We start from the raw sequence: 121,709 nt of genomic DNA on the forward strand, positions 1-121,709 counted from the left end.
GATTGCTCTTTTTCTGTATATAGCCCTTGTCCCACACGCAAAGTGGATGATCACCTTAACAAACTATATTCACGCTTTAATGCTAGTCCTCGATATAGTCATCAGGATTCGCACCAATCACGTGATAAATCCAATTCTCGTTCAAGATCGCGATCTAATTCTAGATCCCGTAATAATCCTTCCTCATCCCGATCCAACAATAACAATAATAATATTAACACTCCCTGTCCCGATATTTTTAACCGTAATAATCAGACCAATAACAATAACACCAACTCCAGAGTCAATGTAAATTCTTCCGGTTCTACTCAATCTCCTCATATGCCACATCCTAATAGTTCTACATCTACTTCTCAGAGTAATAACCTTACTTATACGCTTCCTCAACACATCATTAATGATTTACGGGCGCAGATTAAAAAAATTGCTAACACCCTTAGAATTCTCAATAAAACTGTCTTCTAGATGCAGGATACTATTACGACACATGAGTATAGGCTAACAGAGCTTGAATCAATGATGAGCTATAATTACCCTAACAACGCTGATTTACATTCATCTCCTGTTAATACTGAACTTTATTCCCAAGATGTTGGATGGGATAATGAACCATCCTATAATACGAGTTCACGATCCGATCTTCCTCCCTATACTTCTTCTTCTCTTATGGACACATCTCCTGATGCTTCCTTTTCAGCTTTGGATCCTAACTTCGTCTTGTCCAATAGACATGTCCCCTTACCATCTTCTTGACCTAATACTAGTGTCCCTGATGTTACTGCCTTCTGCCTGCAATTGGAAATTTCTAATGTTACTAGCGTCCATAAAAATCTTTCTGTTCAACTTGGTTCGATTATGGAAAAATTGGACTCCTTCTCTCCTCCAAATCCTTCCCCTTCTAATGATTGAATACCAATTTACATCGGATGCATCACAGGGATTTCACCCCCTAATAGTGCGATACCTAATAATAGTGTTCCTAATAATCATTCTCTTTTTCCTTCCCCTCTTATTAATTTTGGACAAATCAATGTTAATGGTTTGTGTTCCCCTGTTCGTCAGTTGCATTTGTTAAATTATTTCCTTCATTCCTCTTTTGGCGTTTTATCTTTAAATGATACTCGTCTTACCCCTTCTAGTGCTAAATTTATTTATCATAATGAACACTCCCAATATAATTTTAAGTCCTATTGGGCTCCTTCCCCTTCTAATTCACGACCTCATGATGGTGTTGGTCTTTTACTTCGCCATCCTTTACATAAACATGTTCAGAAGATTGATCCTTGGAAAGGTCGTCTTTTAAAATTAGATTTTTTTTTTCACCAAACAAAAATTTCTATTATTTCTGTCTATATTCCTCCTTATCATTCTATTCATTATAAAGAACGCGATGCTATTTTTGCACAACTTAATTTATGGCTTGATAAAGCCCGTTCTAATAATTATCATGTAGTCATCCTTGGTGATTTTAATGCAGATGCAATTTCACATTCACATCTTCCTTAACATCATTTGAAAATTTTGCGTTCACTTTCTTCTCGATATTTTACGGATCATCAATCCCATATTTCTTCAATTTCAGGTCCTAGTTCTACCTTTTACCATCAAAATGGTTCTTCAAAACTTGATTATATTTGGTCATCCCCTGGATTTCCTGCTCCTGGTCTCTTCTCTCATGTTGAAACTTGTCCTAAGATGAATGATAATCAATTTACTGATCACCGTGTACTTATAACGGCATTTAACTTCAGCTCTTATTTCGCTACTCTAGCTAAAGCTAGATTAAAACAAAAAAGCGAACAGCGCACCATTTTTCTTTACAAAAATTTAAAGGATGATGTTTGGGATGCATTTTCTAATGAAGTGAATTCCCGTCTTGAGCTTTATTTGGCTACACACCATCCTTCCATATCTTCACTTTCTGCCTTTCCTTTGGACAAACTTTGGCACGCTCTTAAACGTTCTATTCTTGGTGGTGCCATCGATTCTTTACCATTTCAACATGTATCCAATACCCATCATCATAAATATTCTCCCAAGCTCACAATGCTTATTGCTATTAACAAATTCTTGGATAGATTATTGTTTAAATTGACTACGTCTCAGACTAGTCATCCTACTTAAATTTTACAAATGATTAATTCTCTACCTACACAATTGATTCTTTTGAAATCTCTTTTAACAGATTATACTATACCTATATATAATACAACACCTCGCCCTGCTTTTGTCAAATTTTTGCCTTCACAAAAAGCTTTGGTCTCTCCTTATCTCTCCACGCAATTTTATCAACATCGTGTGGATTCTATTGAATATTATACTGCTCTTAGAGATGAGCATTTCTCTATGTCGCCGGGTTCTTTTATTTCCTCAGCTCTGTCAGTGGAACATCGCTCTATCGTTCTCGATAGAGTTTTAGTTGTAATTGACTCCAAACCCACATTACTTACTGATCCTTCAGAGATCAAACAAGCTGCTATCAAACATTTCCAATCGGTTGTTACTCCTCCTTTGTTCCAGCATTCTTCTATAGATTTATTTCCTTCGCGCTGGCAAAAAGCGTATACTCCTATTTCTAGCATTGACTCGTCTTTATATACCTCAGTCATGTCTCCTATTCTGGAAGAAGAATAGAAGAACACTATCCAGTCTATGCCTAATAACAAGGCCTCTGGTCCTTCTAAGATCTCTTATGAGATGCTCAAACATTTAACTGGAGAAGCTTTCAATTTGTCTCTTGTATTAGCTAATGCCTGCCTTATTCATAGAGATATTCCTGCTGATTGGCGTAAAGCGCTTGTTTATCCCATTCCCAAGCCTCATGAATTTGACGCCCAATTAAAGAATACGCGTCCTATTACTTTGTTAAAAACTGTACGAAAATGTGTGGTTAAAGTCGTTACGATTTAACTTTCAAAAATCCTTGCTGACTAAGGTTGCTTGCCGAAACCTAGGGGTTTAGGCAAGATGGCGTTTTGCCGAAAAGCGAAATTCTGCCGAAACTATATTAAAGTTATATTAAAAAACTGGCGAAACTTTGGAGAAAGGCGAAACTGCCGAAATTTATTATAAATGCCGAAACTGCCGAAACTCTGCCAAAACTATAATAAATCTATAGTAAAATTTTGACGAAACTAATTGTAGGATTTTGAAGAGGTTTAGACAAGCAACCTTATCGCTGACAACCAAGTACTTCAAGGTGGTAATTTTGCTGGATTACCAGGCGGTTCTACTGACATTTCTATTAAAATGCTTGATGCTATTATTCATCAACGCTGCTTTGACAAAACTGATGACCAAGAGTTATGGATTGTTTCTCAAGACATTTCTAAGGCTTTTGACTCGATTGATTTAAGCATGCTTAAATTGGCTTTAATCCGTTTGCATATCCCGCCTTTGTTGATCAAATTTATCATTAATCTTTTTACAAGACGCAATAATAAAATTATTACTCATTATGGTGATACTTCTGGATATAGAGTTAGAATAGGTATTGACCAGGGTGAAATTATTTCTCCGTTATTATGGGTAATTTATTTTGATCCTTTGCTTACAACACTTAATCGAAAAGCTTGTGATCCCTTTATTTTGAAATCCTCTGCATTATTGGATTACTCTCTGATTGAATATGAACAACATAATCTCCCTGTTTCACATATTACATTTATGGATGACTCTACTTTGATTGCTTTATTTAAACGAGGAATTAAAGATCGCCTTTTCATTACAGTGACACCTCTCTAAGTGCACCCTCCTTGAGACCATAGTAAAAAAATAGTAGAATGTGCACTTAGAGAGGGTGTGCATTTATAGAGAGTAAAATATTAAGAGCTCTTATAAGTTGGGACCAGGCCCACCGTGCACTTAAAGAGAATTTATATAGTACGTGCACTTATAGAGGGTGCACTTATAGAGGTGTCACTGTACTGCTGAATTCTATACTTTAAATAATACTCAAGCGAATTCTGCAAAATATATCCTTCTTTCTTTTGAACAATTTTCTCAAACCGTAGTGTTTGATCTTTTTTCTTCTCCTTTAATTTCAAGTTGTACCCTTACTTTAAAGGCTTTAGCTTTGTCTACCTCTTTCCGTTTTTTAGGTGTCTGGTTTTGTCTTTCGGCTTTTTCTCGCTTTGTGCATAATCAAGCTACTTCCATGGTCAAAGATATGGCTGCTTTACTTAGCCCTAAAAAGCTTTTGGCACAACATGTGGCTTATCTTTATAATGTTGTCCTACTTCCAAGGCTTGAATTTCGCTTACAAACCACATTGTTTGCTGAATCTACCATTAATTGTATAGTTTCTCCAATGCTTTCCCTTATTCGACAGAAGGCCGGTTTTGCTTCAGTTACTCTTCTTTCTGCGCTTTTCACATTGTTGCCATTCTCAATCCAACATGCTTTTAGCCGATTTTTATCATCTCATGTGGCTTCATGGCAAAGAATTTTTTCCCATCCTTTATATATACTCTTTGCCAATTATATGATTACTTATCTCCAAGGCTTCTTGGATTGTGATGTTTGTCCTTCTACTATTGACTTGGAACCATGGTCTCATACCTTTTCCCTTTGAACACATTCATTATTCAATTCTTTATTGTTCTCTTCTCGATTGAATATCACGTGGTTGTTATTGTTCTGACCTCTGAGAAAAGATTTACGTTTGGTGATCCCACTCCAGTCCATTTTACCCAAAGACTTATTTACTTCCATGAAAAATGTTTGGAAGAATTTCTGCACTCATTTCCTTGCCCAATTGGTTACTCCGTATGGCTCTCAACTTCTCTCATAAAAAGATTTACGTTTTCTTAAACGTGTTTTGAATAAAGGATCTGTGCCTGCTTGGTTCACTTTTTTATTTAATTTTGTTGTTATTTCTAATTCTTCTTTCTTTTTTGTTTTACCGCAATTTAGAATACCTAATTCCCATACTGTAGCTTCTATCTCCTTTATAGATATTAGTCAAAATTATTTGTTCAATCCTCAATGGGCTATTTCTTTTAATCGCAATACTAACTCTTTCCTTGTTAGCCGTGTGATCATTACCTATCCTGCTTCGTGAAATAAAGCTCTTATTTCACATTGGATTGCGTCATCTGTCGATGACTTATTGTTCGAATTCACTGCATGCCAAGGTTGTGCCTCTGCTATTCCGTGATCCTCTACCTCCAAGATATTGCTTAAACAATGTCCTTCTGAAAAATGTTTTTCTTATGTGCCTCTATCAAATCTTATTTGTTACCTACGAAGTCTCGTACTTATATACATGCGGACACTCGTTCGGTTTTACTTTCTGCCTCGTTAGGCTATGCCAAATCTTTGTTATTATTTCATCTTTTTGCTCCGGTTCGATTACTTCCTATGAACGATCAAATGTTTAGGATTTCCGATATCCAACTTCCTTCTTCGGTGTCTACACTTTATGTTGATGGCTCTTTCCTTCCTTTGTCTAGTCATTCGGCACCTTCGATAGCTTATGCATAGACTGCTATCGATTCTGATGGATTCATTTTAGAATCTCACTATAATACCATTCCTTTTTTTTTTCCTTCTGCCTTGCGTTCAGAAGTTTTTGCTTTATTACATGGACTGGACTCCCTCCCTCGGAATTCCAAAATTATAGTCGCCACTGATTGTGCGCAATTAATTTCTTTATGGTCTTCGTACATGGATGCTCCCTTTATTCCTAAATTGCTTAAAGAAGCCAACCACCTTTTGTGGTTGTCAATACGAGCTATTATTTTACATAAGAACCTGGAAGTTACTTTGATCAAGATTCCTGCTCACGCTGATGACTCTTTGAATAATCATGTAGATGATTTAGCAAAAGCTGCCCATATGGACTCGCACCTTCCTTTTCAATTGTCACCTGAACTTCTGGCTTCTTGTGTTTTACAATTTAATTCCTTCCCTGTGAATATGAATATCCAGAAATTTATTAGAGAAATCTTTGACGCTAAGAATCTCTTAACTCTTGTTACATTACCGAGATTCAATCTTAATTCCTCTATTTCTGATATTGATTGGGCTTGTACCAAATTTTGTTTTAATAATAAACAATTCAATTTTTCTCATCGGAATGGCCATTCTGAATTTTGTGCTTTCTGTATCAAAATTTTATTAGATATGCTTCTGACACTCTCAACTCTTCAGAAACGAAAACCTTATCTCTATGATCTGAGTTGGCTTTGTCCTCAGTGCAACTCCTCTCCTAAAGATGTTAGCCGTAATTGATTGGCCGATACTGTAATATTACAGCATACAGCATTACAGTTATGACACTTTTCGTAATACTGTAATTAGGCCGTAATGCTGTAATTGGGTCGTAATGCTGTAATTAGGTCGCAATGCTATAATTAGGCTGTAATGTCGTAATTTTAATGGCATAAAAATTTAAAATAAAAGTAATGAATTATAAAAGTAAATTACAATAGTTTATATGTTGTGTAATTTTAATTTTTAGGGGGTACATAAGACGCGTCGCATTTTTTTTTGTATTTTGTATACGCATTCGTATAAAGAAAAAAATTATATAATGAACTAAAATCCCTAGGATGGGTAGTCGGGGGAGGGGAGGGGAGGGGAGGGGAGGGGTGGGGTGGGGTGGGTAGTCAGGGGTGGAAGGTGGGAAATATTAAGTTTTTTTCAAAAAATTTATATTAAATTAGCATAATATCTTTAATAATTAGATGATTTTATGCATAATTTACATATAAACTTTTTTACAAAAAAAAAATTATTATTATTATTATTTTTGATATTATTTACCCCTTAAAATTGAAATTACACGGTCACATATTTCCTAAAATCCGAAATCCGAAATCCGAAATATAATTCCGGCCGAAATTAACGTAATTTCACTTAAACATGTAATTTCAGCCGAAAATCATAATTCAGCCAAAACGGGAATGTAGATCTTTCCTTTTTTGGCGATAGCCGTTCCACAAAAATTGATTTTAGCGGGAACGACACTGGAATTTTGTGTAACAACACTTTCCTTTTTAGGATATTTGTTAATTTCTGCTAAAATTAAGTGCATAATTCTGGCCGAAATTACATACGTAATTTCGGAATTACGGCATTATGGATTAGTTACGGCATTAAGACCTAATTACAGTATTACGACCTAATTATGGCATTACAACCTAATTACAGCATTACAACTTTTGCTTTTTAATGTAGATAGGTTGCAACCTATTACATACGACACTGTGTTTTAATATTACAGTTACGGCTAACATCTTTAGGAGTGACTATAGAGGGAGTTGACTGTATCTCTGAAATATTACACTAAATTACACCTAATAAATTTCCTGATGAATCTTATATTGTCAGGTGAAATTTTGGTTATGAGAGTACTTTTTACATTAAATGTATACTTGTTCTTGGAAAAAACTCCCTCCTTTCAGTCTACATCTATAAGAAAATTTCAACAAGACCTATTATAAAATAATAGAAAAAAAAAGGATTTTAATAAATAAAACAGGGTAAAAAAAGGGTTAATATTATATGTATAATATTAGCAAGCATACCACTGGTCAAAATTGATGCTATCGGGTACATATCGGGTACCTATATATCAGTGACTAATCAGATACATATCGGACATTTATTACATATCAGGTACCCGATATGTAACATATCAAATATGCCTAAAAATCAGATTCCCGATATCTAAACGATTAGTCACTGATATGTAACACTGAATCAATCTTATACATATCGGGTACCGATATGCAAAATATTTATTTATTGTATTTGTATTATATAATTCAAAGAAATATATTAAAATTATTACTAAAAAAAGTATTTTAATATTAAAGATAATCGTTTATTCATATAAAACCCCTTATTTTCAATTTTTTTTTATTTTTTCTGATATCACGAATAACTGACGAAAATATTAAAAATATACATATTTTATTTTAAAATTAATTGGATTGAATGTTCAAATTAATCTTACATACAACTTTATTTTAATCAATTCGTATAAATGCCAATTGATAAGAATAACCTAATAAAAGTATTTAATCATAATATTTAATTATTTTTATGTTTTTTTACCCCCTTTTTTTGCTTTTTTTGTTTTTTTTATTTTTTCTTTTTTTATTTTCATATTCATCGTTATGATATTCGTCACTTTCTTCATCTTGATCAGTATTATAATCATATGTTGGAATTTCATTTGTTGAACGATTAAATCTTTTAAGAGCCTCGTCGGTCAGACACCAATTTGGTGTATCCACTGGAGGCATACTTGTTGTTGTTTTACATCTTTGAACTCTTTTAATTTTTAGAATTTGAGGTTTTTTCCTCAGTTTTTCAACTGTCGGATCAATCCGATCATGTAATAAACGCTGAAGCTTTAATAAATAATTACTATTAATAAATAAAATAAAAAAAATAATCATAAATATATAGTACATACTGCAGAAGAACGCCACCATGTTTTATATATATGAATTGACATTGTCTTTTCTTTAACAGCAGATTCTTCACCAATTATATCATTTTCTTCATCAGAATCGGTTTCCTCCCACTCCTCTGAATGATAACCAGATTCCTTAAGAATTCGTACAAGCTCCTTCTCTGGGTATCTACAAATGTATTTATCATTATTTTCTATTAAATAGTTTGCCGCTTGAGCTCTTCTTTTTTTTTTCTATAATAATAAATAATTATAAAATTAAATAAAATTAACTAAATTCCCACTTCATATTAATAAAATGGTTACTAACGTCCATAGTTCTTGAATTCTTCTTTAATCTCCTCCTATCCATTTTCACTTTGTCGTCTCCTTGCTTCTTTATATTGCTTACACAATGGCGTGAACGCTCAACGTCCATGTAACATCTTTAAGATGTCACTATTCGAAACATTATACTTTTTGTTGACTAACTTATAAAGCGGTGGAAGTAATTTTGTAATTATATTTTCTTTTTGTTCAAGCCACGTACGATCACTATCGATCTCATATATATCCATAAATTCAGAATCTACCCAGATAAAGACTTCTTTCTATAAATAATAAATAAACGTAAATATTTGGGAAAATTCAATGACAGATAATAAAAAAATACTTACTTTAATTGTTCGATACATATTTTGATTCAAATGAATAGCATTGTCTGACAAGGACGAAGATGAATAGGTAGAAGATGATGAGGAAGATGAGGAGGTAGATTCTTGATCACTATCCATCATTGCCTACTTTGATTGCTTTGATTGAGAAGAGGAATTTGTGAAAAAAGATTTGTGAGCAAATTTATAGATTTCGAAGTTGTTGAGATTTGATTACGCGAATGAGTAATGCAAGATACGCGAATGAGTGACGCGAGATATGCGAATGAGTGACGCGAGATACGCGAACTTGATTTTGAAGAACTGCATGCGAATCTGATCTAAAAGAATAATTAAACGTTTATTTTATCTTACCAAAAACGCGAAACTGATTTTGAAATAGGAATTAAACGCGAAACTAATCTTAATCTTAAGGAAAAATTGAACGTGTATCTGATCCTAAAAGAAAGGTTGAACACGAAATTGAAGAATTGAACGCGAACTTGTTCCTGATCCTAAAAAAGTGATTAAAGAACCTGATTTTGGAAAAATTGAATTGATAATTTTTTTGAAAATTTTTTAATAAGCGTACTTCATTTAAGTAATTGTAACCTTAACTTTCTTAGCTATTTCATAAAATACAAAATGAATAATAAAAAAAGTAAAATTGAAACCTTTAACTCAGTGTCTGATTTAGTAAAACACAAAAAAAGTAAAATTGAAACCTCTACCTCTGTTTCTGATTTAGTAAAACCCAGGAAAAGTAAAATTGAAACTTCTGCCTCCATGTCTGATTTAATAAAATCCAAAAAAACTAAAATTGAAATCTCTACCTCTGTATCCGATTTAATAAAATCTAAAACGGCCAATTCAATAAAATTAAAAAAACCAAAAATGGCCGATTTAATAAAACCCAGAAAAAAGTATTTGTATCCATGCCATTGTATTCGTTGTGATGGCGCAGAGGTTGATTTTCGCACTCAAGAAAATCATACAAATGATGAAAGTTTGTGGAACTCAGAGGATACTAGGAAAAATCAGGAAGATACTATTACAGCGAGAAAACAAAAAAGATTAATCATTATTCAAGATGTAAACCTTACAAAAAAGCGAAAAAGGGCATCAAGTTCTAATCTCGATTCTTTCCAACATAATAGTGGCTTTAATCCTTTCAATGAAGATACTGATTCATTCCAACCAAATAATAATGAAAACATACATACATTATTTTCATCATCACCATTATTGCCAAATCCTTCTTATTTTCATGTTCCAGTACCTGATGAAAATAAGGATAACGATGAATATATATATTACAATGAAGAAGAAGAAAATGATGATAATGAGGATGACGGTGATGAGGATGACGGTGATGAGGATGATGGCGATGAGAATAATGGTGCTGAAAATAATGGTGGTGAAAATGAAGGCGATTATAATGAAGAAGAAGATGATGATGATGATGGAGATGATGAGGAGGAGGAGGAGGATATAGAAGAATTTTTTTCATCTCCTGAAATTGGTAATGATGAAGTATTTGTGATGGAAAGTTTAAATGATTCTATAGAAACCGAAATTATTCTATGGGTATTCAAATTTCAACAAAGATTTAGACTTCCAGATATAGCACTTGAAGTATTAATAAAATTCTTACATATTGTACTTACTCGTTTAGATAAATCACAATTTAAAAATTTTCCAGCATCCTTATATCTTGCAAAAAAAATGTTAAATATCTTTCAACCAAAAATGCAGTTAGCTGTATGCAACAATTGTCATAAATTGTATAATGTTAGAAATATTGTTGAATACAAAGAAGAAGGAAAAGCTGCTATTGCAAATTGCCTACATGAAGAATTCCAGATAATCCAGTACCTAGTCGTCGTAATAAATGCAACAATCCACTTTCTATTCTTAAAAAAAGAAAGGGTGAAATAATTGCTGTACCTCGTATGATTTACCCTAAACCAAGTATTCGTCAGCAATTAAGTATGTTATACCAACGACCTGGGTTTGAAGATATGCTGGAATTATCAGGAATTCAAAGAGGAGGGGTTAATACCTATTCAGATATTTATGATGGTAAGGTATGGAAAACTTTCCCATTTAATGGTGATACCTTCTTTACACAAGAAACTGCGACAACACACCTGGGCCTTCTCTTTAATCTTGATTGGTTTCAACCTTTCACCTATACTCAACACAGTGCTGGTGCTATTTACGCGTCTATCTGTAATCTTCCGAGAACAGAAAGGAATAAACCCGAAAATATTATTTACTTAGGTTTTTTGCCAGGACTGAAAGAAGTAGGGTTGGAACGTATTAACCATTATTTAGCCCCTATTGTGGATGAGCTTTTAGAACTCTGGAAGGGCTGGAGAGTTCCAAAGACCTACCAATATACTGAAGGTTTAGACATAAAAGTTGCATTAATTATTGGATCATCAGATACACCAGCAACACGAAAGTTATTTGGGCATGGCTCAGCAGTAATGAAATGTCATAGGTGTGAAAAGCATAGTACTTATAGTGAAGTTTATAAAAAAACTCATTATGGAGGAATGCAAGAATATGATAAATGGGTAACAAATCCAAATCCTTAATTCATGCGGCAATATGCTCGTGAATGGTTGCAATGCAATTCAAAGTCCTCCAGGGATACACATTTTAAAGAACATGGTGTAAGGTGGAGCGAGTTGCTTCGCTTACCATATATAGATCCCATAAGATTTGCCGTGGTGGATCCAATGCATTGTCTTTTTCTAGGTATAGCAAAATGGATAATCAAATCCATTTTCATTAATCAAAATAAGTTAAGCATGGAGCAACTTCGAATTGCACAAAAGAGAATGGATTATATTGAATTACCTTCTGATATCGGTAGAATCCCCCCAAAGATTGCAATTGGAAATGAAGGTTTTTCAAATTTAACTGCTGATCAATGGAAAACCTTTATTATGATTTATTCCACGCCTATACTATGGGACATGCTAGATAATAATGATAGAAAGATCTTAGGACATTTTGTTCGAGCATGTAATCTTTTAGTAGCAAGATTTATTACAGAAGATGATCTGAGAGAAGCGCAAGAGAGGTTGAAGGACATGGCTCACCTTATAGAAAGAACATATGGGCCGGAATTTATAACAAGCAACATACACCTTGCACTTCATATTCCCAACTGTTGCCGTGACTATGGTTCCATATATAGTTTTTGGCTTTTTCCATATAAGAGACTTAATGGATATATTGGTAAGATGTTTGTTGTTATGTTAATATTTTTTAAAAATAAAGAATACAAATAAATCTATTATTATTATCCAGGATCATACCCTAATAGTAATCGACAAATAGAGCCTGAACTTATGCGAATCGTTCTTAAGAATACTTTAATAGATTATCATTTATCTTATAAATGGTCATCTGGTCTTCTAAAAGAATCTCTTAGTCTTATTATGCCAAAACAAGCTGTGGGTAGTTTGGCATTTACGGCAGAAAAGGATGAGTTACAACACTTTTTGTCTATGAGACATAATACATCTACGTTTTCCAAAATATATGGTACTGAGAGATTACCGGGTCAAATGCTTAATCCTTCGTGTTTCAAAGTTATTATACCTTTAGAATTGCGTAGATTTCTATGTGAATGGTATTCTATATTATATGAAAAAGAACAAAATGAAATATTAGGATTTATGGACCTGGTAATTGATCAACACGCAAGATTACAAATTGGTGCTGAAATATTTGGATCTATGATTTCGGGTCATCAAGAAAAAAATGTAACTATTCTTGCAAAATGGAAAGCGTCTAATGATGATTCAGTTGATATATACCCAGGAGATGTTCAATATTATTTTGAACATACACTTAGATTACCTGAAGGACCAAGAAAACATCTTCTAGCATATGTTAAGTGATATAAAAGTGCACCTTCCTCTGATATCCGGTTTAAACATAGATTCATAGAACCAGAGATATCAAATACCAAACTATGGCAAGCTGAATACTTTCAGGAAGGTTGTGATTCAATAATAGCTGTTCATAGAATACTATGTAGAGCTACAAAATTCAAAAGTGTGTGCGTAGGAAAAAGGAAATATTTGTCAATAATACCATTAAATAGAAAATTTAATTTATAGATTTCTTTAAAAATTAACATTTCATTGTATTACATTCGATAATAAAGGTAATACGGTCATACAGAATACAATAATAAAATTTCCTTTTATAATAATTAAAATTGATCATCACACCAAAATCATAAATTGCTAAATTTGTTAAGTGACAATATTAAATTTTGCTCGTAGACAAAGTCAAAATTAACCTTATATAGAATAAAGATCTACCGATGATTAATTCGCGATTAATATTTAATTATGCAAACGCAAATTTTTACAATTACTTTACAATTAAAATTGATTGTATGCAAATCATGTACGAAATACATTAACATTATTAAATAACAATCATTGGTATCATACCGCACCAATAATCGGTCGGTGTCGGTCATAATTGTATTTGTAAAAAAATAAAATTTAAATAAAGACTGATTTAATAAATTTATAAATTTTTTTCTCGTGACGTTCACTCAACTTGCAAGGAGAATATTTAATTTATTTACGCTGGATATATTATAGTTCTTAAAATTGTTTTCTGTATAATGAATTTAATGATATAATACTTGTATCATTTAATTGTGTAATACCTGTATCAATCAAACATATCAATTTAATTGATTACTTTAAAACTGATTTTTTTAAGAGTATACAAAATTATTTCTCTGATTCGTAATACAGAAATAATAGAAATAATCACAATTAAGATCAAATTATATTATGATTATGCGCAGAAAAGTGGTATATTTTTTTACATAAATAAGGCAATTATCGAATTTTTTTTATTTATCTTTTTAACCCAATTTTTCATCATAATAAATCAATCTTTTTAACCCAATTTTTTATCACAATAAATCAATTTTTTATTTATAATAAATGGCCAACCTTAATATTTTAAACGTTAACATAAATAACGTACTTTCCAACTGGCCGTTCGATACCACCAGGGCATTAATTAGGTAAATTTGTATAACTGATAAATCTTACAATAAAAAAAAATGGAAAGTTAAAATGGTAACTTTATTTATACTAATTAGATACCGGCGCTTGTAACATAATGTTTTCGAGGATCGTTCGATCCGAGATCATTCAATAATATGGGCAAGAATAGCTAGGAGAATAAGCAACAATTATAACTTTATTGTCACCCAAAATCAATGCCGCAATAAATGGAGGGCATTGAAGAGTGGTGAATCTTTTACCATTTGTAATTAATTTGTGAATATTAGGGGATGGCCAGAAATGACATCATTTCCTAAGGGGGGGAGGGGGTTAAGACCATGATGATGTTACACACCTTCCATTTTTAGACACTTGTAATTAATATAATTCTAGCCAGAATTATGTTTTAATTTTACATTTCCTTAAAATAAATGATGACATAGGGAGGGGGGGGTCAAAAATCCTAAAATTTAAATTACGTCATTTCTGGCCATCCCCTTAGTAAATACTTTATTAATATATTTAATTAATAATAGGTTTCGAAAATTTGACTAGGATTAATAATAGTTTGTATATTTGAGGTTAACGTTAAATTTCTTAACCAATTCACATAAAACCAATTTTATTTATTTTAGGGAATCCTGATGGTCACCCGATCCACTCTCCCAACAATTACGATATTCGCTTTTTTAATGAATTAAGCGATGAATTCTGGCTGCAAACTAGTAATTGATTCGATCTTAATTATGATACTTTGTATATATTACTGATTCATTAAATTTATATTTACATTTTTTTCTTTTTATTTTAGACAGGTTACGCAGGGCGTACCTGCAGCAGAGAGTGGATCGACGGACCTATAGGTATAGGGAACGACGCCGGCGTCATTCCCAAAGCCGTAGCAGCAGCAGCAACAGCAGCAGCAGCAGCAGCGATCGGAGGAGGAGAAGAAGAAATAGAAGAAGAAGAAATAGAAGAAGAAGAAATAGGAATTAAGGTAAATACTAATTAATCATGAATTTATAATTAGATGGATATATATCACTAATGCGTAAAACTATAATCTTATTCCATGAATTTTGCGAAAAATAGACCCTCCCTTCCTTTCGTTTTCCCTTCCCTTCCTTTCCCCTTCCCCTTCTCCTTCACTTTCGTTTCCCCTTTACCTTTCGTTCTCCCCTTTCCCTTCCCCTTCCCCTTCCCCTTCCCCTTTCGTTTTCCCCTTTACCTTTCGTTCTCCCCCTTCCCTTTCCCCTTCCCTTCCCTTTCGTTTTCCCCTTCTCCTTCCCTTACCTTTTGTTTCCCCTTTCCCTTCCCCTTCTTCTTCCCTCCTGAAATCGTCATTTTTAATCTTTTATTTTAGTTTATTATTTTTATTATATTTTTTATTATAATAATAAACAATATTCTTATATCAAATTTTCTTATTTTTTAATATAATATTGTTAATTGGTTTTTGATTTTTGAACTTATAAAAAACAACTGATAAACATAAAAGCTATGCGGGTAAACAAAAATGATAATCCTTAATCTTCATTATTATGCCATCTAGAATCTATATAATTAAAACATTTAGTCTGTATAAATAAATTATAATTGCGACCATCGCCCGTGATCTATTATAAGCTTATTAATCAATTAATACCCGATGCAAAGCAGCGGCTAAATTTATTCATATTGGATATTGGATGTATATCACGTATGATTATTCAATCAGATTATTTTGAAATATAAATTTATCAACGTAATTTTATTTATGTCACGTCGATGTTGTTTAAGATAATAAAAAAATTAATTCTGTAATATTTAAAAATATTAAAAATGATATAAAATTATATACATAAATAAAAAAAATTCTCAATAATCTGGCATTAATAAGTTCGTCCAATAAATAATTACATCAATAATATTATAAATCAACTTAATTCTCCAATAACAGATAATCATCATTGTTATTATTATATTAACCAATTAGGATCATTATGATTACATGCATGTGATATCTAAAAATAGATAAAATCGTGTGATTGTTTTTTTGTTTATTTTCAATTCTTTTCTTATTAAAACTTACAAAAATGTACCATTCAAAAGAAAAGAATAAAAGAAAGGAAATAATATGCCCACCTACCCACATACAAAAAAGAGAAAAGCCGATTTAAAATAAATAGTGGAGCTGTTAAGCAAGGTATGAAAATAGGATATACACGTATTTTTCATATTTTTCTTTACAATATGTTGTGGTTTGAGTCTTTCTTTGTGGTATAAGTGTGAATATATTTTTCAACGGCCATGTATCTATTGCTTGTTAAATATATTTGCAATTTCTTAGTCTTTCTTTGTTAGACTGTGGTATTACAATATGAAGTGTGAATATATTTTTCAACGGCCATGTATCTATTGCTTGTTAAATATATTTGCAATTTCTTTTGTAATATTTGCTTTAGCCTGGAGGAAAATGTTATGAAATAGGGCTGGATATTTTATGACATTTTCTGCCTTCCAATTACTTTGTCGGGGTAGCCTGACAATTTGTCGTTGTCCGTCAGTTGTAGCAACCAGCATTTTTTTACAATATTATGATTTTAAGAAACAAAACTTTTTCAAAAATTTAATAAAGAAAGAACTAACTTAAAAATATTATTTTATTATTCTTTACAAAACGCTGGCGCTGGAGTTATTTTTTCTCTCACTTATCAAATCTCAACATGTCCAAAGACTAATCATGTAGTACGCTGTGGTCTGGAACACCCGAGGTTTTTGACTACCTAGGGATGAAGTTGTAGGGTACTCCTGCCCGATAGGCTAGGCACTATTTGATAAATGTACGATATCTATCCGATATTTTACTATAATATATCGAGTATCTGATAAATCTATGATATGTGACTGATATTTGACTACCCGATGTAAACGGTCGAATATCAAGCACGAAAAGATGATAAAATTCAACCACCAAATGTAATTATTAAATATTAAGAACGAACAAATTAATCGTGGATTGGCGTAGATGGATAAATAATTAGCCGAAAAGGATAAACATTTAGGAAGAGTAATGATCTACATGATGTAATATTTATTGAATGATTGACAAGGAACCAATAGGATAAATAGAGTCAATCAATTGCGGCTTAGCAATCTTTAACAATAAGAACGATAAGAAAGAATAATTATAAGCCACAAAAGATAGATTATAAGCAAAACACATAAAGCGAATTAAAAGAACATATAAAATAATGTCAGAAAGATTAAAGAACACAAAATAATGTAAAAGATAATATAAAAAGATAGTATAAAGATGGAACGTAAAAGATAATATATTAAAAAGAACATATATAAAAAGATAGCATATTAAAAGATAGCATATTAAAAGATAGCGTATTTAAAATATAGATAGTATATTAGAAAGATAGTTCAAAGATAATATGTAAAAAGAACATAAAAGATAGTATATAGATAGAATAGAAAGTAGCATAAAAATTGTATATATAGAGAGCGGAATTCAAGGTAATTCCTTAGTTCTCATCCACAGAACTCAATAAAAATATAAGTTTTATTTTTTAATTATTTGTTAGTAAAGTTTAATGTTAATTAAAGGTAATAGGTTCGCCCTAAACTTTAATTAATGTTTGCTTAATTAATTTTAATTGAATAAATGGAAATTTTAAGATGAATTAAATATACACTTTTGAAAAGTAATAATTCGTAGCGAGAGCTATCGAAGTTTGAAATTAAAGGTAAAAGTGGATATAATTTGGGGAAAATTTAGAGAAGTTAAATTTTATTTTATATCGTTCGACGTTTTATATTACTAACGCTATTTATGTTGTGAACCAAGAATGTTGTTGTATATTGTTCGTTAATTATATTGTTTGTTAATTATGTTGTTGATTAATCGCTTGTTCGTTTAATTGTTCGTTTGTTCGTTTGTTCGTTCGTTCGACCATGAGAATGCCCGTTCGATGTGGCAACTCTGTAAATTGATGACAGAGGGAATTGGGGATCTCACCGATATGTATAAGATATGTACATGATGTTTACAATATATGTCACCGATTTTCTACATTTCTACTACACTTATCGGGCACCCGATATATGTAGTATTGTTAAATATCATACACATATATCACATATATTGCACACATATCGGGTACCCGATATGTACCCGATAACCTTGATTTTGACCAGTGTACTGAATTCCCATTCTTCTTATTTGGCCCAGTCATTCCGTTAGTTGGCCAGTGATCTTAGTAATACCTAAATTTCAGCCAAAATAGGACCCCGCTTATTTATAATAAAGGTTACTGTAGAAAATTAGCCCTTTACTAATAGTTTTTACCTTATTTTTTTCTTAAATTCTATTGGTTAATTAGCTAAAAAGGAAAAAATCATAACAATGTAACATAAAATTTCCTTTTATAGTAGGATCTGCAAAGAATTTTATATATGATTTTTACCTTAGGTCTGAAGGTAACCTATTTTATAAGTAAGTGGGATTACCAAAATAGTAAGTTTATCATTACCATCGAAGCCTTTATTATTCAAAGTAGATTGCTTTTTTTTCCCAAAAGACTTCCTTTTCTTAAATTATTTATCATTATTAATCTTCTATATAATATTCAGAATTTTCTTTTGGTTCTACTTCTGAGTAGAATCTGTCTTCTTTAATAGTTTATTTTTAGGCTGATTTAAGGTGAGTGATAAATATCTAGTCCAAACACCTTTAAATTGAATTCTGTATTGAGTACTTTATCTAAGCTTACTTAGATATTAAAATATACAATCAACTTTTTACGTCCACAGTCTTGATGAATAATTTTAAAAGCTAAAGTACCATTTAATTGCAATAGCATGGATAGGGTAGGGTTCTTTGTATTGTAAACAACATTATTAGTAACAGATTTGAATACATTCATAACAATGGTCTGAAATCTTTTATGTTCTTTGCATTGCTTTAAATTCCAGAATGCAGAAAACTATTGTATAGGCATTCCTCCAAATGGAGCAGTCCAAATTCCATTATTTCAATTCAACAAAGTCCATTTGTTGAAGTTTATAGATACAGTCACTATCAAATACTTCTTTTGCATCTTAATTTTGAATGCAATTACCTAATCTATTTCTTTAGATTCGTAAGAATATCGAGTTATAGCATGATGAAGGGGATATCATAAATGATTACCTTGTGAATATTAGCTTTTTCTTATAGCATATATCCGGTCATAACAATCAAAATCATTTTTTCTGATGTAAGCTTAGATTTCTTAGTTTTCTACCGCTGCAATTTATTCAATATACCACTCTTTTGTGAAGTTTTTGAGTGTTCTATTTTTTCTTAGAGAATGATAACGTAAGTCAAGAATTGTCAGAATTAAAATTAGAAATGATCTTGACATATATTACACACTTCTTTCTTCTTGAAGTATAGTAGTATACGGCTGAGCTTGTATATTAAGTTTTATTTGTATTGTAAAGAGTATAACTGGTATTTAGTGTTTGGGCTCCTCAGTAATTTCCATTTCTATTAAATGATCATCTGGCTGAGTCAGATTCCTATTGAGTGAAGTTGTTATTGTTTGTTGCTCATGTGAATTTTTTTAATTTTTTTACAAAGCTTTTCGAAGTTTTATAGAAAAGCATAGCCTAAAGGTCTTTGAAGGTATAGAAAAGAAAAGGAAAGTTGTCGTAATCTTCAATATCTACTTTTTGGAGTTTATTTTTAAAAGTAATTTTAAGCTGTTTATTTAAATGCTTGTATATATCAGGTTCAATTTTTTTAAGGGTTTGATATATTCCAGTTGTGTTAGTAGAGTGAAAAATTTGCAGCGTTTTTCAAATAAGGTGTAGAACGTCTTATTATCGAAAAGGCTAAGAAGTATTTTCATATTCTCAAAAGTAATATTTGTTGCAGCGAAAGCTATTTTTAATATATTTTCTTCAAAATAATTTTGCTAAAATTTTGTAAAAAAAATGGTCTATGTGATCAGCAAATTAATTTTAATTTAATATATATTAAATTATATTATTTAATAATAATTAAACTTATACTAATTGGTGATTTATATTAGTACAACTAGTTATTACGTTGTATAAAAATACCTATTACGTAAGCCTGATAAAACAGTTATTTAGTATAACGTAACTTCATAACTGTGGTACTGTTATGCCTTACATATATTTGCAATAAAAATATGATCAGTGAAATTTATTAAGCTTTGCTCAGTAAATCAGGACCTCAGATATCTCTAAAATAGGTTATAAGTTACACTTTTAGTTCAACATAACTTGTGCTTGAATTTTATTAATTTTTGCTGTAAGTTACTTTAGAGAATACCAGGTATTCAAGAAAAAATCACAACAAAGTGCAAAACTAACTAATATAAGAACAAATAATTTTCTAAAAAATACATAGAAAGAAATGCTAAGATTATAAATTCAACTAAGGTTACTGGAGAAACTAGGGGGTTTTGGCAAGTTGGCGAAATGCCGAAATAGCGAAACTTTGCTGAAACTATATAAAAGTCTTATTAAAAAGTTAGCGAAACTCTGAAGAAAAGCGAAACCTGATGAAACTTATTATAAATGCTGAAACTGCTGAAACCTTGCTGAAACTATAATAAAACTATAGTAAAATCTTGGAGAAACTAATCATAGGATTTTAGAGAAGTTTAGGCAAGCAACTTTAAACCCAATATAGGACCTGCTTACTTATAAGATAGGTTATCCCAGGCCTAAGGTAAAAATCATATATAAAATTCTTTGCAGATTTTACTATAAAAGGAAATTTTATGTTACATTATTATGATTTTTTTCCTTTTTAGCTAATTAACCAATAGAATTTAAAGTAAAAACTATTAGTAAAGGGCTAATTTTTTATGGTAACCTTTATTATAAGTACGTGAAGTCCTCTCAACACTCTTTCTATATAAATAACAATAGCTATTCTCTCAAATTATATTTCAAACAAGATAAAGTTGATTATGCTATATGTAATCCATTCAGCACTTACCAACTTCTAAAATCAGTTTACACCTTCAAGCTACCATTAATACCATCAAAAATGCACAAAATTCAATTTCCTTATTTGACTACATACTATAGATAACAAACCTATTTCACTAAGGCCTCTGAAAACTTTTTAATGTCATGCATTCCAACCACTAGGAGAACTTTTTAGTGTTATGCAATCCCAACAGGAACACCTACCTCATTTTGAACAATCTTTAACAGAGGACATCCACTTTATTTTGAACAATTCATTGATCTAAGATCTACTTAGATAAGTCAATCTAATGATAGTCCAACACGTGACCACCATAGTCGGCATCATCATGATCAGTATATTACAAAAACTGCAGTATCTAACCTGTTATTTCCCTATTATTCAAGTGATCATCAATTTTTAAAATGTAACACCAAGCCACCATGACAATCAAATTTTCTAGTATTCCCCCATTTTCCAAAGAAAATAAGATTACACCAAAAAAGTGACCAAGAAAAACAAAAAGCAAAAAATAAAATTATAAATCTCAGAAAAACTCGCAGTGCAATGAGAAAAACTTGAATAAAAAATATCAAACATACACCTCAACTCTGTTTTCTTATTTTAGAAGACTAACTTCCCGTTAATAACATCAACTGGTAAGAAATACTGGTTGATAAGCTTCTTTCAAGAAATAATGGTTCAGTCTGTGAACCACTTGACCAGTTAGACTTTAAAGGTATAGAAATCAAGATACACTACTTTTCAACTTTTCAGAAAGTCCAGGAGAACGTTCACATGGAATTGCCATCTTACATTATTGTTAGTAACTCCAAGACTCATGATAACAGTCCTAACTCAATATAAGCTATAAGGAGTTCAAGCGAAACTAAAGACTTCAGTAATAACTTCATATAATGTCCAAAAATCTTTATACTATCACTCAAGGTAAAAAGTTCTTATACTTTTCATTCAAAACTTCTTGGGAAAAAATGGGCAGAGCTCAACAGAAGAGAAAGTACGATGATCATTAAGTCACACTTTTAGTTTAACACAGTTTACGTTTAAATTTTATTAATTTTTGCCGACAGTTACTTTAGAGAATACTGAGTATTCAAGAAAGAACCATAATATAGTGCAAAACTAACTAATACAAGAACAAATAAATCTTTCAAAAAATTACAAATATAGAAAAGCTAAGATTTAAAACTCACCACTCTCTATATAAATAACCACGGCTACTCTTCAAATTATATCTCAAATCTGGTAGAATCAACTATGCTATACGTACCCAGCGAAACACCCCACTACATTTAAAGATTGAGTCACCTCATAAACCAAGTATCATTAGTGCTATTAAAAAAGAATAAAATTCAATTTCTCCTATTTGACTACATACTATAGATAACAAATCTACTTCACTAGCTAAATCAGGGAACTTTTTAGTGTTGTGCAGTCCAGTCGCTAGGAAACTTTTAGTGTCATGCAATCTCCGAAGGAACACTTACTTTATTGCGAACGATCTGTCAGCCTAAGATCTACCTAGATAAGTCAATACAATGATAGCCCAACATGTGACCACCTTGATCAGCATACTACAAAAATTGTGGTATTCAACTTGACATCCCTTTTATCACCCAAGTGATTATCAATTTTGAAAATTAGTAACACCAAACTACCATGATGATCAAATTTTTCAGTATCTTCTACTCCCTAAAGAAAATAAAGTTATACTGAAAAAAGCGACCAAGAAAAATAAAAACCTCAGAAAATAAAACTCGAAGTGTAATAAGAAAAATCCGAGTAAAAAACACTAAACATACACCTCAACTTCGTCTCCTTATTTTAGAAGACTAACTCCTCCGTTAACAACATCAACTAGCAAGAAATACATTGATCAAGAGCTCCTTCTAAAAAATAACAGTTTGGTCTGCGAACTACTTGGCCAGTTAAACTTTAAAGGCGTAAGAACCAAGACGCACTACTTTTTAATCTTTCAGAAAGCCCAGGAGAACATTCGTATAGAACTGCCATCTTACATTATTGTTGGTAACTCTAAGACTCATAATAACGGTTCTAATTCAATATAAGTTATAAGGAGTTCAGGCGAAACCAAAGATCTCAGTAATAACTTCATATAATGTCAAAAAGTCCTTTTACTATCACTCAAGGCAAAAAATCCTCATATTTTTTATCCATGTCTTCTTGGGAAAAAATGGGCAGAGCCCAACGGGAGAGAAAGTATAATAATCCTAAATCACACTTTTAACAAATTGGCCCATTTTTTAAGAGTTTAAAAAATCATTTTTTGTAAATATTTTGGCATTCAGTGGTTCAATTTTGATGAACTTTTTTTAAATTGTAGAGCTAAATGAAGGCTATAAAATAAAAAAAGTTCATTAAAATTAAATCACTGGATGCTGAAATATTTACAAAAAATGATTTTTTGAGTTTCAGCAAAAAGGAGTGTTTTTGGCTAAAAGTCCATTATGACTTTTATACTAGATATCTAGTGTCCTAGTAAATCTCACTAATCATATTGCTTATTGCAAATACAACAGTTATTCGGCACTTTATACTGAATAATTATTAAGTATAATAACTGTTAAAACTATATTAAAATTATAGTAATAGATATGTTTAAAAAGTTGTTTTAATAAAAGTTTAGACTTTTAATAAATTCTAAAATAAATTTAGACCACAACTTTAATCCAGATGATGTTTATTAGTAATTTCCTTATAATATCTATATTTTATATAATTAAAATTAAAAATTATTACTATATAATTCAATTAATAATAAAACTAGTTGTGAAATTTTTGGCAAAAAAGAGGTTAAGTATTACTATTTATAATAAATTTAATAAATTTGAAGAAAACTATTGTGAGTCCTGTGAATGTCTTGTGAAGAAAGAGGGCATTTATGCTAAGAATGACCATTTCAAAACGAATCATACCCTCTGAGCAAAAATTTCACCCGACAGTGCACACGTGAGGTGCTTTCATGCATAACGAGTGGTTTGGTAGTTAATAATATTAGATAGTTTAGATTTAGTTTTTGTCATAATTGTATTCTTTGAATCTTGTTTTTGTTTAATAAACTATCAAATGCATTGTGAAAAAAAAAAAGAAGAAAACTACTATATTAAACACAGGTCGAAAAGTGAAAAATCAGGCATCAATCAGTTACCAATCAGTCACCAATCAGTCACCAATCAGTTACCTGATTGGTGACTGATTGGTGACTAATTGATGCCTGATTTTTCACTTTTCGACCTGTGAAAGCTAACTGTATTTGTTAAGAAAAATAAGTTGCATTAATATTAGTTTACATTAAAAAAAAAATAAATTATATATTATTTTAAAAGTAAAGAATTACTAAACTTAACCTGAAGAAATTTTTCTTTTCCTTTCCTTTATTTTAATTGTTAATTAATGTGTGACTTAAAAAAAAAAAAAAAAAAAAACTAAAACTAAAACAAAATAATAATAAAAAATAAAAAAATATAAAATATATAAAAAAAAAAAAAAGCCACAAAAGAATTTAAGAATTCATAAATTCTTTTAATAATTAATAATATGTCAAAAAAAAAAATAAAATAAAATAAAATATTGACTTGTATAGTAATCTAATAATAAGATTATATGTAAAATTATGAAAAAAAAAGGTTTTATTAAGTTAAAAAAGGTAGTTGTTCAGATAGTTTTTGAGAAAATTACATAATTTTGATTTTTATAGTTAAATTGTATTTTTTATGATGAAAATTTTTTTTAAAACCAAATTTTTATGCGATTAATATCCAATTATATTTATTTTATATATTTCATAAAAAAAGTTTATTTTTTTTAAATTCTTAAGGAGGGGAGGAATTATTAAGATTAGTAATACTCTTAAAAGTATATACATATTACCCTAATAGAAAATTACTAAATATCATCTAGGCGATCATCACTTTTACTAGCATTAGAGGATGGCCAGAAATGATGTGATTTAAATTTTAGGATTTTTGACCCCTCCCATCCTATGTCATCATTCATTTTAGGAAATGTAAGATTAAAACATAATTCTGGCTAGAATTATATTAACTACAAATGTCTAAAAATGGAAGATGTGTAACATCATTGTAGTTTTAACTCTCCCTCATTTACCATTCCCTTAGGAAGAATATAATTTAACTCCGCCCAAAATGCCATCCTAATGCTGGTAAAGGCGATGATTGCCCATCGCCTAGGCGATATTTAGCTTAATATTTAAATTACTTGATTTCAATACTGATTAAAATTATTTATGCCGGATCAATTAAAAAGCTTGTTTAATATAACAGTTTGATAAAGATTTCTGATTAGCTGAAATATGAATAACATAAATAATTATTGAATATTCGCATGATTTTTTACAATTTTATTCAAGAAGGGATAATATTTATTTTTAAAATATTTTTAGGTTTTTTTCATAATAATAAATTATTTGTTCTTTATTATAAATATAAAATTACATTATTATACTATCTATTTATCATTTTATCTATTCAAACTGCCTTAACAATAACATTTTTTTTTTAACATTACCTCACGGTAAGCAATAAGCAGTACTTTATTTTAACAATAACTTAACAATAACTTCTTATTATTAAAAAAATATACAATAGGTATTGAAATATAAGCGTGCTTTTTTTCTCTTGTGGATAAGATAACTTTATAATCATGTGTAACCGATTTTTGATTATCTATCGTGCCCATCTAATTTTTTTATTTCAGTTTTGATAGTATGACAAATTGGATTAATAATACTGAAATTACTTTTAGTTTTAAGATCAATTTGTACTCCGTGGTAGTAAACCAGTTATTTCACGGATCAGCCTTGATCTCATCACGGCGGAACCGTGATGATCAATGATATCTACGGCTTCCCGTGAAATATCTATATCTCTTTTAATAGATAGCGAGATCTGTTATATGTTATACTCTACATGATCTGTATTTACAGTCGTTTGATCAACAGACAGTTAATTAGTTAATTAGGATATCTGGATATAATGTCAGGACATGTACAAATTGATCTCGTTTATATAACTATTTAAAGCTTTGTCCGCAAGTAAACAATCATCGAAGCGAAGAATTTGCAATCAAGGTTTTATGAACATGCTTAAGTCTCGTCGGTTTTCATGAATAACCATATTATATCTTATTTTTATTTCTACAATGAAATCATTGTAGGAATCGTTTGTTAATCATCGAAAAATTTCATCGTAAAAATTCAATTAATTTGTTTGAGGTTAAAAAGACAAAATAAAATGAAACACTAGATCCTGTAACCTGCAGCCTAAAGGACTTGGAGGACAAAGAACTGCCCAAAAAGATTCCACCACTATAAATAACCACATTCGTTAATTATCCTTATTTCTTACATATTTTTCACAATTAAATTTGAATAGTTCATCGTCTCTATAATATATCATCACTTTCTCTCCTGATCATTTTAAAAAATCGGTATCTAACAATGTAGAAGATGTACAAGGTTATAATGAAGCAATTATTAGATGGCTAACTGGATGATCGTTCAGGTTGTGTACGAATTATTATTACCTTTCTCAATACTCGATATGATAATCACGTGACTTTCGTCGTCATGTAAAATTTACGCGAGAAAATAATCTAGAGGTAAGAGATGGCTACAATTATTCAGGATCTTCTTCATCTGAAGGTGGGAATGTATTGAACATGAGAAAATTATGTGACTTTCGAGTAAAAACTGATATATCCAAGGAGAAGCAAATTGGAAGTTTAATCAAGCAACTCGTAAATATAGATTAGCTTACATAAGTGATAATGATGCAATAAAAAAAATTGTAATTAGTACTTCATATACCGTTATTTTATAATTACAGCTAAGGTATTTTATTTTTAGGTTATCGATAGATAATCAACTATAGTTTTAGAAGATGGAAATGTAGAACAACTTTCTGCCGACCTAATCCTAATTCATTTTGGACAATTCGTGGACGTGGATTCAATTTTCGAGTCCCAACGACGTGTATGCTGGAATGAAAAGCGCAAGAAATGCTTGAAGTAATTTTTGCACGAATGTCTTCAGAACTTCAACCAAAGTAATGGTCTTGCTTTAGATCCTTCGTCCTCTGAAGAATTTCACTCTTGCTTCAATATATTGTATTCAATGATACTACAATGATACTACACGTGCAATATCATATCTTGAATCTAATCGTCGTTTTTACTTAGGAGATCGTAAATTCATTCTTGCTGCTTATTAAAAACAAAAATTTTGTTTCAAGTTCCTTACAATTTGATTTTCGTCCTAACGAAAGAATGAAAAGATTTGTTTCCAAATAGAGATCAAATGACTTATAAATATGACAAAAATGCTTTTAATGTCTAAACCAGACAAGAAATGAGTAATTGTATTATTTTGTTTCAATAAGCGGAAAGTCTAAATTGCTGATTTTGACGGACTGATTTTTTTGTTAATGGCTAAATAATTGATGTTTTTTTTATCGGTTAAATATGACTACAAATTAATCCTTTAATAAGTTTTACAGTTTAGTTATACTTTTTAACACTCTTACAATAATAATAGCATGATCTTTGCGTGACTGACGCAATAACTATTATGATAAAATTCTTTTATTCACAAGAAATGCAGTTTAACTTAAAATTGATTTTTTAAATTTATTTAAAAATTATTCTCTTTTCTTTATATTAAAATTCATTTTTCAAAATCATTATAGTAAATTTTCTAATCCCCATTTTCAATATTGTTTTGTCATTTTATATAATTATCATGCTATTTAATTAAAGACTATTAATAAATTAACAAGCTGATATTAATATACTTTTCTATACAATCAAGGATTTAGATTTTGAAAAAAAAAACTTTTTTAATATCCTAAAGTTTTAAAAATTTATTATATATGAAGAAAAAATTACCTCACCCATCCCATAAGAATAATTACAAAATTTTTGTTATATATTTTTGAGCTTAAAACTTTTGCAACAAATGAAATAAAATAAAAATTATCAAGGAAAATTTTCAAAAAATTCCTTACTTTTTTGTCTTCCTCATTATAACAATAGTAAAAAATAAAATAAAATAAAAGCAAATTAAAAAATTTGCACAGGTGGGAGGACGCGTTTTACATTTGATAAACGTCGTTTTTTCTTAGGCGGCCCATTTGATTCTTCCTCTGACTCTTCTTTATGATGATTAGAAGTTACATCTACATTAATGCTCTCTGTTGTTAAGTCACTTTTAACATCAGATTTACTTTCTTCCAAAACTTGATGATTTCCTTCACCATGTATAAATTCATCCGTCTCATCACCACTTGATGAATGATTATCTTCATATACCTCCATAGAAGGTGATAATGTATGTATAGAATGTCCATCTGCATAAATTGGTGTACTCTTATATCCAATATCGTCATCTGCTATCACTGTTATTGTATCAGGAGTAGATATGTTCTTTGATGAGTTAACGAGTCTTGTGTTAAATCTAGGTGGTGGTGTCGATGGGGTTGACATTCCATTAGTTTGTTTAATGTTAATATGTGTTTCAACAAGTGAAGTACTAGCTGCAGAGGTGGAAACATTTATTGGCGTTTCCATTGAAATTGTTGAACAGTCTGACGATGACGATACTTCTCTGCTAGAATTTTTTTTTGGAGTAGAATTAGAAATAATTTGCTGACCATCTTGCTTCGATATCGATGTGGATGAAGGAATAGCCGAAGATAATATCAATTCTGCGGCCAATGAAAGGTTATCTAAACCACTACGTTCCGATCTTTGAACTGGAACATACGTTGAAATCGATGTTTCTATAGTGGGAGTAGCAGGAACGTTTTGCTGAATATGAGTGTACGCAGGCACTACTCTTGGTTGGGTTGAAGCGGGGAGAGTATTCATCTGTATTGGGTAAGTAGCTGGTTGAGTTTGACGGATATCTTGCGGCGGCTGATGATGCTGTGGGAAAGAATACGGGGAAAATACCGGACGATTATTTTCAGAGTGAAGTTGATTTGAAGGATAGGTTGGATAACGCGATGAATTATTTTGAATTGTTTGTGTCATTTGATAAGGAGGGAAATTTCGACGATTTGGATCTTGTTGTGAGGTATATGCTGGCGGAATAACAGGTCGACCATTTGAATATTGCACCGAGGCCGATGATGAGCTAGGAAGGGTTGGCTAATGAGATTAAAAGATGTAAATAAAAGAAAAGTTTTTTTAATAAAATAATGATATTTAATATCTCACGTTTAATTGTTGAGGTGGCTGATTCTGCTGTGAATATGTAAAAGGTAAATTAGAAATCATAATAACTATTTTATGTCTGATCTTTATGATAAATATAATTACTTGTAGGTATTGTTGTGGATTCTGTTGCGGAGGCATCTTTTGTACATATGGAAAATTATAAGTTAAATATCCATTCGTCTGTTGCTGAGGAACATACTCAACAATTTTTCCAACCATATCTGTTGTTTTTGATTGTACCTGTATTACATTCCAGAAAAATATTTAATTTCATTCCTTGGAATATCACTCAAATACAATTATCATTGTTGTAGAATCCACTACATATAAAAAATTTTTAACTTTTCATGTTTCTTTTCTTTGTCTGTAAAATATTAACATTATCGATGCAAAGTGAAGCATATATATTGAACCAAATATTTCTTCTTTTTATAGTGTAAAAAAAATAAAGTTATGAATATTTTTTACTAACCTCTTTACTACGAATTACTTGTTCTTGTAAACTAGTATATTTTGCTTTAACATCAGCTAATTGTGCATTTGCTTCTTTATATTTTCGACTTAAAATTTTAACGTCTTCTTGTAATATCTTAAGTTCTACAGAATGCTTACTGGTCTTTTCTTTTTCCTGAAAAGAACAAAAACAACAATTAAAGGTTTGTAAAGATGTTTAAACAACCATTAAAATTGATGATTATTTGCTAACTCTTATCGAATGGAATTTCGCCATGCTTTCAATTTGTTCATTTGCTTTTTTTGCTCTCGCTTGTGCCTCCTTTACCTAAATAGATTATATTACTTGTTTATTCATGATTAAACGAATAACAATAATGCAAAATATCCGACAAACCTTTGTCTCTGATTCGCGAGACACGCGATTTAATGCTGATTCATAGGCACGAATGTGAAGTATTGCTTCTTTTAGCTTTAAAGAGATAAACCAGATCGCATTATGTAATTGTAATGTACGGAGCTCATCGCAATCATTCTTAAACACGAACTTACCATACGTTTTGCCGTCTCAATGTCCAATTTTTCTATAGTATCATCGTCTAATGTATAACGCATGGGATTTTCCACTCTTACATTTTCAGCCTTAAACCAAAAAATTGTATTCTTAAGTATCTTTTGAACATTAATAATTATAATTAAAAGAACATACCTGTGTATAAAATTGAACTTGTGGTGGCTGTGTCTGCGTTGATATTGTTGTTAATTGTAACTGACCATGAGCTGATACTGGTGTATCACCCGCATTATCGCTTGTAGGAGTGTGTAAACCAGACTGTTGTTGATTTGAGGATCCTTGAAACATTTAATCAAAAATATTAAAGGTAAATCGTAAAAATATTGATATAATTTGAGATTGTCGAGAAAGAAAGAAAGAAAGAATAGAAATTAAAAAACCTCCAACTTGATTTGAATTCTCTGTATCTTCTTCTTCTTCAGCAGGTAACAAAACTAAATCAATCTTCCACCTAGCACGTTCCCCCCATATTGAAACCTATAAAATTAATAAAAAAATTGGGAAGGTATTAAATATATTGTAGGCAATATGATTTATTGATTGGTTTTAATTTCCATAATCTCATATTTCACAGTATTTGTTATCATAAATTCTCTAATTTGATATAAATAATAAACGTTATCATAGTACAACCAACTAATGGGTTTGAAGAAAGTGAAAGTAACATATATATATTTATTTATTGGCTTTTTCAAAAGTTTCCAAAGAGTAAATAAAAATAAATAAAATCGTTTATCTACCCCAAATTCTAACATGTTGAACATAACAATGCTATTTCTTCTTTACTATAATCTTTGCATACCTGTTTCTTGACAGCCTCAAAAATATTTTCAAGGTGACTTAGAGTAGAGGCAGGGAGTTGCTGAATTGGTTTAGCCGCGGAATTTGGTGGTGTAGCCGACACCATAGTAACAGAAACAGAATCTGACCTTCGTGCCTGGAGTGAAGTCTTATTATCCTTTTCTTTTTCCAACGGAATTTGATAAGATTGAGACATTTTATTTTATGAAAATTTTGCTATAGATCTTCTTTTTTTTTTAATTAAGGTTAACTCAAAGGGAGCGAACAGTATAATGTTAAAAAAATGAGTTTTTTTTTGAAATATAAGAAATTAAAGGAAAGGCGTGTTGAAACAACAACTACAACCACTATTTATGGGTCACGGTCGCTACAACTGCTTTGGCTAATGTTCGTGTTTTAGTCACGTGTGTAAAGACCGTATTTATCGCGTTTGATGTACCAAATTTGGGTGTGATTTTTTTTTACAAAATTTTATCATATCATTTTTTGGTTACGCAGTAGTAATATAACGTACAACGTAATGTAACGTAATACCTATTGGTAATGGCATCCCTTGTAATGTGTGATAGGTTACGCCGAATATGTTGAATATGTTGCTACGTGGCGCGGTTAACTTAGTTGTCAAATTAACCTTGACTGTACTATAGAAAATAGTCAACAAATTGACAAAAAAATTTAGATATTTTTTCTCAGATGGTGGTCAAAATCATCCGGTCACTTTTCAAAGTGAAACAACTTTATATATAATATTGTAAAAATAGTTTATAAATATTTACATTATATCTTTATTTATTAATAAATTCTATTTCTATTTGTAGCAATAATTGCTTTAATTCTATGAAATATGCTATTAATAGTTTTATAATATCTTATCTGAAGGATAGCATTTTTAACAAGAAATATAGTAAAACACGTAGTGTAAAATTGGGTAATTTCATACATAATAATTTAGATTTGCATAATATTTAGTAAATTTTTGTATATTTAAAGTTTTAAAATCATATATCAAGGATAACTTGATATCCAGTGATTAAAATTTAATGAATTTATATCATTGGATTTATCTTATCAAATGGTAGTAGTTATATATTTTTAGGATTTAATGTACAATTACAAAATATTTAAAAAGGTATTTTCTGTATATCCAGTGATTAAAATTCGATGAATTTATATTATTGGATTTATCTTATTAAGAGGAATCAAATGGTAGTAGTTATATATTTTTAGGATTTAATGTACAATTACAAAATATTTAAAAAGGTATTTTCTGTATATCCAGTGATTAAAATTTAATTAATTTATATTATTGGATTTATCTTATTAAGAGGAATCAAATGGTAGTAGTTATATATTTTTAGGATTAATGTACAATTACAAAATATTTAAAGAGGTATTTTCTATCCCTTAAATGGTGATAAATTTGCCTGCAATTTTACTGAAAATTCAGTTCTCACCTAATTTTATGAAAAATGAAGTTATTTTAATAAAATTTTTTTTGCAAAAAGCTTAAATCATAATTTATGTGACAATAATTATTATTTATTAATTTCATATTATAAGATTGAAGATTAACTATTAGTCAAAAGTTGTATTTCTTAGATGACAAAAAATTTTGAAAAATTTTACATTCAACTTTGACGATTTTATTGGAATTTGATTATGGCTATATTAAAGTTTAATAGAATATATAGATTTTGCTATGGGGAACAACTTTTTTATTATTATGATTTTTAATGTTTAAAACTGGTAATTTGACTTTACATAGAACCCTAAAAAAAAATTATTTTATGAATGTAAAAAAAATGCATAAAATTAAATTTTATCATCTTTATTTTGTTTATTAAAGTTTGAAGTTTCATAATAAAAATAAATAAGTATATTAAAATGCTTTATAATAAAGCAGAATATTATGATAAAAAAAATTAATTTATTATATAAAATTTCTGATGTTATTTTTTTGAGGATAATTTGTGTCTAATTTTGGTGATTAATCACATATCGAACCATACAATTGATGCTAGTAATTGTCTGGAGTGTAGTGAAGGACTATATAATTTTACAAAGGTCAATAACAATTAGTGTTACGTGGTGATTTCTGGTTGTCCGCACATATCATTTTTGATTGGTCTGCACAGAATGTGTATTGAAATTTTGTGCTAGACAAAATAAACAAGTAAAAAGATTTATGATTACCTGATAATCTCTTTTTTTATTTTTTTTTTAGATTTCGGCTAGTAAGTATATTTTTCTTTTAATCAACTTCAAAGAAATGTTTTTCTTATTTTTTTTCTAAGATTTCTGGATTTCTTGTATATACTAGACTTTAAAGGTAAATTATAAGGGGTTTTTTTATTTGTTTGACTGAAACATTTCTAACGTTTCATTTATTATTATTTTTTCTAGAGATGCCAGGTTTTTTGTACATACCAGAATTTTAAAAGTAATTGGAAAAAGAGGTTTTTAATTTGTTTGACTTTAAAGAAACGTTTCAAACATTTCTAACGTTTCATTTGTTATTATTTTTCTAGAAATACTGTGATTTTTGTATATGTTAGATTTTAAAGGTGAATTGGCTTTTCTTATTTATCAGACTTTAAAGAAATGTTTCTAACGTTTCATTTATTATTATTTTTTCTAGAGACACTGGATTTTTGTACATGCCAGATTTTTAAAGGTAAATATATAATTAGCTTTTCTTATTTGTTCGACTTTAAGAAAATTTTCTAACATTTTATTTCTTGCTTTTTTCCTAGGGTTTCTGATTTCTTATACATACTGGGCTGGTGAATTGCTTTTTTTATTTGTTTTGCTTTAAAGAAACATTTCTAACATTTCATTTTTCATTTTTATTTTTAGGGATGCCAGATTTTTTGTACAAATTGGATTTTTAGAGATATTTGGATTTTTATACAAAATTTTTCACTCCAGACTTACAACGGTTTCCATTTTCTAGTAATAATTGTCCAGAGCGTAGCAAAGGACTATATAATTTTACGAAGGCTGATGACAATTAGTGTCACGTAGCGATTTCCAGTTGTTCGCACGCGTCATTTCTGATTGGTCCGCACAGGATGTGTATTGAAATTTCATGCTACATCAAAAATAAACAAGCTATGATTACCTTTTTTTTTAGATTTCAGTTAGTAAGCATATTTTTCTTTAAACGACTTTCTTATTTTTTTCCTAGGGTTTCTGGATTTCTTGTACATAACGGACTGGTGAGTTTTTTTTATTTGTTTTGCTTTAAAGAAACATTTTTAACGTTTTATTTTTATTTTCTTTTATCTAGAAACGCAGGTTTTTTGTATATGCCAGACTTTTAAAGGTAAATTGTGACTTGTGAGGGCTTTTCTTATTTGTTTAACTTTAAAGAAACGTTTCTAACGTTTCATTTTTCATTTTTATTTTTTTAGGGATACCAGATTTTTTGTACAAATTAAATTTTTAAAGATATTTGGATTTTTATATAAAATCTTTCGTTCTGGACTTACAACGGTTTCTGTTTCCTAGTAATAATTGTATAATATTAATAATAATAATATTTAATATAATAAATTCTATGTAAGTGTATAATAAGGCTGATAAAAAAATATGATTTATATACATATATATGATTTTTTTTCATTACATATGTACAATTTTTTTTCATTTTATAATTAGTAATATAACAAATATACTACATTCAAATAATAATTTTTTTTTATATAAATATATATAAATATATTATTACTTTTTTTTTTTAATAACTATAGTACATTTATAAATTTATTAGAATAATATTAGTAATATACCTAAGTAAAGAACTAAATAACTATACTAATATTATTAATTTGTAAACCATTCATCATTTCTCTATGAAATCCTGCATATGTACTATTAGGTGATCATGGTGACTACATATGAAACGTATTACCTTAGCGTGTATCTCTAATGTTTTTGTTTGATAAACCGCAAGACTTACAAATGTATTATTACATTAAAAATAATATTTATTTTTTTATATAAATATAGTTAGTTTATTAGTAAATTTAGTTTTAACAAATTTAACATGCCAAAACTATTTTAGTAATTTTATATAGTAGTTTTAGCAATTTTAATATGTTGAAACTATAGTCAATTTTTTATAATTGCATATCTTCAGAATTAAGTATAAGCGTGTAATTAAAATCCACTTACTTATAATAAAGATTATTATAGAAAATTAGCTTTTTACTAATAGTTTTTATTTTACTTTTTTCTTAAATTCTATTGGTTAATTAACTAAAAAGGAAAAAAAAACTATAATAATTATACATGTAAGCCGAAACCTCATGGTTTGACAAAGAGTTTCAGCCTTTCAGTAATTTAATTATAATAAATTATTAAAAACTATCCAGAAATCCATCCGAAACTTCAAAGACTTTATATTATAGTTTCGGCTGGATGTAGAGATTAATTTTTATCATTTTTTAACTTAATTTTGATTTAAAGATGTGGCCGAAAATCACGTGAAAAGGTTTCGGCTACAAGTATAATAACAATATAACATAAAATTTTCTTTTATGCAAAAAATTTTATATATGATTTTTACCATAAGTCTGGAAAATGACCTATCTTATAAGTAAGTAGGGTTTTGTGTAATTAGAGAGGGTATATAATGATAGAATTATATATCATATGATTATTATATAAAGTTGTAATATTACATTTATTTATTATAAATTATTACTAGAAATTATAAAATTAAAACTATTATCATAGAAAATTAAAACATTTATACAAATATAGTAGTTTGTTGCATTGAATTGAATTTCTTTTTATTAATAAATTTCTCAATTTTATCTGCTAATTTTATCTGTTTACTTGCATTTTCTTATTGAAGTAAAAACAAATTTTACTAGTTGAATGATAAGATATCAAATAATGATATATCAGTTAAATATGGCATGATAAGCAATATATAAATATTGGTAATTGATATGTTTAATAATACTTTATAATTATAAACTGATTTTTTAAAAGATATATTGTTAAAATATCAGAGAATTTTATTTTACTTATTATTAGTAGTCTGATAGGTTACTAATATTTGTAAAAATAATTTATAGTATATAAAAGGTTAAAAACTCTTTTCTAAAAAGTTATTCACATCAGATTTTGATAAACTTTATATAATCTTCTTTTGGATAAAATTGGTAAGTATATCCAACATCTAGAATATATAATTTGCAACATGCAGAATGAATTTAAAAAAACTTAGTTTTATTCAATAGTTTTCAGACTTCATATTCGCTGATTCACAGAATTTTCCAATCATCAGTTATGTGGCGCAGTACTGATTAAAATCGATCAAAACCCGTTCTTATGTAAGAAAAAATATCAAAAAATATATAAAAAAACTTTTAAGACTTCTCCCAAAATATTTAACTTTTTAATCCGAAACCAGTAGAAGGAGTTTCTAGAAAAAAAAGGAAAAAATATTATAAAGTTAGTTTATTAAAAAAATAAAAAGAAAAACTTAACAAAATTCAGAATATTTAATGATTTAATGAAAAAAAATTAACTGAAAAATAATTAATAATAAATATCAAATAGATTTTAATTAAACAACTAATCAATATGACAATATATATTCTAAATTCGTTAAAACATCGTTATTAATATTTAGAGTTATTTATTTATTGAAAGATTTTTTTTGAATAATTTTGCTTTCTAAATAAATTTTTTCTATAAACTATAAAAATAAAAAATAAAAAAACAGCTCTAAATTGTATCTAATATAAAATAATTACTAATATACTTGCAAAAATTCTCAACTTACTTGATGTAAAAACTGGTTGAAAAGTTGATGAGAGAGTTGATGGGAAGTTTAATAGGGAGTTTACAAAAGAAAAAAATTTTTTAACGCTACTTTTTGTTGAAGTAATTTCTTGATATCTGTCATATAATCATGTAGCACAAGTATGATCATTTTTGCGAAACTCAATTTACCTAATTTTTATTAAATTATTGTCAAATTTCTTAATTTAGACGAATTTTGTTAATTCTGCAGATTGGCGGATATGTCTTTCTATTAAAGCATTAAAGGTATAGGTTCTGAACTTTTTTTTTAAAATCTGGAGTTATTTTATTTTTTAAATTAATAAAACATTTATTAATTTTTTATTTTTTTTTCTTTTTAAATTCAGCAGCTTCTTTGAGTGGCTCTTTAAATGGACAAAATATTTTAGAAGTATATATACTTTAAAATGTTTTTTTTATTTTTTTTTAATAAAACATTTATTAATACTTCACTTTTTTGCTTTTTTAAGTTTAACTTTTTTGAGCAGCTTCTTAGATAAATAGAATTCAGCATTTTGAAGATATATTTAAAGTATATTTCAAAATATTTTTTTATTTTTTTCAATAAAACATTTATTAATATTTCATTTTTTTTTCATTTTTTTTTTTTAAATGATTTATATATGCTTTATTGATATTAAGTTTATATATCATACAAACAAATTATCATGGGTTATATCCATCCAGAAGGATGCAATTATCAAAAATTTCATTTCTTTTTCTTTTTAGATTTAGATGGCTTTTTAGATAGATGAAACTTGATATTTTAAATATACTTTAAATATATTTCAAAATATTTTTTTTTTATTTTTTAATGAAATGAATGATTGATTTCGCATAGTATTCTGCATAGATTGAATTAAATTGAATTTAGTTAAATTTGGATTTAATTCGATTTAAATCAAATTCAAATTAAATCGAATCTAAATTTGATTAAATCATTTAAATCTGATTTATAATTTGATTTGATTTGATTTGATTTGATTTGAATTTGATTTGAATTTGATTTGAATTTGATTTGAATAATTTAAATCTGATTTGATTCATTGATTTGATTCAAATTTGATTAGAATCTGATTTAAATAATTCAAATTAATTCAATTTGATTTAGTGATTTAACTCAAATTTGATTTAGATTTGATTTAAATTTGATTTAGATTCAAATAGTGCTTTATATGGGTTGGGTCAAACCTAGATGATCGATCTGACCCAAATTTTTAAATTGAGTTAGGATTAATTATTTTAATGACTTGTAACTCATATGACCTAACTTGTCAGGTTAGGGTCCTACTGTTACTTTGACTTAGATCAACCTGAGTGATCTAAATGATGCATTTTTTTTCTATCACTAAGCCATAGGATGAAGTTTTTTTTTCGCTATTGTATTTTACACTTGTAAAAAACTTTACTAATAAATAAAAGATAAATTTATTTAGCAAAATTTTGAATATTTTAATTCTATAAGTATTATTGCATTTATAGATTAATAGATTAAAATAAAATATGAAATTTATGGAATAACTTAAGATTCAGAAACAAAAAGTATATTATAGTTTTCAATAATAAATGTAAAGAGTATAATAATAGTATTTACATTTGTTGGTGCCAATTATTGATAATAGTATTGAATATTTAATTGGTTCCAAATTTTTCTAGTAAAGCTGACCTAGTGGCAATAAAAAGATGCAACCTTAAAACACATCTACTATTCGCACATGTATGTGTTTAAAATCTTGATGGGATGAATTTTATATTAATTAATTAAATAAATAATATTATTATATGTAAATATTAGTGGTATTTAAAAAAATAAATTATTAGTTTTGCTTATCATAAAAAATTTTAATATAAATTCGAGTTTGATCTAGGTTATTCAGGTTAAATTATAATCAGATTAAGTCAAGTTTAGGTTATACAATTGATTGACCTAAACATTTGAGTTGAATTACGTGAATATTTGAGTCAAATTCAAATATTTTTCAAACCTGACCTAACCTGACCCGTACAAAGCAGAGCACTAGATTTGAATTTGATTTAAATTCAAATTTAATTTGATTTGATTTGATTCAATTCAATTCGAATTTGATTTGATTTAATTTGAATTTAATTTGATCAAATCAAATCACGTTAAAATTCGATTTGGATTTAATTCGAATTTAAATTTAAGATTCAGATTTGATTTGTCAATCAAAAATTATTGAATTAAATCAAATCAAATTCAAATTAAATCCAAATTAATTTGATTTGACCAAATCTTTTGCAGAATATTAGTCTTGCAATGTGTTGTAAAACAAAATTTTTTTATTCTTTTTTTGTAAGAAATGTTATATTAATATTTTTTTCTTTTTTTTTGTAGATTCAAGTGTTTTGGCTTAGTATTTTAAAACAAAATGGTATGTTTCACAATAAAATGTGAAATAATATTTTTTTTATTATAAGAAATGTTATATTAATGTTTTTCTTTTTTTTATAAATACTCTCTAAATATTAAATTTCAGTTAAGTTTTAAAATTTTATTTATTTTAAACTTCAATTTTTTTTTATTTATTTTTGTAAACTTTTTTTAGCTTTTAATATTAGACTGAAATGCTAAAAGAAGGTAAGTTTCATAATGAATTTTTTGTTATAAACCTTTCAATATTTTTTATTTTTTAAAAAATGTTTTTAATATTTTTTTATTTTTTTTATGAGATTTATAGGTTCTGTTGCTTCAGTACTTCAAAGTCAAAATGGTAAATTTAGAATTCCAGACATCTTTTATATAGGTTATAACTGACTTTTTGCTAAAAAAGGCCCAATTTGCTTTTTTTTTTATTTTTAGTTTTTTGCAATTATCTCGGCATCCAGTGATCTGATTTATACAGATTTTTTTATTTTGTAGAGCTCGATGAGACCTACAAAACAAAAAAAAAGTTCACATAAATTGGACTACTGGATGCCAAGATAATCGCAAAAAACCTGATTTTTTTTAAAATAAAGGGTTAATTTGCGAAAAGTCAACTTCTGAGTTATATATGTGATGTCCAGGATCCTGTAAATTTAGTAACAATTTTTATTACTAAACTTATTTTTTTATTAATTAATATTTCTTTTTTTTGTAAGCTCAGTATTTAAATTTGGTAAGTTTTTTTGTGAACTTAATATTTTTTTTTAATAAATTATATTTAGATATATAAGGCTATTAAAGAAACATATTAATATTTTTTTTCAATTTTTTTTTAGATTATTAGACTTCTAGAAATTTGAAAGAATCCAGCATAGTATATGGGATTATATAATATTGAATTGTATTGAAGAAATATATTAACATTTTTTTTTTTGTTTTTTAAGTTATTAGATTTCTATAAATTTAAAAGAACCAGATTTAGGTATATGAAATGTATGGAGGTATTCAATTGTATTAAAAAAATATACTAATATTTTTTTTTTTGTTGTTTTTTTAAGTTATTGAACTCCTATAAATTTGAAAAAACCAAATTTATTTAAGTATGTAGAATATATGGCAATGTTTAATTATATTAAAAAAATGTATTAACTCATTTTTTTTTAAGTTATTAGACTTCCAGTAAGTTAAAAAAATATTTTTATTTAAATAGAAGGTATAAGTATATACTAATTTTCTTTTTTATTTATTTTTGTAGGTATTAGTTTCAATTTGTTAAGGGTTTTGGATAAGTAAGTTATGAAGTGAAACTTTCTTAAAAAATTAATTTTATTTAATATTTTTTTTCTTTTATTTTATAAATATTAGTTTTAGATTCTTAAACATTAAATAGGTAAGTTTTGAAGTTTATTTATAGATATTGGTTTATATTGAGGTAAGTTTTAATATTTTATTTTAAAGCTTGTAATTTTTTTTTCTTTTATTTTATAAATGTCAACTTTAGCTTTTACATGTTAAATAGGTGAATTTTAAAGTTTCATTACAAAACTTCTTTATTTTTTTTAAATTTATTAATTTTTTTCTTTTATTTTGTAGATATCAGTTTCAGTTCTTGAATATTAATGAATAAATTTTAAAGTTTTATTTTGAAACTTCATTTTTTTTTAAATAATTTATTTAATATTTTTTTTCTTTCACATTAGATCAATAAATTTTGAAGTTTTGTTTTGTTTCTTTATTTTTTTAAAAAATTAAGTTAACATTTTTTTCTTTTATTTGTAAATATAGACTTTGATTTTTAAATATTAGATATGTGAGTTTTGAAGTTTCACAAAATTTATTTATTTTTTTATTAAATATATTTTTTTTTTTGTAGATATTAACTCTAAGAATAATATTTGAAAGGATTTTAATATAATTTTAATAATTTTTGATGATATCCTATATAAGTTGACCTACTTTAACTTATTTTAATATCCATCTAAAATAAAATATGTATATTAAATTTGCAATATAATAAAATAATAAAAGATTTGAAAAAATTCAACTTACTAAATATGATAATGCTAATAATACTTTTTAAAAGATATAATTATTTCAGGATCTATTAGTTGAAGTTTTGAAGTCATATTAGATGGCAAAAAATAAACTTTAATATTTTTAAGAACTAAATTATTTATTTTATAGTTTGTATAATTATTAAGAAGCAGTAAAACATGTTGTTTATTACCAACTTGATAATCAAATTCCTAGAGTTACTCTTAAAAAATGATTGCTAATATCCAAGTTTTAGTATTATACTGGTAGAATATTGGCAAATTGCCAATATTAATATTTTTAAAGCATTGTAGATTTGCATATTTATCAATTATTAAAAAAGGCAGCTTATAAGATCTATTAGCATTTGTACATAAAGCAACTGATAGCTGTTTCTTACTTTTTTTATATTTAAAAAGCCACTTTGTAGCTAATATTCATCTAAAAGAATATGTATTAGTTATTAATAATGAGAATAGATTACAGGTATAATATATAAATATTAAATACCTATTGATAAAAAAGCCCTGTCTTATTCATATTGTACAATTAGAAGAATATTCTGCATATTTTACTTTATAATATATAAAGGTAAAGCTTCATTAATATTATTTTTATCAGCAGAATTTGCCTTTTCATGAAGCTTTACTTGATAAATACTATTATATTTCTTAAATTTTTAGAACTATTTATTGGAAAACTATAAATAAATAATAAAATAGTAATTGAATAAATATTATAATAAATTATTAAATATAAATTATTAAAAAAATATTTGATTATTCAAAAAAGTAATATAAAAAAAAATAAAGTATCTCTTATTTTAGATTAGAAACTAAATGGACTTTAAGATCATCTTTTAAAACTTGAAAATTTTACAAAATTTAAATTATTTTTACATCCAGTGATTATAAAAAAATGAAATATGGTTTGTTAGATTTGTCTTATTGAGACGCATCTAATGGTAATAAATTCATATTTCTAGTATTAACAAATAAAAAGTTATTGTTTTAGAACTTTTTTGGATAACAGGTTATCTATTAATTCTATAGAAATATATAAATATAGTACCATTTGTTGCATCTCATTAAGATAATTCTAATAAACTATATTTTATCCTTCTATAATCACTGAATAATGAATTAATACAAATCAACATTGTTGTAAAAATCATGAAAATTTTACTTTTTAAATTAAATAATTCTATAAATATGGACTTTTGGATTTTAAAAATAGTTTGCACCTCCCTAAAAAGACATATTCTAAACATATATAAAGCATTTTTTTTCAAATTTTAAGATTTTAATTTTTTCAATTTTTTTTGGTTTCATATTATTCTTGTTTTAAAAGTTTATTTTAAAATTTTAAGCTTTATAAAGATTATTTTAGAGATATGTGTAAAATAGAGCCAATCTAAAATTACCAGCCAAAACTCAATTAATAGGCTAATGTTTTAATGTCAAAATTAAAATATGTCAAAATACTGAAATGCTAAAATAGTTTCAATATATCAAAATTGTTAAAATGTTAAAACTACAATCAACTCTCTATAATTTACTCTCTATAATTGCATATCCTTCATAATTGCATTCTTTAGTTCAATTCCAACTTTGAGACATAATGCTAATTATATACTCTTCGTACTTTACACATGCAATAATTTTTTAGTACAATTATATTGCCTTATTTTCCATAAATGTACATATATGACTTTCTGAACCTTCCAAAATTTTTAAATATATAGAATAATGTTCAGTATACACAGTTTGATTAACATTTACATTCTCACTATACCTAAAAAAATATTTTCTTATCAGATATTCAAAAATAATATTATAAGCTTTGTTTTTATGCTCATGATAACAAGAAAACTTGAACTCAGTAGTTAGTATGTACATTGAATTAAACAAAAGTGGGAAGTCTGTTAATAAATCTACAATTACAAAAACCTTGCAAAGTAAAAAGAAATGACTTATCATAAAAGTCGCAAATTTAAAAGCAAAACATCATAAACCTATTATTATCCTAGAATTTAAACTTACTCTTAAAGAATTTGTTTTATATTATCAGCATAAAATAATTTTAAGTAATGTTATAAAGCTAAATTACTAATCAAAAAACTGGAAATTCTTCAAAAAACATTACAAATTAATTAATATATATTCAAAAGTATGTATTTATAATTTGGTAACTCATAGTTGTTGCTTACTAGACAGAAATTGTACATGTGTATGTGTTTTTACTAGAAATTTCACTAATTGGTAATCTTTAAAAATTAATTACAAAACCTTGAACTTTATAAAGATTATTTTAAATATATGCATAAGATAGAGCCAATCTTAAAGTTCTTTCAGTAAAAATTTCAAATAATTTGGTTGATTTACCTATGTAGGATATGCACATTTGAAAATTGCTTAATAGCTCACTCCTTCTTATCTGAATCACAAATTAAATTTGATAAAACTTAAATGCTAAAAAAGTAAAAAGTACATAAACTAAAACTGCTAAAATTATTAAATCTATTAATTTGTTTTTAGTATAATTAATACTAAACTTTAAAAATTTACTTTCAAAGGGAGTGGTGTGATTTATTAAAGAAATTATATTTACATAATACATAAATATTTCTAAATTATCCATCTTATCCTAATAGAGATAATTAATCTGTAGCGTAGCGAAGAATTATATAATTCTACGCAAAGTCATAGATTTAACTAAAATAAGAATCATGAAAGTTTGAAAACCCCGAACTGATCATTTCAGTTTAAATAAAATCTAGTTTGAAAAATAGTACTGATATGAACCAGTTTAAATTTGATTATCTAACTTAATTTTTGAACCTAATTTAAAATTAGTTCACCCTACTGTTTAACTTTCCATCCACTTATATGATCCCATGATCAAATATTGTTTTGGGAGCCGACCTGGTGATGGTGATAGTATTGTCATTTTCTGCTTGCTTATATCAACGTGAGATCTGTAAAATAAATATTAATTAATAATAATAATTTGATTAAAAAAACAAATCAATCATATTTACACATAAATGAATCCAATAACTGTTGATACAAGTAAAGACTGTTCATCTGAGTTATTGGCAGTACTAATTGCCAAAATGGAATGTAACAACGTATCATCCGGTTCAACTTTTACCAGTTGAGTTTCACTAACTTTTCTGTCAATTCCAATTGGAAGCGCAGAAGAAGGTGCCAATGAACCTGTTTATCAAGAGACAAAGTTTGAGAATTACAATATAAAAATGAAAGCTATAATATGTGCTAAAATTATTTAATCACCAACTCCAACACGATAAATGGAAATATCATTTAAGTTAATTAAAGTTGAACAGGGAGATAATTCAAATTTTGGCAATCCATAAAAATATTCCCGAATTTTGCGCATTTGTGCTTGTCTACGAAATGCATTATCTCTATTGACCACCTGCAAATTACGAAAAATCACCGTTAATATCGATCATATTTATTTAAAATTTAATTCTTTATTTACTTACTCCTCCTGACTTTGATAATTTCACTACATTGACATCATTACGCTCCTTATATAATCTTGCCATATCACTATACAATCGTTCGTGACCAAGTACAATTATGATATTTACTTAACAATTCAATAACGTTAGAAATAAAAATCACAACAATGAAATAATGCATATATATATATCAAAATCATGATTGCTAATATATATTACCATTAAATATATCTACACAATGTTGTATGATCTCATAGCCTGTGCTATCAACAAGCCCACCTGTATCAATCACGATTCCTGAAACTCTAGCTACAGGAAAAAAGACAAGGATTTAATTAAAAAAAAACATTATTTCGAAAGAAATTAAAATAATTTACCAACTTCATCCTCAACCAAACGTCTTGAAACATTATCGGCCAATTTTTTTGTCAGTACCTTGTATAGTTTTACATTCTCGCTAGGATCCGGATATCCGTAATAAAAAACCATTGGCATAAAAGAAGAACTAAATGATGGTGCAGTTGTTGCCGACGAACCAAAACCTTCTTCCACATCTATAATATGATTTATTGGCGTCGCAGTTAAGGTACCCGGCATTGTAATTGAACCCTAGGAAATTAATGATATATCAACAAAAAGCACTGGGTAATATGGAAAATTACGTACAATCGACTTGCCTCATTGCTATCCAGATTAATAAATAAAGGTTGTCTACCATGACGTATTGCATAGCTAAGCAATAATTTACTTAACGACGTTTTCCCTACGTCTTCAGGACCCACAATCATAACCTAAAGAATCATTATAATTAATAACAATATAAAAGCGAGATTATTATTATATTACTCAATGCTTACTTTTGGTCCCTGTTCATCTTTTGATTTGGCTGCTTCTCTACATTGTTCGAGTGCGATATGCATATTGAGGTAACTTGTCATAGGAGTTTCATTAGCAACATATTCAACACTACATGTTCCTTTAATGTGTTAAATATTCATGCTAAGGATGATACATCATATTTTCCATAAAACTAAATTAAATAATAGAGGATATCTCAATTGTGCAGCCATGCCAGGTAAAAAGTGCAATTTTGCGACCTGAAAATTCATATTCATGACCTATTCCAATTTCTGTACCAAATATTTCTGCCGTACCAGAGATCAACTAAGATGAAATTTTATAATTAATTTAATCGATTTGTTTATTATATTTTTTACTCATTGATACTTTTCATAATCAACTAAAGTGTGTAACATAAATTTCAAAAACTCAATATAAAAGCTTTCTAAAGCTGACGATAAATAACTAGCATAGAGTACAAGTTTCTTCTTTGTCTTACCTTCAAATTCACCGTAGTTCCAAAATCCACCTCAAATCGAAACTCATGTTCGGGTTCGAGTTTCCATTCTTTTGAAACAACTTCCTATATAGGTATCGGTTAGTAATAATAATTTTTTAGTTTAATAGATAACCGAGGAGCATAATACCTGTTGGCTGGTTTTCGTTTGTCCTTTAGCTGAAGAATGCATGTCAAAAACGCGCTTATTTTATTTATTCAATGGTTTACAAATATGTCTAACATGTGAAGCAGAATAGCAGATGTATCATTGTATCACAACCAGAGACCCGTAAAATCAACAATTTAAATATGTAAGTCTGGCTGGAATTAATGCCAAGCAATAAATAGAAAAATTCGAAATGTCAAAATTACGAAATTAATAAAAATTACATTAGATGAATTAAGTCATCATTTGCACGATAAAAATCTTTGAAAAGTAAATACAGGTACAGGATACGTTTGAATGTATCAAAATGATTGAAATAAGATTAAGATAAGCCAATATTAATATCTTTTACTAAGTAAAAAGTAAAAAAGATTATGTTTAACTTTTATACATTAGATAAGTTTCTAAATTTTTTACTTTTATTTTTATTTTTAATATAACGACAAGAACAGAGCAGTGTACAAAACAAAGTGCTAACCCTTTAGATAAGTTTCTAAATATTCTTTTGATTTTTTTGTTATAATAAATTATGAGATCACGTGGAGCGACAATTTTGCAGAAAATACGTTATACGGGGGTATATTGTTTGTAAGGTACAACACATTTTTGAGTTCTATCAAAAGATCCATATTTTGTAAGACATGTGACTTAACATTACTCACATACTCTACGTACTAATCAACAGTAATTTATTTTGACTTTTTTTTTTATTTTAACGAAAATGATTATTGACAAAAAAACTCAAAAATATGACCGTCAACTTCGGTAAGTATTTAATTCAGTAAGAAGGGGTAAATATCGAAGTTATTAGTGGTAAATAATCGTTATTCATAACAAATAGCTTGTGGCAGGCAAGTGGTCAGACAGCACTAGAGACTGCCAAAGTATGCCTCATTAATGGTACAGCAACAGGCTGCGAAATTCTAAAGGACTTGGTTTTGCCTGGTGAGTATCTAGACATTACTATTATCAAACATTATACGCTTTTAATTATCGGAACTGTCATTAGGTATAGGATCTTTCACTGTGGTAGACGGAAAAATTGTTGAAGGCTCTGACGTTGGGAACACATTTTTCTTGGTTTCTGACAGTATAGGCACGAATAGAGCTCAAGCGGTTACAGAGTTTTTGCAAGAGCTAAATGAAGACGCAAAAGGGTTTCATTTTTCTGAGGTATGATTTTAATTCCCTGATCAATCATTCTTTTAACACGTGACTGATATAATTTATTATCTATAGGATCCGGTTGCTCTAATTGAAAATCAACCAGAGTATTTCTTGCAATTTTCCATTGTGATCACTACGGATCTTCCCGAAAAACCTTTACTCAAGTTAGCAGATACTCTATGGAATGCAAAAATTCCTCTTGTTATTGTACGCACTATTGGTTTTATAGGATATTTTCGTATCGTTTTACCAGAACATACCGGTAAGATTGAATTTGCAAAAATTGTATAAATTTTTCCTTAAGTAAATTTATAAATATTCATATTTTTATTTTAGTTGTGGAGACGCACCCGGAAAACGTTATTGATCTACGATTAGATGTTCCTTTTCCAGCTCTTGAGCAGTATGTGAATACATTTAATTTTGAAACCTTAGATAGTATGGATCATGCGCATGTTCCCTATGTAGTAATACTTTTGAAATATCTGAAACAATGGAAACAAGACGTAAATACTTATAGAATTCGTTAAGTTGAAAGTTAATGATGTAATGATGTATAGCCTATTAATTTATTGTTATAAAAAAAAGCACGATGGCAAATTACCTAGTACTTCTGCAGAAAGGAACGAATTCAAACAGCTTGTTCAAAGTGGTAGACGCAATGTTGATGAGGAAAACTTTGATGAAGCATTGGCAAGTGTATGGAAAGCTTGTGCAGCTACTAAGGTGCCTCATCATGTCGAGGAAATCTTTAAGAATTCGTCATGTGATAGCATAACGATCGAGGTATGATATGAGCGTATGATACATAAATTTACTACTTTACATTAATCACTTATTTTTTGCTGTTTAGTCATCAAATTTCTGGATTATTGCTCGAGCTGTTCGTGATTTTGTATCAAATGAAGGTCTAGGTTTACTTCCGCTCGCTGGAAATGTACCAGATATGAAGGCTGACACTTCTAATTATGTTGCAATGCAAAACATGTATGAAAAATTTTGATCTTGTTGTATAGTCACTAATAAAAAATATGATAACTTAACTGCTTAATTACTTAATTTTTCTTTAGCTATCGTCAGAAAGCTAAAGAGGACATATCTGCTGTTCGTACGCGTGTTCATGATATCTTGAATTCTATTGGACGACCAGCTGAATTCATTTCCGACGACGAAATAGATAGTTTTTGCAAGCATGCATCCTTCATTCAAGTTATTCGATACAGATCACTACAGGAGGAATACATAACTGAACCGAAGAAACTCGATATCGGTAATTTAATATAAACTAATATCTTCTAGTTAATAATTATACGACATTCATATCTTTGAAATTAATAGGTCGATGGTTACAAGATCCTCAAGCAAATATTGTTCATTATGTTCTTATTCGAGCAATGGATCGATTTTATGAATCTCACAATCGTTATCCTGGTATTTACATTTGTATACTTATAATCTTCAATATATAATTATAATCCTTATCCTTATTATTTAATAATTTTATAGATGCCGCAACTTATTTCCTTGAAGATGATACCGAAGAAGTAAGCGAGGAAGCAAAAAACGAATTTAATACTTTAAAAACTTACGTTGATAATTTATTGAGAGAGTGGGAAATAACAAATTATCCAGAACATTTAGATAATCATATTCATGAAATGTAAGTATAAATGCTAATTATTTTTTATTGCTTCATTGATCTCCAAGACGTTAATCGACATATGCTTTATACTTTGTTAGTTGCCGAGCTGGAAGTTCAGAATTGGCAAATATTGCTTCTTTACTTGGGGGCATGGTATCACAAGAAGTCATCAAACTCGTCACTAAACAATATATTCCTATGAATAACACAGTAATTTTTGATGGTGTAAGGTCAACTTCTTCTTCATATATATTATAAAAATTTTGTAAGAACCTTAAGTGTGGGATACGTAAATTAATGATGGGTTAATAATAAATAACAAAACAAAATCATTAATGCACTTGATTTAAAATATTTCAACCAATTAAAATTAATTATATTATTTCATGATCTAATCCAATTTTTACTGTGGAACATTGATGTTACGATGTGGCACAATCGTACAAAAAATCACGAAATTTTCTAAATAATTGAGTTCAAAAAGAACTCCCTTTCCTTGCCTCAAACGATTTGCTATGGGGCAAAGTGATCTTGATAGGTCAGAATAGTTTGGTCCTAATGCTAGTTTGATTGTCGTTTTAAAGTAAATTCATTTTATTAGGCAAATCGAAAAGTTAAGAAATTGCGAACTCATTTCGGAACTTGAAGTCAGGGAACTTTGTCGAAAAGCTAAAGAAATTCTGATAGAAGAGAGTAATGTACAAAGAGTTGACGCGCCAGTAACAGTATGTTGAAGTCGTTTCTACTTAATGTTTGCATCTTACCCTGTTTCTTGTTTAACAGTTCTTAACTGTTCAGATATGTGGCGATATACATGGACAATTTTTTGATCTAAAGGAATTATTCAAAGTCGGGGGAGATTGTCCAGATACGAATTACCTATTTTTAGGTAATTAAATTATTTACTTTATTTGAATCCGAACTTTGAATTGTTAATATTGTTAATTCCACTTTTTGTGGTGTAGGTGATTTTGTAGATCGTGGTTTTTATAGTGTAGAAACATTCCTGCTGCTTCTTGCACTCAAGGTTTTTTTTTTTGAAATAATTTGATTTTTTAAAATTTAATGGTCTGTTATGCTAATACGTTTCTAAATAAATTAGGTAAGATACCCTGATAGAATTACTCTGATACGTGGTAATCATGAATCACGACAAATCACACAAGTATACGGATTTTACGATGAATGTCTTCGAAAATATGGTTCGATTAATGTATGGCGACATTGCTGTGAAATTTTTGACTACATGAGTTTATCCGCAATTATTGAAGATAAGATATTTTGTGTACATGGTGGATTGTCGCCATCCATCACTACATTGGATCAAGTATTTATATCTCTTTATAAAATTATTTATTTGAGAAAATTACATATTATGTAATATGTGTTAAAAATCTTTTTTTGTGGTTTAAATTATAGATTCGTATGATTGATAGGAAGCAGGAAGTTCCACATGATGGAGCTATGTGCGATCTTCTATGGTCTGATCCAGACGGTAATTGACTACAATTTTAAATAGCAATAATAAAGTTATAAATAATATACTAAATCTACCTATTGAATTCAGATATTGACAGTTGGGGTTTAAGTCCTCGAGGAGCGGGTTATTTGTTTGGAAGTGAAATTGTTAGTGGGGTAAGATCATCTTAATCTAGAATATCAAGTATTCATTTTTTTTTCTTAATCGATTCTTATTCCGTCTAGCATGCGGTAAAATCATTTTTTATAGTTTTTACATACCAATGATTTAGAGCTTATAGCGCGTGCCCACCAATTGGTAATGGAAGGTTACAAATTAATGTTCGATGACACAATAGTAACTGTATGGTCTGCACCAAATTATTGCTATAGGTAAGATTTAATTTTAGGTTACAAAACTATCTTTTTATTTGTAATAATATTCTTAATATTTTCTAGATGTGGAAATGTAGCAGCAATTCTTGAATTAGATGATAAATTAAATAAAAATTATAAAATTTTCGATGCAGCAGCACAAGTATGACCAATATATTTTTACAATTTTAATGTTTAAAAGTCTTGAACATATTTTTGATTTTTGTTTTCATACTTTAGGAAATTCGTGGTTTGCCAGCAAAAAAAACGGTGCCAGATTATTTCTTGTGATGATATTTCCATTCATTTATAGTTCATCATAATACAGTCGGACAATGGTTTGCTCTAAAATTTTGGCGCAAATATATTTAATATGGTTGACTTTATCTTATATAACAGCAGGTTCTTGACAACAGGACTGGTAGCTAGTTATTATTGAATCAAGTTAATTGTAAAGATCAGAAGATGATATTATTCACATACATTCTATTTAAATTAACAAATACATATTTATGTCAAATACTAATTATTATTAGAATATTACCCAATTAACTAATTTGGAAAAAAATGTGATTGTAGTCTTTAGAACTTGGAATATTATGATTCTGCTTTAACATGATTATTAGAAAAATGACAGAAGAATAAAGAAATAAATACTTTAGATATGAAAGATGAACAACAGGTAAGTAAATTAATATTTATAAAGAAAATTATATTAATAGTATTTTTGATTGATTAAATAAAGATTAATTTAATATTTTTTCAAAATTGTTTATTCTTATATTACTTTTTTCTTTTTGTACTTTACTACTTGCTATATGCAGGACCTTTTTTGCAAGTTTAAATTTACAAAATTCTATAATAAAAATGATATATGATTAATAGTTTTAAATTGTAACGATTATAGGTGCTGATTCGAACAGTGTTTATTGGCATTTAAAAATAAAATAAATAAAAAAAATAAAAAACAGGATAAAATTGACAATTTCTTTTTGAAAGTAGTACATTATAAAAATTGTAATTTCTTAAATTTCCGTTAAGTATTACAAAGTCACGAGCTCGCTCGCTTATCAATGCTGCGCCATTAACTACGGGTATGTCGTAACGCGATTTGATCTACTTTGTTATAAATAAAGTACTAATATTTTAGTCTCAGTCTATTCTGCATCCTTACAAGTCGCAAGATTTTTTAATATGGAAGCAAGAATCGTTGATTATATTGCTAGAAAGGAAATAAAAGAACTTGGTCTATTTCTTGATACCGTTGACTTACAAGAAGTACGCGTAATGTAGTAGTATAATAAAAAATCGCTGTTATCAAAATTTGCAACTTTTTATAATAAAAACGTGTATTTCAGATAAAAAAGTTAGTGATAAATATATTAAAAGATGATTCAAAGTTCTATAACGAAAATGTTACGGGATGTTTCGCAATAGTATGTGCACTTTTTAAAGGTAAGGCCAACGGAATGTTTTGATATTTTGAAAGTGTACGTTTTCTTGGCAAATTATTAAAAAAAAACCTATAGCTTTAGCAATAGATGATATAAAAAGTGAGAAAAATGCTCTTGAGGATAGGAACGGAAAACGTGGCACAATTATTCATGAAATTGTTAGATGGTACGCAAAGCAATTATTACAGAACTGACTATCGAAATAACGTTAACCATAATGCTTCTATTCAAAAGGTTAATTGAAAAAGGATGTGACACTTCGTCTTTTTTTGATAAAGTAATATCAGATTTAGTAGGAATATGTGTTAACGAGGTAAATCTTGAAAATGACGTTATTCTTTCGAATTCTAAATTTATTAAATAAAACAATATATTTGAAAATTAAAGATCGCTGTTGGTACCACTGATTCCCCCGTAATGATTGGAGTTTTTGTAGAGATCACTACATGTATTATACATGCTATCCAACGCGGGAATTCCTTGCATGGAAAGTTATTTTCATTCTTACCAGCATTATTATCCGCCTTTGATTCTTGTAATGAAGTAGTGACATTACCTTCCGGTCAAAATTCAACTGGTCATTCTATGTCCGGTCAAGATTATAAAAATTACGTGCTAAATAAATTATGCAATACTAAATGGCACGCAAATAATGTCCTAAGTTTGGCCGGAGAATTTCGTGATATTACAATGTCTAATGAGCAGGTATGGAAGTTTCTATTTGGGTTAATAATTTAAAATCTTATTTGTTAAAATATTTAAATTTTGCCGAATTAAGTTAAATTTTGCGGTAGAAAAAATTATGAGGTAATCTGTATCATTAATTTATTACTTTATCTACGTTTGAAATGCTTTTTTAACATCTTTATCTCAAATTAGTCATTTTGATGCGATGGACATCAATGGAGTTCCCCCTCTTATTTATCAGATGCTATTACTTTCTAGAAAGGTTGATTTTTTTTTGATCATTAGTGAACGAAAATGTTGCAATTGTTTTGACTTGCTTTGACAGAGAAAATTCTCTTTAGGGACAAAAACGTTTAATCTTGCAAGGAATTACAGAATTTTTTAACAGACTAGATGATGAAATAAATTGTAATCAAGATGACGATACAAAGTTAGTATAAGATAAATTGATGATGTTTTAATATATTTAAAAATTTTCAATATTTTGGAATTTTAGTGAATATAAAAATAACAATTCCGTCGATAAGTTATCATTTTCGCAATTGAGCCACATGGAAGGCACAGTAATTATCCATATTTGTTTCGCGATTACTCAGGATCAGGTTGATTTCAACTTTAAATCAATATTTTGTTGGTTTAATTTTTCATTTTTTGATAGTCTTAATTACATAATCTAACAGGAATTAGGGAATGAATTCATTAAATATATGAAATCGGGTAAAACTTCATCCTTGAAATCATTTAGCATCGCTTGTTTGTTGTCAATTGCGAGGATACATCGATTTGAAGACCAGGTATGGTATTCTTAATTGAAATTTTGATCAAACTTACAATCATTAATTCACATTTTATAAAGGCTCTTGATTTTCTCAAGACGTCAATATTAACGGTTTTTAAAGATATGGAAAAGTTGGAAAAGACAAAATGGATAACCAGTATGTGAAATATTCAATAACTTCATAAATGAAAGTTATATCTTGACTTTTATGTCCTTCCATCTTCTAGAAGTCGATATTTCAGAAATCATTTCTTCATTACCATTAATTGACCTTTTCCAAAATATAATACGAAAGACATCGTTTGGATGGGATCAGGTCACACAAAGTTTGGTACAATTAGGAATTATTTTGATGGATTTAGCAGTTCCTTCTGGTGAGAATACAGTGTACATGATGATTTTGTTATGACAATAGAATTTACTAATTAAGTGGTTTCAAGATACAACAAGGAGCAAAAAGGGAATGTCAACTACGACAAGTATGGTTAAAGATTTAGGAACAAAAATTTTACTAGAAATGTTCAAAGTAAGGTGACATGAATGAGTTAAGAATTTTTACAAAGAATCAATTTCTCAATCTAATAATTTATTTAGATTCATGATATGGTCCGTGCAGAAATATTAGACCAGATTCAGTCTCGAATTATTTCTAAATCATCAAGTGTTGAGTATTTTCTGGGTTTATTGGAATTGATTGTAAAAGAGACCCCCGAATTTATTTATAACTATATTGCCAGGGTTTGTATTAAAAATTATTTTCCGAAATTGCTCTAGCTTTACAAAAGAAAATTAATAGAAAATTTGTAGATCAAAGGGACACTCGAATATTTAACATTTTTATCCGTCACAACAGCTGATAATCTATTGAAAGCAATACAGCCACTACTTTATACAAACCAATCACTTCGTGATGGACTAATGGTTATTCTACGAAAAGGTTTATTTACGAAGTATGGGCTTATTAATAATTCAATTTCTTTTTTTAATGACTCTATAAATCACATAATTTCTGATTATAATTAAAGAGAATTGGAAGGGCGTCAAATTGCGTTGATCGGATATTTGAGACTGTTGAAAATGCAAGCGATACATAATCGCGAAATATGTCCAAGGTCTCAAATGTCGTCTGATGTAATACTCAGTGATAATCGGACCGCCCTTTCTTTTGAAATCATAGGTAATATTGTCTCGCTTTCTACTTGCTAAATGTAGTTAACATTATTATCGAATTATAGGTAATCTACGCAAGTGTTTTAGTCAACAACCACAACTTAGGCTTTCTTTATATGAAGGTTTGCTAGAATTGATGGATATTCATCAATGTGATAACCCAATATTCCCGATAATCTTTGACATTTTATACTCGCATGTATGGGAACTTGCTTTATTTTGAAATTTTTTTTCCAAATTGTTATCGTGGTTTTAAAATTTTCTTTTTTTTTTTAGTTCCAAAAATTTTTTGAATTGAGATCATCACTGTATGCGACATTTCACATCGAAAATTGTATAGAAACTTCAAATGGTGAACCACATATTCTTGAGCCTTTACCTTATTTATTGGCTTGTTTAAGCAAATCGATTGCCACTTTTAATAAAACCATCGAGGGCAATGAAGGTGAGACGCTTGAACTGTTTAAGATCAAGATGCGATCAATTGGTTACAATTTTAGGTCGCGTTTAATTTAGGAAATTCCAAGTTTAATGGGGCTCAACTTGAAGAAAGTAAAATGAAATTGAAAACATTGATCGAGCAATTAATACATTCAGACATGTCTGAATTCATGATTTATCCGAATGCTGATTTCAGGATGAGTTCCAAAGAGGGTAGTCGTAATAATATGTGTGCCTCTATTCTACTTGGAATGTATGAGGTAGTAATTTAGCTAAATACAAGTTGGTATATTTACTTTTATGGACTGATGCACATTGCTTTTAAAATAATAGGCGGCTATCGAGCATACCTTTTTGGCCTCTGAACACACTTCACAATCATCAGAGATTATTTTAAGGTTATTCAAAAGATATACGGCGTTATTTGAAGTTCTAAAAGAGAAATCAGCAAACGCTCGAGGTTATTTTACGATGTCCTTATGGTTAAATTGTGTGAACACTAAATTGCATCTAAGAATTATGTTTGTTTTGATATACAGGCCGTAAGACAGTAACTTCTATTACAGAGAACTCGATCTTAAGCTTCAAATGTATTACTGAACTTTGTAAATTCACTCTCCAAGATATTGATGATACGGAGATTGATGCTACAAATTCTGTATTGAGGGCCGATGCAGGATTTGTAAAATATATTACTGCGGTAGCTCATAACAAAATATCTCAGGTATGACTCAAATGAATTTACACAAAAGTACTAATTATTAATATAACTTCATTTCTCTTGTTAAGATAATGTCGAACTTTAATCCCGAAGATGAAAAAACATTTGGTTATTGTACGTCCTTAGCACAAGTGTTTATGAATGAATTTATTAAAAGCAACAAAGCAAGCGTTGCTACACGTCAAGATAATAATAGCAAGAAGGATAGGGTAACAAATATTTTAGTGCATTCTTTTAAACTTGAAATAGTAACATAATGTGTCTAATATATAAAATTATACCAGGGGAAATCCGTTTTTACAATTGCAATTGAGAGCTTAGCGTTATTAATCCAAGCAGTGTCGTTTTGTTGGCCAGACAAGTTAATTGACTTCTTAGCTCTATCTTATCCACCCGAGCTTGCAAATGAAGTAATTCCAAATGATTTAAATGGATGGCTAGATTTATATATTCGAGAATTTGAGGTAGACTTACTTGATATATATTTAATAGACTAAATATCATGATTTCTTATGCACTTATTATATACATTTTGTAGCAATTATTCATCATTTCACTTAGTGAAAGAATTCCTCATATAAAGGAAGCATTGGGATTATTTCAAACAATAACTTTATTATCATCTCATTTCACTGATTCGATTGATATTTCTGAATCGCATGGGCATTTGGAACAATTGGTTACTTGGCTTAGAGCATTATGTAAAGAACGTGTTATCGAAGACACTATTCTTGCCAAAAATATTATTAGTCTTTTAATAAAATTGGAGAAGGATATGCCGGACTTTGAGACTAGCGCAGAAATAGCTCATGATATGTTGTCTGTGTTAGGTGATATCAATGGCAATGCAGACGGAAATGAAGTGAATCCTAATTTCGTTATCGTCAATCCGAGAACTAGTGGTATAATATGCAACATCTTAATAGGGTCTATAGAAAATATGTATGAAGAAATAGAATGGTTCTTGACCCGAATGAAGTTGATATGCAGCGTAAAAGGTAGTTTAGACATTTATCATGGATTTATCATGGTTTAGATAATAATAACAATATTATTGATGAATTTGATTTCTCCATAACAGATAAAGATCTTAATCGTGAGAAAGTTAACATGACAGATGTTGAACAAATAATATGCTCAAGATTAACTACAATAATAAACACTATGATATATATGGAACAAACATCACTCCAAGACTCGTCTTCTGAACAATTAATTAAATGTCTACAGAAAACTTATAAAGTCATGATAGCATTAATTAAATATGTAAGTGTTTATAATACATTTAATTACATTTTCTTTTTAATTAATGGATGTTATTTTTTTTTTAATCTTAGAAAATTGCTGAGGGAGGCGAGATTCTCAAACATTTCATAGACCTGATAGAATTAACCGGGTTGAAATTGACAGAAAACTTATACAGTTTACTTTTAGCATTTGGTTCAAAACCAGAAATAAACCGGATACAATTAGGTAAAAAGCGTAAGCCTAAGACTAAACCAACAACGCAAAAGGTAAGCTGAAGTTATGACATTATTTAAATATATCGAATACTAATAATCAAAATGAACTGATAGGCACGAATCGCTAGGGAATCCAAGATAATACCCGATTTAATTTTCCTCTTAGAACAATATGAACGTTATTTAATTCAACTAACGAAGAAGTCTAAAGTAAGAAAGAAAAGTTTTAAACAAAATTGATATTTATAAAAGATACAAATACAAAATTAAATGCCATTAATTTACGAAATATAGGTTGATTTGACGCAGTATATTAAAAGAGCTACTAATCGAGATTTTAAAATAAAAACGGATTTGATGGATGAGAACGATAAAAATTCGAAGGTAGGTATCTTTGTACTTTGGAAAATTATACAAATTTTGATTAAAACTATTAAAATGATTTTATTTGGTACAGCCTACGAGTCAGGAAGAAGTTGAGGAAATTGAAGGCGAAGATGTAGGTATTTTAATTCTTCAAAAAAGTTTCATTAAATAAATAAATAAATAACTCTCTCACTAATTTAGAATAACGAAGAAGTTGTTTTAAGAAGCCGTCAAACTAAACGTCGTAGATCTTAAACTCCTGAGCATTAAAAAATTACTTGTTGTATACATATAATAGAATTACTTATATTGATACAAGATTAAAAAGTTAATATCTGTATGCCTAATACAATATATATTAGAGTTTCAGAATATAACAAAGGCAATAATTACTTTTATGTTAATACTAAAACAATTTCTTTTTGACTTACGATCAACCTTAATTTCTATTCTTTCAATAAATTAAGATGTAAGAGTAGCATTCTTATTTTAAGAGATTCCTGTTTCCCATACTCTATAATTAAGTGGAAGAATAAAAATTACAAATTTGTTACAAGATCACTCGAAAATCTTATACTACTAACATTTCATAGTAGTTATTTTAATTATAATGACCACCGTAGAACTAATAACAATCCTCGTATTAGCTCTCTTCGTAGTAAATCAATGTACTCGCTAGAAAAATAAAAGTATTTTGAGATATTTTGGCATCCAATAATCAAAATTGGATGATCGATCATGCTATTTTTACTTAAAAGATTTAAACATTTGATTCGTCTCATCAAAAAGATACTAACGATGTGTTTCATATCTAGGGCGCCCTTAACGTACAGTGAGGGTGTACGATGTTAACATACGAACTGGCCCGAGTTTAGAAGTTATGCTCTTGCACATGGTAACGTTAACTCTGGCCAGTTTGTACATTAATATCGTACACCACTGTACGTTAAGGAACTCCTCATATCCTATAGCCACGAAGTTATAAATTTTATATTTTTGATATGACGTAATTTCGACCATTTCGACTTTAATTTCTACTTTTAGACCTCCCAGACCTTTAGGTTTTAATTTATATATAATTGCACAAATATGTTGACATGAATTGGCTTTTCAGCTATATTATAAGTAAAATTAATAATTATATTATTCAAATAGATAATCTTATTAAGTATTGTTAAATTTAATTAGCATATAATTATTAATAATTATGCCTAATTTTTTAATATTAATAATTTATTAAATAAATTTTAATATAAAAAATATAAAATTTAAGTAGTTTATATAGTTAAAATTTTTTAGGCAAGATGAGCTTTACCAATAATTATAAAAATCAATAACTTTATTTCAGGAAATATTATAGGACTTTATTTACTGCGCCAAGCTGCTAATATTTTTATATATGCTTAGTCATTTGCTATTTATAATGATGATTGCAAATTAACCGAAAAATAATACTAATAACAAAAGAGTATCATCCCACATAAAATACTCCTCTCGTTTACTTTTGTTAACTTTTCATTTTATATACATTTTAATTTAAATAATGTCACAGAATGGGCTGTTTTTTTATTGGTTTATGTATGCAATATCCATTTCATTAAATCGTGGCGGAATGAGTCAAGAAAATTGATGACGATTTTCCGTGATACACGGAACCATTAAACAGTTAAACAGTTCTTCGACGGAAATCGGACTTCATTATATTAACAAATAAGTTAATCCATTTATAGGCATCTGACTGATCATTTACATCAAAAAACTTTGAGAACTACTTTTTAGGAATTATGTATAATTATTAATTACAATCGATTTAATAACAATTGATTTATTTATTTATTGCACGACCTTTTCATATAAAAAGTGGCGGACTCGGTTTTATTTTTTTGTTTTTTGTTCACATTTTTTTCTTTGTCATTTTTGTCATAAAAAAAATCCCAAAAATTTAATTTTATTTTTAAATTAAGTTCTTTTTAATTTAAAAATAAAATTAAATAGTTAATTTTTTATATATTCCTGTTATTTTATTTTTTGATATATATTGTATAATATTTTATATAGTGTAATAATTATAATAATATATGATATATAATTTATTTTATTTTTTTTATTGCTTTCCTTTTTTATTTTTAATTTTTATTTTTAATTTTATTATTATAATCACATTCATTCATAAAATCATTTATTTGTTTATTTTTTTGGATTTTCTTTTTATAATTCATAGTTTATTTATTTATTTTTTTTTCTTCCCCCTCAAAAAATACGTCATAAACCAAGCATTTTGGTAAATCATTGAAAATCTAGAAAGATGTTGTCCAAACCCAATAAAATTATGCATGATCGAATTTCATTCCACTTTCTATTTTCTAATAAACGTCGTCATGACGATGATCCAACAACGCCTCATTTTTCAACCACCACTAACAAGTTTCAAAACATGCGTAAATACTATAGAAATACTCCGAAGTACATAAAAAACCGAACAAGGTCAGCATTTAATTTAATTTTAGATATTTAAGGATTATATTGCTCGGCATACAAAAAAAAATTATATAAAGGATAACATTTTCCTTCTGACCAAAAAAAAAAACAAAATTAAAATTAAAAAAATATAATAATTAAAATTTGTTGGATTTAGATTATTTTTAGATTGTTAGAATATTATTAGACTATTAGAATACTTACACATTATCTACAACTTTATTCACTTTTTTTATTAGATTCGTAATGCATAAAATCAAAAACATTTTTCATAAAATCGAAGTAGAATCTAAAGCTCCAAAAGAACCACCATATCCATGGTCTTTGGAGAAACATTACAAAATCTCCAAAAAAATTCTTGGTACAGGATCATTTGGAGTAGTTAAAGAATGTACAGATAAACGTACTGGAATTAATTATGCTTTGAAAATCATTAACACAAGAGACATTAAAGGTAAATATCTAAAATTATATGTATGTTTAGATTCATTCATATTTTCATTCATATATTTATTTATTTATTTATTTATTTATTTATTTATAGGAAAAGAACAGATGTTAACCACGGAACTCGATGTTCTCAAAAAAGTTAATCATCCGCACATTGTTACACTTCACGATTTATTTGAAACAAATAAAGCTGTTTACATAATCACAGATTTGGCTAGTGGAGGAGAATTATTTTATCAACTTCTTCTGAAAGGATCATATACAGAAAAAGATGCCGCAAATTTAGTACAACAAATTCTTAAAGGTGTAGAATATCTTCATGATCATGAAATCGTCCATCGTGATTTAAAACCCGAAAATTTATTATTTAGTGATAAATCTGAAAATTCAAATTTGATGATCACAGATTTTGGATTATCAAAAATATTAAGAAATGATAATGATATATTAATGACAGCTTGTGGAACTCCTGGTTATGTAGCACCTGAAGTTTTAAGACAAACTGGTCATGGAAAACCTGTTGATATTTGGAGTGTCGGTGTTATAATGTATACTTTATTATGTGGATACACTCCATTCTGGGGTGAAGACCAGCAATCTTTATTTGATAGTATTTTAAAAGGTGTTTATCATTTTGAAGATGAATATTGGTCAAATATTAGTGATTATGCTCAAGATTTAATTGATAAAATGTTAGCTTATGATGCTGATAAAAGGATTACCGCTAAAGAAGCATTGAAACACCCTTGGTTTCATATGGCTCATACGGTTGATAATTTTGATTTATTAAATAACGTTAGAACAAATTTTCCAGCGAGATCAACTTTTAAAAAAGCAATTAATGTAGTTCAAGGTATAACTCGTTTAAGAATGAGCAATGTTAGATCTCATGATGATAGTAATTATTCTTTATCTTCAAATGTAAATTATGGTTTAACAGGATTATCAAAACATGATAACATTGATATTTCTGATATTTCAAATTTGGATTTACAGTTAACTTCTATGTCACGAAATGATACTTTTAGTAGTGATAAAATAATAGGAGTTTTAAGTCCAACCACTTCATCTTCATTACCTACTATTAATAGTGATGATTCTATCTTAATTGATAAAGATTGGTATTCGAAAAACAAAGTTATACCGGTTTAACTAAATGACATTTAATAACAGGAATATATATAATTTTTGGGATTTATAAAAATGACAATTTACATTCTTTTAATGAGTAATATAACAATTTGTATAATTGTATTATAATAATAAGATTATAAAATAAAATAATTATTATTTTAAAGTTGTATTTGAAGATCAGAATAATCTAACTCGTCAATTTCACCAGCTGAAGTTACAATATTTGTTGCTTTATCAGCTGCTGCTTCTTTTACTTTATCAATTTCATTAACCGGATTCTTTGGTACTCCCGTGATTAATGTAAAGTCAAGATTTTCAAGTATATCAGCTTCTATTTCATCTAAAAATATATATATATATATTAAAATATAGAAATGATAAATATATATTTTACCATTTTCATTATCTTCGTCATTTACTAATTTTAAAGAAATTCAAAACTTTTTCTTACCTTCGGTTGACGGAGTTTTAGTTGATGTATCAGCAACAAAAACACCATTACCTGTGGCCGCATTAATATCAACTAATTTTGATGCATCTCCAATTACCAATATCGCATTGACAGCTGGTGAAAGAGCATCCAACGTTTCCGTATCAAATTTATCTATGATCTGGAATGTATATATAGTATATATATGTGTGTTAAATATGTAAAAAAAATATTATTTTTTTTACATTTAGATTATTATTCACCTGATCTGCTCCGTGAGCCAATAATATTGCAGCTACATTCTCATATTTCGTATTTCCTTCCAACAGAAAGTCATTTTTCGTAGAATTAAATTCCTATTGATTATTAAAAATTATGAAGTTTTATTTTTTTTTTTATTTTCTTATATATAATAAATAATACCTTAAACTCGTATCTTCCTTTCATTTCTTCTAAAAGATTTTTTGCATGTCGAATCTCCCCAAATACTAACACTTCTTGCTTACTAACTGTCGTCATATTAAAATATTAAAATGTACTAACGAAACCCTTTAAAAAACGATTTGTCAGGCCTTTTATAGGAAAATGCAATAGGCATATGTTATGTAACGTTGATCAACTATTTATTATGAAATAATGAGATCATACGTGAATGATTTTATTTGATTAAAACTTATTTATTTTATTTATAAATAAAAAAATATATATATGTATCATATGTATATAAAAAAAAAGATGTATAATATATAAAATAATTTTTTTTTTTTGTATAGTATAATAATTTGTATAAAGCAATATAGACTAATATATAGCGTAATGATTTGAGTAATAATTTGTTAGTATATAATAATAATTATATAACAATTATTAATTAGGCATGATACCATGAATTTGAAGCCGATATAAACATGTAAACTTAGGATTTTCGTGGTTATTCAAAACTCTCATTAAAACAGAACTTACTCTCTTATTATTCTTCTTTGCAATCTCATCGGTTACATTAAACAATTGTGTAGGATGACCATATAAATCATATTGATATTTTCCTAAGGATATTTTGAAATCTTTTTTTTCATCTAAACCCCACAATTCAAATTCACGAGGTGCTGAAGAAATTGGATCAATCGATACTCCTTTTCCAATATGACTATAAGTAACATGCGTAACTATAATGTTCCTCGATAATTTTATCCCGATTTGTCCTTGTGTACCGTTAAAACACCAACAATCACCAACATTTATGTTTGGTGATATCACGATTTCAGGTTTTTTACTAGTAATAACATTTCGACGTGTTAATTTTCCCCAAAAACGTTGAATAACCTTACTTGGCCATATTTCATAAGTACGTGATGTTAATCTAGGTATGATTTTTGCTCCGCTTGCATACAATGCATAATCTGTACTTGTACCTTCCATCATTCTTTCTAATTGTTCTTGAAGAACTTCATTTAATTGTGTTCTAACATATCCAAGTAATCTACCATCATTATTATCTACTTCTTTTCCTATATATTCTTTTCTTCCAATTATAGTAGGTGATGTTGAAACACGTGACATTTCCTGTTCAATAAATTGTTGTACTTGTGCTCTAACAGTATCATTCAACCTTCCTCTTGTCACCTTCTTTTGTAGTTGCACTTGTGTAGATTTATTCAAGTCAAGTTCAAACAAATAGCCAAACATCAAAAATGAAATTAAAACAATGAATATAAAATAAAAACTTTCGCGTCTTAATAAATTAATTGGCAGCTGAATATTAGGTAATTGAAAATTAATTACGCTCAAGAAATTACTAATGAATTGTGTACGTCCGTGATGACGGTGAACTAAAGGTGATGATCTAGTATCATCAATTTCGGTATCAGTGTAATCTCCAAGAAGTGTTTGACTTGACTCAAATTTAAATGAGAAACTAAAATTACGCGATGATGGTGGTGATGATGATTGTTGATAAAAGGCAGTTGATGAAGATGCTCCTTCTTCTTCGTGAAAGAAACTATATTTTTCATAACCTTCTTTTGCGAATCCACAAATATCCATTACTGGAAGTGTATCACGAGAAAATAACTCTTGTACATTTTGTTGTGGTTCTTCGTATTTTGAAATATCAATTCCTTTATTCATAAACTGTTGTCTATATTTATTAACTAACCTAGTTCTCATTTTATAATAAACAACTTCTTCTAATGCTTCATTATTATTAACCAACCAATATTCTGGAGACGCGTTAGGACTATATAAGTGAACTCTAACTTCATGTTCGTCCAATACCATTTCCAACATTTCTTTGGCATCTTGTTGAATACGAGAAAGTGCTTTATTATAAGCTACTTCAAGGTTTAGGAAACTAGGAAAGTCAGGATAGAGATATCGAATTGGAATTGTCTTGCTACGTGTTATTGGAGACATTTTTTTTTAAGAGAAAAAAAAAAAAAAAAAATTTTTTTTACAATTGTTTCCTGTTGTCGGGGGATCAAAGGGGAATTTGAAAAAATTTTTGGGAATTCTAAAATAATTATTTATATATACGGAAAAATACAAATAGTAAATCAGCAAGTAAATTGATAATGGAATGAAATATGATTTGATGGATCGAACCACTGTGATGCTTATGAAGTTGACTGATTTTCATCATCATGAGGAAAAACCGGTTTTTTTTTCCATTATGCACCCCTGACTTGATATAACAAGTAGTTTTTATACTGTTCAAATAAATATATCAAACCGGTTCTTTATTGTTTTGAAAGTTGAACCTATTAAAAATCGTTTCCCACGAGATGATTATACATTTTTGGGTAGATATAACGCTCTATGAAGATAATTTCCGCAGCATCTTGTCATTGTTTTCTGAGTCATATACGATCAGAATAAGTAATATAAACTAAAATACAGTAGTAATATATATATAATACGTAATTATGAGTAGTATTAAATTAGTACATAACAATATTATTTTTTTACAGTATATATTAAATTAATTGGAATAAGAGTAAGAAATAATATTATAATTTAGTACATAAATTAATTTCCCTACTTTTTTTGATAATAATTATAAAATAAATATAGTAAAGTTTTTGTTATTAAATAAAATTTTTATTGGATATATATCACATAATAAGAATTATTATTTGTAAAAGAAAAATAAATAATGTAAATAACATCAATAAACAATCCAAATAATATAAAATTATATACTATTAATTATGAAATTTTACTAATTTGATTTTTTAACAAATATAAACTTACATTATTTGACTCATTTAATTTCCCGCCCCAAAAGGATACTGTAAATATGAATCAGAATTATTTACGTGTAATTAACGAGATGCGAGGTGAGGGAAGTTGGTCGGCGATCGGCCTGTGCAACGGTGGTAAAAGTGGTGTGATACTTTGCGGCGTGTGTGACCTATGATGTAAATTTGAATTCTGTATTAAAGTTCTTTTTTATTGCAACACAAGTGCGACGTACCAAACTTACCAAACGTTGCCTTTGATCAGTATTATTTTAGTCACTCCCATCTAACTTGATAGACAAAGGGTTCGCAATCTTTTTTTGCTAAACTCTTTATTTATTTATTTCAGCTTTAACTTTATCACTGTTGTCAATCATATCCAAGCAAATTTCATACGAAATTTTATTTAGTATTTATTCAAAATGGTCGAAGCTCAAACACGCGAAGATTACGTTTACCTTGCCAAGCTCGCTGAGCAGGCTGAACGTTATGAAGGTGAGAAACCAGTTAAACATCCGGTATCATCTCTGTTCACCTATTGAACGTGTATTTCTTTCGAAATTATTGAGCTTATAGTTATATGATGCTAGATTAAGTTATTCTAAACTCAGTAAGAAAGTATATTAGTTAGCTTACGGTCATCTGCTTGAGGAATTAATCTATGATGAATGGTTTCTTAAAAGGAGAAAATGAAAAATAATAATAATTTGTTCGATATAAAATTAAGCGTAATTTTTTTTATAATGTTCAGATTATTTATTAGATGGAGGAAATTTTTTTTTCATAATCAGATTTTACTTAAGAGATTCGATTTGATTTGAATTTTCAATAATGATCAACAAAAAATTGATTATAGTAAATTTTAGATATAGAAATTGACTAAAATATTTCATCAAATCACCAATATGTAATAGAAATGGTCGAAAACATGAAACAAGTCGCTTCTGCCGATCAAGAACTAACTGTTGAGGAACGTAATCTCTTGTCTGTTGCCTACAAAAACGTAATTGGAGCTCGAAGAGCTTCCTGGCGGATTGTCTCTTCAATTGAACAAAAAGAAGAGTCTAAAGGAAACGAGACTCAAGTTAGCTTCATCAAAGAATATCGTTCAAAGATCGAAGAAGAATTGACCAAAATATGTGATGATATTTTGGAAGTACTGGATAATCATTTAATTCCTTCAGCTGCTACCGGTGAATCTAAAGTATTTTACCATAAAATGTTTGTAATAATTTTCTTACTTTTTTTTATTATTTAGCATACGCTTCATAATTAAATCATTGTTTAATGATGACGTTATTTTCATTTAGGAAAGGGGATTACCACAGATATCTTGCGGAATTTGCTACTGGTGATAGACGAAGTCAATCTGCAGATAAATCCTTGGATGCGTATAAAGCTGCTAGTGAAGTTGCAGTTACTGAACTTGCTCCAACCCATCCAATTCGATTGGGATTAGCCTTGAATTTTTCAGTTTTTTATTATGAAATTTTGAATTCTCCTGATAAGGCTTGTCATTTGGCCAAGCAAGCATTCGATGATGCTATTGCTGAATTAGATACCCTTTCTGAAGAAAGTTACAAAGACTCGACATTAATTATGCAGTTATTGAGAGATAATTTGACACTTTGGACATCAGATATGCAGGAAGGGAGTACGTTTATAAACTTTTTTATTTACATATATCATTATTTGATAATAGTATGTCGTTAACAACTATGTTTGTTTATATTTTACTTAGCTGAAAAAGCCGAAGCTCCAAAAGAAGAAGAAACCACTGAACCAAAGGAAGAAGCAGAAGCTTAATTATCATTTAGCATTTCAACATATACAATTATGTAAACAGTTCATTCCTTTTAGCGATTTTTTTTTTTTCTCGTGTACCATAAAATTATAATTAAGTAATTTGGGTGCCAATATATAACATATATAATATGTTATATATGTAGGATGGCTGGTTTAAATAATTTAGTCATATTATTTTATTTTATTTACAATTTTTTATATTCATTTAGTTCACTCAGATACGGATAAATATAGAGCATTTGTAGAAATCTGGGTTTTGGCTTATATAAATTTTATTTTATTACTATGTTAGAGCAATATATACTTGATGATTTAGCAGTTCTTTATTTGTTTCTTGATTCGAACCTCAAATGATCTATTTTTATTATTAAATTAACAAATGTATTTAATAAAATGATTTGGGTTCGTTGTTAATATAAACAAATAATTAGAAATAGATATATAAAATTCAAAAGCATTTTTGAATTAGGAGATTTTCTATTTATTAATAATCTATTAATTGAATTAGTTGAATTCAGATATATAATGCATTATAATTACTTTAAATAAATATATATATATCACGTGATACAAATTAATTACGTAATCAAAAAAAAAATGTTTAATATTTCTTTGATATTTGAATTTGAAAAAAAAATAATCTAAAACAACTAACATGATAGCTATTATTACTTTGAAGAATAGTCTAGGCTAATAAAAGCAATCAAAAATTATATAAAACATTTATTACAGTATTAATTGGAATACTATTGGTTTAACAAACACTATTTGAAATAAAGCAATTTATTTTTGTTGAGATATATTTTTCTTTAGAAAAAAGCCGATTAACAGCTGATTACTGCTATACAATTGGTCTAAATTGTTATTATAATTTAGTTGTTAAATTGTTAGGCAGATGTATGAAAAATTGGGCATGATCAAAATAGTAATAAAGCTCGCATCGTAATAAAATTGTACATAAATTCAATCAAGACGTTATCTACACTACTTTGTTCATCACTTAAACAATAAAAAGATAATAGTTTGATTAACCTCAGTAAATTATGCAAAAGCATATAATAAAATAAAATAAGGAATACATCAAATTCAAATCATTAATTAACCATAAGATTAAATAGTTTTTTTTTGTCTTTTAACGACCGAATAAAGAACTCCATCCTTGTGGTACGGCCCATCCATGCTGATTAGCGACTCTTATATATGCGTCAATAGCTTCCTATAATTTTAAATAAATTAATATACGCGTTCAATAATAGTAAAAGATACTAAAACACATACACTAGGGCTATATTCACAATTCCAGTTACGATCAAGCCTTGCTGGTTTTGGATCTAGAGAACTTAATGCCATCTTAACCTAGAATATTTGTAATAAATTTAATCGATTAATTGCTAATTACATTTTATTTGTTATAACCGGCTAATTATCTACCTGTAGTAATACAGCCTCCATCGTGTAAACAGAAGACCATCCGCGTTCACGTTCATTTCCAAGCGTCAGAAGATCCATGCAAATAGATCCTCCAGCAGTTACCTATTTGATTCATTGAATTATGTACAACATAATATTTATATGCACAAGATATAAAATAAAAATAACTCACGTGTCCACCACCCCCGTCCATAAATCTTAAGAGTCTGGGGCGAATAACACGAACGTATCTAAAGCACGATGAAAAAACAGGTGATTGATATTATTGGTTTTAAGTCAATCATACGCATAAAAAGAAAAGAAGTTAAAACTTACGGTGGTACAAAAGGATAGTCAGGCGCAAATCTAACCTCCAGGTCAATGGAATTTACCCGGTTTCTTGCCATATCTTGAGCAAGTGGTAGATTAGAATCAAAATTATTAAGTTGAACCACCTATTTATAAATAATTAAGAATATTTAATATAAAGAATATTCCAATATTATATTATAAGGAATTACAAACCCATTGGTATACTGATTGTAATCTATTAGTATCGACAAAGAATCCCAAATCATTAGATGGATCCGACTGTCTGCTTATTATTGTTCTTAATTCTTTACAAATACGTTGTGTAGCTCCCTTGGAGGATTCAGCTATAAAAAAAAAATAATGTTCAATTTTTAATATAAAAGGTTTTAAATGAAATTTTGTTACATACCAGGAATAGGTAGTAATGTAAGATCTATGCCATCTGTTAACATTATTGTGAAAATATTAATTAGCAATAATAATTAATTAACGTAACTATCGATAATATTGTGCCTACCATCTTCGTCATCAATTTCCTCTTCATGATTTTTTTCAGTGTCTTTGAATTCAAATCCATCATCAAAGTTGTCATCGTATTCAAATTCTTCTTCTTCGTCATCTTCAATATCATTTCCATCTATATCCTCCTCAGCATCCTCGTCTTCATCCATAGTATCTTCATCAATAGTATCAAATATTGTTGATCCATTATTATTAAAGCTCGACGAGCTGGAGGATCCCTTGATTAAAATTTGTGAATCCGACGGGTCATAATGGAATTGACCAACTCCGATTGAGCTTTCGTCAGGTATATCGTTATTAATGATAGAGAAGTCCCTTATTGGAATTTGCAAAGGATGGTTATTAAGCCATACAGGATAGAAAGTATTATCCAAATTTATAAACCCTGAATTATCTCTAGGACGACGCAGGACGGATGTCAATGAATTCGTTAATGACGAAGTAAGTGTTGGCATATTAATATTTTGTATATAATTGTTATTATTATTGTAATTATTTGACCAATCCTCCTCCTCTTCGTTTGTTGGATCTAATGGATCCCTTAAACACTCAACAAAAAGATAACGTGTTGTAATCCATGCCTCATCCTTGACGACCAAGTGAGGGCTTGTGCTAATAAAAAAATTATTACGTTAATTAATATATCAAATATCCAATAATTTATAACAAAAATAAGATTGGACAGATGACAGCACAACTGACGGTAACGTAAGCTGAAATATGCTGAAATAAATAAATAAATAAGTAATAAATTAATTACCTGGTGAATTGTGTTGGTCTATTTACAATTTCGCTAAGAGCCATACACTTTTGCACAACCAACATTGAATTTTTCCAAACACCAGCATCATAACGATAATAAGCTCCAGCATACGATGATGATGTTTGAGCCTGAAGAGAATGATATACACCGTCTCCATAGGCGCGCCCATGTACAATCTTCTTCCAGTTTAAAGAAGTCCTAGAAATTAAAATTAATTAGAATGAATATAAGCAGTGACTAATACATCGTAGTAATCTCTTACCGAATAATTGAATGCCAGTTTTGTAGTGGTGAGCCGTGAAAAGCAAACAGTTCACCTAAAGCTAATCATATAAAATATGGTTATTATCATAATAAAGAACCCAGATGAACTTGTTAAGTATAATAAAAAATGTTTACTTTGACCCCTTCTTTCATTTTTCAATTTTTCTTTTTCTCTTTGAAAAGTTTCTTCTTTCTCAGGTGAACTCATAATCATAATGAATTGTTTCCAATTACCATAATTTGCACCGTTTTCACCAAATTGAACCTTTTCGTCCTCAGATTCCAGTAAACGCAAATGAGTTCTGTTAGAAGAAATTATCCATGACAAGAGAGGAAAGCATAATGGATCTAATTTGTCAAGTTCGGCTTTTAATATCTTTTTCTTTGCATATTGCACCATCGTGTTTACTGAAGGTAATTTATCGATGATAGTGTTTAGAAGTTGATAATTTGGAGTATCATTATCATTTAAAAAATTTCTTTCACTTCGTCGATAAACGCGAAATGGTAAATATACATGGCGATTGGGTACAACTGTAGTAGACACAGTAATTGGAAAATCGATGATCAAGGTGTTTGCTGAAACTTCTAGAACGCGCACAGACGTGGTATGACTGCATCTATTCACAGGAAAGGATACACCTGTTTCCGGATGAAATACTTCTAACATGTCATTGGCCAAAACTTGACCGTCAAAACCTTTCCATCCGTATACAGTATAACCTCTCTCGGTACGTGTCCCAACTGTGCCTATATCGTTGTCCCAATCAACAACTAATGAGTTTTGGATTTCATATTTCGTCGTGGTAGTAACTCCTATTGCTTTACTTGGGTGTGGGCTCAAGTTTTGTGCGCCAATCGCTACATAACATAGTGATATTAACAGATCAACGACTACAGGACTATTCACCAACACAGCTTCAAAGAGATTCCCTAATCCTACGAGTGCCTGATGTTGACATAAAGCCGAACCGCAAACAAAGGGTCTGATGGATGACACAGAAGATTCCATATGAGGGTAGTGACACGTAAGACAATATTGGGTTGAAAGTAATATCCTCCGACGTAAAAATCTTAAAACCAATAACAGAAAATTTCTATTCGTCCGGGCTGTTGACACTTCAATATCCTCGGATTCAAGGTAGCACAAGACTCCATGATGTACTTCATCTTTTATTAGACATTCATCAATTTGCCCATTATATATTGATTGTTCGGTATTGAGAAAATCCATTTCTAACTCTTTATTTCTTCTTAGGTCAGCATATTCTGCACCTGACCAACCTATCCCAAACCACATGCGATCACACAACATATCAAAGAATTTTTGTCGCAATAATTCGGTCAAGGTCCAGGAGAGCACAAAATGATCACTTTCCAATGTGTCATCTTTGTGATGTGATTGGCTTGGTATTCCTCTTGGTAATGATGATGTTAATACTGTAAATGTTATGGGAAACTGCTTTTTTAATGAATCTTTAATCACTTGATAGGTACCACCTTCTTTAATAAGATAGGCTTTGGTTTGAAGTGCATTTGCGATTACACCTTGTAAATCAATATAACTAGGTGAAAATTGCATAGTGCATACCAAATAACTGCGGAAATAATAATAAAATAACATTAAATTCAATAATTAGATGTTTAATAATAAGCGACAAAGCGTTTATTACCGATTAGGATCAAGGTTCCAAGCTTCGCAAGCCTCAAAACTAAGACCGAGCCGCGTCACCGGCATTGATACAACTACCTTAAACCCAATTTCGTCTGCACAAAGTAGTTCGGCATTATACCTACATACCAAAGAATAAAAACAATAAACTTTCTAATTAACAAAAGATAAGAGAAATATTGCCATTGAAAATATATATACCGAAAATGTTGCAATTCAGCTAAATCCCTATTAAGAAACTGAGCTGGAGTTTGAACAGCCGGTACAATAGGTTTGACCTGAACTTTTTCTTGGCTAGAAGTAGCGGAAGAAGATCCTCGACTAAATTTACTTAGTGCATTCATTGAAAGGTCCTTAGGAAGAGCGATTCGGAAATGGTCACATAGTTTCGGTATAATTGTAGCAACAATTTCGCTAACGGTTTTGTTTTCTATGTTTACGTTTGATAGGCATTTCGCGGCTATTATATATAAAATAATCGGTATAATTATTCATTTGGTCAAAACAAAAAAAAAATATATATAAAATATAATAAATGAAGAATCTATTTACCAATATTTGCTTCTTCTTCGCTTACAGCATCCACACAGACGAACGCGCTAAATTTGGTAGGATACGACTGTAATGACGAGTCTTAGAAAAAAAACCCGCATGGTTTAATCAATATGGCCACCGAATGCAAAATCGGAAACATAACCACAACTTAAATTTCAAGCAGATCCTGTGAGGACATAACAATCAAAATTTATTGGTGGATATTTGAAGTTTGGTCACCTTACCATTCACAAAAATCTGAACAGTAATTGATTTTCCAGCCCTATATGCGAACTTGAAGCTTAATTCTGGATCTTGAAAATCAAAACCTATAATAAAATAAATTATTAGCGTAAATTTGTAGTGACGCGAAGAATTCGGTGCGTGGCTAAGAGCAAATATTAATAGAATTGAATTAAAATAATTTATTCATTTACCTTGAACTAAGGAAGCACTTTTTGAGTTAAGGCCACGAAAATGTTCTTTAAGAATTTTGACGTCCTGAATGAAATCTTTGCGTCCCATTCTACGTAATTGTAAACATTCAAATTCCGAAAGAAACTATTACATAAACATAATAAAAATAAATTTACCTTGTGGCTCCGAAAGTTATCTAAATTAAGTTATGATTGATGGGCGTACTTAAATTGATTTAAAATACAAGTAAAAGAAAACCATTATTAGGAACAAGAATGAAAAAAAACTATCACCTTATAAAAATTACTCTCACCTTGATACCAAACGATACCAAACGACAAAATTCTCATATAATGTAAAAGCCTACACCAAAAAAAACCAAAACCGAAAAATTATGCAATATTTTTGTCGTGTCTTTCTAATATATGTTAAAAGGAATTTCCAAACTTTTGAACAATAACAGTTTGCTGTAGTAAACTCCGTGCATGAGTCAATTTTTGGGTTTTCATTAAACGCAGTTTTTGATTAATAGATGATGGTTGTACAAATCTTAAAAAAGAGGGCAACCTGCATTATCCCTAAAATTCACTAATATCACATGAGTGATTTAATAAATTTAATCAGTAATCACCGGGAAGACAGAATTGGACCAGAATATATCTTCGCATCGTGTCTAAAACTTTCACATTTTTTCTTGACCCCCCCAAAGAATGATGGCTTAATATTTGGTCGCTGGTATTTAGCTAATATACTAAGTATATTACAAACAAGTAACAAAACTCGCCACAATTCTGGTTTTTGAACAACTTGTCCAAGTATTATTATTTTCTACCTCCACATTTCATCTCGTGTTCTTTGTAAATTCTGGATTCACCTGCCTGCCAACAGTCTCTATTAATAATATTAATAATCAAACAACGCATTCACAAAAACGAAAAACATAACGCGTAAAATTGTACATGTGACCTATTTTTTAAGGGCTGTAGTTTGTTAATCAAAAAAAGCTACAATGATACAGTGATTTGTACGACCCCCTTTAATCAAAAAAAAAACGATTATATTGTTTAAAAAATTTTTTTTTGATAATAATCTAACCTAATATATGACAATAAATATATCTTTTATATTTTACATTTACTGCGCATCTCATGATTTAGTTCAGATAATTTGCTTCGTTAGATTCATTTTGATGCTGTCAATAAGTAGAAGAAATAAGATTATTACAACCATTACAATATAAAAACTCTTCAATATTTACTTCTTAACAAATTTCTAAACGACAAACCAATAAAATAATAATAATATAATAAACAGTATAACTTTGATAATCACGATCAACCTTTAGATCTCGATCACGTTATCGTGATGAAATTTTTGACCCTGATAATTTTTTCTGTTCCACTTTTTGGTATGTCCCGTTTCCCGCTCGACTTTTCATAAATCTTTCCATATATAGAAGTTAAGGACATTTGCGAATTAAATTCCGTAAACTCCGAAACGTGCTTATTGTGTCCAAATCGAGTATTTAAGTTATAAGTGGCTCGCTTTATGAATTCTTTTATCACATGCATATTCCTGTTGTGTAAATGATGTTTTCATGTGATATTAAATCTTCCACTGCGGATACTTTAAAAAAAAAAAGTTTCTGAAATTCCGTAAACTTTGATCATAAAATGGGAACGCCTGTAATTTCTCGCAAACCAGAATTCGTTCATAAACAATGCAGCCATTGTCGTGCTCAACTTGAATTTCAATCACCAAAGTCTATTACCCCTCCAATATCGGTTATATGTTATTCCTGTCAAAAGGTTTCTAAATTCGATTTAGATATAGATATAAATACGAATACAAATGGTAAAAACTCGAGTAATAATTCCACTAGTTCAAAAAAATCTTCAAGACGACAATTTGGAACAGGTGGGAACAATCAACTTTTATTAATTGTATATTTTTACATAAATTATATTACTATTTAATTAAATAAAATTTTTATTACTATATAGCGCAAGAACCCCTGGAAACCGAGCTTTATGATATACTTGGAGTTTCTCCAACGGCTTCAAGTAGTGAAATAAAAAAACAATATTATAAACTTGCACTCCAATTTCATCCGGATAAGAATAAATCGCCTGACGCCGAGCAACAAGTTATGCGAGGGTTTTTATGGATAGATGTATACATTTATTCACAAAATAACCTTTCCACATTTTTAACATTTTTTTTCTGTTAAATAGTTCAAAAAAATATCAGATGCTTATCAAATCCTATCAAACCCTGAATTAAGGCAAAAATATAATGAATTTGGTGGAGCCGAACCCGAAGGAGGCTTCGGTAAACATTAATATTGTTATTCATTTTTTTATAAAAAAAAATTAATTAATTATAATTGATAACTTTTTCTCATTTTATCTTATGGAAATAGTTAATCCCGAAGATTTCTTCAGGCAACAGTTTGGTGGTGATCGTTTTGTAGACATAATTGGTGAAATATCAATTGGACGAGATATGAAAGAGGTTCTTCAAAATGCAGCGGCAGAAGAGATGAATGGAGATCTTTCTGAAGAAGGAAAAATACGTAACAAGCCGAATAATGATGAAGAACGTGATGAAATTCGACGACAACGCGTGGATAAATTAGTCTCAAATTTAGTACAAAAACTTTCAGTTTATGTTGATTCAAACGACGAAAAGAGAGCCGAACAATTTAAAAATATGATCGAACTTGAAGCAGAAGATCTAAAAGCTGAGTCTTACGGTGTCGAATTATTGCATGCAATTGGATTTACCTATTCACTTAAAGCAAAACAGTATTTAGGCGGAGAGCAAATTTTTGGGTTACCTAGATTTGGGCATATATTAAGAGAGAAAGGTCATGTATTCTCAGAAACTATTTCAACATTGCGATCCGCTATCGATCTTCAGAATTCTTTTAAAGAATTGCAAAAGGCTGAACAAGAGGGATTGGAAGGCGACGAAAAGAGTAAATTGGAGGAAGCAACTGCAAGCAAAGTAATTTAAAATATTTTTTATTAATTTATAATCTAAATTAATTCATATTATCTTATTGATTTTTTCTTTTATAATTGAATAAATTTCAAGGGTTTAACTGCTTTATGGAAAGGTTCTAAACTCGAAGTTGAGGGAGTTTTGAGAGAAGTGTGTGATCGTGTATTATCAGATAATAAAGCGAATAAATTGGTTTTACGTAAACGAGCAGAAGCATTGAAGATAATTGGAACAGTTTATGAAAATGTTAAAAGCGATTCTACTGTTTATAATACAAATTAAAAATTTATTGAATAATTTTCTTTTATTTTTGACATTTTTATTTCCAGTATTATTTCATTTTTATTTTTATATATATTGTTATAGTATTTATTTACTCCAAAAATTTCCACAAATTTTTTACACCAACATTGCATTTAGTAATAAATGTTGAATTCATCATAAATTATTCATTTATGGCGAACGTAAAGAAATCATGTGACATGACACAATAATGAACAATCCTCATATCTTTACTATAATAATACTAATCAAATCGAATTCAAGTGTTCAACGTCACCAAATATAATATGAAACTTAAATCTTCGAGGAATTGTTACCACTTGTCGTCCTTACCAATAGTCCTTACCAATAGTCCTTTAAGTAACTTTTTATCAAGCTCTTTACGGTTTAATCTTATATTATAGAAAACATGGCAGCGGCAAGCCCCTCAGAATTTAGTAATCCTTTGAGAAAATTCAAATTGGTGTTTCTGGGCGAGCAGAGCGGTACGCTAAACAAGTATTATTAGTTATTTGCGAGTTATACTTTCTTTAAAACTACCTTTACCAACAGTTCATAGCCATTGCAATTTGCTTATTACTAACAATAAAAAAAAAAATCAACTAAAAAGATGACACCTAATTTGTTATATTTGAGATTTACATCTTTTTTTTTCATTTACTATGTAGTCGGAAAAACTTCTTTAATTACTCGGTTTATGTATGATACTTTCGATAACACGTACCAGGTATATGGTTCTTTTTTTTATTTAACTTTCGAGAATGAAATATTATTATAAATATTCTTTCATTATCATATTTGATTAAATATTATTGACGGGTTTAAGGGCTTTTACCGTGAATAGGCTACAATTGGAATAGATTTCCTATCTAAAACAATGTATTTGGAAGATAGAACTGTTAGATTGCAATTATGGGATACAGCTGGTCAGGTAATTCATGAATATATCATGAAGTAAAATTATTTTGTTTACGAAAGTTAATTCATAAAAAAAATTTATTTAGGAAAGGTTCCGTAGTTTAATTCCTAGTTATATCCGTGATTCTTCCGTAGCTGTTGTTGTGTATGATATTACAAGTACGTTATTCTAATTTCAATTAAAAGTAAATTTATTAATATTTTTTTACTTTGATCTTAACAAATATTTATTCTAAAGATCGGAATTCATTTATGAATACTGCTAAGTGGATTGACGACGTCCGTGCTGAACGAGGCAATGATGTAATTATTGTACTGGTCGGCAACAAAACGGACTTAAATGACAAAAGGTACAAAATCAATATCAATGTCTGATATATTTTCCCAATATTAAAATTTTATTTAAATTTTTAGACAAGTAACAACAGAGGAGGGAGAAAAGAAAGCTAAAGAATTTAACGTCATGTTTATCGAGACAAGTGCAAAAGCTGGTCATAATGTTAAAACACTTTTCCGTAAAATTGCTCAAGCTTTGCCTGGAATGGAAAATACAATGAATGAGCCTCAAAACCAACGTAAGATCTAATTAATTCCAAACATCTTTAAAATTTTTATTATAAAGCTGCTAATTTTTTTTATATCTTTTAAAACACTTTTAGTCATTGATGTCAATATCAATTCTGGCACTCAAAATAATAGCGAAGGGAATAGTTGTGCTTGTTGATTTCTTCTTGTGTTTAATATATAAAATAACTAATGAATGATAGACTAACTATTAGTATTATTATTATTATTTTATTGGATAGTTATCTTGGCTAATTCTATTTTTCAATATTATAAAAGTTGTACAATATATTTATAGAATACGTGGCTTTTAACTAGTGGTTGTGATTTTGTAATGCATCAAATTCAATCACAATCTATTAAATTAAAGCTGTGCCTCATCTAATTCGGATTATATCGTGTGAACGTGATAGTGAACTATTTAAAGAAATCGATCGTCTGATGACTTTGATCGATTGAATTCAGTCTTGAATCCATAATTTGGCGCAGCGATTAAATTCTGCGGCTTTGTGTAAATCTGGTCAATTCCGATTACATGAAATAAATATTACTAAATAAATGATTATAATAACATTTTAAAACTTGATTGCACATAAATTTAGTTAAACCCCCTTTTTTTAATAGACAATCAAAGAACATCGTTACTCCGTCACTGCATCACCATTTCATTTATAATTTTCTAAATTTGCAAATAAGATAAATATTATTTGCACTTCAAGTTACTCAGAAAATTCCAATGGCCAATTTAATAAAGAAAAAGAAAAAACCATACAGTGATGATATTCCACCTCCTCTTCCTCCCAAAGACAAGGAATTATTTAATTATTCAAGAGGAAATATTGAAGTACCACACAACATGCATAATAACGACCCTCAATCCATGTACCAAAAGCCTAGAGTCAAAATTCCCATAATACTTAGTTCACTACGTGGAAAGGCTAACAAAGCTATTAAAAATGATAATCGTCAAGAAGCTCTTAAATGTCTTAATGAACTAATTGTATCTTATCCGGATAATTACAAAGCGAGATGTGATAGAGCTGAAATTTATCAACATCTACGAAAATACGAGGAAGCCATAAAGGATTTAAATTTAGCTATAGATAAAAAACCAAATAAAGCCAGAGCTTATTATATAAGAGGATTGATCCATAATGAAACAAATCAATTAGGTTTAGCAAAAAATGATTTAAACACTGCGATAAAGAGAGATGCAAATGATTCTAGAGCATTGGAGTCATTAAAAATTTGTGCACAAATTGACATTAATGAGCAGAGTTTTGATCAAGCATTAATAAATTTAAGTAAATTATTGGAAATTGATGGGAAAAATATTTGGGCTTTACGTACCAGAGGTGAAATTTATTTTGATCAAGAAAAATTTTCTGAAGCTTTGAAAGATATGAATAATACCTTAAGCATTGAACCTAAAAACGTTGCTGCCATTGAATTGAGAGGAACTATACATAGGAAATTATCCAATTATGATGAAGCAATGAAAGATTTTAATAGGGCATTAAAGCTGATTCCGGGGGATCCAGGTTTTTTATTAAAAAGAGCGAAAATATATAGATTGCAATCTAAATATCAAGAAGGGTTGGATGATATTGAAAAATTACTTTTATCAAATGTTGAAGTGGATTTTCAAATTTTACGAACTCGTGGTAAAATTTATCGTGGTTTATGTAGATATAAGGAGGCATTAGCTGATTTTACTGCAGCTTCAAAGAAAAAACAAAAATCTTCAATTTATGCTAGAAGAGCGGAAATATACAAAATATTAAGACAATATGATAATGCTTTACATGATTTAGATACAGCATTAAAAATTAATCCTAAAGAGAAGGATGTATCTGGAATGCGTAGTCAGGTCTTGGCTCAATTGGCTAAATTTGATGAAGCATTAGAAGAATTAAACAGTACATTGAGTAATAAGCCAAAAGATACGACCGCACTTTCTGAAAGGGGAAAAATCTATCGTGCAATAAATCGTCATGACGAAGCATTAAATGATTTAAACACAGCTCTAAGTATTAATTCAAAATGTTTTCGTGCTCTCTTATATCGTTCTAAATTGTATCGTGATCAAAAACGATATGAAGAAGCATTGTCAGATCTTGATGCTGCTTTGGTAATTAATCCTAATAATCCTCAGATATTAAGAAATAGAGGGAAATTGTATACTTTAATGCAAATGTATGATAAAGCGCAAATAGATTTAGATAAGTCTTTGAAATTGGTAGATCACCCTTCAGCTTTGAGATATCGAGGTAAGACTTTATCAAAGATGAAGAAATATGATTTAGCCATTAAGGATTTCGATAGAGCATTAGAAATTAAACCTGTTAGTGGAAATATATTCCTAGATCGTGGTGAATGTTATTTCAATTCCAAAAAATACAAAGAAGCGTTAAAAGATTTGAATAAATCATTGGAATTTGATGAAAATCCTTATTCATTTGAATTACGATCTTCAGTTTATGAAGAACTTAAAAATTACAAAGATGCCTTAGCTGATATGAATAGAGTTATTCATATCAATCCAAATGACGTGAAGGTATTGAAAAGAAGAGCAAATTTATTTGAAAGATCTCAACAATTTCAAGAATCTCTTATTGATTGGTTACAAATTAAGAAATCTTTACCAAAAGATATCCAAGTATTAGAAAATTGTGGAAGATTGTTATTTGAATTATGCAGATATGATGAAGCATTAGAAGTATTTGATGATGCTATTAAATTGGAGCCTAATAATCTCTCATTTATTTGTTACCATGCCAAGATTCTTCAAGAACAAAAACGTTATGAAGAAGCAATAAATGAACTTAGTGTTGCCATGGAAAATCAAGGTGACAAATGTGAATTGTTTGTTACAAGGGGAGCTATTTATAAGTCTATGGGGAAATTTAAAGAAAGTTTACAGGATCTAAATAAAGCATTGAAATTTGAACTTCCATCTGGAAATAAATTATTGACCGAAGCTTATTGTTATAGAGGTAGTATTTATCGTTCTTTACATAAAAATGAAGATGCTTTGAAAGATTTAAATATTGCTTTAAAGAGAGATCCTGATAATATATTGGCTTTATGTGAAAGAAGTTCTATTAATCGTGATAATGCTAGATATGATGACGCTTGGAAAGATATTGAAAAAGTTTTATCCCCTACACTTATCACCAATGAAATTAGTGTTAGTTAATAAAAGTTTTTACTATAGTGAACTCTTTTAGTCATATAATTTGTATTTCTTGAATATTTATTTTTGACTTTAGATGGTTTGAATTAAATAAATAAAAAAGAATTAACCAAAAATCTGTCTAATCAAGGTGTTATTTATTTGGTTACGGTATTATACTTTATTTTTTTTTCCATTTCCGTACCTGTTTCTCTGGATGTATATATTACGGAATATCTAAGACTCTCTTAAGAAAAGGTAGACAAGGAAAATTTAATTTTAACAGAGATACATAGAACTCCTGAACAATCGAGATTCGAGACCACTTTTGTCAAATATTAATATAGATATTTAGTATCACAAATAAATCGTCCAATCTCCACAATTAAGCAGTGCACCAACAGTAGATGATCTTCAAATTCCAAGGAGATAGGATTCAGTGAGAACAACTCCAACCGGACATTACCTCCTAACGTGTAAAGTTCACAAAAGAAAATATTTGTTCCAACAGTACCAGTGCAAAGATATATATTCTTCATAATTCACTTTAATTTTATATATTTTGTATTTTATTACTATACTAACATACGACTATCTGTTATACTCACATTTTTGTTTATTTTATTATTTACTATAAATTTAATCGGTTATTTTTCCAAAATGTTCTATCCTTCTGATCAATCATTTTGTCCGTTTTCCTTGATAGCCTATAAATTTAAAAAAGTGATGGCAAATGACATTGTCATTTGATCAATTTCCAAATGATAACAATGATTCATTTTAAAATGACATAATGTCATTTTGTGATTTGTCATTTACTGAATCTGCCAAGGAAAGTAAAATTAACATTCCGCCAGTCCATATTTTTTGGGGACGAATCTATGCGAGATAAGCATTAAACGTAACTTGATAAATTAAATTATTCGATATATGCATAATAAAATAATTAACAGTTTATTTTTCAAAGTTGGTGTAATGGTTTGTTTATTCATGTTTAATCATGAAAACAGGTGAGGATTTGTATTAGAAATGTTTGTTTTAAGTAAATGTTTTTTTTTGGTGAATTCTTGTGTAAGGCGTGTGAATGTAACATATTATGGAATTTTAACTGGCACTGTATCAAAATTGTTTTTTCGTTAGAATATTCCTTTTTATACAATGCCAATATAATATTTCGAAAAAATTTGACCCATTCTCATGAAAAAATTCTCGCTTCAAAAATTTCACGAATTATCTTCACTTCGCCATAATTTATATTATAGTTACATTATATAATATATTTTACAGGTAAAAATTTCATATTAAATGTCATTTTGCGCTATAACTAAACTTACAGATCTTATAAACATTATGAAAAAAATTAGAATTAAATATGGAATGAAAAATACACATCTTTTATTATTTTTTTTTTTGCTATCTAGTCCACAAATTACTATCATTGGACGTGCTGCTTCAAATAGTGGCGGACATTAAAAATCTGTATGACGTCTATGAGATCGCACGCGATAAATTAAAATCAAAAGTTAAAGACAGGCTAGTTACTATACTTAAGCGATTATTGGTCAATAAAGTTTATTAAAATTATCGCGTAGATAGTATTAAGGAAAAATATTTTTATACAAAAATAATCTGTACAATAATTACAAATACTTGAAGCAATTTCGTCTATCCCTCATATGAAGAAAAGCTTTTATGATACAATTTTTTTGCTATTAAAAGAAAAATTCTAATATATTTTAAGTATTACTATTAACTTTGGACGATACAAATTATATTAATAGTTCTTAGTTTTTTCATGAACCAGACCTTAATAATAATTTGGAATATATACAATGGTTGTTGTATATTAAGTACTTGGAGTGTCTTGGACTAAATTTCTATTAGTACAAATTTTAATCAAACTTTACATAAAACACCTATAAAAAAACTCTTTGATATTGCTATTAAAAAGGAGTCTAACCTAAAGTCGGACTGTCGGAGTGTTATTAAGTAAGCCCTTTTCCCTTTTTTTCCTTTTTTTTAAAGTAACGCGTTACATATATTGATATATTTGCCGGTCACACTAAATTGAATCATACTTATGATAGCATCCCTAATCATATGACAATATAAAGTTAGCCAATAAATCAAAAAATCAATTGGATTATTCGATAGCTAGTTTTTTTTTTATTTTTCTTCTTTTATTTTTTTATACAAAGGGTGAACTCCTCATTCGTTTACTTACTTTAGCTAGTTTTTACTATGTATTTATACTCCTAGTTAGCATTCTACACAAAGTTAGCACGGAATACGTATATCATCCATTTAATCTTCGTTACACAACTCATTTTGAAATTAGGGAGACTAACGGAAGAGGTAGGCACGAACTAAAATTGGTTAAGGACATCTTAAAGATTGTTGTTATAGACGAAATAACCTGCAACTTTAATAATTCTACTGTTTATGTGTTTAGTCTGGTATTTCGACTTATTGTCTTTGGAAGTTTAGTAATTTTTACAAAACTTTGCCTATTTTACCCTTCAAAATGCTAACTTCCAATATTGACTCTTCTCGCGTCCATTTTTTCTATACTTTATTTAGAGAGTCATTCATCCTAAAAAGAATAAATGTTTTGATGACCCAAGTCACGGGAGCTTATATATAAGAATTGTAAAGCAACAAAACACCAATCAGAAATTATGGTTAGAATCCTAGTTCTAAAAAAATATGTCATAATGAGTGAAGAATCTGATAAAGAATCTGATAACGCCTGATAGCTGATACCATACCATGTTTATACTTTAGTAAATATAAATAGTGAAGATCAAAATCTGATAATTTTGATTTACACGTATATTAAATTATCCTTTTTTTAAAAAAAAAAATTTTTTTTTTTTATATATTTTTATATGAAAATATATAGTCAAAATGACTTCCACCGAACCGCTTCTTTCTCTTTCTCAAAGGAGACCTAGTCTCTATAGTTCGTCAAATGGTTCTGCTTATGAAGCTATCCCCACACGTTCTTCATTGTCAAGTGAATTACCAGAGGAAAGACGACTTAGTTTTGATTCCGATTACGAAGATAATGAATCTCATAAAGCTTCATTAGAAGAAGTGACTTATGAGGAAGAAAGGCCTTGGAAATATAAATTAATTGCTTTATTATGCGTTTTGTCTTTATCCGGTGGGTATTTAAAGTTGGAAAATAGATATGCTAATTAGTAATGTAATTTTTATTTCCATGTTCTTTAGTGGGAAGTCATTATGCTGCTCATACTCTTGGCGCTCTAAAGTCAATCGTCAAGAAAGTATGTATATATTCTATATTGGTTGTTTCACAATCACATGATGTTAAATTATTCTCTTTAATTATAAGGAATTAGGCATTTCAAATTCGCAATATGGAGTTCTTCAATCATCAGTATCATTGGTTAATACAATTCTGCCCATTCTTGGTGGAGTATTTATCGACATATTTGGCACCTCGATTGGTTCCATATTGGCTACTTCTCTTATTGCTATAGGAAGTGTATTTGTAGCATTATCAACTAATTTAAGATCGTTTGTTGTGATGGTAATTGGTAGATTCTTATATGGAATTGGTAGTGGGACTATTGTTACAGTTCAAATGGCCATTTTAAGTCATTGGTTTAAAGGAAAAGGACTGGCCATTGTTGTAGGAATTCAGGTTGCTGCGTCAAGAATGGTATGAGATATTAAAAATGCAAAAGAGTTGTATATATGCATCGATAATATAATTAACTTTTTTTTTTTATAAAGTCATCATTTTTGGGCAATCTGACGGTGGTCCCAATCTGGGAAAGAACAGGATTTTATGGATGGGCATTTTGGGTATGATAAATTATGATTATTCATCTTAAGTCTTGTGACTTTTAAAACTTATCCTTATTTTATGGTATAGTTTTCTGCGTTTCTTTGCATCGTTTCATTAATAATCAACATCACATACATTCTTTTAATGAGAATACTCCATGACAAATTATCACAACAAGAAATGATGAAGATAAAACAAAAAAAACATTTTAGCCCTAAAAAAGTATTAGTATTTCCTACTATTTATTGGATCTTTGTTTTACTCGAAATCTTATTGGGTAGTGCATGGACTTCATTTTTACATATTCACACGTAAATAAGATTATTTATCTCATTCACTTTTATACATTAATTTATACTAGTGATTTGACTTGCATTTTAATTATAGGGAATTGATAAAAACTAGATGGAATAGCACGGATGAATATGCTGCTTATACTTCTAGTATTGCTCAGTTCTTACCAATATTCATTTCGCCTTTCCTTGGATACTTCTTAGATCGTTTCGGAAATCGTTCTTTAACAAGTAAGAATTATCTTATTTCTCTAACAGAACTACTTTAAAAATGATCCTATTTAAGTTAATTAATATATTAATTTTTTTTTTGAATTAGTAATCGCGTCTTCAGTTTTTCTTACTATATCAATGTATCTCATTGGATTCGTAGAATTATCACCTATCATAATAGTTACAGGAATGATTTGTTTTTCAATTTCACTTTCATTAGGACCAGTAGGATTGCTGTCATCAATACCGATACTATTGCCATTAGATTATGTTGGTACAGCATTAGGTATAGTTAAATCGAGTTTGAATATTGGATCAACAATTTATGATATACTTGTTGGATTATTACAAGACTTGGAAGGAGGCAAATATGGAATGGTAATGAGCTTTTATTTAGGCAGTAGTATATGTGCTATATTAGTATCTATATTGTTGTATAGTGTAGCAAAAAATTGGCGTGATGGTATTTTGGATATGAAAGATGATGAAAGAAAAAGAAAACATGATACTGTGAAAGTTGAAGAATTTAATCAACCTACAAGAAAGAATTATTTTTATATCATTACTTTTATTGTTTTATTAATTGTAAGTTGGATTTTATTCTTTTTTAAATTTTTTATTGATTAGATATATATTTAAAAGTACATCAAAAGTAGCCTATGATATGCTTTGTGATTTTAAATTTTCCCTTTAATATTTACAATTATTTATATATGATATGTCAAATTCAATTTCTTTTTTTTTTTCATATTTAATTGAAGTGGTTAATATAACATCAATAAGTTTTTAGGCAGCGTCTAGTGTTAATTAACACTAGTGTTGTTTTGAAGTTCCAAAGTGTAAAAAAACTAATCCTATATTAACGCGTATTATGTGACAGTTGATTTGAATTGTAAAAATCATTATGATCAATGTGAAAAATAATGACTATTTCTTTTCACTATTCTTTTCATCCTTCCTCTACCACTAATTATCCTCCTTACGAAGAACTCTACTCAACACACATGCACGCTTTCCCTGAAAAGCAATCCCACACTCAACCAATTTTGTAGTTCTTATGCCAGCGCAGTATTTTTTTTCTCCGTTATCTGTGGTAATGCCTCTTTAGATTTCTTCCAAAGCATTTTATATTCATCTTTATCTCCATTTTCGTCAGAGACTGCTCAAAGAGCACACATTATTGACTTAAATAACCCATTTTACATTATACTTTATCGGGTAACATTTTATTTATAGTTATTACTGTTTGATTATTATGCACACATAGTTTACTTTCATGACGATCAATATGAGATGTTACGTGAAATGTAGTGGCGAAGTGAACCAATTAGTCGTGACTTATGGATCAAACTGGATAAAACTTGAGGTAGTCAAATTTTTGTAGAAGGAAGGGAAAGCTAAATCCTGTTAAAATTGAAGTAATAAATGTTACACTTTTGTCAAGACATAGTTTAATTGGTTTTTTGGAGTTTACGTTGCTGACGATTGTTTATTTTCATTTTTCTTTCCTGAATCATTTATTTTTTATTTGATTAGATAACTCAATAAAAAGTGTTTTATTATAAATAAAATTGGTAATTGAGTAATTATTAATTTTTTGTTAATATCTATTGTATTTGTAATATTAGTATTTGTATAATTGTATTTGTAGATGTAGAATTATAATTATCAATGTTTGTATTTGTATAATTAGAGCCGGATTCAATAAAAGTTTTTTTTTGTTAAAAATGAAAAGGATACAAAAGGAGTAAAAATACTAGTTAATGCTATTAAAATTTGTTCTTTGAATTACCAATTAATAAATTATCCAAATTTTAAGCCCTTTGCTAGTATCTTCTAAATGTAAAGGAGTTCCTTTCTTTCCCATTACTGGACGATGATAAACATGGCCCTCAAGTTTTTTATAACATAAACAACAAATAGATTTTGGCCTTTTAATATCATCAAATGCTCGAGTGCATAGAGGATAACTTACTTTTAATGCCTCATATGCATATTTTCCAATACATTGTACCCGAATATTTTGTTTATTTAGATGCCAAGAACGCTCAGTGCACCCTTCTTTCCATGAAAAAAAGTCACGTAATTATTACAAGAAATACATCTACGCCATTGAATTATTTCTGTTTCAAAGCTCTTTAATTTCTTATCTGATGACTTGTTGTTGAATTGGAAATGGAAATCGTAAATTCCTAATTTAGGTAAAATTCCATTTACTTCTTTGGTAGCACTTCGATCTACTTGCCACGTACCAAAAGGTTGCGTAATTGCCTCATTTTTCCCTCTTTTTGCACACATCGTTGAATTCGCCATTAATAAAATCAATAACTACATATGCTGACAATTCAGTTACTTTAATCTCTTATGACTTCATCCCTATCATCCTGTTCATTTTCACTTTCATTCTCACTTTTATCCTCGCTTTCATACTCATTTCATACTTACTATCATACTCACTATCATATTCAATATCATACTCACTTTCATATTCAAATTCTATTTCACTTTTGCAGCTATCTGAGTTAAACCCGCTAGTTTTATCTTTTTTACACGTATTTTATCAAAGGGTTTATAAATCTTTTGAAGCAAGTTACTGACAACTTATCTTATAGTTTCACAAATCTTAGTGTTACAAGTTATGGTGTAACATGTAACAAAATTTTTGTCATCAAAATTTTATTTTTCGTTATAAAAATCAAATTCTACTAATAAAAGTCTCGTGTAATTTTCCCGATTTTAATACTTGATAATATGGAAAATCATCCAACTTGTTTGTGCAACATAAAATTGAATGATCTTACCACACCACCTCGGAAAGGTGTGATGCTTAACCGTTACCGTTCACATGACTACCACGTTCGCGTTGTTTATATTTATCTCAGCGACTTTGAATTTTTTGTGGTCTGATCTCTATTTGTCACATGCATAATATGTTACCCGTGTTACCATAAATATAGCCTATTATTTCTGAACGTAACATTTTTTTTCTGAGCCAAACTACCTACATGTATAAAAGCACTATGTCTTATGGAATAATTTGCCAATTGTGGAAAGAATTGTGGTTTAGGTTATAAACCAATTTAAAAAAAATATAAAAAGTCTCTCCTTTATAGAAGAAAAATATTTAGACCAACCTCATATTCGAGTGAGAATTCATAAAAATAGTAAAAAACTGGTTCCAAAAAATTGGGTAAACCATCCCAAGTATTGCCCAGTCCTAAAAGACCTCTCTTTTTTCCCTTCTCTTTCAAGTCATGGAATGATTTTATCTATCGTTGTAGACCTTGTTTTCCTTTAATGGTGATAGAAACTGGCTATTGTGACAGAACTGAGGTCAGTTTCTTGAGATAATATAATTGTACAGCTGCGTATTAGATTTTTTTCCTTTTTCCTTCTTAGATTGAAAATAGCCACAAACTCATTCCAGTACATTTCGATGTCATCATCATAAACAGAATGATGATCTGTAGATGCGTAAGGGGAGGGCCCTAAATGACGTCATTTCATAAGGGGTAAAAGGGTTTAAACTTGCATATTTCCTAATTAAGCACGGCTGACGGCAGCATAAAGCAGTGGCTCAAAAATTTTGTACCAGATTCTCCCGATAGCACATAGCGGGAAAATATTTACCTACAGGCTACAGTGGCCCAGCACATAACAAGCTGTTGCCAGTAGGCTGGTAGGACCTGTCCTTCCCCAAGACACATGGCTTTCAGACAAGCACTCGCTACACCCACGAAGGACCTCCCGGCTCGACCACGGCTTAACGTTCGTGCCGGCCAGGGCGCCTACAGGTAAATATTTTACCGCACATGTCACATCTAAGAATCTGAAAATTTTTTTTGGAAATACATTAAGCCCGTTTTTACCGTGTCTCTAATTAAGTAATAATATAAATTTTCTGTGCTATATTAATTACTACGCCATTTGCAACAATGTCACAATAATGTTACAAGTTTCAACAATTAAGAAAGTTTCTCACACTACCTCCTTTTGCCACTTGCAACTTTTCACACCAAATTTTATTTCCTAAACATAAATATGTTTGTATTTTTTTTCATTACAGTCGTATTACTTAACAATAAAACAAACATATTTTCGCGAGCTAAAATATTTCAAGAATTATCTTATTTCAAATCCACAGAACTTATATGAACAGTATGTAAATGCTTTTGCATTCTCCGAAATGGTGAAAAGTCAGAATACAATATTAAATAAAAAAGAACTGCAGCAGCATGCACAAAATAGTTAGCGAGAAATAAAAACAAAAGATAAAAATATTATTCAAAACATTATTTCTGAATTATTAAAAACTCCTGTTCAGCCTTCTTTTTCCAATTTTTCTAATTTTTCTTCAAAAAGAACACCCACAACTGAACGTGAACCTTCTCCTAATATCATTCCTAAACCTTCTAATGATACTCAATTTCCACAAAACGTGATAGCACAAAAACATTCGTTTACTCTTTTACAAAATTCTAAGACTGAACTATATGAATACAATAAACTATTATATATGACAACTTCATCAGAATTTCGTACACAATTTACTTCAAAAATTAGAAAACTTGAGGAGATTATAATGTTTGAGGAAAATAAACTTAAAAAATTAAAAGGTAATGCAGCAACCCAGGTACGAGCTCAGAATAAAAAATGGCAAAAGTTGGAAAAGAAGAATATTGTAGAGATATATGATACACCAGGTCAACCATCATTTTTAATGAATGATCCTAGTCTTTTGGAAAAAATGCACAATTGCATTGAATTTGGAACTGCAGACCACAAACGATGAAAGAAGGTAATCAAAGTTCAGACGATCAAACATCTTCGTGAAAAGATGGAAGAGGACTACAGAATATTTATGGAAAAATCTACAATACAAAAATATTTGCAATCTCGTTATTCAGGAACAAAAGAGGTGCAACTGTATCATCATCCTGCACAAATACGGCTGGCAGCTGTTAGAAGAAATGAAATGAATGAACATATTGATGAACATTATTGTTTAGCATTGGTCAAAGGTGTAAAATCATTTGCTTCAGCATTTTCGCAAGATGTTGTTCTAATTTCACAGAATGACAAAGCCAAGGTAGAGAAGTTTTTTATGTTATTTTTGTTTTTTTTTAATAATTTTAGGTGATCATTAGGTTCCACTAGGGATCGCGATAGTTGGAAAAACATTTAAGACTTTACAGACAGCAAACGAACCTGTATCCGTTTCTGACTATGATTTTCCAAAGGGTGCTAAAGGACCCCGAACAATATATATATAGGTCAGATGAAAATTTCAAAATTTACTAAGATCAATAAGCAAATTATTTTCATTCTGCTAAGCAAACTCAAATTGTAATATTAAAATTTTTTGCACTACTAAGCAATTTATTTTATGACTTCGTAAAATTAAAAAAAATTTCTTGCTAATTTTAATTATTTATATTATTACTTTATTGACAAATTGACATTATTGTATCATATTAATAATGCTATTTTTAATAGTATCACGGTTAAAATAATTAAAAATACTACGTGCTACTCCTGTTAAAGTTAGTGAACTATCACCAATTATTACTCCATTTGAATTAATATGATATATAATATTTTGAGGACACTAATGAGTAAATAGTGTATAACCTTCCACAGTTTGACTTGCAAAAATATTGAGATGAATGGGCAAATATACTTGTAATGAAATATAAGACAAATCTTCAATTTGAGTTACTGCATTTTGGCTATAATAATGGTTACCATAACCTTCATAATACATTGCTATTATTTTAGCAATACAAATTTTTGTCCCATACAATGCAATTACATAGTCACTTTGTTGCAATGGAAAATCTTGAGTAATATTTGCTGATTCAACACATATAACTAAATTAAATAATAAATTATTAATATTAAAAATTATATAAATAAATTACATGATTAACATTATATTTACTTTTATTTGTAACTTTATCAGTTTGTCTTTGCCTTGATAATTCAAATTTATGTAAACTTGCAATATTAGCTGTTATTACCTTCCAATTTTCTTTCCATCGTTTTTCACGTTGTTTAATAAATCGTACTGTCAGATTATCATTATTTGTAAAATGTGAAATTATATGACTAACCCTATTTGAATTAATAGTATTTGTATTTTCATGACCAATCATATGTGCACGATTTTGTCTTTCAATTGGTCTTGAATTATATGCTTCGTAATTTAATCATAACCAAATAATTCAGCTCTCCTGTTGGAAAAATATATTTAATAGAAGAATCTTTCACGATTATGTTAATACTTAATAATATACTATTAAAAACTTTGATAATGTAGTAATATAATTAAAAAAAAAATTCATACCATGAGTAAATTGCTTATTATTAATTATTTTCATATTATCTAAAGATGAAATAACTTAGGTTTGCCGAATTTGATCATCAACATTTTTAATGTTCGATAAATCAAGAACATCATCAATTCTTTTGGTAGTATGCTTGGATGCTTGACTAATTGCATTAGAAATTTCTCTATCGATTTCAAAGAATTCATTTGAATCATTTTCCAGTTCCAAAGTTGGCTTAATTCCAGTTGATACTTTCAAATTTTAATTATCTATCATTACAAATGGCAGTAATAGTGAATGATTCATATTTGAAGTAGATTCCATATCAAGTGCTTTAGCAAGTTCAGATACCAATTTGTAAGAATATTTAACAGCTGAAGTAATATCCTTGTCTGATGGCCAAGCACATAATTCTGCTAACTTGCTTGGATTAATATTTCCGATATTGTAATCAAAATAATAACCTATTTGAAAGAAATATAAGAGAGGGAAGATTTATAATCGGTTAACTAATAGTAATTTTTACTTTCTTTCATTAAAACTAGTAAATAGATAATAATTAATATTACAATAATGCTTGCTTACCATCACGAACTGATTTTTCTTTTTCCAATGTAACATTTTTTATTCTTAATGCTTTGGTACATTGAGAAATTTTTGGAACTAATTGTAACAATTCTGAATAATTAAAATCAGAATTAATTTGACACGCCATGCCAAAAAAGTGTTCACAAGCCTCTGATCCATGCATCCATGGTAAAAATGGATAATTTGGGTAATATTCCTGATGTGCTTTTACCAACAAGACCATAGACTCCGCAAGAGAAACAAAAATTGCAAAACTTTGACCAGCTAAAAAGTTCTTGCTAACAGAAATAAAATTAGGATACTTTTCACTCATATTTGTTATATATTCTCTCCAAAATCATAAAAAGAAAAAGGATGTCATTGACATTTTAATTCTTTTTAATGGAGTTATTTCACAGTTTAAGTAGCTATTGATAAGTTCACCTAATTTTCAAATTATAATTTAATAATGAAAAAAAAGTACCATTAAATAATTATAACAAAATTATTTTTTATCTAACTCATTATGAAAAGATATACAAAAAGTCCTCGTATATCTTCTTCAGTATCGTGAGCTTCATGACAATTTTGTAAATTTCCTGAACAAAATACACAATACGCTGCACCATCGTCTTGACGGTCAAATTTTATTACATCATGACGATACATTACAGAATTAGAAAGATTTGACAATTTTAATAATTGTTCAAATCGTGTAGTTGAACTTCCAAGGGTAAGAAGATGAGCACCAGACATAATTGCATTACAGCCAGTTTTTTTGCGTGCTTAGGGTCTTATACGTGAATAACAGGTCCTACTTTTGGAAAAATTGGGCAGCTGAAATCAACTACAAGTTTATTATTTTTAAAAATTAACTGTTCGTTTATTGAATATGACTGAATTGCAACTTGAGCTTTAAATTCGACAATAGCATTATCTGATCCAATTGATAAAATCAAAAGGTTAAGTTGCAGCGCTATTTGAGTTAACAATTCTTGATGAAAGCTGGTTATCATCAACATATTATCAGTTCCGTTATTGGCAATTAATGCAATAACTACTGGAGGGAAATTCGGCAATAGTATCTAAATAAATTGAATAGTAAGTATTTGTCATTTGCGTTTATGTAATTGCTTAAATGAACAATAATTACCATTCAATTACCTGCAATATATAAGCACGCACATCTTTCGCAATTGCTTTTTTTATTTTAATATCATTAATAATTGGTTGAATATCCTCGTATGCATTAATTTTGGTTTGTTCAACTGATAGTGTTGATCTAACGATACAGCCTAAAACGGGATTATAACAAAGAGCAGGCTTCAACTTAGTGTTATCAGATATAGTAACAATAGGCCCCAATAATTTAATGTATCAATTAGCCTTTTAAATTTGGCAACGTTTTCAAATGAAAGGTTAGGATTTGTGAGTGTGTCTTTATTATTAGCCCGAAGTTTACTAATTTTATGAAAATTGTTAATTATTTTAGGGAAAAATATTAAAGATTAACTAATAAATAAGCAAGTAAAAAATACCGTATATTTTGAATTGTACGTCCTTCCAAATTTTGACGAAAAAGATTAAGAGCCCGAGTACTAAAACTTTCTAATATAATAAGAAAGTTTGTAAAATCTTCATTATATTGAATATTTTACTTGCCTTTATTATTATCTTTATGAACTGCAGCTTGAACTATTACTTCACAAAGTTCTGTAAATACAGATTTTTCTTTAAATGCACCCTTGTTTGCTTTATCTGCTAATGTAATCCATATATTTGTATCATAATTATCCTTGATAATAGACTAAATCTCACAAAGATCCTGATTTTGCAAATATTTTTTCAAAGAATTATTCTCGAAATAGAATTTTGGTGTAAATTTAAGATTTTTGAGTGCTGGTTTTGGTATAGTAAGGCAATGTGCTAAAATAGAATCGTATTTGAGTGTATAACATTCATGATAAATTGTTTTTTCAAAATCAGAATATCCTGTGCATTTCTTAGCACGTACAGTATTACTTATTAACAATATTTGAAAAGGATATTCATTAATTGATCGATTAAGATTACAAAAATATAAATAATAATACTTACAATCTTTATCAACACGCCATCAAGATTCTGTATAAATTTTCTGGTTTAATGCATGTTTCTGAGATAGTTTAAGTTTTTTTCTTGTAAATTTGTTAGGAAATTTTTCAGGATACATTTCTTTAGCAATTACTTCAACACGACGAGCTCTACCATAACATGCCGGTATCCTATCAACATATTTTGCAATTAAATCTGAACACAATCCTAAACATGGCTTTCTTTTTCTACCAGTTTTATTAGTAATTGCTAGGCTAATAATCTCTATATTAGCATTTCCTTCTCCATTAATTTCAACCTCATTTTCATCTACTGTAATAATATCATCATCATCCATTACATTTTCTACCTCACTTTCCCAATCATTCCAATCATCATCTGAATCTATATTATCATCATCTTCTTTATCAGCTTTTATAGAATTAAAAAAGCACAAAATACTTTTTTGTTCATTTCGTTTGCATCCCAGACCATTTGCATGACAATTAATATAGTCTTTGTCATATTTCCTATTAAGTTTTATTGCAACTCCACATATACAAATTACCTTTTTAGCATGTACAACCTTGGCAACAAATAGATGTTTTTGTAAACGTTATTTTGAGTATTTCCAACCACCCATAATATGCATAAAAAATGTGAATATGTAAAATAAAAATAATAAATATGCAAAGATGAAGATGTATATGTATAGATAACGATAAGATGTAAAGACAAAGAAGATATTATTATGCATCAAACATTTTTCTTTATTATTTAAAATATATAAAATATGATAATTGCCAAATTGGGTATTTGTTACGCAAACTCATAACTGAGTTTAGTTAAATTTATGGTTTGTTACGCATCTATAAATCTAACTAATTTAAAATTAGACTATTGGTTAAGCAAATGAAAATCTCATATGAGAATAATATTTCTTATACTGATTAAAATAGTCCAAATCGGCTAGAAATCGGATATCCGATTTTAGGCTGAATTTGGTGATAAAGATGGCTGATTCATTAATTTAGGTAAAGTTCTGATTGGCAGGCCGATCAACGCTGATCAGAATGTCTGAATTGTATCTGAATTGCTTAGTATTTTTAATCTGAATTGTTTAAAAAAATATATTCATAAATTTATCAAATTGCAGTGAATTTATTCTGAATTATAATAAATTTTGATAAATTGCGATAAATTTTAATATGAATTACAGTAAATTTTAATCTGAATTGCAGTAAATTTTATTCTGAATTGTGGTAAATTTTAATCTGAATTGCAGTAAATTTTCTATTCTGAATTGTGATAAATTTTACTCTGAATTGCGATAAATTTAATCTGAATTGCGGTAAATTTAATCTGAATTGCGATAAATTTTATTCTGAATTGTGGTAAATTTTATTCTAAATTGCGTCTGAATTGCAGTTAATTTTATTCTAAATTGCATCTGAATTGCAGTAAATTTTAGGTATTGCTAAATCTCACCGGTGGTGATTTTCACCGTTATTAATGTTGGCAGAAATTATGATTTAGCCAGAATTATAAAAAATTTTTTTGCAAATTTTTACCGAGAAAAAAAATTAAATGTAAGTAGTTTTTTTAAATATTGAACATGTTTTACTTAATAAAAAAACTTAATTTATTTGACCAAAGTAAGGAAATTACACTTTAAATTTAATAGACAGAAAAAAAAATTTGAAAGTTAATACTATTATGAGAAATGCAATTTTTTCCAAAAGTATTACATTTACACTCATGAAATTTGATACACAACTAGTTTTAATCTTGCTGAACAACGATTTCATTTGACCAAAATGGTGAAATTACACTCTGAAATTAACAAATAAAAAAGAAAAATTCGAAAGTTAGTATCATTATGAAAAATGCGATTTTCATCAGAAGTATTACACTTACATCCATGAAATTTTATATACAACTAGTTTCGACCTCGCTGAACAACTTTCAATTAATGAAGAAAGACGATTTCATTTGACTAAAGTGGTGAAATTACGCTCTGAAGTTCACAAATGGAAAAAAAAAATCTGAAAGTTAGTACCGTTATGAAAAACGTGATTTTCTCTACAAGTATTAAACTTACACTCATGAAAATTGATATACAACTAGTTTCAACCTCGCTGAACAACTTTCACTTAATAAAGAATGCTGATTTCATTTGACTAAAGTGTTGAAATTACGCTTTAAAGTTGGTAAACAGAAAAACAAATATTTAAATGTGTTTTTTTTTTCATAAATATTATATCTAACTTTATGAAATTGAAATATACTCCTATGGGTTTAATAGTGTAACAAAAGTAATATTTTTTGTATCAAAAACACGTAAAATATTAAAAGAAAAGCAAAGCAAGCAAAGCAAAAACAAATTTCATAAAGAAATTTACTACGTATCACCACTGGTGTTCACCACCGGTGTCACGCGTTTATTATTTATCTATTAAATTATAGCCCCTGGATGCGGCTTATTTGTTTATTAACAATTTAGTCTAGCCCCTGATTAGTATTTATTAAACGCGTTAGTATTTATTGAACGTGTCATCATTGTTACATCATATACAATAAAAAATTGCTGCGCGTCGCTTCGCTATAAATAATACTAGCTTCGTACATATTGTATCATCGCTGCGGCTTGTATTCTGTCATATACCCACGGCGCCTTTTCATTTTCTTTCTCTATCTCTGTCCGGTAGTTCTCTATTAAGTGACTGTTCTATTAGGTTGCAGTAAATATCATATAACCCATTGGTTAAAATACATTAATACACTCCCTTATATAATTCTCGTCAAAAAACAGTAATAGCTAGGGGATAGGTAAATATACGGGGGGGCCAACTCAAGGTTACACAGGCCATGGTCATAAGACCAGAACTGAAGTCTATAGTAATTTTATAAGTAACTATATTAAAATTCAAAAATACCCCATGTTTAAAGCGAGAAATGGGCCGATAATCAATATAATCTATGAAAAAAAAATTAGCCCCCGAAAATGACAAAATCCGAAACTACACAAATATATAATTTTTGTCAAGGTTTCGCTTCTATATATTTCAAAAAACTTGATCGGCTATTTTAAATACCTCAAAAATATATAAAAGTTTATTAAATACTTGAAAATAATGCACAACGAAAGAAGAAAATACTATTTTTAAATGTTTTAAGCAAAAAAAAAAATTATTTTTTTATTGAAATCTCAAAAAAAAAAGTTTGTAATTTCTAACTTCCTATTGTCATGTAATAAACCATATAAAAATACGAAAGAAATTAACCAGTAGTCCAATTTGGATGAAAAAACTTCGTCTATATAAAGCTAATATGAACAAACTTAACTTCTGAGATCGGCTACTTTCTTATGTGTGCGTGTCGAAAAAAATAAAAAAAAGCGAAATTTTAATATGAAATTTCGTTTGTGTAACCAATTTATGAAGGCTTCAGTTCAATCGGTAATTGATCAGCCTGTGTAACTTTGAGTTGACCCCCCGTATATTTACCTATCCCCTAGGTAATAGCCCTCTCTGTCCAACTCCCTTATAAAATTCTCGTCAAAAAATAGTAATAGCCCTCTCTGTCCATATTGTATTACTTCTACTTATGGATAATGAAATAGATGAAATAGCCTGGCCCGAAGAAATCAATAACACGTCGAAAAATCAATTATCTGGTTATAATGAAAGTGATACGGATGGTGAGATAGTTAATGTAAATGAAGTTGTATTAACGATCGGCGATTTATTCAATGATTGGGAATCAGTCCAAGTGATTATTAATTCGTATGCAAAGCAAAACGGGTTTGTAGTAGCTAAAAGTCGCAAGGATGTTGATCCTATTGATAAATCTATTATCCGACGCCGTGAATATATTTGCTGGAAATCTGGAACTCATCAATCAAAGAAAGTTGAAGATATTAGTTTACACCGGGAATGTTCATCGTACAAAACAAATTGTCTGTGGTAAGCTAGTTTTTATCTTGGAAAAAAATCAAATCTCATACGTCTTACCAAATTTGTACAGAAACATAACCATCAATGTGATCCAAAAACTATTGAATTAGCACCAAAAAATCTACGGCTTCCACAACTAATCATCGACAAAATCGAACACTACACCACAAATGGAAATCTAGGCGCTGAACAGCAGTATAAACTGCTTGTTCAAGAATTTCCCCAGTATAATATTGCAAAGAAGAACTTATATAATGCAATTCAAAAGTTCCGGGGGGTTAGGATTCACGATAAAACCGATGCTGCCACGATGCTTTTGTTTTTATTAAAGCAACGGGAAGATGATCCGGATTATGTTGTCATACCACGATTAGAAAGACCGGCCAATGAGCTGACTGGGCTATTTTGGATGACTAGCTATCAATGTAACGATCTATGGCCAAAATATCATGACGTTATTGTATATGATACAACCTCGAAAACAAATCGATATGAAATGGTGCTCAGTCTATTTGTTGCTGTAGACAATAATTATAAAACAAGAATTGTAGCACAAGCGTTGACTAAATATGAAAATCAGGCCGATTTTAATTGGATTCTCCAATGTACGTTGCAAGCATCCAACAACCTTTCACCTAGGGTTTTATTTACTGACAGTGACCTGGCCATAATAGCGGCTGTTCAGGTAGTTTATCCACAAACACGCCACTTATTATGTATTTACCATCTTTTTGAAAATGTAAAAAAGAAAGCCAAATCTAAGCTTCGAGGTGATATGGCGTTGAATTTTGTTGAAGATTTTTACACTATGAGGAATAGCTACAGTGAAGAACAATTCAATACGAAATATCAAGAAATGTTGGCCAAGTACGAGCCGTGTCGTCCATATCTTGAAAAACGAATTTATCCTAGTCGAGAATCTTGGGCTCAATATTTTATTTCAAAAATATTTACTGCGGGCATAGAAAGCACACAGCGTGTAGAATCGATAAATGGCGTTATAAAAAAACTTGTTGACCGAGGCACTTTGTTAAAAGAGCTAGTAATGGCCATTGAACGTGAATTAGACAAGGAATCTCATTATACCCGAATTAATGATTTTTATGGATCAAATCTGTCGGTTGGGTTTTCTTCAACTTATAACACCATTTTTAAAGAACTCGATTCTGTATTGCAAGCGAATTTATTACCTATTCTCTTGTCAATTCAAAGAGCTCAAATGAACCAATCATTGCTTTATCAAGTTAATTTAGTTTCAATTAATCAGATTGAAGATGAAGAAAGCAATGATAATAACGGTATATTAGGACATTCACATGATATACCTCAAATTCGTTTACGGGACCTCCTTAATGGTATATCCTACAATGATATTATCGAGATTTGGGAAGTATCGTATATTGCATCAAAAACTTCCAAATCACACTATGTTGTTATACTCAAAGACGTGACATTACTTTGCACCTGTATGTTTATTATTAATCAAGGAATGATATGCCGTCATCAATTCAGGGTGCTTATTCAGTCAGACAACGCGATATTTCATATTTCGCATATTCATACACGTTGGTTTAATTTGAGTTCAGATCTACCTACCAACTCAACAGGTTTTATTACGATTATAAATGGTGAAAAAAATCATACAACAATACCATTGAGTTATATGAATCAATTAAGAACAGATAATGTATACACTATGACGATCAGAGAAAAGGTTAATAAAAAAATTCAATATGGTGCCGCGATGTCTATAGCTAAAACGAGCATTCAAATTGCCGTTACAGAAGGTATTACAGCTGAATTAATAGGAATTTTAACGCAGTTTATCATGAAATATCGTAGAAGCACCAGTTTAAGCATTGAAAAGAGTACTATTTCTTTCTCAAATACCATAGATGCCATATATTGTATAGCATGGGTTTAAGCTTCGAAAATACTAAGAACTTTATTTTTTTTTCAGGTACCGAATCATTACAGGATTCGCAAGGACTTTCTATTCAAGATAATCCTCAACCTTTATCCGTTCTTCCTGATATATCAAATCCTGAGTATCACAAACCAAAAGGACGACCTCCAAAGCGGTATAAATCGACGGTAGAAAATAATTGTATTACATCAGGAAAACCTGACGATGTAACAGTACAGAAAACGTGTAGTTATTGCTCCGAAAAAGGTCATAATATTCGTGGATGTCCAAAATACAAAGCTAAATCATCCGCTAACAAAGAAAACGAATATTTAGTTTAGTTTTACATTGTTGGGTATGGTGGTTAATAATGTAATAGTTAAGTTGCACACTTGCACTCAAATAAACAAAGATTTAGCTTGTATCAATGTCTTTTATTAAATGTATTTCTTTTAAATTTATTACAAAGTTTTTACATATAGATTATAATAAAAATTTCATTTCTGCGCATTAAGAAATTGCGAAGTCACGTGATATATATGATCACGTGACGCCGGTGCTGACCACCAGTGGGGCCATCCTTAACCTGATCCACCGGTCCAGATGCTTATTCTGGACCAGTCAACTTTTGATTAGCTAATCACCCCTTTTATTACATAACTCCGGCATATCTCTTACTCTTCCTATCTTTCACTCTTTCTCTATTCTTTTTTGTGGTATGTTAGTACTTAGTATTTCATATTTCATTTCAGTTTGTATATTTTAATTTTAATTGTATTTATTGTAGTTTTATGATAATACTAAATGTTTTTTATTTTCTTTTTGAAGAGTTTTATGATATATTGATATTATTCTGGAAATCAAGTGTTTTTTTTTTAAGTTTTGGGTTAAGCAAAGTTGTTCAAAAAAGGTTGTAAATTACACATTTATAACAAAACTTTTAAAGCTAATATAATACTATTACTTTGTACTTTTGTTTTGATATTAACGTTAAAATAATTTTAATAATAAAATTACAGTAAAAAATAATGTAAAGACCTTTTTTATAAAGTTATATATGCAATTTTACTTATTTATTAATAAAGTTTAATAAAATGCATACTAAAATACAAATTTTAAATAACATATTACTTTAAAACGGTAGTATTAAATGCTTTAAAAAAAGGCATTTCGTAACTTTTTTTTTAAAAAAAATGCGAATTGTTTTTTTTTCCAAGACAAATGTTACACAAAACAATCTCATCCAATTAGATTTGCTGGTCCAGGATAAGCATCTGGACCGTGGCCCAGGATAAGGATGCTCCCACCAGTGGTGGTAAATAGCAAACTTCTTTAATAAATATATGTTATGTTGTGTAACATAAGTAATCACATGATCACATGACCGGTGAAAATCACCACCAGTGAAAATTTGACAATTCCTTTATATAAAATTGTGAAATGTAGTACAAAATTAACACTCACCGTTAGTGAAAATAAAATTATAAATTCAATATATAATATTTTAAAAAGTTATATAAATATGAAAAATAAGCAACTAAAAACTCTTAGTATTTTAAAATAATACCAAAAATATGCAATTTAATTATCTTACATAGTATAAAATTTTCTTAAAATTAAGCATTATAAAATTCTTACATCATAAAACTTTACTATGTTGGCTAAGCACCTTGGTACCTTACATATATAAGCATTTTCCGGGGTCCTCAAGATCCCGATCTAAGTCTCGAGCTTTTTGAGGATCGATATAAATAACCGGGAAGTCAAAGACTCGAAGCTTCGCTTCCTCTCCCATTCCAATTTTTTTATAATTACGAAAAAAAGCTGGCATCTATTAAGTCAGGTTCTATTCATTAGCTGAGGCACTTTTTTCCTTATGCTTTTGTCTCGCCTCTATCTCCTTCTGCAGGTTAATGGAGTATCTAACCTTAGCCGAATTGCAAGAGGATCATCTTCTGGCCTAGTGAGATCAATACAATAAATTCTTTTTTTCAAAGGTAGCTATTAATGACCATCAAAGCATTTTTTACATCATCAGTATATTGCTTAATAATCTTGGAAATATCTTGAGAAGAACCACTCACCTAGAGTAGGGTTGGGAAAAAAAAGATTCGTTCAGGAATTGTACAACCCTGACCTAGTGGTTGTACAATGATGTAATTAGCCAAAATCATATGACTCTAATCATTCTGATTTCTGAACTGATTTTTCTGATCGTGACGCGCGTTACTTATAAGTTGAAACAAGAAAGACCCTTCTAAAAGATGCAACAATTTTCTCTTGAGTGTCTTAACGCTGTGCAGTACCGAGGTAAGGCAAATTATGCTTTTGGCAGTGCCTTATGGCATGTTATTAACCTTGCTATTTAAGTGTAGCTTTTTGGGAGAATACAAAAAATCCTACGCTCCTAAAATTTTTGAACTTTCGGCTCTCCGCCGGCGATCTGGAAGATAAAAAAACGGAATATAATCGCTACAATAACGAGTTAAACACAATAAGCAAACACTATGCAGAAATGTCTGAAATGGGACAAGAGATAGCCAAATGGAAAGGTGCCTTTAAGGTAGATGTATTTTTTTTGGATCACTTTGTGGTTGAGTACATCGACTACCCTGCAACCCTTCGTGCTTGCAGCGGGAACGTCCATCGTGCCTGTTGATGAGTAATACTTAATGGCGACATAATACTTAATGGCGACAATCAGAGTGCATCGACTACCCTGTAACCCTTCGTGCTTGCAGTGGGAACGTCCATCGTGCCTGTCGGTGATTAACATTCAACGGACTACCTTGTGACCCTTCGTGCTCGCAATGGGAAAGGCTGTGGCTTGTCCGTGATTGACCTATGACTACCAATTTTTTATATGCGTGATAAGGCAGGCACTAATTCTTTTCTCTATTTTTAAAAAATAGAATGATAAAAGGACGAAGTCGGTAATCCAATTCTGGGAAGTTCAAGACGTAGCGAGAATGGCAGAAGAGAAATCGAGAGCTGAAGTTCGAATGTTGCAGGTATTCATTATCTCTACAATCTAACATGCTAGACTAAATAATTCACTCTTGACGTGATTTCCCGTACAAGGCGGCTCAGCACGTAACTATAGCCACAGTTACAACAGAACAAGTTCAACAATACGCTAGATCAACTACTACCAAGATCTCGGAGAAATTCCTTGATGAAAAAGAAAAATTACCCAATGATGGATCTGAGGATGATGGAGTCCATGTTGATAGTGGAGAATTCCCCAATTCTAGCCTATTAGGTAGAAATGATACGAAAGATGGTAATTTATTCAAACTCGTCTATGCATTACATATTTAACTTTTTCTCTGTGACTCGGAATAATAGCCTTAGAAACAATCATAGATGCTGAGAATCCGCTTTTTATATCTGGACACGATTCTAACGATGCAACCGTTAATCAGGACGAGGTATGATTTTTTTAGTTATCAAGTTCGGACTACGTGTGGTAGCCCTATTATTTACGTCAAACAGTTAAGTGATATTCAATTTTGAGATCAATTACTAATATCTCTCTCCTCTATAGCTAGTACCGTTAAAGAATACTCACAAGCGGTTATTTTCTGAGATTGGTGATGACTTGCCTTCATCCCATATAATGTCGGTAATGGAAAAATATCGTGCAAAATCAACAACGTCAAAATACGAGTAAGCTTTGTTTTTGATAATAGATCCACTACAGATTACGTTTATTGAATAGTTTTAAATCTTATTATTTTTGTGAAGTCTTGTGCACAGCTTTATTTTAGATCTCACTCCCTGTTCACGGATAGAAAAAGAGTTCGAACCCGAGTTTTGGGCGGAGCTTATAGCAGACCGACCACCTGCAGTTAATGCCACATATTACGAAGAAATTGGATCAATTTGTGATCATCTATTCGGGCCTCTTGGTGAGAAATTAAGGAGCAAGGTGACTAAGTAAAGTGCATTTGGAAAATTCGAGCAGTATTGACCACAAATATTGACACATTTATGTTTTTGATAGAAGCTTCACGAATCCCGTGATAAATGGGTAAAAATAAGGGATTTAAAAGCACCAGAATATAATGAAGGTTTTTCATACAATGAAGAAGACTGGAAGAAGATCCTGTATTGGGTTGAACGTGCTATTGGGACATTGTAAGTTCTTTTGCCAAGTCTAGCTTCCATTGAATGCATGATTTACCATCTTTTTTAGTCTAGATGCTTTTGAATCTGAATATAACCCAATTCAACAAAATGATTGTGGGGAAAGAGAGTGGTTTGGAGAATATGTCATTCCTATTTTTCAGGGTGCCCTAAAATTGGACAGTTTTTGTCGTGTCCCTTGGTAAGTTTCAATTTTTCTCATTACTCCCGTTCCCTAGACTCAAATATCTAACTTTTAGGGGAGAAATTACGGTAGTCGCCAGTTGCCGAAGACGAAATGAAAACAAAAGATATTAGAAGAATGTCTTGAACGGGGTCATCTAGCGGATCTATTATGCAAAATCGATCAACAAGAAGTGGTTTGTGGACTAGCATGTGGTGGCCCACATAAATATGACCTTACAAAGTGGGCGTCTGACGAATATCAGCTACCAAGAATGCTTAAGGATACATTGGATGATATATTAGAGAAATTTAGAGGTGCAAGTAGAGATTCATCAAATCTTTATACTATCGGAATTCAGGTGAGATAAGTCTTAAGTTCCTTTGTCAATATACAATTGGTCTTCATGGGGAATACTGAATTTTGTTTTGATTAGCTATACATGACAGAGATTCGAATATACATGATGGAAAAGCGTGATATATACCGACTTCATCTCCTGAAGTCGTTTAAACTTCCTCTATTATATTCATCTTATGACAAGCTACGTCTTGCACTTTCTTGGGCATGGAATATAAGAGTAAGCCTTATTTTTTGCATTGTTTTAACTCTCCTAGTGGATCACTGTCACTTACTAAGGGGCATTTTCGTCCAGGGACTTGTGAAAGAACTGTCACTAAAATTGGATGATAGCACGATTGTTTCCTCTAGAGGTCCACCAAACGAAATGAAAACCATAAAAACACCAGAGAAATCAAAAAAGAAAAAGTGACGCAAAAATTAATTAATTCATCCTGAATATTAAGATTGTTGTTAGTGTTTTATTGCTGTTTTATTTGTATTGTATTAGAATAATTAGAATAATAAAGAATACAGTTTTCGTGACGTGGGTCATGTGATATGAATCAGGTTGAAATTTTTGATATTTATATAAAAAAATAACAAATACTCGAATAACAAAATCGCAAAAGTATTTAAAGCTTTAAGTTTATTCAATGAGACCCAATTCTCGAAGATGTTCAGGAATAACTATATGTGGGTCTTCGTAATACCAAACATACCTCAAGGTAATCTGATTCTCTTCGCATAATTCTTTCTTGAGTTGATCCCGTACTTGCTGTTTGATAAAATTATTGGGATCGCCATTATGGAAGAATTTGATATATTTTTCGTGTTGTACGCCTTGTACTTTGATTGCAAAGCCATATTCTGGGTAATAAATATCAAGTTCTAATCCTGTGGAACATTCTGGTGTTTTGAGAAAATTAGGTTTGCGGATTAGTGAAGGAGGGCCAAGATATTTTGTTAAAATCTCATGACATAGCTTTTCTCTTTTATATTTCGGGCAGAATGGGCACCATGAGTTTAAATGTTTAACATTATCAAAAGTAGCAAACCATCTATGTTTTTTATCACACATCCATAATAAAGCTGAATGATTATTAATATAATATTCAGAAAGACAAGCTTCCTTTCTATTATAAGCCAATTGTTTGGCATCTTCAAGTGTACAAGGCCTATTAGCTGCGCAATATGGACACCAAGTCTTATTATTTTTCACATTGTTAAAAGATGCATTTCACTCATGCCCTTCAGAACAACGCCATGATAAAGGTGAAAGACTATTATCACATGTTTGGAAAGGCATTCTCCATTCTTACTAAAAGCAACTTGCTTAGCATCTTCAATTGTATGACTGGCCTTATTTGCACAATACGAACACCATGTCTTACCATTCTTGATATTGTTAAGAAATGTAGTCCATTCATGACCATTTGCGCATTGGAATGTTAGCATTAATATATTCAGTAGAAAGACAAAACCCACCACGTTTTCCAGCAATTGCACAAGCATCATTTATTGTCAACTTTCTCATTGCAAATAGGTGATTCTTCATCAAAAAAATCAAAACTTTAATTTCAGGAGTAATGAATCTTTATGATCCTTTTTTTCGCTTCTACCTCTTTTTGAAGGTCTAATGGAATATCAAATCTCAACCGAATTACCAGTGGATTATCATCTGATTTATCTAGATCAAAAACAATAAATTCACCTTTTCAAAGGTAACTATTAACAACCATAGAGGTAATTTTCACATCTTCAGTATATCGTCCAATGACCTTGGAAATATCTTGATGTGAACTACCACCATTAAAGACTACTAGATGTGAAATATTTTCACGGATAATTATTGGTGTATGATGGTAACGTTGTATTACATATATGCTTGAAATGTTTCTATGATGTCCATGTGTAAAAAATTGGCTAATTCGATTCTGTATATGATCTGGAGCGAGACATAGATCTTCAAAAATAATTGCTGTGCTTCTCTCAGGCGAAAATGATTTAATACTAGGAATTTTTTCTGGCAATATATAGCTAAATCGTATATTTTTATAGTAAGGCGCTTTTGGATCTTTTGAAATTATGCCATACATATATCTTACAAATGCCCACTTTAACTCATCAGGATGATAACTACAAACTATCAAATCATCACATGCAATAGGAGCCATACGAAGTGCCTCTCAGCCCTTTTTTACCTTTATATATGCATTCAGCTTTATTACTGAAAAAAAGATTTGCCAAGATATTAGTCTTACCTGATCCACTTTTCCCGATGACTAGCATTGAGAAAGGCTATGATGGACTTGTAAGATGTAATTAAGGTTGCTTGTCGAAACTAGAGGGTTTCGGCAAAATGGTGTACGTGAAACTGCCGAAACTAGTTTCGCAAAATTATCAAGAAATGCCGAAACTGCGAAACTTATCAAAATCACAAACCTGCCATAATTTGCCAAAACTATTTTAGCATTTCGGCAATACTTTCTATATGATTTAATTAGAGTTTCAGCATTTAAACAATTTATAAGAATAAAGACAATATAATTTTTTATATGTAAATATTTATTTTATAATATTTAATATTAAACTAATAAAATATACGATTAAAAATATTTAAAATTTAATATTTTTATCTTCTATGTGGGGACCTGCTTCTACCTCTTCTTCTATCTCTACTTCTATCCCGTCTTCTATCTCTACTTCTGTCTCGTCATCTATCTCTACTTTTATCTCTACTTCTTAATCGAGACCTAGATAGCAACCTCCTTCTTTCTCTTCGCAATTTATATTCATATTGATGTCGATCATGCACGGCATGCCGCCGTCGATACTCTCGTCTAAACAGATCTAAAATCCAATAAAAATATTAATGAATTGAATGAATTGCCTAAATAAAATTAATTTAAAATAATAATTAATAATAATTACCAGTTTGTAGCCAAAATTCATCGTTCATATCAGCGAAATACGCTCTATCGAAACTATTTGGGCTTACAATAGGAATATCATCATCATTATTATTTATTATCCTACTGAGGTTTTCATAACCTCGTTTGAGGGCATTCCATTTTGTAAAGCATTGCCTGGGTGTCGCTGCAAATCCAGTTGCAGCGAACACCCTATTTGCTATTATTGTCTATGCATTTACATGGTAACGGTTTGAAATTCTTTCGAATTGCTGATGTATATTTTTTCGCTCGGCGATTAATTGCCTAGCAGAGTTAATCGTCTATTGGAATACTGGTGGTGGCGGTGGAACAAAAAGTACTAATGCTGCCATTTTTTATTTTTATGATTTTTTCGTAACTTGAAAATTAAATACAATTTGAAAATTAAAATACAATTTGGTTTTGAATTGCGAAAAAAAAATCCTATATACTTCAAATTTCATAATATTTATACTAATTTTAAAATTCGTTATAATGTTTAAAACATGAACTGATGAACATAATAACATTCTACATAATTAAAGTATTTATAACAAAATAAACACAGTTTTGATTCTAATGTAATAAATTTAATTAACGCAGTTCTAAATTTTTTTTTGTAATGCAGTTCTTAAAATTTATTAATCTAATGTAATAAATTTAATTAACGAAGTCCTTAAAACTTATTGATTCTAATAAAATATGCTTATCCTTATTCCTTAATTAAATTGCACTATTTTTAAAATATAATATGCTTATCCTTATTTCTTAATTAAATTGCAATGTTTTAAAATATAATATAAAATTACAATTGCCTGCATAATTATATGTTAACTGGACTTTGATCGCGAATATTTTGCCGTGCATAATTACATAATTTATTTCCTAAATAGTATCATTATTTAAATCACATGATATTAGAATTAATTCTCATTGGATTAACTATTGTAATTATTTCTCATTATTATTATTCCTCATTATCATCATAATTATCGTCATTATTATCACCGTCATTCATACCTAATACATCATCTATATCATAATCATAGTCACCTTCCCCAGCTCTCTTGTTATTACCACTATCATCAACTTCATTATCTTCCGCATTATTTTCATCTGAATCATCTGATATATCTCTTAGAATATCGCCGATTTCACTAGTAATTGAATCATGCAATAAAGTAATAAATTGATCAATCCATAAACTTTTGATTACTACACGGCAATTGTCTTCGGGTATTGTTTCACCGCTTGTAGTTTATCTTTAAGTAGAAGCTTGCTTCTCATTATATTCCTCATCGTCATCTTCTGCAAAAGCTTCTGCAATACGTATATTGATATCATCATCACTAAGATGAGTATTCTTTTTTTGATCAATTCCATAAAATCCAAGTTCAGTTTTTGAATTGGATTTCCAATACAAAATTAATTTGCACATGGATTCTAGTTTATCCACATTAAGATTTAAGCGACGTTTATGAAATAGCCATCCTAAAGTCGAAAATCCACGTTCGCAAGTTGCTGAGTTAGGACATATTGCAAATAGATAACTTGCAATTCTTGGCAGGACATCTGGTTCTGGTTCGGTATTAATATATTTCTACCAATTCACGGGATTATCTTTAGCAAAACCGATATCTAGGTCAAATGGTTTTTGCTCATTAATATATTTCTGTATTTGATCACATAAAGTTTCAGCTTCGTAACGATCGAAACCTAAATTTTTTCCGATTGAAGCTGCATATTTAATAATTCTCATAAAGGCGCATTTTTTAAGTGGCGCATTTCTAAATCTGGGATCCATAAAAAACAAGTAATATACTTATCATTATCAAACTCATCAAATCTTTCATTTATTACTTTGATACAATGACTTCAGAATGCAGGATTTAATGATTTGGGTAACTTTTTTAATGTAGCTACAAGTCTTGCCAAGCTTAGGAAACAATCTGTAAGTGTAGCTCTTCTTGATTCTAATGAAAGTACCGCTTTTCTTAGAGGATCCAGAACAAATCCAAGAACTCGTAAATTTGAAAAAAAATTTCTTGATTGAATAATCGGTTTTATTTTGTCATTTGTTAGCACTTTATCGTGATCGCTGGCCATTTCTTCTAGTGCTGATTCCAAATTTATTACTGAATTTACGGATTCACTAGCAGTAGTCCAGCGTGTCTTGCAATATAATTTTAATCCTCCTCCACTAATTCCTTTTTCTTTAATTATTTGAGCAAGTTTTGCATTAGCCTGATGAGAACTTCTAAAAAAGGTTGTCAAAATATTAACACGTTTTAATAAATGTTCCCCAAACTTCTTCTTGACGATGTCGCATGCAATTAAATTGATAGAATGTGCAACACATCGCACATTCTCAATCATTGGATGATTCTCATGTATAATTTTTCGTGCATTACGAACATTGGCCGCATTATCGGAAACTACAGCACATATTCGATCTTCTCCAATATCTTCTATAACCTTTTCAATTACCATAACTAAATATTCTGCAGTGTGCGAATTTTTAGACAAATCAGAAAGTTGATAAAGATATTCTTTACGTGACAGAGTCATTACAATGAAGTTCCAAATTGAACGATGTGTACCAAACGTCCAACCATCAAAGGCTAAATTATAAATTAATATTATATAGTAAATAAGATTAAATAAAAAATCACGTATGATAGCTTATTTAATTTAACAAACTTAACGTTAAATTCGTTTCCTTTTCAAGCTCAGAATTAACTTTGAAGTTCATTTGAGCTAATTCACGTTCACACTAGTCGAAATAAGGCAAATCGGAAGTAAGGCAAATCGGCCAAATTTCGGCCAAATTTCGGATAAATTTCGGATATGATCGATAATCGGCTGACATTCGGCATAGCTGATTTGCGGTGCAAAATTCCGATTTCGGATATGATCGATAATCGGCTGCATATCAGATGACATTCGGCATAGCCGATTTGCGGTGCAAATTCCGATATTTGTTTCAAATTCCGATGTTTGCGCATTATAATATTTCGACATTCCGATAATTATATTATATGTAAATTTGACATTTAATAATTCCGATATTTGTATTGTATTGTTTTAACATTTAATAAATTTCGATATTTGTATTATTTGAAATTTGTATTATTTTGAAATTTAATAAATTTCGATATTTGTATTATTTGAAATTTGTATATTTTGAAATTTAATAAATTCTGATATTTGTATTATTTGAAATTTGTATTATTTTGAAATTTAATAAATTCCGATATTTGTATTATTTGAAATTATATGTCATTTCATCAAAATAAAGTTCGAAAAAGATACTAATTTCAGCGAATATGAAATTTTCTATTGACTGGATTTACCGCTAAATAGACGTTTGAACTTCTCCTGCCTGAAATTCGGTATTTCGTTGGTATAAATCGGCCAAGAATATGATGAACTGGAATAATACAGTCGCGGGATTCTGGGTAAAACTCGGTACCCCATAATTCAACATTGCATATTTCGTCATCTCTAACTCTGAAATGATACCGAATATTTGATGATTCTGCAGGTTTATACCAGCGAATAAATGCTAGATTATGTTCGGATAACCCATCCGGCAAATTAACGGCATGTGTAAAAAAGTATTGGACTTGTCCAGGATAGCAATCGATATCACCACTTTCTGTCATAAATTTTGCCAAGATAAATGAGCTTTTTACATGACGTGATGATATCGAAGAGCCGAATATTTCAGAACCAATTCGGCACCTTCCAAATTGATTCATTTTAACTTGAACTATTATCGAATCTTCTGCACCCTCTCCAAATGGTTTCCGAAATTCCATCATTTCGTAGCTCGCCATGTAGTATTCAACTATTAAGTCAAGCATATCACTTGACATTACAATATCGTTAAATACTGGTCTGAGCATTTCGCCCGGAAATGCTTCTTTTCCTGTGGTGGTCGATTCATGAATGTTTCTTGAAGTCAACCAAAATCGCCTCATTTCATCAGCAGAAAATTGGTCGGCTTCTGATAGAGAGCCAACAGATGGTCTATTACTAATCAAATCTAGGCCCTTTGATTCCACGCCGAAATTAATGATATTACTGATTTGATTATCAAACATCAGGCGGCGCATAATTTCCGGTTCAATTTTCCTTCTGCTATTCGGAAAAGAGCCTAAATTTATTTTAAACAAAAGTTGATAAAAATGCATTATTTTAGAAAGTAACAAGAATATTTAAAATATTATACCTAGCATGCCATTCATGCGCTCAAAGGAAAAACACCAGAATGTATATAAAGGTCCATAGTCGAGTGAGCATTCACATAAGTGAAGTGATAAATGTAAATTCGGTGTGATTTTATCACGACCGTAATTTTCTTCTATCAACTTCACTAGGTTAATTAGCCTCTGATGCGCCTCTCACGAAATCGACTTCTACAATTCGACTTACTGAAATTGAACAAATTCTCACAAAATTCACGAGAATCTTCCGGTCATTCTCAGAAAGATGTTCAGAGAGACCGTTGCATATATTGTAAAAAATATTTGCCATTGATCCGCAGTAAAATTTGAAAACCCATCTCCACAATTGACTTTTCCCGGGATTCGACCCAAGTCAGCTGGAACTTTAAATTCATCCATTTTTTTCTGAACTGTTTTCAAAATATGTGTTGTTAATACGCCATTTTCGATCCAAAGTCTTCTTACAATCCATTTTGCGATGCCCAGAAACAAGCAGTGTATCGGGTCGATTGTAATGAACCGAATTGGATCGAAATATGGTAGACGCAATAATTCGGACCATCTAACTCCAGTTTGCTTTACAAATCGCTTTCTTGCTGCGTCCGAATTACAGCGTCTCCATCCTATAGCATCTTGACGATGTTGAGCCGAATCGCGGCAAGTAAACCATTCGTCCATTTCATTTATCCCAGCGAAATTATGCTGCCGATTTTCATAATTCGCCTTCTTTTCGCATCTATGACACGACACCAAAGCGGAAATATGTCCGCAAATTTTTCTTGCAGCCGGTATGTCACATGAAACAAGAATCAGAGCTGCGCGAATTCTTTTCCCTTCTTGACATTCATACGTTTTATTTAATGTCACTCCTTCCCAAAGTGACTTCAACTCATCAATGATTGGCGCCAGATAGTGGTTAATCTTATGTAAACTTACTTCATCTGGGCCGGGTAATAAGCCAAGAATCAAGATATTATTGCGCTTGAATCTGACATCCCTCGGAAGGTTACCGATTGCAGCGTATATTACTCCGGTGCTGTGGATTGTGCCGTCGAAGGGTTGAAACCAATCCAAATTCAAAATCAATCCGAGGTGCGAATCAGCAACATCAGATCGGAAAAAATTATTCGAACTTTCATCTGTCGTTTCTTTAAAAGTTTTCCAAACTTCACCATCGTATATATCAGTTAGGATATTATCGAAAGTTGGACGATTTATCCAATGCCTTAGAGAATTTTCAAAGTTAGGTTGACGATACATTGCTTCCAATTGCTGCTTAATACTCACAAACGGAAATAATAATTCAGGTTTGATTGAAATTTGGTTATTTAACAATGTTGTTTTCTGTGCCAAAGGTGTTTGGCACAACCTTAATCTTCGAGTTGTCGAATTAGGAAATTCGACATGGCAACACTCCATGATGGCAGGTTGCTCATTTTGGAGAAAACTTTTTATTTCCTGTTTGTTGTATAATTTGTGGCATTTGGAACACGCCACAAAACTATGAAACCGGTCTTCAAGATTAAGGGGCTTTTCTTGCTAGATATAAAGTGTCAGGAAATGTGTCAAAATCAGGACTACCGATTTCTGTTAGAACAAGCTTCAAGAATTTTATCAATGATTCTGTAGCTGTTTCTGGTAAGTTAAACCTGGTTCGGAAGCTCATGATCCATAATAATATCCATAAGAACCGATTATTTATTGATTGTTCAGTATCAGAATCTTGAAATGGTTCGAAAGGTGGACATGAATAATCTTCAAAAATTTCGTGGTATTCGTCATCATTGGATGGTTCATTATCGGATGATTCATTTCTATCATCGATATTTGCATCTTCCTCCGTAGTATATTCAGAAGATTCAGAAGATTTATCATCTACTGTATCTCCTAATTCAGCAATTATAACCGGTCGAACATATTTTCTTGATCGTTGTCTACTAGGCAATTCAGCTTCTGATTCTCTATTCGTGGTTCAAATCTGATATTGAGGCACTTTTGTATGGTTCATCGAGCTTCCGGTCTCATTCGTGGTTCATCTGATATTGAGGCACTTTCGTATGGTTCGTCACTAGGCAATTCAGCTTCATCAGGTAGATGTACTTCTGTTCTTTCTGAATCATCATCCTCTGAATCTTGGTTAATTTCATGGATAGTTTTCGTACGAGGATCTACTAATCGTCCATTACATTCAGAACAATTACATGCAACTAACCTTCCAATACGTGATGATGTAGGATAAGATTGATTTGAAGATTCTTCGTCAATTATATTTGACACTGATCTGGTTCTTTGTATACGTGATGAAGGTATGGCATGAGGTCTAGAATCTGATTCTTCATTGAGTATACTTGATAATGATCTTTTTTCTCGTCATTTTTGTGAACGTTTTTCGAAATAAAGTTAATTGTTAATAATATATCAATAATATCAATATAATTCGTTTAAAATACTTAAATTAGAATAAATTTTATTAAAATCATCAACTGCGTCGATGTAATACTAAATTTATTAAAATCATCAATCTACACTTAAATTATAAATATAAATCATTCGATTAATAATATTGATAATAAAATAGACTATTCGATCGATCAGTATGATGGCGAAAGTTTCTTAAAGTTTAATTTTTTAAACAACTTCATTTTTTCTCACCAACCTTTTTCTTTTTAGAGTTTAATCTTTTTAGAGTTTAATTGTCGATATAATACTTAAATTATATTAAATTTATTAAAATCATCAACTATCACTTAAATTATAAATATTACATGATGTCGATTTGCGTTCAAATCGTTCGATTAATAATATTAATAATAAAATAGACTATTCGATCAGTATGATGGCGAAAGTTTCTTAAAGTTTAATTTTTTAAATAAAACTTCATTTTTTCTCACCTTTTCTTTTTAGAGTTTTAACGTCTAATACTCTTCGCAACCAAAAAAAAAATAAAAAAATAATGAGCCAAAATTCGCAACCAAAAAAAATAATGATCCAAAATAGAAAAAATAAAAATACTGAAAAAGGTTTGGCTAGTGATAATCGAAATAAAACGATTACTAACATCAATAAAAGTTCGTCCAATATCCAACAAGCTGTTGAAGGAACTGCCACCCCAATTCACTGAGCGAGCTCAAACTACTAACATCAATAAAAGTTCGTCCAATATCCAACAAGCTGTTGAAGGGACTGCCACTCCAATTCATGAGCAAGCTCAAACTACTAACATCAATAAAAATTCGTCAATCTTTCGACAACCATCACTCGTGTAAGTCATGAACAGTCAAAAGTGTAAAAGAGAGATATAAAAATCTTCGGCTTCCGGATTCGTCAAATCTCAACCACCATCTGCTGCGCCAAGTCATGAACGAGTCCAAAGTGTAAAAGAGAGATATAAAAATCTTCGGCTTCCGGTCAGATATCAAACTAATGAACCTACCCGCGATGATGATGATGCATCAACAGGTCTGTATCGTGTATATATCGTCAGTTAGATTTAGTATTTTTTTTTTGTTGATTTTACATTTTTATACAGAGAATCGGAGGTTATCTCAAGAAGTATCCGATTTGCGTGCGAAGTGTTTACAGTTAGAACGACGAAATAATGAATTAACCAAACATACAGCTGTCGTTGCCACTGAAATAGCTCGCTTACGAGAAGATAACGAATTTCTTGCTGGTGTTAACGCAGAATTCGGTTCTGAAAATGATGACTTGAAAGAAGAGGTTAACGAATTAAAAACGAAACTCGAATAATACCAGATACGATCATCATCTGAAAGCCTTGATTTTATTGATGTTTCAGAAGAACGGTTAGCAAAACGGTTCAAATCGGATGGGTCAAAAAAAGTAAAGAAGACGGTACACTTAAGGTTGCTTGCCGAAACCTAGGGGTTTAGGCAAGATGGCGTTTTGCCGAAAAGTGAAATTCTGCCGAAACTATATTAAAGTTATATTAAAAAACTGGCGAAACTTTGGAGAAAGGCGAAACTGCCGAAACTTATTATAAATGCCGAAACTGCCGAAACTCTGCCGAAACTATAATAAATCTATAGTAAAATTTTGATAAAACTAATCGTAGGATTTTGAAGAGGTTTAGACAAGCAACCTTAGGTACACTACGCCGAAAATCAACCAAAAGAAGAACAAGAAGAACAACGTGAAAAGGAGGCGAGGGTTTGTAATTTTGTAATTTTAGGCAGAATTGTACAGTCTTTATACTTTTATACTAATTGTTCCGATTTAAAGATTGAAATGAAAATGATCCTCAAAACTATTAAACCTAATGACAATTTGGATGATAACGAAACGTTTAATAGTCCAAAAAATGTTGAAATTCACAGTAGATTAATTCCCGAACTTCGAAGGGCGATGTTTCCGAATTATAAACCTTCAGTAGCACAATTGACGAACTGGTTAAGCGCCCTCCATAAGTCGCGAAGATCACAAACACAACTGAAAAAAAGTGGAAAAAGCGACGAGGACAGTCGCAGAGTTCACAACAACAGTCGCGTACAAAATGTAAAATTGTTGAATTTTTTCCTTTATCATCATGTTAATGATTTATGCTAATTTTCTTATATATTTATCATTTAAGAAAAAATTGCGTCGAATTAAGGCTGCAAAGGATCTTTATAGGAAAAGTGACGAAAGAATAATTGGTTATGAAAAATGCCAATTATTAAAAATGTTGGCAAATCGATCTTACCACTCGCCGGAAATCAGTGAGTCAGATGAAGAGAATCCAGATAAGACGATCGTATGCGTCTATGATTATTCTTGGCGATCACAAGAGGTTTATACTTCGATATTTATTATACTTCGATATTTATTATACTTCGATATTTATTATACTTCGATATTTATACTTCGATATTTATACTTCGATATTTATACTTCGATATTTATACTTCGATATATCACTCTTGTTCCTTTCTTTATTTTGTATTTATTTTATTATATTATCTTTTTTAGCTAAAAAATTTACTTCGAAACGTCATCGACTCACATTCGGCAGATATTCAAACGGCAAAATTACAACGACCTCGCCAGTATGATGATGAAGTTCAACACTTCGACCAAATGCACCCTGAAGATGCTCCACAATGGTCATATGTCGAGCAAGAGGATTTTATATATGATACGGAAATCGATAGTAGAAGTGGTTTCGACGAAGATGAAGACTATGGTGAAGAAACGGAAGAGGTGTTAATCGATAGTCAAAAAAGTGGAGCCGGTGATGATTTAGCTGAATGAAGCGGGACTATCGATTACATTTATTTTAAATTTTTTTTTCATGTATTATTCGTAAATATTTCTGATAATTAATATATAACGATAATAAATTTAAATCGAATTTTCTATATATAATAATTTTCCGAATTTAGTATGATTTAGTTCTGATTTATGTCCGATTTAAGTTTCAAAGTACATCTGATTGACTGTCGAATTTAGTATGATTTAGTTCTGATTTATGTCCGATTTAAGTTCCGAAGTACATCTGATTGACTGTCGACGAAATTTAGTATGATTTAGTTCTGATTTATGTCCGATTTAAGTTCCGAAGTACATCTGATTGGCAGTCAATCGGATAACAATCGGAATATATTTTTTTTGTAAAAATCGGACATATTTCAGCCGTAATTTGACCTAAAATCGGATATCCGATTTTTAGCCGATTTGCCTTATTTCGACTAGTGTCAAGTAGTTGATTTACTAATACTTCCCTTGTTGGTGTATTGTACCCGACATTAGTGTTTGGAATCATGTAACAGTTATTCGAATAACTTGAGTATATTCGAGTATTCGAATAAGCATAGTGGTTATTCGAGTATTCATTTAGCCAGATATAGTATAGTTAAAATTCTAATTGGGCATTAAATCCTTAAATTTAACTGAGTTAAAATCATAATTCAGGCTAAAAATTATGTAAATCATTACTATAAAAGGAAATTTAACTTATTCGAATATTATTCGAATACACTTTATAAATTTAAATGAATACTCGAGTGTATTCGAATATATTCGATTCCAAACACTACCCGACATTAAGCTCTTTTATAAAATTAATGAAAAAGAGATGTTCAACTATTCTAAACGCAATTCTGCACGCAATAAAAATTTAACTAATGCACGATTAATTCGTATACATCTTTGTTTGTTAAGCTCTGTTGAATCATGATAATCATTCATGTTACTTTGACCTTCAGAGTATTTTCTTTTTTTGGATGATTTAAACATCTTTTGCTGTTCCATTACTTTAGTCTATGCTAACAACTGCTGCTGGCACGTCGGACAATAGTTTGAAAGATGCTCTTTGAGCTTTTAAAACTTTACCGCGTGACTATGTATTCTTACAGTACTTGCAGGAAACGGCAAATTTGCCGAACGAACACAAAACTTTATTAATATCTTCCCAAATGCTATTAGGTGGCCGACCTCCTCTATTTTTCTTTTTAATAGGTGAATATTCTATATGATCAGTTATTTGAAGCAGTTTATTATTAATTTTATTATTAAGAAAATGGAAGAAAGTAAAAGAAACTTTAGTTCAATGTTAAAGGAGATGACGGAATTGGGTTTATTAAATGCATGTTACGCATTTTCCTTTAATGAATATAAGCCTCTTAAAAAAACTGCAAATACGTGTAATATCATAATATTAATATGGGAGTTAGAAATGAAAATTCTAATACTAGATAAAGCTTAAAAGAACTAAGATGACGGTAAAATATTGAAGTTTAATTTTTTATCTGTAGATTATTTGATCATCTAAATTATATTATTAATTGGTGTAACTTGGCGTAACTATATGCAAATCTTATGATCAACTATGCTAAAATTACGGAGAAATCTATTATAGAGGTTTCGGCATATTTCAGCAGTTTTGCAATTTTGACAAGTTTCGCAGTTTCGGCGTTTCAGCGTTTCAGCACTATATAAAAGGTTTCACCTTTTGGCATTAGGCCAAACAGGTTTCGGCAAGCAACCTTAGATGTGATTGAATTCAGGATGATTCGTGTTTTGTGGTCTCATCCATATCCATAAGGTAAAGTTTCATAGAAGTAGTCCTATCTCTTAGTTTTTTTGCGTATTGGATTGGGAAACCATAACTATGATTTCTATACTTTTTCTTTATATAATTCAGAAAGGATTCCCAAAAAATACATAAAAAGGTTACATTTGAGTTTGCTTAAAAAGAACCTAAATTTTCATGAAAATCTTGCCTTTTTTAGATAGTGCTGGCCTAAATTTTATTGTCTGTTTTGATACTGGCCAGCATTATCATAATTCCGGTTCTGAAAAGTTGCTTATTTTAGGCCAAAATCTTGCTGATCATTTATGACTTCCATATGTATTTTTCGGAATCCTATTCAGAAAAAAATTGCAAAAATACATATTTTTGATTAGGGCTTCCAGCTGAAATTTGCCAAGAAAATTTTTTAAATTCTTTGATTAAAGAAAGAGTGGTTTTGTCTTCTCCCAAAATCTTGGATTAAGGGAGGAGTATTTTATAGTTCAGAATATTTTTTCTTCATTGTAAGATGAATATAGATAAGAGAATACGTCATAAGATGTATATGATTAGTAATACTATTACGAAGATGAATGCATGCTGAAAAAAATAAGAAATAAGGCGATTCTGAAGTTATTTTAGGGCTAGTGATTTCGTTACCTTTCTCCAGTTCTTTACATCACTCCAATCACCATTTTGCTTAGATTTGCTGGATGTTTTTGAAATATCTCTAATAAAAGAGAATTAGTTTGAAGAAGGGAATCTTTTCTCTATCGCTGCCTTTTGTGCTGAAAGTAAATCATCTCATCTGCATTAATTCATCCTTTTTTTTGGCCAGTATATCTTAACTCCATATTTGCTAATTCTAAACTAATATTTTCGTCAGATAGTTTTATGTATTTTAGTTCAGATTTACGCTTAAGAAAATCCATTTCTGATATTCTTCTTGTACCAAAGAAACATCCTGCTCTAATTCCTCTATTCTTAATTGGAGAGTTTATATTTCTTTTAATTTTGTAGCGATCTTTGCTTTCTTAGTATTTGCAAGAGAAATCTCTTTTTTGATTGATCTTATTTTTGAATTCTCTCACTTCAACTGCTGGCTGACATACATGCCTGAAAAACTCGTTATTTTTTATCGAAGATTATTTCTAGTGCCAAGCTGAATACCTGAGCTAAAAGCGATATACGATCGTATTTTAAACATTGGTTCGCGAAAACATTCAGCTTTAGATGGATATCGATTAAATGGCAAATTTCAAGTTTATTGCCAGATACCAAGAATGTCCATTATTTATTTCATTTATCGTATGTATATTTGCCCGTATGAATTTATTTGAAGGCAAAGTTTTTTTTTATAATTCTTTTTACGGCAATGATAATGAAAATTATCATTCGTATGTATATTTTTCTTCAAATATGGAAAATAGGAGTTCAGAATCAAAGACCAATATCAAACTAATAAAAGACCAATATGGCCCAGTTTAAAAGCAGAAATATGATATTTGAAGTATATATATCCTAAACCTATTTTTATTTGAATCATAATTATAGTACGCTACACTGTAAAAAAGCGAATTCTATATGCCAATAAACTAATGCCAAGGTAATGCCAGAGTAATGTCAGACCAATATCAAATAAATTTTCTCTGAGTTTTTTATTAGTATCATACAATTTATTACTAGCAAACTATAAGCAAAAAACAAACAACTTCCTCCGTAAATTCTTAGATCAGATGTCCGATACTTGTCGTATTTATTGAAGAAATTAGAAATACTCAGAATAATATTTCAAATCTTTCCGGCGTATTATATGTAAAAAGCGTTGTATAGGATCGATAACGTATCGAAAAAATAATTGATAATAGAGAACTCACAGGCACTGCCGGAATGGCGCGGGGCTCATAGAATCTGTTAGCATCTCTAACCAGATTTCAGAAAATAATTAGGAATCTTTACGTGATATCTTGAAACACCTTTCTTATCAAATGCAAGAAGATGGGATCGAAACATACGGAATATCTTATGGATAATGAAAGAATGATGCAAATTCTAATGGTCTGAATACAATAACTAATGGGCGAAAAGATAAAGTTAGTCGAGAAAAAAAGGCTAGTATAAAGCCAAAAGACGAATCGTTTTCTGCAGGTAAAATAGCCAATTCTTTTAAAGATGATACGTTTAGACGAGAATTTGATC

The 121,709-nt window shown here is 29.5% G+C and overlaps 19 protein-coding genes across 21 annotated transcripts; 13 read left to right on the forward strand and 6 right to left on the reverse strand.

Moving 5' to 3' along the window:
* Window positions 1-14,824: 14,824 nt before the first annotated feature.
* Window positions 14,825-15,132, forward strand: OCT59_022084 (uncharacterized protein; the record flags this gene model as incomplete). The annotated part of the gene is made up of 2 exons (XM_025326347.2): window positions 14,825-14,845; window positions 14,932-15,132. 2 exons carry the CDS (start codon window positions 14,825-14,827, stop codon window positions 15,130-15,132), a joined length of 222 nt encoding a protein of 73 aa, XP_025176536.2.
* Window positions 15,133-27,997: 12,865 nt separating this feature from the next.
* OCT59_022085 (uncharacterized protein) lies at window positions 27,998-31,400 on the reverse strand (the record flags this gene model as incomplete). Its single annotated transcript, XM_066146944.1, has 10 exons — window positions 27,998-29,307; window positions 29,377-29,403; window positions 29,479-29,616; window positions 29,849-30,004; window positions 30,083-30,157; window positions 30,227-30,301; window positions 30,382-30,471; window positions 30,539-30,681; window positions 30,784-30,880; window positions 31,206-31,400. 10 exons carry the CDS (start codon window positions 31,398-31,400, stop codon window positions 28,219-28,221), a joined length of 2,085 nt encoding a protein of 694 aa, XP_066006036.1. The 3' UTR covers window positions 27,998-28,218.
* A 12,606-nt stretch (window positions 31,401-44,006) lies between these two features.
* OCT59_022086 (uncharacterized protein) lies at window positions 44,007-46,463 on the reverse strand (the record flags this gene model as incomplete). Its single annotated transcript, XM_066146945.1, has 11 exons — window positions 44,007-44,421; window positions 44,485-44,662; window positions 44,741-44,885; window positions 44,956-45,062; window positions 45,154-45,243; window positions 45,312-45,543; window positions 45,612-45,725; window positions 45,792-45,910; window positions 46,032-46,098; window positions 46,274-46,357; window positions 46,422-46,463. 11 exons carry the CDS (start codon window positions 46,461-46,463, stop codon window positions 44,313-44,315), a joined length of 1,287 nt encoding a protein of 428 aa, XP_066006037.1. The 3' UTR covers window positions 44,007-44,312.
* A 617-nt stretch (window positions 46,464-47,080) lies between these two features.
* OCT59_022087 (uncharacterized protein) lies at window positions 47,081-49,646 on the forward strand. Its single transcript, XM_025319321.2, has 11 exons — window positions 47,081-47,204; window positions 47,281-47,384; window positions 47,449-47,612; window positions 47,679-47,868; window positions 47,943-48,112; window positions 48,195-48,392; window positions 48,460-48,593; window positions 48,677-48,876; window positions 48,945-49,037; window positions 49,113-49,266; window positions 49,347-49,646. The coding sequence occupies exons 1-11, from the start codon at window positions 47,161-47,163 to the stop codon at window positions 49,504-49,506; spliced, it is 1,611 nt and encodes a 536-aa protein (XP_025174144.1). The 5' UTR covers window positions 47,081-47,160; the 3' UTR covers window positions 49,507-49,646.
* A 117-nt stretch (window positions 49,647-49,763) lies between these two features.
* Window positions 49,764-51,977, forward strand: OCT59_022088 (Serine/threonine-protein phosphatase PP-X 4; the record flags this gene model as incomplete). The annotated part of the gene is made up of 11 exons (XM_025309426.2): window positions 49,764-49,786; window positions 49,850-49,973; window positions 50,047-50,137; window positions 50,214-50,275; window positions 50,351-50,575; window positions 50,668-50,743; window positions 50,816-50,883; window positions 50,978-51,099; window positions 51,166-51,244; window positions 51,322-51,763; window positions 51,906-51,977. 10 exons carry the CDS (start codon window positions 49,764-49,766, stop codon window positions 51,370-51,372), a joined length of 921 nt encoding a protein of 306 aa, XP_025174145.2. The 3' UTR covers window positions 51,373-51,763; window positions 51,906-51,977.
* Window positions 51,978-52,275: 298 nt separating this feature from the next.
* Window positions 52,276-58,651, forward strand: OCT59_022089 (uncharacterized protein; the record flags this gene model as incomplete). The annotated part of the gene is made up of 30 exons (XM_025319322.2): window positions 52,276-52,359; window positions 52,440-52,536; window positions 52,611-52,701; window positions 52,770-52,848; window positions 52,923-53,240; window positions 53,314-53,342; window positions 53,415-53,484; window positions 53,564-53,652; window positions 53,719-53,824; window positions 53,903-54,016; window positions 54,079-54,157; window positions 54,228-54,374; window positions 54,441-54,526; window positions 54,595-54,738; window positions 54,808-54,950; window positions 55,026-55,177; window positions 55,236-55,369; window positions 55,447-55,615; window positions 55,687-55,871; window positions 55,945-56,071; window positions 56,151-56,335; window positions 56,401-56,541; window positions 56,617-56,796; window positions 56,871-57,330; window positions 57,414-57,598; window positions 57,670-57,846; window positions 57,910-58,005; window positions 58,090-58,179; window positions 58,253-58,294; window positions 58,363-58,651. The coding sequence occupies 30 exons, from the start codon at window positions 52,276-52,278 to the stop codon at window positions 58,414-58,416; spliced, it is 4,053 nt and encodes a 1,350-aa protein (XP_025174146.1). The 3' UTR covers window positions 58,417-58,651.
* Window positions 58,652-60,053: 1,402 nt separating this feature from the next.
* OCT59_022090 (uncharacterized protein) lies at window positions 60,054-62,402 on the forward strand. 2 transcript variants are annotated; one of them, XM_066146946.1, is made up of 3 exons: window positions 60,054-60,645; window positions 60,879-61,093; window positions 61,184-62,391. In XM_066146946.1, exons 1-3 carry the CDS (start codon window positions 60,467-60,469, stop codon window positions 62,239-62,241), a joined length of 1,452 nt encoding a protein of 483 aa, XP_066006038.1. In that variant the 5' UTR covers window positions 60,054-60,466; the 3' UTR covers window positions 62,242-62,391. The 2 variants fall into 2 exon arrangements, with proteins under 2 accessions (XP_066006038.1, XP_025174147.1); XM_025326837.2 differs by having other exon boundaries at window positions 60,054-61,093; window positions 61,184-62,402.
* Window positions 61,978-63,196, reverse strand: OCT59_022091 (uncharacterized protein). The gene is made up of 4 exons (XM_025319323.2): window positions 63,077-63,196; window positions 62,917-63,009; window positions 62,675-62,834; window positions 61,978-62,563 (listed from the first exon to the last, which is right to left on the reverse strand). The coding sequence occupies exons 1-4, from the start codon at window positions 63,170-63,172 to the stop codon at window positions 62,382-62,384; spliced, it is 531 nt and encodes a 176-aa protein (XP_025174148.1). The 5' UTR covers window positions 63,173-63,196; the 3' UTR covers window positions 61,978-62,381.
* Window positions 63,197-63,276: 80 nt separating this feature from the next.
* Window positions 63,277-65,078, reverse strand: OCT59_022092 (uncharacterized protein). Its single transcript, XM_025332286.2, has one exon. It carries the CDS (start codon window positions 65,063-65,065, stop codon window positions 63,521-63,523), a length of 1,545 nt encoding a protein of 514 aa, XP_025174149.1. The 5' UTR covers window positions 65,066-65,078; the 3' UTR covers window positions 63,277-63,520.
* A 1,043-nt stretch (window positions 65,079-66,121) lies between these two features.
* Window positions 66,122-68,106, forward strand: OCT59_022093 (uncharacterized protein). The gene is made up of 5 exons (XM_066146947.1): window positions 66,122-66,384; window positions 66,804-67,110; window positions 67,200-67,543; window positions 67,631-67,727; window positions 67,905-68,106. Exons 1-4 carry the CDS (start codon window positions 66,312-66,314, stop codon window positions 67,693-67,695), a joined length of 789 nt encoding a protein of 262 aa, XP_066006039.1. The 5' UTR covers window positions 66,122-66,311; the 3' UTR covers window positions 67,696-67,727; window positions 67,905-68,106.
* Window positions 68,107-68,452: 346 nt separating this feature from the next.
* Window positions 68,453-73,959, reverse strand: OCT59_022094 (uncharacterized protein). Its single transcript, XM_025319325.2, has 18 exons — window positions 73,903-73,959; window positions 73,766-73,813; window positions 73,610-73,698; window positions 73,418-73,501; window positions 73,191-73,271; window positions 72,840-73,098; window positions 72,640-72,759; window positions 71,102-72,564; window positions 70,965-71,025; window positions 70,700-70,900; window positions 69,935-70,551; window positions 69,827-69,859; window positions 69,631-69,761; window positions 69,442-69,560; window positions 69,299-69,356; window positions 69,127-69,228; window positions 68,974-69,051; window positions 68,453-68,911 (listed from the first exon to the last, which is right to left on the reverse strand). Exons 3-18 carry the CDS (start codon window positions 73,695-73,697, stop codon window positions 68,828-68,830), a joined length of 3,579 nt encoding a protein of 1,192 aa, XP_025174151.1. The 5' UTR covers window position 73,698; window positions 73,766-73,813; window positions 73,903-73,959; the 3' UTR covers window positions 68,453-68,827.
* Window positions 73,960-75,223: 1,264 nt separating this feature from the next.
* OCT59_022095 (uncharacterized protein) lies at window positions 75,224-76,889 on the forward strand. Its single transcript, XM_025319327.2, has 5 exons — window positions 75,224-75,506; window positions 75,593-75,735; window positions 75,824-75,920; window positions 76,012-76,598; window positions 76,689-76,889. The coding sequence occupies exons 1-5, from the start codon at window positions 75,263-75,265 to the stop codon at window positions 76,875-76,877; spliced, it is 1,260 nt and encodes a 419-aa protein (XP_025174153.1). The 5' UTR covers window positions 75,224-75,262; the 3' UTR covers window positions 76,878-76,889.
* A 397-nt stretch (window positions 76,890-77,286) lies between these two features.
* On the forward strand, window positions 77,287-78,519 carry OCT59_022096 (Ras- protein Rab6; the record flags this gene model as incomplete). The annotated part of the gene is made up of 7 exons (XM_025319328.2): window positions 77,287-77,362; window positions 77,546-77,604; window positions 77,722-77,808; window positions 77,882-77,954; window positions 78,034-78,145; window positions 78,210-78,370; window positions 78,455-78,519. The coding sequence occupies 7 exons, from the start codon at window positions 77,287-77,289 to the stop codon at window positions 78,517-78,519; spliced, it is 633 nt and encodes a 210-aa protein (XP_025174154.1).
* Window positions 78,520-79,007: 488 nt separating this feature from the next.
* OCT59_022097 (uncharacterized protein) lies at window positions 79,008-81,678 on the forward strand (the record flags this gene model as incomplete). Of its 2 annotated transcripts, none has more annotated exons than XM_025319329.2 (1): window positions 79,008-81,678. In XM_025319329.2, the coding sequence occupies one exon, from the start codon at window positions 79,096-79,098 to the stop codon at window positions 81,556-81,558; it is 2,463 nt and encodes an 820-aa protein (XP_025174155.1). In that variant the 3' UTR covers window positions 81,559-81,678. The 2 variants fall into 2 exon arrangements, with proteins under 2 accessions (XP_025174155.1, XP_066006040.1); XM_066146948.1 differs by having other exon boundaries at window positions 79,855-81,678.
* A 2,763-nt stretch (window positions 81,679-84,441) lies between these two features.
* OCT59_022098 (uncharacterized protein) lies at window positions 84,442-87,168 on the forward strand (the record flags this gene model as incomplete). The annotated part of the gene is made up of 9 exons (XM_025319330.2): window positions 84,442-84,700; window positions 84,769-84,824; window positions 84,893-85,222; window positions 85,297-85,368; window positions 85,439-85,662; window positions 85,739-85,875; window positions 85,964-86,442; window positions 86,845-86,950; window positions 87,125-87,168. 9 exons carry the CDS (start codon window positions 84,442-84,444, stop codon window positions 87,166-87,168), a joined length of 1,707 nt encoding a protein of 568 aa, XP_025174156.2.
* A 484-nt stretch (window positions 87,169-87,652) lies between these two features.
* OCT59_022099 (uncharacterized protein) lies at window positions 87,653-88,155 on the reverse strand (the record flags this gene model as incomplete). Its single annotated transcript, XM_066146949.1, has 2 exons — window positions 87,653-87,831; window positions 87,960-88,155. 2 exons carry the CDS (start codon window positions 88,153-88,155, stop codon window positions 87,653-87,655), a joined length of 375 nt encoding a protein of 124 aa, XP_066006041.1.
* A 14,797-nt stretch (window positions 88,156-102,952) lies between these two features.
* OCT59_022100 (uncharacterized protein) lies at window positions 102,953-105,898 on the forward strand (the record flags this gene model as incomplete). The annotated part of the gene is made up of 13 exons (XM_066146950.1): window positions 102,953-102,998; window positions 103,064-103,251; window positions 103,601-103,699; window positions 103,770-103,971; window positions 104,055-104,119; window positions 104,236-104,357; window positions 104,436-104,619; window positions 104,695-104,828; window positions 104,887-105,018; window positions 105,077-105,099; window positions 105,162-105,361; window positions 105,437-105,580; window positions 105,656-105,898. 13 exons carry the CDS (start codon window positions 102,953-102,955, stop codon window positions 105,770-105,772), a joined length of 1,656 nt encoding a protein of 551 aa, XP_066006042.1. The 3' UTR covers window positions 105,773-105,898.
* Window positions 105,899-115,484: 9,586 nt separating this feature from the next.
* Window positions 115,485-116,251, forward strand: OCT59_022101 (uncharacterized protein; the record flags this gene model as incomplete). Its single annotated transcript, XM_066146951.1, has 4 exons — window positions 115,485-115,521; window positions 115,571-115,763; window positions 115,914-115,960; window positions 116,031-116,251. The coding sequence occupies 4 exons, from the start codon at window positions 115,485-115,487 to the stop codon at window positions 116,249-116,251; spliced, it is 498 nt and encodes a 165-aa protein (XP_066006043.1).
* Window positions 116,252-116,755: 504 nt separating this feature from the next.
* On the forward strand, window positions 116,756-117,751 carry OCT59_022102 (uncharacterized protein; the record flags this gene model as incomplete). The annotated part of the gene is made up of 3 exons (XM_066146952.1): window positions 116,756-117,016; window positions 117,093-117,290; window positions 117,470-117,751. 3 exons carry the CDS (start codon window positions 116,756-116,758, stop codon window positions 117,749-117,751), a joined length of 741 nt encoding a protein of 246 aa, XP_066006044.1.
* Between the last annotated feature and the right edge of the window lie 3,958 nt (window positions 117,752-121,709).

This window comes from Rhizophagus irregularis, chromosome 30 (assembly GCF_026210795.1).
Source record: "Rhizophagus irregularis chromosome 30, complete sequence".
In the NCBI taxonomy this organism is placed as follows: domain Eukaryota; kingdom Fungi; phylum Glomeromycota; class Glomeromycetes; order Glomerales; family Glomeraceae; genus Rhizophagus; species Rhizophagus irregularis.

What these genes read in the sequence shown, in the direction of transcription:
- OCT59_022094 (XM_025319325.2), bottom strand. Translation starts at nt 73,697, where the DNA reads ATGGGACGCAAAGATTTCATTCAGGACGTCAAAATTCTTAAAGAACAT. An exon ending in TGTTCAGATTTTTGTGAATG is followed by an intron (nt 73,272 to 73,417) that starts GTAAGGTGACCA and finishes TTTTTTTCTAAG; the next exon opens with ACTCGTCATTACAGTCGTAT. An exon ending in TACATTACTACCTATTCCTG is followed by an intron (nt 69,762 to 69,826) that starts GTATGTAACAAA and finishes TTTTTTTTATAG; the next exon opens with CTGAATCCTCCAAGGGAGCT.
- OCT59_022091 (XM_025319323.2), bottom strand. Translation starts at nt 63,172, where the DNA reads ATGACGACAGTTAGTAAGCAAGAAGTGTTAGTATTTGGGGAGATTCGA. An exon ending in AAGGAAGATACGAGTTTAAG is followed by an intron (nt 63,010 to 63,076) that starts GTATTATTTATT and finishes AATAATCAATAG; the next exon opens with GAATTTAATTCTACGAAAAA. An exon ending in TGGCTCACGGAGCAGATCAG is followed by an intron (nt 62,835 to 62,916) that starts GTGAATAATAAT and finishes TATACATTCCAG; the next exon opens with ATCATAGATAAATTTGATAC.
- OCT59_022087 (XM_025319321.2), top strand. Translation starts at nt 47,161, where the DNA reads ATGATTATTGACAAAAAAACTCAAAAATATGACCGTCAACTTCG. An exon ending in CGTTTTACCAGAACATACCG is followed by an intron (nt 47,869 to 47,942) that starts GTAAGATTGAAT and finishes TTTTTATTTTAG; the next exon opens with TTGTGGAGACGCACCCGGAA. An exon ending in TGAAACAATGGAAACAAGAC is followed by an intron (nt 48,113 to 48,194) that starts GTAAATACTTAT and finishes TATAAAAAAAAG; the next exon opens with CACGATGGCAAATTACCTAG.
- OCT59_022090 (XM_066146946.1), top strand. Translation starts at nt 60,467, where the DNA reads ATGTTGTCCAAACCCAATAAAATTATGCATGATCGAATTTCATTCCAC. An exon ending in TACATAAAAAACCGAACAAG is followed by an intron (nt 60,646 to 60,878) that starts GTCAGCATTTAA and finishes TTTTTTTATTAG; the next exon opens with ATTCGTAATGCATAAAATCA. An exon ending in TAACACAAGAGACATTAAAG is followed by an intron (nt 61,094 to 61,183) that starts GTAAATATCTAA and finishes ATTTATTTATAG; the next exon opens with GAAAAGAACAGATGTTAACC.
- OCT59_022092 (XM_025332286.2), bottom strand. Translation starts at nt 65,065, where the DNA reads ATGTCTCCAATAACACGTAGCAAGACAATTCCAATTCGATATCTCTAT.
- OCT59_022095 (XM_025319327.2), top strand. Translation starts at nt 75,263, where the DNA reads ATGGGAACGCCTGTAATTTCTCGCAAACCAGAATTCGTTCATAAACAA. An exon ending in CGAACCCGAAGGAGGCTTCG is followed by an intron (nt 75,921 to 76,011) that starts GTAAACATTAAT and finishes TTATGGAAATAG; the next exon opens with TTAATCCCGAAGATTTCTTC. An exon ending in AGGAAGCAACTGCAAGCAAA is followed by an intron (nt 76,599 to 76,688) that starts GTAATTTAAAAT and finishes ATAAATTTCAAG; the next exon opens with GGTTTAACTGCTTTATGGAA.
- OCT59_022093 (XM_066146947.1), top strand. Translation starts at nt 66,312, where the DNA reads ATGGTCGAAGCTCAAACACGCGAAGATTACGTTTACCTTGCCAAGCTC. An exon ending in GCAGGCTGAACGTTATGAAG is followed by an intron (nt 66,385 to 66,803) that starts GTGAGAAACCAG and finishes AATATGTAATAG; the next exon opens with AAATGGTCGAAAACATGAAA. An exon ending in ATCAGATATGCAGGAAGGGA is followed by an intron (nt 67,544 to 67,630) that starts GTACGTTTATAA and finishes TATTTTACTTAG; the next exon opens with CTGAAAAAGCCGAAGCTCCA.